Source organism: Diceros bicornis, chromosome 18, assembly GCF_020826845.1.
Source record: "Diceros bicornis minor isolate mBicDic1 chromosome 18, mDicBic1.mat.cur, whole genome shotgun sequence".
Classification (NCBI taxonomy): Eukaryota; Metazoa; Chordata; class Mammalia; order Perissodactyla; family Rhinocerotidae; genus Diceros; species Diceros bicornis.
Window position 1 is genome coordinate 61,130,350 of NC_080757.1, and position 133,282 is coordinate 61,263,631.

Consider the following 133,282-nt stretch of genomic DNA (forward strand, 5'->3'; position numbering starts at 1 on the left):
AGTGGCCGCTGGGTGGCAGCCACGTGACTCTGACAGCCAGGAGGGCTGGGAGGCTCCAGGCCAGGGTGAGTGGACGAGGAGGTGACGGAGAAGGGTGCTGCCCGGCAGATGGGGCGGGGTGCTGTCCGCTGGACTGGGGCTGGGCTGCTCGATGCCAGGCTGGGCTGGCGAGGACCTGGCCTTCCAGGATGAAAGAGGAGCGAACAAAGGAAAAGTTGGCTGAAATCTTTGCCAGCTTTGGCTGGAACAATAATGGTCTGGAAAATACAGCTCTACAAAATTCCGGAGCCCACATCCGGTCCGAGCCGCCTGCCCACAGAGGAGGAGCCCGGAGGGCTTCAGAGAGGGAAGCCAGGCCCAGGTGGGACTAGAACTCAGGCTTCGGGGCAGCGTTTCCTCCACCCCTGTGGCCCTCCCAGAACTCAGCCAGTCTTGGGGAGAGGGATGTGATCCAGTCCCCAGCGCTGGGTGGGCACTCGTGGCGGGCACAAGCCGGACACTGGCATGCCCCTGGGCTGACGGCAGGGAGGAGGCGGACACCAGAGCCCAACCCACAGAGGGGCCACTAGCCAGAGGAGGGGGTTCGGGCAGGGTGCAAGGGTGACCCAGGAGGGTTCACAGGGGTGACATGTGACGGGGCAGAGAGCACAGAGCCTTTTCATGTGGTCTGAGCACATGCTGGGGAGGAAAGAAGGGGCGAGGCCAGACCAAGAGGCCAGTCTGTCCAGCCAGGAGTGTCTTGTCTGTCCAGACTTCCGCTGGGGACAGTGGGGGAGAAACCCTGGCAGATTACGGAGCAGAGTGTGCGACTGCCTTTGGTGAATGATTCTGGGAGTGTGATCGTGGGGTTCGGGTGGGACATAGGAGGGCTGGAGGGAGAGGAGCGCTGCAGAGGAAGCTGCTGTCCCAGACCTTTGGGAGGCTGGAGGCAGGGTGGGGTGGAGGGGCACTGAGAGGGGCCTGGCCAAGTTTCCAGCGTGGGGGTCTCTGCACGCCCCCTTCAGCTTCCAACCCACCCCTCCTGCTCTGCGTGCGACCGGGTCCTTCCTCACCCTTGGGGAGCCAACTCAGTGTGACGTTATTTTTCAGGTGACACCTCCAGACCCCATGAGGGTTACCAGGAAGCACAGGACCCCTGTGGGGCTCCCTCTCTCCCCGGCACCCTGACACTGAGAGTCCCCTGGGAGGGGAATTGGAGGACCAGCCACCAGTGCCTGTATTACCACCCAGGGCCACTGCAGGGGCCACACCTGGCAGCAGGGATGAGGTGGTGATTAGTTTTCTGGGGGCACTTCACACCGTAGGGGGGGGGGTCCCACCTCCCACAACAGGTCCCAGCCCCCAGGCTCAGCCCCAGAACCCTGATGCCTGTGGGCTCTGCAGGCTGCCCCCTCCTGGGGGACACACCAGGCGCCCAGTCAGGGTCAGGCAGGACTCTAGGGCCCTCTGTCTGCTCCTGTGAGGCTCAGAGTTCCCTAAGCAAGTTCCCACCCTTTTGGGCCTACCAGTGGTTCCAGGGAGGCCTGGGCTCTGGCCAAGCAGCTGCCTTGGCTCCTTTCTCAAGGGGAGTTGAAACAAAAGCGGCATGGCACCAGGTACCCGGAAGAGAAGTTTGGTCCCCACAGAGTCACCCACGACAGGTCACCCACACTTTCTACGTGTGCATGTAGCGTGCAGATAACAAGACTGCTTTAGCAGCCTGAGGATGAAGCCAACACATAGAGGTGGGCAGAACAGAGAATCCCGGAGAGATGGAACAAGAGTCCTGGTCAAGCCTCTCCTGAAGCTGGACCCTAAATTAAGTATTCTGATCCATTTATCCTTCCAGCCAGTTTGAGTTTCCAACGACTCAGTCAGAAATACCTTCACTGATGTGGCACATTTCCAAATCGTTGGTGACAGCAGGAGCAATAACATGGCCCCAGGGCAAGGCAGTGAATGTGTAGGGCAGTCTGCTCCAGTTGAATACGAGCTGCTTCCCTTCTGATGAGGACCAAGAAGAGCATACTCCCAGGTCCACACCTGCATATTGCAGCCGCAGGCTGTGCTGCTGACACTACAGAAGAGAGCCCGTCTGCTCTGCGCTCTGGGTTCCCACATGGTTGAGCTTATGGTGGCCCATGATTTGGCTGGCATCTGGTGCAGTCAGCCCATGGATTAGACAGGAGTGTATTGGGCACCACCACCCCTGCATCTTAAGTCTTTAAAAAAAATTTTTTATTGTGGTAAAATACGATAAAATATTATAAATAGTATAATAATATAAATATATAGTAAATAATATATAATAAAATAAAATTTACCATTTCTAAGTGTGCAGTTCAGCGGCACTAAGCACATTCACATTGTTGTGCAACAGTCACCCCCATCCATCTCCAGAGGCCTTTTCATCTTCCCAAACTGACACTCTGTCCCCATGAAACAACTCCCATCCCCTCCCCCAGCCCCTGGCACCCGCCATTTACTTTCTGTCTCCATGAATGTGACTCCTCTAGGGCCCTCATGTGAGTGGAATCATACAATATTTGTCCTTTTGTGACTGGCTTATCCCACGAACCATAATGTCTTTGAGGTTCACCCATGTTGTAGCACACGTCAGAATTTCCTTCCTTTTTAAGGCAGAAGAATATTCTGTTGTACGAACAGACTGAATTTTGTTTATCCATGATCCATCAATGGACTCTTGGGTTGCTTCCACCTTTGGCTGTTGTGACTAGTGCTGCTGTGACTATGGGTGTGCAAATCTCTGTTTGAGTCTCTGCTTTCAATCTTTTTGGGTCTAGACCCAGGAGTGAGATTGCTGGATCATATAATTCTATGTTTAACTTTTTGAGAAGCCAGTGTCTTAAGTCTTTGAAGATGACATCAGTCTCTGCCTCTGTGACCCCCCAGCCCTGGGTGTCTTGGTATCAGGGTGGGCTCAGATCCTTATCTACAGCTCTGGAAAGATCTGAGTGGTCTCCCTCTCCAGTGTGCAGCTACCTGAGACCAGGCTCGGCTCTGGAATAGCAGTGAGAGGTCACCCACTCTTGATCTTTTTGGGGTATACAGGTCAGGCAGAACCCTCACTGGCTGCCCACCCATCACATCCTGAGGTAGCAGCCTCTAAGCTGCCCCATGACCCCAGCCCTGGCAGCCATACCCTCATGAAATCTTCTCCCCTTGAGTGTAGACTGACTTACTGATTTGCCTCTGATGAATAGAATGTGGCAAAAGTGACAGGACGTCCCTCCAAGATTGGTTATAAAGACTGTGGCTTCCGTCCTACTCTCCCCCTCTCCACATACTCTGAGGGAAGCTGGCTGCTCTCTCGCTCACCACCAGGTGGAGTGGCCTCCGAGGAAGGAACCGGTGTCTCCAGCCAGCAGCCGGCACGTACCTGAAGCCTGGGACAGTCACTCTGGTGAGCTTGGAAGGGAGTCCCTTGCAGCAGAGCCTTGAGATGCCTGCAGCCCCAGCCAATACCTTGATCCAGATTCCCAACCCACAGTAACTGTGATGTTTGAAGGTGCAAAGTTTAGGGATAATTTGTTATGCAGCACTAGACAGCTCATGCACTCTGCTAGGACACCATGTCCTAGACTCCCATGGGTCACAGCTCTCTGCGGGACATCCCTGCCTTGCTGCCTGCTATGCAGGCACCCCCACCTTCCCTCTGCCATTCGGGAGCCTGTCCTCCCACAGACATACGAGGGAACCCAGCTCTGGCAGGACCTCCTACCACCACCCTGGACCAAGGAGGACACAGAGTTTCTTGTTGGCGCCCACAGCCTCTCACAGTGCTTTTATTTATTTATTTATTTATTTTGTGGAAGACCAGCCCTGAGTTAACATCCATGCTAATCCTCCTCTTTTTGCTGAGGAAGACCAGCCCTGAGCTAACATCTATTGCCAATCCTCCTCCTTTTTCTCCCCAAAGCCCCAGTAGATAGTTGTATGTCATAGTTGCACATCCTTCTAGTTGCTGTATGTGGGATGCTGCCTCAGCATGGCTGGACAAGTGGTGCTTCGGTGCGCGCCCGGGATCCGAACCCAGGCCGCCAGTAGCAGAGCGCGCGCAATTAACTGCTAAGCCACGGGGCCGGCCCCCCTCACAGTGCATTCTTTTTTTTTTTTTTTTTCTTCTTTGTGAGGAAGATCAGCCCTGAGCTAACATCCATGCTAATCCTCCACTTTTTGCTGAGGAAGACCGGCTCTGCGCTAACATCTATTGCCAATCCTCCTCCTTTTTTTCCCCCAAAGCCCCAGTAGATAGTTGTATGTCATAGTTGCACATCCTTCTAGTTGCTGTATGTGGGACGAGGCCTCAGCATGGCCGGAGAAGCGGTGCGTTGGTGCGCGCCCGGGGTTCTCAACCCGGGCCGCCTGTAGCAGAGCGCGCGCACTTAACCGCTACACCAGGGGGCCGGCCCCACTGCAGGTTCTCTGATCTTGCAAAATAAACCCACCCTGGCCTCCCATCTCTGTGTCTTCTCACCCCTTCCTCAAGTCTTTGCCAAAGCAGCTCCGTCTTGTTTACTGCTGGACATTGTCACTCCAAGCTTCAAGGAGCCACTCCGGCAGCACATTAGAGTCAGCTTCAGGCATCCCTGCCAGGATTTGGAAAGTATCCCCTATCAGTAAACTCCCCCAATCAGCCTAATTCCGCCCTCCCCTCCAGCATCCTCAATACCTGTTTCCTCATGTTCTCTGGGGTCCTGCTGGTACACACCTGCCCAGCTGGCAGCTCCTTGGAGAATAATCCATCTCCACCTGAGGCAGGCACAGGACTTCCCGACTCAGGCACTCGACCCTCGTTGCGAGGGTCACAAAGTGAGACTTGACCCTCGGTACTGGTCAGAAGCTTGGAGAGGAGGCGGGGCAGATCTTGAGAACAACACCTGGCTCAAGAGACAGCTCTGCATGGCCTGGGGACTGGAGGCTGGTCTCCTCCAGCGAGGAATCGTGGCCACTTCTGCTGGCCTAGAGGGTTCAGGGGAATCAGACTTCCAGGGTCTCTGACACTTCTACCAGATATCCCATCTGGGCCAGGGGGTCCACTCTTTGCTACCAGGGCCCTGGCTTTAGCATGGAACATGGACTAAGGCTTGAATGTTGTCTCCTTTGCAACTCCACCATCTTGTGATCAAATCTTGGGCCTGATTTTTGGCATGATCTGCTCTCTGGCTTCAGACAATGAGACTACATGCTGCTCTGGTGACTGTGTGCACGTCCTGGGGCTGCCATAGCAAGGTGCCATGGACTGGGTGGCTTAAGCAGCAGACACTTTCTCACAGTTCTGGAGTCTGGTTCTGAGATCCAGGGGTCAGCACGGTTGGTTCCTCCTAAGGCCTCTCTCCTTGGCTTGCAGATGCCATCTCTTCCCTGTGTCCTCGCATAGTCATCCCTCTGTGCATGTCTGTGTCCCGATCTCCTCTTCTCCTAAGGACACCAGTCAGATTGGATCAGGGCCCACCCATAGGACCTCATTTCACATTAATTACCTCTGTAAAGACTCTCTCCAAATACAGTCACATCTGGAGGTATTGGGGGTTAAGACTTCAACATATAAATTTTGGGAGGACACAATTCAGCTCATAAGAGGGGCTTTCTGGATCTCGCTGCAGGCCCTGAATTGTTACTGACTGTCCTGAGCTTTCTTTGAGGCTTCAGGCCAGCTGATGCCCAATCCTTAAAATTATTGCCACCCCCCGGATCTCTCAAATGCTGGAAACAAGGCTTGGCCAGTGTGTCCCTGCCCACCTGTGTCCCAGGCCAGTCCACTCCAGGTAAGCAGCTGTCACCACCCCATCACCAGCACCCCTCGAGGGATGGGAGTGGTGAATAACCCCCAGCATCCTTGCTCCAGGGTCCCACCAATTCCCACCTCTCCATGAGTTGAGGCTGTCATTCAGAGAAGCCATCAGATTTTTCTGCAGGAAATCACCAGCCGGGGCCAGCCCAGTGCTGTAGTGGTTAAGTTCGCGTGCTCCACTTCAGCAGCCTGGGGTTCACGGGTTCAGATCCCGGGCGTGGACCTACACACCACTTTTCAAGCCATGCTGTGGTGGTGTCCACATACAAAGTAGAGGAGGATTTGCACAGATGTTAGCTCAGGGACAATTTTCCTCACCAGAAAAAAAAAAAAATCACTAGCACGCGATAGAACAGCTCAGTTACCTCCTCTGGTGCCGGCTGAGGGAATGGATGAGACAAGAACTGAAGCAAGGGCCATCACGGAAGGTGGGGCCAGCCTATGGTCCATCTGTGCCCCACCTGGAGGAGACTCAGTCCTGGGGACACAAGGGAGCCATCAAAGGTTATAAGTGGTATGATGTTGTGGGAAGGAGCGAGAAGGAGCCATGTGTGCTTGTGGCTCTGGGTGAAGCCGACTCACAGCACAATTCCAGGCTCAACTTCCCTAGTGGCTTCCGCTGTCCTCACCCAGGCCCCTGGGCCCTGCTGGACCCGTCTCCATCTTTTCCAGCCTCCTTGTCATCCCCCTACCCCCACCCCACTTGGCATGGTTCACCCTGCAGGAGCCCAGGGCCGTGCCTCCTTGGGTCCTGCCTCACCCCGGCTCCACATCCCAGCCATGATGACCCAAACGGGAGCCTGTGGCTTGTCTGTCCCCACCACACCCTGAGCTCCTGGGTTAGGGGCCACCCGCCCTCCTGCCTCCTCTGTGCCCAGGTACCACCTGGACAAGCAACGGGTTGCTATGCCCCTGCCCACCTGTCCCCCCGGCTCCCCAGTAATGCTGCCTGGCCCCCAACCCCCTGCTTCGTTGCTGACCTGAGCCTGGCCCCACCCAGGGCTGGTGGCCCCAGGGCCCCTTCCCACCATCACCATCCCTCTAGGTGGCCTGATTTGATCCAGCTGCATTGCCACCTAATGTGACTTTGCAAAGCCTAATGACCTTCTTGTTGGCTCAGGGCAAGAGGCAGTCGGCAGACAGAGGCCGGGACCCAGGCACCCCTCCCAGAGGATGGGGAGGTCACTTGGGGGAGAACGATGGCCGTGGGGAGAGGGCTGCCCTCCGTCCAGCCCTGCTTCATGCAAGCTGGGGCCAGGGCCCTTCCCCAGGGACAGGCTCCAGGGGGCTGAGGACAACCCTGGACAAGCCTCTTCACCTCCAGAGCCCCGGGCTCCCCATCCCTAAAATGCAGGTGGGGACCCCGGCCCTCCAGAGACTGGTCTCTGGGCCCAGTGTCCCAGCGGGTCAAGCACGCAGGCTCTGGGCCCCCACTGCCCCTGCCTCAGCTGAGGGTCCTTGGGCAAACTCGAGTTATTCACCCTCTCTGTGCCTCAGTTTACCTTCTCTGAAATGGGCCAGACCTCCCCTTGACACCCACTTTTGGGAGGATTCAAAGAGGACATGCGCGTAGGGGCTAGCCCAGGGCCTGGCCCGCAGGGGAGTCGGATGAACACTGGGGAGATGGGCGGTGAGTGGTGACAGGTCCTGGGAGCCCCAGAGGCTGCCTAGACTTGGGGGTGACTGGCTGACAAGGTAATGGGGGGCTGGCCTCTCCCCATCACGTGCTCCCTGACACCTCTGGACACACAGCCTACCCTCTAGGAGTGGGGTCCAGGCACAGTCTCTGCATGCAGTGGGCACTGGAGCCTCAGTTTATCTTGGGGCCCCAGATGGAGGCCGGAGGGGAGTTCTGGGGTGGGGCGGGGGGTGGCCCATGAAGCCCAGAGGGGAGTGGTCGTGGTGTCCAGCAGACAGAAGAGGCCGGCGTGGAGGCCAAAGAGAGGTGGTGGGCGAGGGGAACTTGAGAAGGAGCTCAGGGGCTGCCTTGGGGTGGGGGAAGGCTCGCAGTTGTTGGGGGAGGGCTCGGAGAGGACAGGGGAGGCCAAGTGCTCTGGCCAGCGTCCAGCCTGACCTTGGCGACCTTGGCGACCTTGGCGGCGGAGCCTGGGGAGGCTGCAGGGCCAGAGTGGGCCACCTGGAGATGTTTCTTTTGTAACAGAAAAAAACAAAATCAGGAGAATCAGGAGCGGGTGGAGAGGCAGGTCAGGAAGGGGGAAGCATGAAGATGGGAAGGAGCCGGGGGAAGGCAGACACAGGGCAGAGGCCCAAACTGCCCCAGCCGGACCCCAGGCCCCAGGCCCCAGGCCGACCTCCCGAAATACCTGTTGCGAGTCCAATAGGAAGCTGAGAGGGGGGCAGGGGGCCTCGGAGGTCCTCACCCAGGCTGGGCACGAGCCCGGCACTTCTGCCCCAAACCTTGAGTGTTTGGATGCACCAACCCCCACCCCCCACGCTCGAAGGCAACGGCCCTTCATGGCATCACAGTCATTTGTTGCTGATGGATCCAAGGCCTGAGCCCTTCGTCCCCCACCTGGCACTGTATCTGTCGGGGTGAGACACCTGGCCCCATGCCCGACCCTGGAGCCTCCGAGCGCCCAGGGCCTTGTCAGGATGCACGGCAGCCCCTCACTGTGGGCCCTTGAAGACCTCGCTGTTCAATGCTCCAGACCGTCTCCTCAGAGACCTGGAGAGGGCGGTGGGCACCGCTGGGCTTCCACACACACACAGACACACACACAGAGTCACAGACACACACACACACAGGCACACAGATACACCTACTTATGGATATACACATTCTCCAGCAAATCAAGCAAATCTGCAGACACAGAGCAGCCTCAGTCTCTTGGGAGACCAGGAGTGGAAGGAGGAGAGACTGGCAGTGCTGGCTCCCCTTGGCCCACACTGTAAGGTCCGGAGACAGGGTCAGGCTGGGAGCCTGGAGCTACTTCCTCAGAGGCCTTGGCTATGCATCTGCACAACTGAGGAGTCCCCTGGGAGGCAGGTGCCCTGAACGTGTTGTAAATCGGTCTCTGGCAGACACAGAATTGGCTGAGGCAGGAGAGGAGGGTGCCTTGGCTCAGAGCTGCCACAGTGGGCTGGGTCCCACACACAGTCACAACAGAAAGGGACCTTCTCCCAGCCCACCTCCAGCAGGAGGGGTCTACCCCCACCCCAGACACACCTGCCATGAGCAGTGACTTGGCGCCTTTTCGCTTTACTTTAAGAAAATAGTATGTGCACACATTTACAAACAAGATAGAACCTAGTGTTGGTGAAGATGTGTCGCAATGGAAACGCTTAAATCCTGCTAGTGGTCCCGAAAATTGGCACAATAATTTTATTTATTTATTTTTTTATAATTTTATTTATTTATTTTTTCCCCCAAAGCCCCAGTAGATAGTTGTATGTCATAGCTGCACATCCTTCTAGTTGCTGTATGTGGGACATGGCCTCAGCATGGCTGGAGAAGCGGTGCGTCGGTGCGCACCCGGGATCCGAACCCGGGCCGCCCGTAGCGGAGCCCGCGCACTTAACCGCTAAGCCACAGGGCCGGGCCGGCACAATAATTTTAAATAGGAGGTGGCGATATCCAGAAAAATAGCACTATATCCATTAAAGAAATTGAATTTGTAGTTAACAGCCTCCCCACAAAGACAGCTCCAGGCCCAGACAGCTCCACTAGTGAACTCTACCAATATCTAAGGAAGTAATAATACCAATTCTATACAGACTTCCAGAAAATAGAAGAGGAGGGAACACTTTTCAGCTCATTCTATGAGGCCAACATTATCCTAATACCAAAACCAGACAATCTTCTTACTACAAGAAAACAAAATTATACACTAATATCCTTATTACACACTAAAATCCTTTTTTTTTTAAGATTTTATTTATTTTTTTTTCCCCCCAAAGCCCCAGCAGACAGTTGCATGTCATAGCTGCACATCCTTCTAGTTGCTGCATGTGGGATGCGGCCCCAGCATGGCCAGAGAAGCAGTGCGTCGGTGCGCACCCGGGATCTGAACCCGGGCCCTGAACCCGGGCCCTGAACCCGGGCCGCCAGCAGCGGAGTGCTCACACTCAACCGCCAAGCCACGGGGCCAGCCCTAAAACCCTTAATAAAATGTTAGCAAATCAAATCCAGAAATATATAAAAAGGAGAATACTTCATCACCAAGTGAAATTTATCCCAGGAATGCAAGGCTGGTCCAACATTTGATAATCAGTGTAATTCACCAGAGCAACACACTAAGAAAGAAAAATCCAAAGATGATCTCCTAAAAAAGAAAACACATTTGATCAAATTCAACACCCATTCACAATTAAAAAAAAAACTCTCAGCAAACTAGGAATGGATGGGAACATTCTCAAATCGATAAAGAGCATCTCTGATAAACCTATGAATAATATCACACTTAATGGTGAGAAATTGAATGCTTTTTCCTCCAAAATTGGGAATAAGGAACGATACCCGCTCTGGCTGCTTCTGTTGAACATCGTTCTGTAGGTCACCGCCCACATGACAAGTCACCAAACATAGATGACAGGCCCACAGACCGTCAAGGAAGAAACACTGCTTTTCTATAGACTTCACAATCATCTCCAAAGAAAAACCCAAAGAATCTACAAAAACAAGTAGATCTAATAAGTGAGTTTAGCAAGATCATAGGATACAAAGTGAACATACAAAAAAATCAACTGTATTTCTGTATACTAGAAATGAACAACTGAAAATAGAAATTTTAAAAAATTACAATTGACTATAGCATCAAAAACCAGGAAATACTTAGGGAGAAATCTAACAAAAAGTATATAATATTTGTGTACTGAAAACTACCAAACACTGCTGAGAGAAGTTAAAGAAGACCCAAATAAATGAAGAAATAGACCTTTTCATTGGTTGGACGATTCAATGTTGTTAAGATGTCCGTTCTCCTCAAATTGATCTATATATTCAACTGGATCTCAATCAAAATTTTAGTAGGTTTTCTTGTAATAAACGACAAACTCTTTTCAAATGAAAAGGTAATGAACCCAGAATACCCAAACATCTTTGAAAAAGAATAAAGTTGGAGAACTCACTTTACCTGATTTCAAGACATGCTATAAAGCTATAGCATTTTTGTAAATGACTAAAATAATTCTGTATTTGTATGCACATAACAAAGCTTCTAAATATACAAAGCAAAAATTGACAAAATGTAAGCAGAAATAAACAAATCCACCATCACAGTACCAATTTTTAGTAACTGACAGATCAAGAAGATAAAAATAAAAAACCCACAATATTTGCAGTAAATAGCTTAAAATCTTGATTTAATGTACAGGCATATAGAGTACATTGCATTAAACAACTGCATGCACCCGGAGTATTAAATTTCTTTCACGTGCGAGGTCACAAAGGTAGGCTTAACAAGGCTTCATAGGAGAGCAGTATCGGTGTCAACACGGACATATAGATCAGTGCAGGAGGACAGAGTCCAGAAAGAGACCCACAACATAAACGGTCCAGTGATTTTCCATAAAAGTGCTAAAGTAACTCAATTAAGAAAGGACAGCTGGGGGGCCGGCCCTGTGGGTTATCGGTTAGGTGCGCGAGCTCCACTGCTGGCGGCCTGGGTTCGGATCCCGGGCGCGCACTGACGCACCGCTTCTCTGGCCATGCTGAGGACGCGTCCCACGTACAGCAACTAGAAGGATGTGCAGCTATGACATACAACTATCTACTGGGGCTTTGGGGGAAACTAAATAAATAAATAAAATTATAAAAAAAAAAAGAAAGGACAGTTGGGGCCGGCCCGGTGGCGCAAGTGGTTAAGTGTGCGCGCTCCGCTGCTGCGGCCCAGGGTTCACCGCTTCGGATCTCGGGCGCGCACCGACGCACTGCTTGTCAAGCCATGCTGTGGCGGCATCCCACATAAAGTGGAGGAGGACGGGCACGGATGTTAGCCCAGGGCCAGTCTTCCTCAGCAAAAAGAGGAGGATTGGCAGATGTTAGCACAGGGCTGATCATCCTCACAAAAATAAATAAATAAATAAGTCTTTATAAAAGAAAAAAGAAAGGACAGTCTTTTCAATAAACAGTGTTGGAGCAACCGGGTGCATCTGCCAAGCAAACAGCCAACCAACCAACACACAGAAAACTCCCCCAAACCACGTGCACAATTAGCCCACCGTAAATCTCTCCAATGTGTCTGGTGGTCCTCGGTTTCTCCCTCACATCTGAGAGCGAGGCGCCAGGGCGCAGCTGGCTGCCCACTCTCCTAGGTTGGGGGTTGTACCTTTGTTGATTCCTGCAGCCTGTGAACAGCTGAGTGAAATCTGACAGCTCCACAAAAGAGAACACTAGGTGCCCACACACAATGATGTCTAGAGGACCTCTTATTAACATGGCAATGCTTCTGTCACGAGCTGTGGTGAGAAAACCTGGATATAAAACGATATCAAAAGGCCTGTCCTGACGCCCAGTCAAGAGCCTGAGACATTCTGCCCTGTAATGCCCACAGTGGTTCTGTCCGGGCCACCACCCCTTTTCCCTCTGCCTCCATTCCTGCAGCCCCACATTTTCTGGGCCCTCATGCACGTCCCAAGCCCAGGGCCCCTCCTCCCAGCACCGCCCAGTCTGGCCACCCCTTTCTTTGGTACTTATCATCACTTCCCCCACAGAACACGAGGGTGGGGTGCTGTCTGGTTCTCCCCGGGGTGGGCAGGCAGGCACCAGGCCTTGCGGGCAGTACCAGCTCGATAACACCTGGTCAAATGTCTGAATTAAGCTCTGCTGGTGTTCTCTCCAGAACCCACAGCACAGACAGATGGAACCCACATTCCAGAGGCAGGAGGGGAGAAGCCGGTGGAGGGTGGCCCCTCACTCCGGCCTGCCCTGGAGCACAGGAGCCAGCACACCTCCGGGGGTGCCACCCCAATCAGGACCCTCAGGGACTCAGCAAAGGGCAGGCGCCTTCCTCAGTCCCGGGACCCCCAGACTGCTACGTGGGAAGGCCCAGGCCCCTTCATTCCCAGTTCCCACTCCGTTTATGTCTTATGAATTCAGTTATGTAAATAGAAGTGGCCCAGCCCGGGGAGGGCCCCCCCCATCTGTTCCCTCTCCCTCCTCCTTCTGCTTCCCACTATGTCTACACATTTCAGGGATCCCCCGCCCCTTCCCACTTCATGCACTCTACATTTATTCCTTCACATCTCTTCCTGCTGGGACCCAGCTCCGCCCATCCAGCGCCTACTCTGGACCACTGGGCCTTCGGCCAGCCGGAGCATCATTAGGGGAAAATAAGGTCCAGAGAGGGAAGGGCCTCTCTGAAGATCTCACAGCACGATGACCCCTTTCCCAGGCTGCTCAGATCCACTCCACCTCCAGGAAGAACCTGCAGCTTCTCCCCTGGTCCTCACAGCTGCCCCGAAGTGGTCCTGGTTATGGGACTCGCCACACACCAGCAGGAGCCAAGAAAGGCTGGAGGGTGTGGTTTCCAAGATGGAAACTGTGGAGAGGAGGACACCCACTCCAATCTGTGCCCCACCCCCAGAGAGGAGGGGGGGAGTAGGCGGAGTTGTGCAGGGGGAGGGGAGAGGAGCAGGGGATGGGGGTCTTTGGGCACCAAGCTCAGAAGGCTCCCCTCCCCCAGCACCTGCCCGTAACACTTGCGCAGGCAGCTCCTATACAGGCAGAGCCAGACTTCCTGACCTTTGCCTCTGACCTTTGCCATCTGGCCTTTGCCTGAAGCAAAACAGAAAGGCCTGCTCTGGGGGCAGGGTTTCAGGTGGGCTGGAATGGGGCTCTGGAGGGTACCCCCCCCCCAGGGGCACCCCTCTCCTGGGTCTTCAGACAGTGGCCGGGCACAGAGCTGTGCTAAGCACCCGCTACCTGCAGGCATCTCACAGCCAGTGGGGCCTCTGCCAGGTGTCCAGCAGGTGGGTGGGTGGAGGAGGGGCATCCAGGAGATGGGAGGGGGTCAGGAAAGGGCTCCCAGTAGGTTGAGACATCTGGAGACCAAGGTGGAACACCAGGAGCTCTGTGAGGGAGTGGGGAGGGGAGTACAGAAGAAGAGGAGGTGGGACTGCCACCCTAGAAGCCACAGCCACAGGAGAACTTCCTAGAACGAAGGCATGACCATCAGTGTCCTGGGATGCTGAAAGGCCAGGAAAGATGAGGCTGAAAAGTGTCCATGGGGTTTGGTGACCCTGAGGTCACTGGGCCCTGAGCAGTGACTGCTGGGGCTGAGGGATGGCAGGTGAGGACCTGGAAGGGGCCCCAAAGCCGGGACAGGGATGCTGGCTTTAGACCTAGGGGGAGGAGAGTGGAGAGAAAAGGACATCCTCACGAGAGTGAGTCTGGGGCCAGCAGTCTGGGAAGGAAGAGGGGTGGAAGGAGTAGAGCGCCCTTCTTGGCAACAAAACCAGCGGTGGAGGAACAGTGGCAGGGACGCCGCGGTGGCAGCCAGCTGGGGCAGGAGTCGGGGTCAGTGGGGCTGTCGAGTGAGTGGTGCTGCAGAGGGCTTAACGGAGATGACACAGGGTTAAAGGGGCACCCCCCGGGGGCCGCCCTTCCCCACTCTGTCTGCCCTCGGAGCGCCCCTTGGCCCCCTACCCAGTCCAGCCTGCTCTTCGGCGCGCTGGAAGGAAGTATCACCGGGGTAGTAGGGAGTAAGTGGGGGGGGGGGGTCGGTCCTTCCAGCAAATCAGCGCGGCACCCGGCAAAGAAGCGGAGAAAACCCAGGAACGCGGAGGGAGCTAGAGGAAGGGGTGCCGAGTCACAGGCCGACCTCTGGGCACGCCCTCCACACAACCCCACCTGTCCATCCACACCTCCTATCCCCGCAGGGAGCTGCAGATCCGCTGTGACCGCCGTCTGCTTGGTTGGGGTCCGAGGGGCGGGGATCCACCGGGCAGGGGTCTACATAATGAGCTGGGGGGTTGGGGGTCTGCAGGACAAAGGTCTGCCATGTGGGGTCTGCCAGGAGGGGTCTGCGAGGCAGGGCGAGGGGCGAGGATCCGCAGGGCGGCGGTCCGTGGGGCGGGGTTCCGCGGGGCGGGGGGCGGCGGGGAGGGGTCTGCGGGCACGACCTCCCAGGCCAGGAGTCGGGGCGCAGGCTGTTGCTCCCCGCGGGGAGTCGGGAAGACAGAGGCAGGGGCGGGGGCGGACCCTCAGCCACTACCCCCCGCCCCCGGGGCCGCTCTCTGCCCCCGCCCCTCCGCCTCCGCCGCTACCGTCACCGCCGCCCAGCGTCGCCGCCGTAAAGTTTGCGCGCGGCTGGCACGGGGCACGGGCGGCGAGCCGGCGCAGACCCTGATGCGGCAGCGCCGTGGAGACCAGCGGCCGCCGACCGCCACCCGAGCGCGCAGAGGACGGCGGGGAAGCGCGGAGCCGAAGCCAGAGCGCCGGGTGAGCCCCTGGGTCCGACCCCGAGGGGACGCTCCCGGAGCCACCTGCGAAGAGGCGGCCGGGCGGGCGCGGCCAGGGGCCCGCAGAATGGGGGAGCGCAGAACTGGCCGGCGGGGACCCTTGTCGTGGGCTGGGCGGTCTCGAGGTCCCAGGTGTCTCCGTCTTCACCCCCGTCGGATACCTCCTTCCCAGCCTCCGGGATGCACCCTTCCAGCTCGGACGGTCAACCGGGTCCCGCCCCTTCGGGCGGGCTGGGGGTCTCAGCGCTTCCCCGGTCCTCTTCTCCCTGAGGAGCGCGGCCCCGGGGTGGGGAGGGGGGTCTTGGCCGCCAGGCGCTCTATCCTGCTGCCCACTCTGCTCCGACTCCTTCTTCCACACCCCCCTGGCTGCCGCCTCTCCCCATGGGACACACGCAGCTCCGCAGAGATACCCCCAAAGCCGCAGAGGGCCTCAGCAGCCCTGCTTCCCTCCTCCAGCGGACCCCCCCTGCTCCCCAGGACTCCCCCAGCACTATCCAAGCTGCCTGGGATTACCGGGGAGGGGACGAGGGGTGTCAGCACTCCGCCGGTCCGCTCTTCCGAGGGGTCCACACTTGTCACTTTGACCCGCAGCAAGGGGGGGGTGTCACTGCCCTGCCCTGCTGGCGCCTTTCCAGCGGCCCCCAGTCGCACTTCGCGGGGTTTCTGCCCCCACCTCTAGCCGAATGACCCCTGATGTCCAGGCGGGCGCCCGCATACTCCAAGGACCGGCCCGGGCTGTTTTTCTGTCCTGTTCTGGGTGATGAGGGCTGGTGGGGGAGTTGCACCCTGGCCGGCATCCAGGCCCGCCCCACCCCCAGGGGTTGAGGAGAACACAGGAATCAGGCTTTGTCAACAGCCTGTGACCCCTGATCCTGACCTGGGGCCATGACCTTCCACTACTTGATCCGGTTTCACAAAAACACCTCCCCCCCACCTCATAGCTCTCAGAGGCTAGAAGGCCTCAATCCCGCCCATTAGGATCCTGGGGAGATTCAGGGTGACCATGGCTTTCCAGAAGGGCCATCCACCCAACCCAGGGGCCCCAACCCCACCTCCAGGTCTGGGAGTTCCTAGGCGATGCCCAGTGGTAGTTGGTGGGTCATTGGCCAAGTCATGAGCACCCAGGAGTGGTGCCTTTTGCCGGGCATGGGGCTCAGCATGTGCCAATGAGCCAGCTCAGCGAGGAGCGGGGGCAGGTGGGGTGAATCTATGGGGGAAGGGGAGGGAGGGCTGGGGGTTTGGGGGGACCCGGCCTTGGGAGAGTCCCTACCTGCATCTCCAGTCCTGGGCTGACATCTGTAGGGGCTCAGGCCTGGGCCTGAAAGGGAGCCAGGTCACCTGGTCCATGAAGGGAGGAGGGTTGGGTCCCTGGAGGGTCATTCCCACCCCACCTGCTCCCTTGCCAGAGGGTAATAAGGTGGACTATGAGTCCCCGCACTGGGCCAATGGGAGGCCAGGAGTGGCACCCCCACATCTGGCTTCTCATCATCCTGGGCTTCAGTCCTTTCATTCATTCAACAGATATTTATCCCCAGAGCTGACAGGCTGCCTCTGGGGTCAGTGTCCCCCACAGTAGGGATGGAGCCTGGACATGATAATCCATCCTTCCCTGCAAGTGGCAAAGCTCATTTCCTCCTTGAGGATGAGGAGGCAAGGATCTCCACTTTGCAAGTGGAGAAACTGAGGCTCTGAGAAGTTAAATCATTTGCCCTTGGTCCCAGGACCAGAATTGGGCCCTGCAATGTCGCCCTCTCCTGGGGGGCCCCCAGAACCTCAACCTTGCACAGCTGAAAGTCACTCAATATCCCCCACATTCTGCCCACCCCTATTCAGAGAAGTGTCTAGAATTCTCCTTGCCCACACTCCCTCGCAATGGATGGAGGACTCGCCCACTACTGCACCTTCTCATGTTTCTGTCAGATGCCTAATGGGGGGATCACCGTCAGCCTCTTGTATTGGTTGGGGGTGCTGAGGCCCTGACCCCTAGGGACCTGGGGATAGGGGTGCCTTTAGCTGGGGTACACAGCCTGTGAGCTGTGGGTGCTGAGCTGTGGGGGGGAGTCTTCAAGGATTCCCAGCCCCACCCGGCAGACCAGGGTGGGAGTGGGGGACATGGAGAGTCCCCTGCAGTCCTCTGTCCTGGCTGCCATGGAGAAAGCTCTGGGAGGGGCAGCGAAGGAGGGGCCCCAGGGCAGCCCATCCCTCTCTCCCCTTTAGCTCTGGGCTCTGCTTCCCTCTGGGGTCCCCAGACTAACTGACCCCCTAGCGGGAAGGCCTGCTGCCCTGGCCTGAGCAGCCTTCCGTGTGGCCATACCCATCCTTTCCCCACGCATCGCCTCATTGGGTTCTCCTATCAGCCCTAGCAGGCCAGCAAGGTGAGCTCCCAGTCCTCTGAGGGAGAAGTTGAGGCAGAGCCAGGCTTGCCCTGGCTGCCACTCCTGCCCTGGCTGCCACGCCCAAGCTGGGCTCCCAGGTGCTGTCCTTTTTTGGCAGAGCTCCTCCCTGCGCTGTCCCTGCTGCAGGGCCTCTGGGCGGGGGACAGGTTATCAGGCAGTGTCCTTCCTCCCCATGTCCCCTGCCTGCACCTCCACTGTCCCCTCTGCCCCAGCCAGCCCTTGTCACTCTCCCCCTCCCCTGCTCCCAGAGCTTCTAACTGAGGGTGAGGCTGAGGCTCAGGCCACCCCTGGACCCCTGAGCCTGCCCAGCCACCTCCCCTTCTTCCCCAGCAGCCAGGCACAGTGGGTGAGAGGCCTGCTCCTGGTCACTCCTTAACCCATGCAGCTCAGTGGCCCGGGCAGGCAAGGGACAGGGCAGCAGATGGGGCTGTTTGGTCAGAATGAGGAGATAAGTCCCCTTGGGTGTCCCCAGGGCTGGGGATACCTGCACTGCTCCTCGTCCTCCACCTGCCTGCTACCTTCTCTGTCAAGTAAGCCTCCACACTGGGCTCCTCCACCCGAAGCCCTAGCCCGGGTGATACCTCACCTGGTTCAGGGACTGGGGACCAGCGACTGCTGGTCTTGCCTCACCAGGCCCAGCCTGTGCCGTGGCCCAAGGGCCAGGGTCAGGAGCCTCAGCAGGCTGTGATTCAGGTGCCCACCTCGGGTCTCAGCCCTGCATGGTGGCATCTCAGGGTCCAGTTAGGGGAGAGGAGTGAATCGCAGGGAAGCCCCGGGTTGAGCTGGCCTCCCGAGGGCCCAGCTGGACTCTGATGGGAGGAAGCTGAAATCCAGGGTGTTCTGAAACCCTCCACCTCAGCCACAGCCTGTACCACCCCCGACTTTCTCCCCCTGGCTTCTCCCAGGCACTGCCTTCCAGCCAGCCAGTCGTCCATCTGTCCATCAGTCTGTCCATCACTTTCTCACTCCACACCAGGATGCCCAGAGAAGGGCCCATTCACAGCCCTAGGGGGACGTGAGTCACTCCAAGGGGCCCTGAATCCAGGCCCCAAGGGAAGCCCTTCCCTGCTGCCCCCATGGAATTCAGTTGGTGCGAAGATGGGCTCTGGAAGCAATGAAAGGAGGATTATGGGGCTGCTGCTGTGCCCGAACTCCAGCTCAGATGTGGGCTCCAGCCCAGGACCAGGCACCTCAGCCCCTCTGCAGGCACCATGGCGCCAGGGGTCCCGAGTCTGGGCCCTAGCAGCCAGCAGGGCTGATCTCAAAGGAATGCGCTGCCAGCCTCCTGCACACTGGACCCAGGGAGCCCAGCCTGAGCCCTGGATGGGACCCGTGGGGGCACCTCGACACCCCAGTCCTGGGAAAGGAGGCATGCATATGACAAGGACCACCCTGAGCATGTGCCTGACACTCCTGGCTCCTGGCAAGGCTAGGAGCTGGTCTGGGGCCACCTCGATAACCACAGCACTGGGGGCCAAGTGATGGATGGCCCCAGCATCCCACCCTGGCCCAGCAAGCTGACTGTCTCGGGGTTTAGAATAAGTGGGCAGCTGGGGAGGCTGCTCCCCTCTCCGACAGCTTTGCCACCAAGCAGGACAGTGGCTGCCACCAGCACAGAGAAGAGGGGCTCTGGGGCTGTCAGAGCTGTCAGACAGACAGCCATAGGCCATGGGAAACCCAGCTCCATCCAGGAGAGACGGCACAGCCCCTACAAACCTGGCAGGACCCCAACCCATCACTGGCAAAGAGCCACTACTCCTGCCCCAGCTCCCACTTCATCAACAGGACTCAGAGTCTCAGAGGGGAAGTTTTAGGGGAGCAGGACACCTGCTGGTCATGGCAGAGCCCAGCTGGGTCTCCTCACTCCTAGTGGTACCTCCGCAGACCCAGCTGCTCTGACACTCGGCAGCCCCCAGAAGAGTGTGAGTGCCCAGGAGGACCCCTTTGCCCTAGCTGTGCAGCCCCAGCCAGATGTGGGGGGCAGCAGCCCAGAGGCATGCCCCCCACCTGGCCACGCTGCCCCCACCTCCTCCTACTGCTGCTGCTGGCCTGCCAGGTGAGCACGCTGCCAGTCCACCCGCCTGGCCCCAAGGGGCTCCCACTGCCTGCCTGCCCCTAGTGCTGACACAGCTCTGTCCCTTTGGTCGGTCCATCTATCCCTCCAGCCACAGGCCCCCTCCGCTCAGGTGATGGACTTCCTGTTTGAGAAGTGGAAGCTCTATGGCGACCAGTGTCTCCACAACCTGAGCCTGCTGCCGCCCCCAACCGGTGAGCCCCCCAGCCTCCCGCCCGGGTCCAGTGCTCGGCCGTGCGGCGTTGACTAAGCTCTCATCATGGGAAGGCCCTGTCCCCCCACTCCCCCACCCCCTTTTACAGGTGAGGAAACTGAGTCACCGAGAGGCCAGTGATTTTCCCGAGGCCACACAACCAGGAAATTTCAAAAATGGTAGAATTGAGGGGCCGGCCCAGTGGTGTAGCGGTTAAGTGCACATGCTCCGCTGCGGAGGCCCAGGGTTTGGATCCTGGGTGCACACTGACACACTGCTTGTCAAGCCGGGCTGTGGCAGCGTCCCATATAAAGCAGAGGAAGATGGGTACAGATGTTAGCCCAGGGCCAGTCTTTCTCAGCAAAAAGAGGAGGATTGGCATCAGATGTTAGCTCAGGGCTAATCTTCACACACACACAAAAAGGTAGAATTGAGGGGCCAGCTCCATGGCCTAGTGGTTAAGTTTGGCGCACTCAGCTTCTGCAGCCCAGGTTCAGTTTCTGGGCACTAACCTACACCACTAGTCGGCGGCCATGCTGTGGTGGCAACCCACATACAAAATAGAGGAAGATTGGCACAGATATTAGCTCAGGACAAATCTTCCTCAGCAAAAAAATCAAAAAAGAAAAAGAAATCGACCCAGGGGCCAGCCCAGTGGCACAGTGGTTAAGTGCACGTGCTCCACTTTGGCGGCCCAGGGTTCGCATGTTCGGATCCTGGGGGTGCACCGACGCACCGCTTGTCAGGCCATGCTGTGGCAGTGTCCATATAGAGTAGAGGAAGATGGGCACAGATGTTAGTTCAGGGCCAATTTTCCTCAGTAAAAAAAAAAAAAAAGAGGATTGGCATCAGACGTTAGCTCAGAGCTGATCTTCCTCAAAAAAAAGAAAAAAGAAATTGACCCAGAATTGGCATGCTTTGCCACCCTCCCCTGCTGCTGGGCCTGGGGATGCTGTCTTTGCCCGCATGGAGCTCAAGGCCCAGTGGGCAGACATTGTGGGGAGAGGAGGCACGAGAGGGATGGGCAGACCACACAAGGCCTGGGGAGGGTGATGGAGATGGACCACCACGCGGACGGTCAGGCAGGGACGGGGTACAGCGATCTGGATGAGTTCTGAAGGTCATTTGGGGTACAGCAAGAGATTGGGGCAGGAGGAGCTGCCCGGGAGGCTGGGCCATTGGCCAGGTGAGGGAGGGGACCTGTGCCCCAGAGGGCAGAAGGGAGCAGAGGGTGCGACCACAGAGTAGGTGCTGGACCCCGGAAGGATGCCAACAGAATTGGGATTCAGCTCCCAAAGGAGGAAGTGCTGCAAGAAGGGCGCTCGGAAGAGGGGAGGCCCCAGGTGGGTTTGGGGCACACTGGAGACGCGAGGCATCCCAGGGAGGTAGCTGGGCAGAAGTGGAGCTCAGGACCAGGCTGGACTGGAGGTGGGGGCAGGTCCAGGGGAGGTGGAATGTTTGGGGAGACCTGGGTGGGGAGGCTGCATGCTGAGGAGCAGAAGATGATGCTCAGGGGCTTCCAAGAGGAGGCGAGAGGGGGCTGTGCGGGCCAGGCCCTGCTGAGGGAGCCCCCCATCCTGCCCCTGCCTCTGCAGAGCTGGTCTGTAACAGAACCTTTGACAAGTATTCCTGCTGGCCAGACACCCCTCCCAACACCACGGCCAACATCTCCTGCCCCTGGTACCTGCCCTGGCACCACAAAGGTAAGCACAGAGGGGAGTGGGGGGTGGCTGAGGAGCCCAGCCTGGGGGTGGGGCGCTGACCAGAGCCTGCCCCCCCAGTGCAGCACCGCCTCGTCTTCAAGAGGTGTGGGCCCGACGGGCAGTGGGTGCGTGGGCCCCGGGGGCAACCGTGGCGAAATGCCTCCCAGTGCCAGATGGACGACGAGGAGATTGAGGTCCAGGTCAGCCCAAGGGGGGCACAGAAGGGGCCGGGTGGGGACAGGTGAGGCGGCCCCACCCAGCCCTGATGGGGCACTGTGGTTTGCAGAGAGAGGTGGCCAAGATGTACAGCAGTTTCCAGGTGATGTACACGGTGGGGTACTCCCTCTCCCTCGGGGCCCTGCTCCTGGCCCTGGCCATCCTGCTGGGCCTCAGGTAGGCCCACTCACCCAGCGCACAGGGGTCCCGCGGTGGGCAGGGCGGCGGGCAAGTGCTGACTTGCTGTCCCTGCAGCAAGCTGCACTGCACCCGAAATTACATCCACGTGAACCTGTTTGTCTCCTTCGTGCTCAAGGCCAGCTCTGTGCTGGTCATTGACACTCTGCTCGAGACCCGTTACAACCAGAAGATTGGTGATGACCTCAGCGTAAGCATCTGGCTGAGTGACGAGGTGAGCGCTCAGACCTAGCCTCCTGGCCTCCCGGCCCCGGGGTGGTAGGTGGCTGTGTGACCTGAGCTCACGCTGCCCCTGTGGCCAGGCAGTGGCTGGCTGCCGGGTAGCTGCAGTGTTTATGCAGTATGGCATCGTGGCCAACTACTGCTGGCTGCTGGTGGAGGGTGTGTACCTGCACAGCCTGCTGGGCCTGGCCACCTTCCCCGAGAGGAGCTTCTTCGCCCTTTACCTTGGCATCGGCTGGGGTGAGTGTGCTGGTGTGGCGGGGGGCAGGCTGGCTGGGGCCATGGGACCACAGCTGCTCGGCCCCCACCTGCAGGTGCCCCCATGCTGTTCGTCATCCCCTGGGCAGTGGTCAAGTGTCTATTCGAGAACATCCAGTGAGTATGAGCTGATCAGAAGACGGGCCCAGGGTGGCCAGGGGCTCACATCTCCCGGCGGCAGGTGTTGGGCTGGGCCTATGGGGAGTGGCTGTGTGGCTCAGTGCATGGAGGCAGTACAGGGGTCTCTGGCCAGAGGCAGTGAGGGGGATGAGCAAACCTGGTTCCCCAGGGATGGGGGTCATTCGTGACCCATTTCCCTTCCTTTCCCAAGGCACTAATTAGATCTCTACGGAATCCAGGGGGCGGGGGGCTGGGGGGCTTCCAGGACATGAGCCAGCCCCACCCTGCAGGTGTTGGACTAGCAATGACAACATGGGCTTCTGGTGGATCCTGCGCTTCCCTGTCTTCCTAGCCATCCTGGTGAGGAAATGAGGCACTTACTGGCTCCGCAGGGAGGGGTTCAGAGGCTGGTGGGGTTGGCCCCGCAGCCCCCTCTTTCCTTGTTAGCCTGTGGCAGCGCAAAGAGGCAGCATTCTGCCTGGGCGCACAAGGAGGGAGGCCATGGCACTCAAGCAGGACACTGGCCGGCGCCCTGGGCCTCAGGCCAAGTGCCCATCCTTGGCTGGGCGCCGACCAGCCCCAGGGCCACATGAGCCGGGCCTCGTCTGGCTGCCAGGCCCAGCTACAAGAGGGAAAGTGGGGACGTGGGGGCTGCCCTGAGCTGTGCCTTCCACATGCAGATCAACTTCTTCATCTTTCTCCGCATCGTTCACATCCTCGTGGCCAAGCTGCGAGCCCACCAGATGCGTTACACTGACTACAAACTCCGGTGGGTGTGGCTGGTGGGGGCCAGGCGGCTCCCAGACCTGGAGACCCTTCAGGAGCCAGAGGAGGGGTGGGGTGGGGACCCCAGGGCCCTAGGGAGCATGGTGAGGCCCCAGTGACTCAGGCTCCACCCCCACAGGCTGGCCAAGTCCACGCTGACCCTCATCCCCCTGCTGGGGGTACACGAGGTAGTGTTCGCCTTCGTGACTGACGAGCACGCCCAGGGCACCCTGCGCTCCGCCAAGCTCTTCTTTGACCTCTTCCTCAGCTCCTTCCAGGTGCCCGCCCCATCCCCCCATAACAGCCCGGCCCCCTGGCCCCAGTGCTGCCTTGACCACCCCCTCCTCTCTCCAGGGCCTGTTGGTGGCTGTTCTTTACTGTTTCCTCAACAAGGAGGTAGGTGGGGGGTATCTGGGACCAGCCCTGGGGTGGGGGCCAGAGTGGAGCATAGGCACCCAGCGCCAGCCCCACGCAGGGGTGCAGCCCTTCAAGTCCACCTGCACTTACTGAGTGCAGTTGCCATGGTGCTGGGTGTCGGGCCTCTTGAGATGGGTCAGCCTCAGCCAGTCCTCAGGGAGTGGACAGTGATGGGGGGGTCGCTCCCCAGATGGCGACAGACCCCAGCGTTCTATAGTGACAGAGCCCATCTTGCTCTATGCCCAGGGTGTCATACAGCCCTCCAAGGCTGGGAGGTTGGGGATCCTGGGGGGTGGGACGGGGGGGCCCTGGGATTGGCCCAACCTGCCCGTCCACCCCAGGTGCAGTCGGAGCTGCTGCGGCGCTGGCATCGCTGGCGCACAGGCAAGGCACTGCAGGAGGAGTGCCACATCAGCAGCCACACGAGCTCAGCCCGGCCCGCCGGTGGCACCCCCAGCGAGAAGCTGCTGCTCTCCAGGGGTGGCAGCAGCAACAGGGCCAGCCAGGACCCCTCTGCAGAGACCCGCTTGGCCAGCGGCCTCCCTGGGTTGGCTGAGCGCCCCTTCTGAAGCCCCTGGAGCCCCAGCTGGGGCTGGACTCAGGCACCAAGAGAGGGCATCACTGGACAATCCAGAACCAGATGCCCGATGGAAGTTGCCGGGTTGGGAGCTGGACAGCAGTCCCATCATCCACGTGTCCCCCAGGGTGGTGGTCTGATGGGTGGGGCCTTCCCTCCCCACACCTGCATTGTGCCTGGGGTGGGGGGCAGGGTGTGGTATGGGGATAGCTGTTCTGTGAATGCATGCCTTCGTGTCCCCATGTGTGTTGGTGTGTCCAGTCTTCGAAGAAATGTGTGTCCTCCAACAATAAAGAGCTCAAGTAGTGGCTGCTGTGCACTGGAGAGCTGGGCTGGAGGAGAGGGGCAGGCTGGGCCCAGGGCCTCCATGTCGGAAAGGAGCAGCGTGGCTTGGGCCTTGTGCTGGTGTGCTGCCTCTGGGAGCCCCCTTTTTACAGATGAATTGGAGCTGGAACCCCTAAGGGGTCCCCAAGTGTGAGTGGTGGCTGGCAGTGCCCTCCCCGTCCCCACTGGAGCATGTTCTGGCCACCCTCCCATCCCAGTTCAAGTGGGGCTAGCTCCCATCCTGGGCCAGAGTGGACGGTCCCCCATTAGCATTGGCCCCCAACCCCCAGAGGCTCACCATTCACCAGCAGAGGGACGTCCAAGAGGGTGATGGCCGAGGAAGGCCACCAGCATCACACTCCTTCTACCAACCCCACACAAATACCCCTGGCTCCCTGCTGGAGCCACGGCCAGGACTGGACTCAGGCCCAGCGTGGGCATTGCTGGACAATCCAGAATTGGTTGTCCTCTACAGGCCTCTACTTCTTCCCAGCCCTGGCCACCCCAGCAATTTGCAGGCCACACAGCAGATTGAAGTGGGGAGAAATGGGCTCCCAAAATTGAAATGGTCCAAGTGAAGGCGGCAGCACAGTTTCCCACAGTTCTGCGGAAGCACAGCCCCACCGTGGTCACTCAGCAGAGGCCCAGCCCACTCCAGTCCTCGCTGCACCAGGTGTATGTGGAAAGGCAGCTGTGTGCAATGAGGACGTCATCCCTGCTATGGTGGGTGGGCGCCCTCCTTGGCAGGCAGCGAGGGTTGATGCTCACCAAGGAAGAGCTGAGCGTAGGACATCAGAAGAACCAGGCAGGGGCTGGCCCCATGGTGTAGCGGTTAAGTGCGCGTGCTCAGCTGCTGGCGGCCCGGGTTCGGATCCCGGGCACGCACCAATGCACCGCTTATCAGGCCATGCTGTGGCGGTGTCCCACATAAAGTGGAGGAAGATAGGCACAGATGTTAGCTCAGGGCCACTCCTCCTCAGCAAAAAGAGGAGGATTGGCGTGGATGTTAGCTCAGGGCTGATCTTCCTCACATACACACAGAAACATAAATAAATAAACAAATAAATAAATAAAATAAAAAAGAGGAACCAGGCGGTCTGCCAGGGTGGGGATCCCAATTGTCTGGGGTGCACCCTGAGGTCCAAGTTGCCATCTGGGGACAGTGTGTCTGATGTAGAGAGTGGAGGCAGGTGCAGGAGCAGGCCGTGTAAGGACTGTGGTCACCCCTCTAGAGCACTCTCTGCTGCTTGTCCTGTAATGCCTGGTGTGGTGTGTGTTGGGGAGAGGGGCGCTGTCAAAGGAGGAAAGGGCCACAGGAGCAGAAAGCACAAGCCAGACCGGCCAGCCAGGTGTCCCTGCTCCCAGGAGCTGGTGGGAGGTGAACGCTGAGCCCTGTAGCTGCTCAGGCAGAGCTGGGCTAATTGGAGCAAATAAGATGACAGGAGGCCTCTCAGGAAAGGTAAATAGAATTACCCGCCAGGCACTGGGGCCCTCCTCAGGGGGCCTTCATCCCGTGCCACCCATGTCCACTGCAGGCCTGGATGGAGCAGGGAGGGAAGCAAGAAGGCGTCGGCAGTGGGGAGCGGGAAGCTAGTTAGGGGAAATTGGGCTCTCTTGTGGCCTAGGCGGGTTGCTGTGATTGGTAGGGGCTGCAGGGCGAGGAGGCAGTGCAGCCAGCTGCACCTCTGCAGGACCTGTAGGCAGTGCTGCCCTGTAGCTGGAGGCCAGCAGCCCCTGACCTTGAGGCTTCAGGCCACCTCTTGTCCCAGGCCCCACAGGCCCCAGGCCCTGACTCTCCTCTGAGCCCCTGCCACAGGGGCACCCCACCAGCCCTCAATGCCTGGAGCCTCTGTGGGCACGAGCAATGCAGGACACAAGTTCTCCTTCACGCCAGCTGAGCTTGGGGTTGCTGACCGCCTTAGGGGGTGTGCTGCTTACCTAGGGGCCTCCCGACAGCCCTCCCCAAACTGACTCCCTCTGCCCTTGTACTCCTTCACCCCTGTCCTTGTCCCCAAGGGAACTAGAGCAGGCTGGTGGAGTCAGGGGCGGAGGTGGAGGCCTGGCAGGGGCTGGACTCGACTCACCTAGCCAATAAACACTGGTTCTGACCAGGCAGCTCTGCAGGTGGGGTAGAAGGGAAATGGGTGGAGGGAGGAGGTGTGGAGGGGGGAATGAGTGGGAAACCCACTTTCTAACTCAGGGTCCAGCACCCACACAGCATCACTTTCCATCCAGAAAGATAAACACTCCAGGCCCTCTGCCCCTTCCCCATCTCTATTTCCCTTCCCACCTCCACCCTACTCCTTCCCCAAGAAGAATGCATGGGTACCGCCCAACATATGTATATGTGCGTGGGTGTGTGTATCACACATGCATGCTACTAAAATGAGCGTGGAGACCAAGAAAAAGGAAAACATGGACTACAATAAACAAGGATCAAACCTAGGAGAGTCAAAGGACATTCTTAGGATTGCAGCTGTGTGCCAGGCAGTGTGGGCCACTGAGAGGAGGGGGCCTCAAGCAGGGCAGAAGGCTCCAAGAGAGACACTCTCAAGGGGATCAAAGTGACTGAGCACACTGAGAGGAGATTCAGATGACCTGGACTTAATTAGCTTTAGTACATAGACACCTAAGCAAATGAAAAAAGAAGGCAACAGGGCCAGCCCGGTGGCCCAGCAGTTAAGTGCACACGCCCCACTTTGATGGCCCGGGGTTCGCAGGTTCAAATCCCAGGTCCGCACCAACACACCGCCTGTCAAGCCATGCTGTGCTGGCGTCCCATATAAAGTGGAGGAAGATGGGCACAGATGTTAGCCCAGGGCCAGTCTTCCTCAGCAAAAAGAGGAGGATTGGCATAAGATGTTAGCTCAGGGCTGGTCTTCCTCACAAAAAAAAAAAAAAAGGCAATTAATAACTCCAAGGAAAACAAAAAGTTGAGGAGAAAAGAAAAAACAATCACAGGGACCGGCCCTGTGGCTTAGCGGTTAGGTGCGCGCGCTCGGCTACTGGTGGCCCAGGTTCGGATCCCGGGTGCACACTGATGCACCACTTGTCTGGCCATGCTGAGGCGGCATCCCACATACAGCAACTAGAGGGATGTGCAACTATGACATACAACTATCTACTGGGGCTTTGGGGAGAAAAAGGGGGAAAAAAGAAAAGGAGGAGGATTGGCATGGATGTTAGCTCAGGGCTGATCCTCCTCACAAAAAAAAAAAAAATCACAATTTACCACATGGCACAGCTCTGAATACAAACATAGACATCATAATGTAAATACTCAACACTGATGTACCCAAAGTTGTGAGATGAAAAAAACCATCCAGGGAGGATGGTGGATGCGAAGAGGGCATGCATGTAGTGGGCGGGGGGGTGAGGAGAACAAAATGGGAAGATCAAGAAGTAATAGTTCATGTATGCTATTTAGAAATAGAAATACAAACCAAAGAATCAGCTTAAGAGTTGAAAGTGGTTACCTCTAGGTGAGGAGGGGTGGAAGGAGAAGGCTGACGGCTGGACATCCACTCTCCAAGCTGCCTCAGCCTCTTCCTGGACACATTGGCAGCCCTCAGCCCCAGGTCCTCCCCGTGCCTCCTCTTTCTCTGACCTCGTCCTCCACTGCTCTCAGTCTCCTTTCCTGCTTCTTCCTCCTCTCCCTGACTGCAGTGCCCAGGGATCAAGTCTGACCCTCCTCTCTTATTTATCAATCTTTAAAAATTATCAATATTCAGAGGCCAGCCCCGTGGCATAGTGGTTAAGTTCAGCATGCTCTGCTTCAGCAGCCTGGGTTTATGGGTTCAGATCCCGGGTGCAGACCTACACCACTCATCAAGCCATGCTGTGGTGGTGACCCACATACAAAATAGAGCAAGACTGGCACAGATGTTAGCTCAGGGGGACTCTTCCTCACCAAAAAAAGAGGAAGACTGGCAACAGATGTTAGCTCAGTGCGATTCTTCCTCAACAACAAAAAAAATCATCAATATTCAGATGACTTCAAATCTGTATCTCCAGCTCCTGTGGCCCACCCGAATCCACGCTTTAGACTCAGCTTCCCACCTGGCACCTCAAATTCTATACGTCCACCTCAAGCTCCTTACCCGCTCTTCACCCAGCTTCTTCCTCCCATGCTTCACTGAGGTAGCCCTCCTAACAGGTCTCCCTGCTTCTACCCTGAACCATGCAGCCCATTCTCAACGCAGCAGCCAGAGCAATCTTTTTACATCCAGTCTCCTCCTACGAATCCCATGAACCCTCCCTCTCTCACCTCAGTTTATAGAAATGCAGGGGACAAAGAAGCCTGTTAACACTACAAGGATGTAACCAGCCAAGTTCAGAATATGGGAAACTCCATCAAGTGCCCAGGTGGTCTTCAATACATAAACGGAAGGAAGCGGGGGCGGGGGGGTGATTAAGAAAGACTTAGGGACATGTCAAGCAGATGCACTCTGCCCTCCATCCTGAGTCCATAACCCACCTAGATGTTATTTCAGATGTTAGGGGAATATGGACTGGGTATCAGATGACTTTAGGGAATTACTGGTCACACTCAATAAACATGAACATGCTCAGAATACATGCTCAATAAAAATTTTACTATGTTAAAATTTTGATCAAAAGCTTAAAAAATCAGAATAAGGCCAGTCTCTTACAGGAGATCACCACTTCCTCATTTGTAAAACCAGGGTAATAAAACTTGCCCCATGGAGTTGTCAACGTTGAATGAAAGCAAATGGTGACATGCATGCACCTAGGGCAGCATGTGGTGAAGTGGGCACACCTCTTTTCCTCTGGGATGCCGGCCATATCTCCCCAGCTGCCTTCACTGTACAAAGCAGAGGGCGGGGTCTCCAGCCACTCACAGCTGGCTGGCCAGCCCCACCGCTCTGGTGAGGGTCCCTAGCATCTCAGAAGAGGATGTGGCAGCGCCCCTCCATGAGTCCAGCAGAGCCACCAGGGGGACCACCACCCACCCTCCACCCACACCCAGCCCTCCCCATCAGCTAGCATCCCTGAGCCCCACGTCTGTCCCCTCCCTCCTGGACACTGAGACCCCCTCTGTGACCACACCGGTCCTCACATTAGGTGGAACACCTAGACAAGATGTCTGGACACATTAGGGAAAGGGGAGCACTGGAGTGCAGGTCTGCTGCGAACTTGGGTCTCCAGGCCCAGCCAGTGTGCCTCCACGGATTCAGCCCCATCTCCCCACCCCCCCTTACTTCCTCCTCCTGCCTCCAGAGCCCCATCAGTCCTCCCTCCCAGCATGTGACCTGTTAACCACATTCTCACCTCCAAGGTGTTCTTGGCAGAAAGACCCCATGCCAAGGGCCTCTACCTCACAGAAAAGTTAAATTGGCAGCAACAGCAGAAATGAAAAGGCCTTGAGTCATCTCTCATGGGCGCACCTACGTGGGTGGGGAGGGGGCAGTGTTTGGGCCCAAGAGCACAACCACTACTGGGTGAGACCAGGGAGGATGGCTGTGTGCAGGAGAGGCCCAGATTCTGAAGCCACTGTGGCCTGAATGGAATTGAGGTCAGGAGCCCCACTCCCACCTTCCAGCCCCACAGGAGGGGAGAATAACCCAGAGGGGGCTTGGAACCAAAATCAAGTTGACTTTTAACTAATGCAGCATGATATTCCTTAGACATTCCCCAGTGTGCTGCCTGGGGGCTTCAGCACTTCTTCGGGAAGAGGCCTTTGGACCACCACAGCACACACCCTCACTTTATAGATGGGGAAACAGGCAGGGCAGCAGTGTGATGTGGCCCAGGGCTCACAGCAAGGCCATGACTCCAGCCACCTGAAGCAGATGTCCAAACTCCCTCTGAGGTCTTGTGGGTTGTGCTCACTCTGCTGAGTCACGTGTCCTGTCCAGGCCATCCACGAAGTAACTAAGGGCAGCAGGCACTAGCAATCAGCAGCCACCCAGGAGGTAGGTACCAATTTCGACTTGAGGAAACTAAGGCTCGGAGACTCAGCAACTTGCTCAAAGCAACTTGCTCTAAGTCACGAGTGCAGCAATGGGCCGCCCCGGGGTCAAGCCTACCCTTCCACTTCCCCAGCAGGGGACCTTACTTTGCAGAACCCCCACAGCAGGACAGGATCTCATTTCCACCGGGTCCGCCTTGTCCTCAGTGATCCAAAACACACTGGGTGGAGGGCATGTGTGTGCCGGCGTGCTCACTCAACCTCTGGCTGCAGCCCCCTGTGCCCCAGCTGGCATCACCCACCCCTGGCCCACACCCCCTGCCCAGCCCCAGACCCAAGTGACCCAGTCCAACAGACACTCAAACCCTCAGCAGGATACCCCACAGGTCCCCAGGGAGCAAACGAGGCTGCGTGGTCACAGGTTCTTGGCTCAGGGCCTGGCACCAGCCAGCGCCCACTGGCAGCAAGCCTCGGCGGCTGCTTATTACTTAAACTGTCCTTCCTGCGCCTCTGTCTCAGGGGAGCCTCCCCCACCCCAGGAGAAGATGCCTCCCAGAACCACCTATGGGTTCCCCCTGTATGGGGCCACTGGAGCCTCAAAATACTCTTTCAGGAAAGGGTGTTCCCGAGACAAATTCCTGTTTGGCTTGTCTGGCTCTGGCCCGCCAGTGCTTTCCAGGTTTAAAGGTCAACTGCACTCGGGTCTCTCAGGGCCCAGCAGCCACTCCTTCACCTCAACAGTGGAGGAGCTACTCCCCCGATGGTCCAGAGGGTGGGTCCAGGGCTGCAGAGGGATGCTGCTGCCTCCAGGGCCCCCACATCTGAGGGAATGGCCTCCCCAGGGAGGCCAAAAGAGCTGCACCAGCCTCTCTCCTCCAGGAGGCCCCCACCTCCACCTCCCACCAACCCCCAGGAAGCCTGACACCCTAGTGGATGGAGCCCAGAAATCAGATAGAATTTCTGGGCTCAGGGGCCTTGCCCATGACCTGGGCTTTCCAGCCCTGTGTGGGCTGCCAGGACAACGGCCTGAGAGACCGCCGAGAGGCTGATCCAGTGCCACCCCACCTTTATTCACTGGTCCTCAGACTCCATCGCAGATGCTTGGCTTTTGAAGGGCACAGGAAGAAAAAGGGGCCTTGGTGACCCTCCTAGCATACCGCACGGAGCCAGGACCCACCAGGCAGCCTCACCAGCTCAGTGTTAGCCCCATGCTCCTGCCCAAGGGGGCTGCTGTGGCCACAGGACTGCAGACACCAGGGGGCCAGGCCTGGCTGCCCAGGACCCCTTCGAGGGGGCACCCAGCAGTGTCCCAGGTCCTGAGAGCTGGTGGCATCCTGAAGCTGATGCAGGGAAGGAAGGGGCCAGGTTGGACAGTGAGGTGGGAGGTTAGATGCTCCCCAATGTGTCCAAGCTAGAGAAGGAGCAGGGGTCAGTGGGGGACCCACGCTGGGTACAGGTGGCGCCACCCCTGTCCTGCCTCCTGGCCACCTTGGGATAAACTCGGCCCAGTCTCACTGGCCCAGGAGACAAGAGAGGCTCCCTGTTCTCCCTCCTGACCCTGGAAGTGGTCAGGAATAGGAGGGTGGGGGCAGTGGAAGGTGATGGCAAGGAAGGAGAGTCAGGGTCAAGGCCCTGGGGGGCAGGCAGGGCTGTGTGGCTCCAAAGATGCAGCTAGGCCTGGGGGTGGGCAAGGGCTGGCAGGGCCCAGATCCTCCCAATGACAGGGGGCAGCCTGAGATTCCCCCAAGAGGAAAGGAGGGGGCTCGAGGAGAAGGGGCAGGCCTCGGCCATCAATCACACCGTCCTGGTTCTGGGGTTTGTGGCCCACTGGGAGCACCGCCCCCTCCCCCTCCCAGGAGCTGGGCCCACAGGAGACGAGGAGACCAACATCAAGCTACACTCCGATCTCCCAGAGGCCCGGGGAAGGGCACAGCGCGCTTTAGGACTTCTTGATGTCCTGTGTGTTCCGGCGCTTCAGGTCGCTCAGGTCGATGGGCTTGAAGGCTGTCGGGGTCAGAGCAGTCAGCAGTGGGGAAGCCCTGGAACCAGCCCACTCCCCAGGCTATCTCAGAAGCAGGCAGCAGGCTGCAGGTGGGCCTTCCTGCTGCCCCAGCCCAGCCCCTGGCCAGGCCCCTCCCTCCCAGCTCAGCTGCCCAACTCACTCTTCAGGCTGGGGTTGGGGACCTTCTCCACGTACTCCTCCACCAGGCCCCGCTCACTGCCTGACATCTGGCTCCGCAGGTCTCGCTCCACGCCCTGCCAGGCTGTGGGAGACGGGGAGCGCGTCAGAGCGCAAGCCTGGCTGGGCAGTAAGCATTGGCCAGAGTCCCAGCCAGTCAGTGTCCAAGCCAGGACAGTGTCCGCCCTTACCCCTTCCCTCCCCTGAGAGCATTCTCGCAGCCCCTCCCCAACCCTGCCAATCTCTCCTGCTGGACCTGAAGTTGTCAGCAACACAACTCCACTCCTTTGGGGAGCCCTGCCCAGGCCACTCTCCTCTCGGCCTCCCTGCCCCGGCTACTCTAGCAGGCCTCTCCCTTATCTGTGCTATGACCAGGACTGCGGTCACAGAGGCACATGTGACCCCATTGGGGTAGAGAGGTCATTCCTCTGGGGGGCCCCTACCTCCTGGCACATGTCGTGGACACGTATGCACACGTGCTCACACACCCCAGCCACACTACTTCTGGGATACCCCTGGGCTGCCCCCAGGGTACACTGTCTGTCTTCCACAGTGGCCCGCCCTCCCCAAGCAAACTTGACTGGCTCTATGTGCTGCCTCTGGGGTGCTGCCTGCTAGGAACACCACAGTGCTGACTGTCTCCATTATCAGGACCAGGTGTCCTCATCAGACAGGTCCCCCTGTCACCCCACCTGCCTGGCCCCTGAAGGCTCAGGGAAGTGAGTCTGGAGCCTGCACACTGGAGGGGCACGAGAGGGGCTCTGGGGAGTTCCTTGGAGCCCTGGTCCTGGCTGGGGGTGCCCGTGTACCTTCATAAATGAAGCGCACATTCTCTTCGTGGGCAGGGGTGAAGATCTCGCTGCTGCTGGGGGGAGAGCGGGGGCTACTGTTCCTCTTGCCGTTGTAGACAACTCTGGAGACGGGGGAACTGGGGGGAGCCCAGCATGTGAGGAGGAGCTGGGGGGTAGAGTGGGCTCCCCCCGGCCCCTGCTAGAGGCCACTCTGCTGCCTAAGACCCACCTGGTCATTGCTGGGGTGTCTGGTGCTTGCACTCCACTGCTGGATCCCCTCGGCCTCTGAAAGGGAAGCCCCAGAACAAGGGAATGGTCGGAGTGTCGCCCTCTCCAGAGGGGCTTCCAAGAGGGGACAGGCACAGGGCACATCTATCTCCCCCTTTAAGCTGAGACAAACTGCTGTGGCCTCACTGCCTAGCAGGGGATCTCCCCAAGGGGGTTCCAGCCACAATTCGGGCTAAGGACATGGGCAGGGTCAGTCAGATGGGGGCTGGGAGGTCAGTGACACGCACGACTCACAACTTGGAGCAGCCTGAACTCTGGGCAGCCCCCAGCATCTGGACCACCGTTGCCCAGGGAGCCCCTTCCCCATAGTCACGTAGCTGGAGATGGCACCAGCAGCGCTGTTGATATTCCCGTGTCACGGGACACCTCTCACGGCAGAGTTCGGGTCTGCGAGAAAGGGCTGCAGTCCCAGTGAACCCTGACTCTGCCCTTACTGCCTGGTGTGTTGTTTCTGCTGAGCCTCAGTTTCCCATCTGTAAAATCGGGATACACTTTCCAACAGTGAGGAGTCCAGCAGAGCCCGAGGCCCAGTGGATGCACAGAACCTGCCCAGCTTCCTGGTCCCCAAGGCTGGGATGTGAGCAAGTGCGTGCCCTGGACACAGAATCCAACAGAGCAGGAGGACTGAGGGAAAGTTGTGAGCCTAGAGGAAGCTGCCAGGGCTGACCCAGTGACCAAGACCCTGGGGTGCCATCTGTTTACAGCCTCTCTCTCAGCCCAGGGGATTTTACAGCCCTGGGTGGGGGTCTATTTTTAGGCTCACTCTCAAACTGGCCAGCTGAACAGTGTCCCCTCTCTGACTGAAGACACACACCATAGGGAGAGGAAACTGGCTGCACAGTGCTGGTCCCAGGCCTGGCCTTGCCCCAGAGCAGGGCAACCCCAGGTGCTGGGGGCAAGGGGAGCCCTGGGAGGAGGCTTCGAGCACAAGATCCTCCCCCACCCACCCCTGGAGCCCAGGGGCCCCAGACTGCACAGAGCATGTAGCTGCAGCCCCTCCCAGAAGGCCAGGGGGATGGGACATTGTGGGTACTTCCTCTCTGGCTCACTCGCTGTGACATAAACGATCTGATATTTAAACACCTGCACAGGGCCGGCCCCGTGGCTTAGCAGTTAAGTGCGTGTGCTCTGCTGCTGGTGGCCCGGGTTCGAATCCCGGGCGCACACTGATGCACCGCTTCTCCGGCCATGCTGAGGCCGCGTCCCACATACACCAACTAGATGGATGTGCAGCTATGACATACAACTATCTACTGGGGCTTCGGGGGAAAAATAAATAAATAAAATTATTAAAAAAATAAACACCTGCACAGGTAACCATAAGCCCACAGGCCAAGGGAAGAACAACAACAAAGCATGACACCAGCTTCCTGGAGGGCACGTGGGACCCTGTGCCCCTCCCGGGGCAGGAGCCCAGCCCTCACAAAGTGGCTTCTCCTTTCTTGGACTCAGGGACCTCACTGCCCATGGTGCTCTTGCCCGGGCGCCGTGAACACCAGAGCACAGAAAGGAAGACCTCTCTGGCCTGAGGGTGCTCTGGGGACACTCGTTCCAAGGGGCTGCTAGCAGTGGGACAAGGCTGGGAAGCTCTCATTACACAACAGGAGGGAGTGCCAGGAGGCCCACCGAGCCCCTGCCCACCCTCAGCCGGGCCTTTACCTCCTTTTACCCAGGGGCCCTCCGCCCTCCTGCAGTCTGTCCTCTTCAACCCAGCCAACCACTTCTTCAGGGCACCTGCCTTCCCAGCACACCCACGGCCTCTCCTCCCAGAGCAGCCTCTGCCTGGCCTCGTCTGGTCACAGCCTCCAGGAGCCACTCAGCCTTTACGGGTGCTGTACTTTCGGCCTGGGGTCCCCTCTCACCTTCTCAGGCCTAACGCAAGTGCTTGCCCCTGCCTGGCTCCCGTCACCCCACCTGCATGCATGCACACACACACAGACACACACGCCACTGTGGGGTTCTCTGGGTGCCTCACCTGCTCCCCTTCATCTCTACAGTCCCGAGGCCTGGCCTCTGCTGGCCCCAGAGCAGCTGGCCTGCAGGGGGCCGTGCCCACGACCCGAACCCCGGACCCCCCAGAACACTCAGTTTCCATGCTGGGGACCCACCCCACGCTGCCCCCACCGGCTGGGCATCCTGAACAGACCAGGAGCTGGTGGAGGTGCCCCCGTTCCCGGGGCCAGGACTGTGCCCTTGCCACCAAGTGCCTGCCGCACGGACATCGCACTTCAGTGAGGAGGTTTCTGGTGTCCTGGACAGCACCTCTGCCAGGTGCCAGACACTCAGCAGGTCCTCACATCCTCAGGACACCATGGACAAAGAAAATGACATCTTAAAAACGAGCCACCATCTGCCTCCTCTCGATGGGGGAGGTCACACCTCACCAGGCCCAAATTCAGTGGCCTGTAGCCCACCAGCAGGTCTTTCCAGATGTGGGAAAACTCCACATCCTGCTTCTTCTCCCTCCATGGGCCTTTTACACCAGGACCTTGTACTGGCCCCACCCCCACCCCTGCTGAGACCCTGCCACAGGGCAGGATTCAGGATCACCAAGGCTTCTCCTGATGCACCAGGAGCTTCCCAAGAGGCCAGGGGCCTGCTGCTCCCCTGGAGACAGAAGGGACAGTGAGCTGCTGCTCACTCACCCTCACCATCTCCCAGACTCCTCCAAGGAGCTGAACCCTCAATTCTGACCCCAAAGGAAATTTCCATTAAAAAATCTAATAAATATGACAGCCATTCCAGTCCTAGGTGCATACCTGAGAGAAAAGGCCACATGGCCACCCAGAGGTGCACATGAGTAGCCAGAGAAGCCTCACTTGTAAGCACCCAAAGGGAAGAGCCACTGAAGGGGACAGTATACATCGGGCCTATTCCTGCCATGGAAGACCACACAGCCGAGAGCATGAAGCACGGCAACAGCAGGCGAATCGTACCACTGATGCTGAGCAAAAGGACCCAAAAGGACTGAGGACAGAGCCTGGGGACACGTACCTACAGGGAGCAGCCCAGAGAAGAAGGCCGAACCACAGAGATGTGGACGGGAGAGGATGAGGGAGAAGGAGGTCGGGGAGGAGACATCCAAGGGGAGCTGGAGTCAAGACCTGGACTGAGAGATGACCACGGGACCAGCATGACAAAATCGCCACTGGCCTCAGCAGGAACAGTCTCAGTGGAGCGAGGGAAAGAAGCGGGCCAGTCTGCCAAGACCGCTCATCCACGATGTCCAGGATGCTTGGCTGCGAAGAGGGGCATGAGGCCAGGGCTGACAGCTGTGTGTTTGGCTAAGCAGACGGAAACCTGAGCATGTTTACAGCCAGGGGAAAGCACTGAGCTGAGCCACTAAAGAGGTGGGCATGGAGGGGCCAGGTGACAAGTGGACTGGGGAGAATGGCACAGGCCCGTTAAAGTGCCAGGGACACCTAAGAAGACCCGCCAAGCCACCGACAGCCCCGCTGAGGCTGGAGCCTCGAGTCTGGCAGGATGGAGACCTACTGCTCAGTAGCGCAGGTAAAGGTTGGGTGGGGGGCAGCGGCCCAGGGAGAGGGCGAGTCACACACCCTGTGTCAGAGAGGCCACCCTGTGGGCAGGTGAGGGAGTGTGTGACAAGCACCTCACACCCCACTTCCCAAACCATCTCCCTCCCCTTATTTTCCTGTCCTCTTTTGCTCACAATGATTATCGGGCACAATTATTTCTTCAACTCTTGAACTCAAGACCTCATCATATATACTGTCAAGATACTTTTTTCATATTTTAATAGCTTTGAAATTGGGTTGCATTTAGCAATCACTAGCACATCAAAGTTTGACAAATGTTTTTCCATTCTTCTTTTTGTGTGTGAGGAAGATCAGCCCTGAGCTAACATCCATGCCAATCCTCCTCTTTTTGCTGGGGAAGACTGGCCCTGGGCTAACGTTCGTGCTCATCGTCCTCCACTTTATGTGGGACGCCGCCACAGCATGGCCTGACAAGCGGTGCATTGGTGTGCGCCCAGGATCCAAACCCAGGCCGCCAACAGCGGAGCGCACGCACTTAACCGCTACTCCATGGGGCCAGCCCTCAGTGTTTCTCCATTCTTAGTGGACCATGGCACGAGGTGCAGCTCACAATCACTGGTACCTCAGATCTGACGACATAATGACAGTCTCCCCTCTCCCCACAGGTCTCACCGTCAGCAAGCCCAGGGACCTCCCTCCCAGACCCTCCATCAACATGCTCTTTAGTTCTTCTTCCCATTCCCAGTCACCCTTCACCAATGTCCACCCTCCAACCCCCATGTCACGACAGCCTCCTGCACCGTCCCCCAATCCTCGGTACATGCTGACACCAGCATGATCTTCCCGACACCTCTCCCCAGATCACTTCCCAGCCGACACCATCCCGGCCTCTATTGCCATCCAGCCCTCAGTCTGGCCGCATTCTATTTCATCAGGTGTCACGGCCTGCTGGGCCCCCAGCCCATCTCCAAACACAGTCTTTGCCACAGAGCCACCTCTGTCTGCTGCTGCCATCACCACAAAGAACCATATACCATGCCCCGGTGCACTCTAAAGGCCTCGAATGATGTCCGTGGCTGCTTAGCCCACAGCATCCAGCAGGCTGTATGCTGGGCACATAGCAGGGTCCATCTCTGCTCTGCCACCTTCAGGCAAGTCCCTTCCCTCTCTGGCCCTCAGTGTCCTCATCTGAGCCAAAGTAACCCCCATGAATGCTTGCTAGGCCCTCCTGCTTGACAGGGAGCCAAGCATAACCACGTGAAGCCACTTAAACGAGATCTCCGTGACTCCTTATCCAATGTGATGCTGGACATAGCGATCAGAGAAGGAACGTATCATCTACCCGGGCACTTCTGCGAGTGAAGGGACAGTGTTGATTATGAAGCATGAATTTCGGTAGTTCTGGGCAAACTGAACGTAGAGCCAGCCCACTCAGAGGTAGGTGCAGACTCAGAAAAGTACAGGTACTGTGAAAAGACAGCAGCACCAACAGCCACAGCAAATACTTGCCAAAGGCTAACTACAGGGCAGCCACAGCACTGGGTGCTTTACAATCTCAGCTCACATTCCACACTTAGCCAGAAGGCATCCTGACAGCCCCCATTTCAGAGGCTCGGTGGGTAAAGCAGCCTGCTACCCAGCAGAGTAGGGTCTGGACCCCAAGGGGCTCCCAACCTCTGGGCCTCCAGGGCCACAGCAGTGAGGGCTGAGCCTAGACGGCTCAGCTGTCCTGAGCACCCCAGAGCCTGCCTCTCCCCTTGCCTGCATCCCCTGGCAAGTTCCTGAACCCCGATATCAACGTGGTTCTGCTCAGAGCCAGGGAGGGAGTCTTCCTGGATGGGCCTATGTAGTACTTGCTCTTACCGGAACCAGGCACTTCAGAGACCTCCTGCAGGGAGGCAAGCTTGAAGGGACCTGAGGCCCAGTCTCTGGCCTCCAGTCACAAACTCTTTCCCCACACACAGGCACATGCCTAAGGTCAGGAGGGGAGATGCTACTCTGTTGTCAGGAAAAGTAACGATGGAAATATTCCGGAGTTAGAATCAATGATGCAATTGGTGGTCATTCTGCATTCCTTTGGAATTTTTAATATTCTAGGTTTCTTAGATTCCACTTCCCTGTCACATTCTGTGTCTTTGGGGCTCTCAACAGCCCGGTTTCGGCCAAAGAGACTTCTAGAAAGTGATCTACTACCCAAACAGGTGCCAGCAGGATACTGCTGTACTAGATGCCAAACAGGGGCCTGGCGGTCACTTGAAGACACCCAGGCAAAGCCTCTAAGCAATGCACCATTCCCACCCTCTTCCCTGGGTTACATCAGCAGCCCCCTTCCCAAGCAGCAGACCTGAATATGTGCACCCCCTCCTGCCTCACTTGGAAATCTTACCTTCCTTCAACACACCCCAAATCAAGCCCTCCTCCTTCAGGACTCCGCTCCTGCCCCCTTTCCCCCCACCTTCACTCCTCTCTAAAAGTCGACACTCTCTGCCCAGAAGGCCGCTCACTGCTTCCCACCAACGTCTTGCTCAGGCTGTCCCCTCTGCCCCAAACTAGCCTACTCATCCTTGGGGGTCCAGCTAGAAGACCATCTTCTCTGGGAAGTCGCCCATGGGGCAGGTCGGGGGACACGACTTTTGCATATTACTCTAAGTTCTAATAACCTGGGTTGCACCGTAGTGAGAAGCATCCTACACATGGCTCCACGCCCTCCAGCCCCGCGCTCCTGCGGCGGCCCCCACGGGGGGTCGGGCGCTGCTGCCCGCGGAACTCCCCGGGGCGGAGCAGGCCTCGCTCACTCCCTTCCCGCTCCCGCCCCCGCTCCGCCCGGCAGGGGAGGCCAGGAATGCGGGTGCGGCGGGAGGACGGAGGGCGGAGCCCGGCGGAGGGGCCTGGGTCAGCAAGTATCCTCAGCGCGGTCCCTTCAGAGAGTGGGGACAGCGAGACATTTATCGCCAGGCGACGGCTTCAAGGCCGAAGAGGACAGGCCCCGCCGTCCTGCCAAGCTCACCTCTCGAGACGCAGACCCGCGCTGGGCTCCCCGCCAAGTCCCCCGCCCCTCCACACCGCGACCTCGCCCGGGCCCTCCCCTCGCCGGCCGCCGCGCCAGGGCGGGTCAGGGCCCCGCCCGCTCCGCCCCCGCTGCCGCCTCACCTCGCCGCTCGGCCACCGCCACCTCCTCCGCCAGCTGGGGCCCGGCCGGAAGTGACGCAACCGTGCGCGCGCGCAGGCGCGGGGCGGAGCCACGTGACCGCCGGGGCTCGCAGTGGGGCGGGGCGAGGCCGGAGCGGCCCGGGGCTCTGTGCTGGCGGGGGCCGGGAGCTGTGGAGTTCTGGCTCCCAGCTCCTGCGCTGCCACCAGGACCTCCAGGTCAGCGTGATCAACGGGATTCGCCGACCACCGGAAGCGGCCGGAGCCGGAGGACGAGCCAGTTCTCAGTAATCAGGCCACCACCACGAGCTTGGAAATCAGGTTTATTGAAAAAGTAAAAAGTGTCACAATAAAAAATTCACCTGGAGGGCTGGCCCAGTGGCACAAGCGGTTAAGTGTGCGCGCGCTCCGCTATGGCGGCCCAGGGTTCGCCGGTTCGGATCCTGGGTACGCACCAACTCACTGCTTGGCAAGCCATTCTGTGGTGGCGTCCCATATAAAGTGGACGGAGATGGGCATGGATGTTAGCCCAGGGCGAGTCTTCCTCAGCAAAAAAAAAAAAGAGGAGGATTGACAGATGTTAGCACAGGGCTGATCTCCTCACAAAAAAAAAAAAAAAATTCACCTGGAGAAAAAGCCAGGCCAGAGGTGTGAGGGCAGGGGTTATGTCCAGGTACCAGGTCCTTGCCGGCTCCCAGCCCCGCCAGTGGGGCATGTCCTGGCACCTGGGGGAGGTGGGCGCCCGACTTCTCCAGGGAGGGCGAGAGCCCTGGGAGGGCAGGGCTGGGCTCAGTCCATCTTAGTATCTTTGAAGAGCTCCACCAGGTCCTTGAAGTCAGGGTCAATGAGGTGCGAGGGCAGGTCGCCATCATTGTTGGCTGCGTCTCTGTCAGCCCCCAGGGAGATGAGGTACCTGGGGTGCAAAAGGCAGCCCTGGTTACAGCAGGGAGGTCGCTTGGAGGACACACACACACACACGCCAAGGGTAGCAGGGTAGCAGGCAGGGTAACAGGTCCACCTGTGTTTTATTTTCAGGAGGAAGAAACCTGACTCTTCGGAAACTATGGCTGACTTTTCCAGTTTGCTCTAGGGAGGGCAGCAGGGCAGAAAGGAGATTCCAGGAGCCCTTAGGGTTCTCAGTTATACCACCAGGGCCACTTTTGGGGGGATCACATCCTGGAGGTCACTTGAGGCCAGAGGAGTTGAAATCAAGCCCCTGGCCTCGCTCTCTCACCTGGCTATGTCAGGGTACCCATCACTGCAGGCAATGTGCAGGGGCGTCCAGCCCGTCTCATCCCGCTGGTGAATATCGGCCCCATATTTGACCAACAACTTCACACACTCCAGGTTTCCAGAGAGCACCGCTTCATGCAGGGCGGCCATGCCTGCGAAGGGCAAAGCAGGGCAGGCAGGGTCAAGGCTGAGGCCTTTCCCTGCTGCCTCGCAGACCCTCAGCCGGCCCCCCCAGGCACTCACCTGAGGGGTGGATGGTGTCCAGGGTGACTTTCTGAGCCCGGAGGAAGCGCCCCACCTGCTCTAGGTCGCCCTGGCGGATGTGGTCTAGGAACAGGACATCATTAGGGAAGTGTACACTTCGATCAGCCAGCAGCTGCCGGCGCCGCTGCTGTGGGCTGTAGCGGGTGTAGCGGACAGTTCTGCTGGGCATCCTGGGGGCTGTGGCGTGGGCCACTCCTGTGGGACCCTACTGCTCAGAGCAGGAATGTACCCGGCCTGGACCAGACTAGCCTGCCAGCTCTTCTAGCTGATAACGAACCCCACTGCAGCTACCGTGGCGCCCCTCTGCTCCCTCTGTGGCAAGGGCACTTCCCATTTATATAGGCCTGCGGAGCTATATAAAGCTGCGCAGTCATGCTCGCACCATGAGGGGCTGAAACTGAGCTGCTCCCCGCCCGGCGCTCAGCATCATGTTTAGTGGCTCATCTTTCAGCCCACCTGTCGCTGTGTCAGGCCAGAGGAGTCAGATCCTTCCTGGCTACCGTTCCCTGCCCCACAGCTGGACCTAGAAGGTGCCTTACAGAGGGCAGCAGAAGGTACTAGAAGGACAGGGCCCATAAGGAAGGCCAGCAGGTACCAAGGTCATCAAGAGGGCCCAGGCACCTTCCCCCCACAGTCCCAGGAACTCGGGGAGACGGGTGTGATGTGTGGTGAGGATGGCTGCCTCCACCACCTGGAAGCAAGGGGCTGCCCACATGTGAGGCAGCACAGGGTCTGACCATGCTGTGGAGAAGGCCCAGCCCTACCCATCGCCATCCCTGTCACTTGTCACCTTCCATCATGGCTTGCATCACTCTCAGAGCAATTTTCCCAAAATGTGGGCCTTGATGGCACTGCCCTCCTGTCGAGAAACCTGCCAGGATAGAGTCTAAATGCCTCAGCTCCTGCTCAGCCCATCCCACCCACCCAGCCCATCGGGAACCCTGCACCCCCGCCCCACGATGCTCTGTTCCCATCCGCCCCGCACCCCCCACACTTCTCCGCGTTCCAGGCTCCTGCCGCTTCCTGTCAAGGACACATATGCTCACACTTAAGGTGGCATCTAGTCTGTTTCCCAAGGACGGGACATCACGTCCTGGGTGGTGTGCACCCTCTGCACCTGGCCCAGTGCAGACTCACCTATAGGAATGCAACTAGGGAATTTTAATAAGACCTTCCAGCAGGCTGGGCCAGTGCCAGCTGCCTTCATCGCAGCAGCCAAGATCCAAGGTGGGGCTCATGCTCCAGCGGGAGAAGAGGCATTGGATAAGATGTGCACATGGACACATACACAGGAGCTGAGCTGGGCCAGGAGCACGCCTGTGGGGTCAAGAATATACCCGAAGCTCCTGAAGCTGGCTGTATTGATTGCTAGGGCTGCCGTAGCAAAGTGCCAGACTGGGGACCTTAAACAAAAGAAATTTATGCTCTCCTGGTTCTGGAAGCCAGAAGTCCAAGATCAAGGTGTCGGCAGGGTCAGTTCCTTCTGAAGGAGAATCTTCCAGTCCCATCTCCTTGCTTCTGGTAGCAGTCCTTAGTGTTCTCTGACTTGTAAACGCATCGCTCTGATCTCTGCCTTCAAGTACATATGGTGTTCTCCCTGTATACATGTCTGTGTCCAAATTTCCCCTTTTTATAAGGACACCAGCCATTGGATTAGGGCCCACCCTACTCTAGTGTGACCCCATCTTGACTAATTACATCTGCAACAATTCCATTTCCAGATAAAGCCATATTCTGAGGTCCTGGGGTTAGTACTTCAATATATGAATATTGGGGGGATGCAGTTCAACCTGTAACACTGGTGAGATCCCCCTGGGTGGTCACTGAAGACCTGAAAGAATACAGAACCAAGACTGGCCAGCATTCTTTGCAGGGGCAGGGCAGGCAGTTTGGTCACCAGCAGCCCTTGCATCACCAGGCTGGTCTTGATCCAATAAAATCAAATCAACAAATGTATTCAACACTCTCTAGGTGCAAAGCCTTGGGCCAAATGCTTCAGAGAAATGGGGCACTGCCTAACACGGACTCCCTGCCCTGATGGGGTTTTCTCAGCCTGCCTCAGCACCCACCGCCCACCAGCCAGGCCAGCCCCACAGGCCTCATGCCACCACTTCCACTCCAGAGTTCCACGGGAACCTCCTCCCAGGTCTGGCCCTGCAGGGGCCCCGAGGAGGGGTGGTTCCCAGTGTTCCTGCATTTTGGGGCTCAGAAGACAGTGCTGGACAGTCATAACTCCTGGACACTTGGGAGGAGTCGGGTACAATTTCTTCCGACTTGTTTACACGAAGCCTGGAGACTAAAAGTTCTACACTGTAGACGGGAGACAGAACTTTCTGTTGATGTGAAAATGGCCTTTTCTGATGTTGTGGAAAGTTCTGTCTGCTCTCCCCACTCAGAAGATCAGATGAAAGAACCCTAAATGTAGCTGCCACCAACAGCATGGCCTTTCCTGGGAGTGACCAGGCCTCGGGCTAGAGACAGTTCAGGGCAAGCTTGTTGGTGACCCCACAAGGGACCCTCTGGTCCATCCTGCTAAAGGTGAGCTGAGAGCTCAGGGAATTTGGCTTTGGGAGTTCTGTTTGGATCAGAGAAGGGACTGGTGCCCAGAGCCTTCCCAGTCACAACAGACCTGTGAAAGGTATTCTAGCCGGGACACAGGAACCATGTCCTCCAAACCATGGACACCACCTTGGAAACCTTTCATCAGAAGCCAGCGGTAAGCAGTCTAACCTGCCACCGTGGGCAAAGCCTACATTTCAAGCCACCACGTCAGAACCAAGCCTGTATTTATACAGCTTTGTCCCTGATCCGTGTCTGCCTGTGTGAACTTGTGAAGTGACCTGGTCTGCAGGGTTTTAAGTTTCTGCCTTCTAGAGGACCAAAGCAAACTAAAACATTTAATGCAAAAAGCTTACTTTGAAAAGTACAAGGAATGCAACTAGCAATGCCCCGCGTCCAGCAGGAAACACAAGCCTCTTAGGAGAGTCGGTGCAGCTCCCGGGGCAGGCTCTGATGCCAGAGGACTTTGAGGGTCTGGTGTACAGGCCCGGCAGTTGCTTTTTTAGGTTCCAGGCCGGTAGCTTCCTACCACCTGGAGAGAGAAAGGAGAAAGAAGAGAGGGCGGGAAGGAGGAAGGGAGAGAGATTGGGAACTTCCAGGCTGTTAAGCCTTAACTGCTTACCCGAGAGTCTGCGAAGTTGCCTCGTTAATCCACCAGCCCTGCCAGGTTTTGGACTCCAACCCACAACCTCCCAGCAAACCCAGGCCAGGAATGCGCTAATCAGCTGCCTCGGCAAAGGGGAAAGGTATCGGTGACTCACCTCCCTCCCCAGAGCGCATGACGGCAATGCTCTGGGCAGCCGCCCCTGGTCCCAGCTTTCTACGCGGCGGGCCAGGCTCCGCAGAGGTGGTCCCTAGGGTCACCCGCACTGGGTGCTGGGGCAGGGAGCACAGGATTGGGCACAGCCCACCCCTTGTAGCCGTGACTCCTGACAGCGCTGCTGTCAGCCCCCAATGAGTTCCCTCCTCTGGAGACCACGTGTACCCCCGGGGTACCCTCACATTTTGGAGGACAGAGCTAACGTCTCCCCAGTGACCTCCTCCCACAGAACCTCCAAGTGCCCAAGCTCACTTTTCCGTGGATACACGTTTCAGTGTGTCAGCAGGACCAAGGCACAACACGCACAGACCCTGGAACGGACTAACGAGAAACCAGCCCTAGCACAGGCCACCCTAGAACCGGGGAAGGAAGCCCAGCTGTGGGCAGCCCTGAGCCTGGACTGCTGAACTGGAGGAGCAGTGCCCTGACAACAGGGTGTGTGGACAAGCTAGTGCCTCGGTGGTGCTGCCCAGCGTGCTAACACAAGGTCCTCACTGCACACCGGCTGTGTACTGTGCGCCTGGGTCAGAGGCAGAAGCAGCCCCGGGAAAAGGGCCTGGATGGCAGGTGACAACATCGGGGAAGGCAAGAGCCAGTACATGGGCCTCTGGCTAGGAGCACAGCTGTGGTCATGGGGGAGATGACACCCCCATCTCCCCATGGGCCAAGACCACTGAGAGAACCACGTTCATAGCAACTCCCATGCTCATGTCTGCCGCCATGGCCCTGGCACCTCGAAGCTCCAACCAGCATGTGAGCATCAGAACTGGGGGGCTGGGGTGCCGGCCCCGTGGCTTATCGGTTAAGCGCTCGCACTCTGATGCTGGCGGCCCGGGTTTGGATCCCGGGTGCATACCGATGCACTGCTTCTCCGGCCATGCTGAGGCCACGTCCCACATGCAGCAACTAGAAGGATGTGCAGCTATGACATACAACTATCTACTGGGGCTTTGGGGGAAAAATAAATAAATAAAATTATAAAAAAAAAAAACAAAAAAAGAACCGGGGGCCTGGGAATCAGGTAACGCATGGACGCTTCCTGCTCCAGGGAGCAAGTCGGAGACGCAGGGTGGGATGGATGCACGGAGGGGTGGGCAGACCTCCTCGGAAACCTAGCAATGTCTGCTCTGTCCTTGACCTCCTAAGGACTGTATCTCCACCTCCATTCCCTCCTGTTCCACCTGCTGCTGCAGACTTGCACAGCGACAGACGCAAAGTCCCTGGCGGTGCTGTCGTGGCGAGGGACGGACACCCATCTGAGCCCTGCCAGCTCCTCTGTGGAGCTCCTCTCCTGCTCTCTGTGGGACCCACACGCACCAGAGCTCCCTGGAGCCCCAAAGGCCCAAGGGATGTCACTAATCCAGGCTCAGAAGTGCCATCAGCCCAATACTGCAGCCAGGCCGGCAGCTTTGTGTGTGTGGAAAAGATGGATCTAATTGTATTCTTCTCTATGCAAACTACAAGCAAGCTGTGATTCTGGAGTCAAATTACATTTTAATAACTAGGAGACTTGCTACTTTAACACCAGATTCTTTTTTATGTGAAGCGTTGGTGATAAGATACCCATTCTTGAAGCCCGAACACCTCCAATTTCACGTCAGACCCTGCAGTGGCTCGAGGCAGTGGCAGGGAGAGACGGCTCTTGCACACCAGACCTGCCCACCTCTGGCTGGGGCTGGATCCATGCGCGGCCACACCCCGTGTCCTGATGTGGCACATGAGCAGAATCCATGTCGTGACTAGATGCCCAAGGAGGGTAACGCCAGTGACAGCCGTCACAGGGAAACCAGCCCCACGGCGCACCCCCAAGCCCCTCCGCTTGGTGACATACAGGTGACCCCACCCAGGCCGTGCACACTCCACAACAGCTCAGCAAACTGTGAGCACAAGACTCGTGCATGCTTCTGTTTGCACCATGCTCTAAGAGGTGTCTCAGTTAAGAGTGGCCCCACCAAGCCCACCTTCTCTCTTCAGAGTTGGAATTCAAGCCCCAGGTCCCGAGGCCTAGAGAGACTGTAAAGCAGAGACAACCACAGGTAGTAAAATTTCAACTTTATTTGGCCAATGTGTTCAATTCCAATATTGTGGTAGAAATGCCTGAAGAACTATCAACATTTGATTTGGCTCAAGCATCCTGGGCCGTCTCCCAGCCTGGAAATGGAGGGTCCTGGCTCTGCCTGGCACAGGCCTCAGGCCACCCTGGAAGTCACAGAGCAATGACAAGCCTGGCTTGGGGAGGGAGGGGAGACAGGGCCCAGCCAGCACCCACCCCCGCCCCCACAACAGAGACCCGAGGTCTCCGTTTAACTAAGAGGCAAGAGCCACACTCAGTCATGGCACTGGTGTGAAGTGAAAGTGACTCATCCAGCCTGGCAGCCTCGCTTGGTCCCTCCCCAGGTGGGGACACGAGTCTCCAGGGAGGCCCGACCAAGGTGGAACAGGCACCCTGACGTCCAAAAATGTCTCAAAATCCCACAGATGGAATTTTTTTAAAGTGATACAGGAAGGTGACATTGCCAGCCTGAGATTCCAAAACATTTCAGCGAGCACTCTGGACAAAACCGTGTACAAAAAAGTACATCACAATTAAAAAAAAAAATGGCCCACCAAGGTGGGCTGGCCTGGAGATAAATCCCTTTCCAAAAGTTGAAAAGCAAAAGGAAGAGACGGGTTTAAATTTACATGTGTTAGAATGAAGCGTTGCCTCAGAAAAATTCCCTGCATTTCCGATCGATGCTCCCTCCTTCTGAGAGTCTACGGGCTTCCAGAGGCTGTGCTGCTGGGATGCAGACCACTGAGACTGCTTGGGGGTGCCCAGGTCTGGTTTCCTGCATTACAGTTCATCTTTCACAGCTTTTTGATCATCATCTTCCTCCAGGTCAGGCTCTTCCGCTTCTTCTAGATCTTCTAGATCCTGGGATGTAGGAAGAAAAGGGAAGGAAGTGAAAGCTCAAGCCCCCCACACACCTCGCCCAGCAGGGACCAGCTGGCCATGCGGCAACGAGCTGCCAGCTGCCATCTTTCTGAGCAGGTGCAGGGGCTTCTGTCTACGAAGCAGGATGGGCCTGCACTGTGGGGAGCCTGGGATCCCAGATGACACCTTCCAGTGGGTGAGCACAGGGGAAATCCTAGGATGAAGACCAAGCACAGGAGCCGCTGGTGTGCAACGTCCACCCTACCCAGCCCCTGAGACTTGTGGGGCCAGTGACCACAGCTGCCTGGGCACTCCTCAATCTGATCCCATTCCACTCGGCAGCCCATGTGGGTGCCTCAGCAGATCCACTCCCCATCCCACTTCCCCAGTGCTTCCAGGCAGGCACTGCCAGCCTGAATGACCATCCTCTCCAGTCCCTGCCTCAAATGTCCTGCTAGTCACCAGCCCCCACCCCTGCCATGCCCTCTTGGCCTGGGCACACTTCTGACACCCTCTCTGCCCTCCATGGCTGACCCGGACAGGCCCAACCTCCTGCCGCATGCCCAGCATAGAGCCTCAGCCACCAGGCTGAGGAAAAACATTTGTGTCCGAGTCAGGGAACCGTGTGGGATGAGCCTGAGAAGACTTCACAGGCAAACACCAGCATTTAAAGACCCTCCCAAACCACTGTACGCAGAAGTGCTGACTGAGAAGACTGTGCACACACGCGTCTCCAGCGGCACCTGAGCAAGCACATCCCGTGGACAGCAAGGTGGGGCCCCAGAAGCTGGCAGGGTCTGGTGACCACCACTTACGTCGTCATCCCCTGCCCCGTCTTGGCCACCACTCTCCAAGAACTTCTTAAAACCATCTAGTGTCCGCTCCCCATTGTAGTCGATGACCTGTGAGGAGGGAGTGTGAGAAGCAGGAAGCTGGTCCTGCCGTGACGGACACCAAGGCAGTGCCTGACCCTCCCTGCAGAAAGGCAGGGTCCTGAAGTGGGCCTCAACTCTCCTCCACACACCCCTTCCTGTCCCCAGCCCCCTTCGATGACAGAGGCCAGAGCTGGGAGGTCCCAGTGTCCCAACCCCTTAATCAACAGCCCCAAGCCTCGTCTGGAAGTCGCACCGTCCTGTCCGCGCTGGCAGGGAAGAACTTGAGCGTGGGGAAGCTGTGCACTTTGACCGCCTCCACCTCATTGGCTGTCGAGTCCATTTTGGCGATGACGATATTTTCATGGTCCTTGTACGCCTCTCCCAGCTTATCCCAAATGGGAGCCAACTGTTTGCAGTGACCACACCATGGGGCGTCTGAGAGAAAGCAGTTCTGAGTCTCCCTGGGCCAGGAAGCCACATTTCCGCCCGCCCCAGCCCAGGCTCTCTGTGGAACAGACAAACCCAGGAAGCTAAAGAGGCTTCACTTACAGAATTCCACAAAGACATTCTTTTTCTCATCAAAAGCAACCTCTTCAAAGTTTTTCCCAACCAGCACTTTGACAGGCTGTTTGTCCCAGTCCTCAGGCAGCTCCTGGCTCATCAGGTGGGGCTAGAGGGCAGCAGAGTAGGGTCAGGGACGGCGGGCCTGCCACAGACCCCACTACTGCCCCACAGAGCCCCCAGCCCCCCCCCCCCGTGGGGGAACATGACTGCCCTCAGCTGACCGGAACTGCTCATGGAGCCTCAGGAGAGGACCAAGCCCATGAAGTCAGGGCTGCTCCGTGCTCCCCGGGCAGTGGGACTAGGACAACCATTTTTACACTGTCTATGGGCCTTGTCCTCAGGATTCTATGCTCACGTTTTCAGACACTTTGAGGATGCAGCCATGGGAAGCCTCGGACACTAAGTGCCAAGAGGCCAGTGCAGGCCCCACCCCAGGACACGGCTCCCCCACCTTGATCTTGCCCTCTAGGAAGTGGTGGCAGAACTCCGTGATCTTCTCTGCCGTCAGCTCGTCTGACTCTGGCTTGTACTTGGTCATCTCCTCCTCCAGGGTGATGAGGCGCACGGCAGGGCACTCCTCCTTCTTCAGGCCAAAGAACTCGAGGATGCGCTGGTTGTCGGTGTGATCGCTGTCGATGAAGATAAACAGGATCTTGGGGGAGAAAAGGGAGGTTGAAAGCAGCACTGGGAAGACGGAGGATCTAAGGCCTCGTTTCTGCTCTCTCTCACTGCTTCACCGGGAAGCAGACTTGTGCCACTGAAGCTTCTCTCCTCCAACTCAAACTCAGGTACCGCCAGACCGACCGCTGACTGGGAGCAGAGGAGGATGACCCGGCTGACCCCTCCCCAACAGCCTGGACCCCAAGAACAGGCTATCCTGAAAACAGGAGGAAGCCTCAGGACTGCCCTACAACCCTGGGCAGAGCCACTCTGTGAGCCAGCAGCAAAAAGCAGCTCACCTTGCCCTTGAAGCTCTCAGCGGCTTTCTTAAAGTTGCTCAGTTTGCTGTCATAGTCAGACACACTCTTCGGAAGGAACAGCAGGATGTGCGTCTTGATTTCACCTCCGAAAATCTTGGGGGCCGTCTGTATTATAAACATAGGTTACTGGGTCTGAGCTATGAACTAAGCTAATGACACAGGATATTCTCAGTGGAGCAACAATGGGGTTTCTCTAAGTTTAGGGGGGTCATCTCCAGGGCCAGGACCTCACGACCCTCCCACACCACCCCCACGCTCGACGGGAAGGACCAGCAGGAGAGCCACACCTGCTCGGTGAACTCGATAACCAGTGGCAGCTGGTTGTGCTTGACGAAGTCCAGCAGCTTCTCTTTGGTGACCTCCCCCTCAAAGTTGTTCCGGCCTTCGTCAAACTGTGGACAGAGAGAGAGCCATGAGCACTGAGGTATGCCAAGGTGCTCCAAGAAGCCTCTTGTGGCTTCCAGGCAGCCCGGGCTTGGCCCAGCACAGCAGTCTGGCAGCCTCATCTTGCTATCTGAGGTTTTGAGAGCAATGCAGAGCAGGACCCATGTGCTTCTATCCACAAAGCAAAGCCAAGTAAGGGCTGCAAGGACCAGCATCCTTCTGGGTACTGAGCAACAGTGACATCACCAAGGAGAGCAGGCAGGCTCCCACGGTCAGAACCACAGCCGCTGGCCCAGACCAGCCTCGTTGGCCTCCACACCAGCATGTTCCTAACAGGCCTCAAGAGCCCCATCTCCCAGGCACCAAGGAACCCTTGGGTTTTACACACATTACCCTCATCTCCAACTCCTAAAACAGCAGCTCTCAAAGTGTGGGCCATACCCCTGCAGGTCCCAAGATCCTCTCAAGGGCAGCTGCAGGGTCAGAAGGAGTTTCAAACACACACTCAGGTGGCGCACGCCTTCCCACGCCTTCTCTCCTGAGCGTGCAGTGTGGTTTTATGGAGGCTGCACAATGGTGACATCCCCACAGACTGAAGGCAAACCAGAACCCAGCTGTCTTCCGTTTAGGAAGACATCAGAGACCAGCAGAAATCTAAAACACCACTTACTACTACAATGTTGTTGTCTGGGAAAAATTAATTTTCATAAAAATGTTATTTTTGATAACATGTAACGGGTTTATTATTGTTACTTTAAAATGAACGAGTTTTTTTTTCAATTTCTCAGTTCTAATTTTGAGCACAGTAAAAATTGATAGGTATAAGCCACATAAACAAAAGCTTTTTGGGATCCCTAGTAACATGAAAGGGTTCCAGAAGTCCCAGGGCCATGAAGATGGAGGCCAAGGTGTGGCCTCGGCTCCGGACAGGGAGGGCAGAAACAATTCCTGACCCAGAAAGGCTGATCGCGTGCCTGAGCCTTCTCAGGCGAGCAGTTCAGGAGAGCTTCCATCGTCCCACTAAACTCTTCAATGTGACTTGGAGAGGAATGATGCACCCTTCCTTCCTGCTCATTTCCCTTTACACTTCCCCAGAGTAACTTCCAAAGGAGAGGAGCAGGTGGCCACTTCCCACTCCCAGCCCGTTATGTTAGAGGCTGACCCTCGGCTCCACCACGAAACTCACTGCTGGGACAGAGCAGGCTGCAGGCCAGGCGCTGAGAGCCCAGGCATGACTCCCAGCGCCCAAGCTCTAGCTTCCCCAAACCCGAGAATGTGAAGATGACAACAAGGTGGAAAAGCCAAGGCCAAGAGGCCCTTCAAGTGCATTGTTTAGAAAATGAGAAGCTGGGCCGGCCCCGTGGCTTGGCGGTTAAGTGCGTGTGTTCCGCTACTGGCGGCCGAGGTTCGGATCCCGGGCACGCACTGACGCACCACTTGCCTGGCCATGCTGAGGCCGCGTCCCACATACAACAACTAGAAGGATGTGCAACTATGACATACAACTACCTACTGGGGCTTTGGGGGAAAAAAAGACCACAGCTGGTCTTCATCAGCAAAAAGAGGAGGATTAGCATGGATGTTAGCTCAGGGCTGATCTTCCTCACAAAAAAAAAAAAAAAAAAGTGAGAAGCTGGCCCAGGCCAACTGGCCTCAGGGGTAACGCTGAGCTGCAAAGGGAGGCAAGCAGGCCACCAGTGCCCACTCCTCAGAACTGCATCTCCAGCTCCCTGAACAGTGGGCACTGCCCACCCAATTTCATGGTGAAAAGCCTGAAGAGCAGAGCCACCACACCTGTTCTGGGATGCCATCTTTTTGGTAATGTTGCCACATGACCCTGCATTCACTGCCTACTTTGGTAAAAGACAGCCAGCTCTCCTTTAGCTGGGGAGAGCTGCAGGAGTCCCTGGGTAGAGACCGCCCCGTTTCTGGCCACGGAGGCCAGCCCTGCCAGGCCACAGTGACAATGTCACAGAAAGCCCTGGTGCTGCAGGCAGGGGAGGAGAAGCCCACCCCATGTCCACTCCTCATCCCCCAGCTTCAAAAAACAAAAAACAAAGTAAAGACCAGAACAAACAAGGGCGCAGGACGATCAGCTCTCATACCAATGCTCCAACCGCCAGTGACCAGGGACCCAACCCGGGACTCACAACTCCAGTTCCGCTGGTACCGCTGCCACCCCTTGCCACCCCTGCCCAGTCCCCGGGGGCAGCACCTGGCTCAGTAAGGCTGCCCATTGTGGCCCCTGGGCAGATAGGAAGCTCCCTCATTGTGAGGAACTGGGCTGAACAGCCTGAAAGGGACCGAGTAAAGGCCGAAAGGGTGAGTGCAAGAGCCGAGGAAAGGGGGACGGCAGGTGGAAACCAGAGAGTCTGGACCCGAGCTGCTTCCTCCTGTCTGTGGAACCCTGTCCATCTGAGCGCAGCTGTGACCTCTACTGACCCGCCCCACACAAAGTCCATAGGCTCTGCCGGGCTCTGCCCAAGGCGACCATGTCATTCAAGCACAGACGCCAGAGCCACCAAGTGGAAGACAAGGCACCATCCACCTGCTGGCAGCAGACCCAGGGGGTCAGCTGTGCCCAGCCTGCGTGGACAGCAGAGAATCGAGGCCGAGAAAAGCATACAGAGATTAGCTAAACAGATGAGCTACCACACCTGAGAGTCCTTGCAGAACAAGAAACAATCATTCTAACCTTCAGGGACACTTGATCACCAAAACTACCGATCCAGTGTGAAATCTGTCACTCCAGATTTTAAGGGTGATGGAAAAAAATCCTATGGACTGAATTGATGACAGAAAATTTACAAGTTTCAACAGGGCTCAGAGAAACTCTCCCCTGCTCTCTCAACCTAAACTTTAGGACATGACTCACGACTTTCTCTTTAATACCCCAAGACTTTCTGTTAACTCAACTTCATCCAACACTTCATGGTTTTGTCCTAACCAGATGTCTAAATACAACTTCCTGGGCACCTCTGCAATGACAATTGACTGATTCAGCAATTCTATTCCCTCTAGGAAACATTGCGAGGGCTTCCACTGAGTAAAGAGAGGGTGCATGATGTCTTGAGTTCTTTCGAGGAAGGGGCTATAGAAATAGCTGAACAAGCATACAGAAAGAATCACCCCAGCCCCCTGGGCGTTCCCAGTCCTCTGCAGTGCTGCGGGGAGAGGCCCTGATCCCCGCCCGACAGTCCCAGGCAAGGCGCTAGATGCCCCGCAACCACTACAGAAAGCTAACCCAGTTCCTCATTTCAAAGTCCCCTCGCCCCGGCCCATCAAGCTGTTCCACGAGTGGAGAGCACACACAACAGCCTCAGGCCATTTCTGACCACCTGGTTACTACTTCACTGTAACTCTAAACCTACCTTCTTCCCATGGGGACAAAACAGGAGTCAACTGCCCTGTCACCACCCCTGAAGACATGCCTCCTGCCCCTGCCTGCCCTCTGGTTCCTTCTCTCACAGCTCTCTCCTCCTCCACTCTGAAGCGTGCTACTGAATGGCATGAATCACCATCAGCCAGTCCAGGGACAGCTGTGTTCCAAGAGCATGGTGCTCGGCTGGCCCCAGTCCCACTGTCTGGTGGCTAAGATAAGAGACAAAGACCCCGGGACCAGCCGGGTAGCTCAAGCGGTTAAATGCATATGTTCCGCTTCAGCGGCTCAGGGTTCACAGGTTCAGATCCCAGGTGTGCACCGACGCACCGCTTGCCAAGCCGTGCTGTGGCGGCGTCCCATATAAAGTAGAGGAAGATGGGCACGGATGTTAGCCCAGGGCCAGGCTTCCTCAGCAAACAGAGGAGGATTGGCAACGGATGTTACCTCAGGGCTGGTCTTCCTCAAAAAAAAAAAAAAAAAAAAAAAAAAGAGAGAGGGAGAGAGAGAGAGAGAGACTCCCATCACCCCTTCGGTAATGCCATGTAGACATGCATCCTGGCTGCATCCTGGCAAGACACCCGCACCAGCGCTCTCTACGAAGAGAAAGTGCAGCAGGATGAGGGGCTGTGGGCAGGGCTTTGCCATCAGGGTGGGAACATGCACCCCAAGAGCTAAAACTCCAGAGTCTCCATTTGGGGTGAAGAAAAAGTTTCGGAAATAGGAGCAATGGTTGCACAACAATGTAAATGTAATTAATGCCACTGAATCACGTACTTAAAAATGATTAAAACAGCAAGTTTTGTTACATATGTGTTGCCACAGTTTTTTCAAAAAAAGCTAACACTCCAAAGCACCTCTGATTTCATAAAACACAGCACTGGGGCTGCCACAGAAGCCAGAACAAAGGAACCACAACTGAAGGGCTGAAGGTCACTGTCTCACTGGTGCCTATGGTCTGATGTTGCAAAAGTCACCTTCGATAGTCAGTCCTGCGGTCCAGTGGTTCGGCATCACCTGGGCAAGGTTCTCCAGGTGCTTGCAGCGATAAGGAAAGCAACTCTACCCACCCAGAGCAGCACCTCCACTACCCTGGGCAGAGCTGCCTGCAGGCCACTCACCTTCTTAAAGAGGACAACCCCGTCCCTGTCCAGCTGGTATCTGGAGAACACATCACTGTTGGACGTGATCCCAAAGGGTATGTCATCAATGGCCTCGGCTGCCAGCAAGAACTGCTTGGCAAAGTCTGACTCCACGTCCTAGAGAAGAGAACCAGAGGTGGCCGCATGCCCCAACACCAAAGACCCTTGCCCAGGTCAGCAGCAGGGCAGACCACAGTGCCCAGGCCATGGGGCCCCCTCCTCCAAACACAGGGTAAGAAGACCTGAGATGATTCGGAAGACTCTACCTTGAAGAAACCAATGACGGTCACCTCGCTGGACTCCACCAAGGCCTCTGCAGCAACCCTATCAGGCAGCATGGTGGCAGCAGGGCCTGTACGCTTCTTCAGCCAGTTCACAATGTCCTCAGCTTCTCTGCCAGCTGCACCCAAAAACATGCAGGGTCCACTTGAAACCAGGGTGGCCTACCTCCCCGCCCATCCTCATCTCAGCTCTCTGCCAAAACCAGAGTAAGATATCCTTACACAAACAAGGCATCTTGTCTATGCACCTGTCCAAATTCCAGGCCTACAAAGGCTTTTCTGTGTATGTGAGAGACTGCAGTTGTGTTTAAAGGAGGGAAAAAGGCAGTGGTTACCTCTGCATAACAAGATTACAAGTCGTTTTTTCCTAATCCCTTTGCATTGTCTAAATTTTCCTTGACATTTACATTCATTAAACACACACACACTCCCCCCCCCCCGGCCCCCGCCCCGTGGTCTTACACTATGTTTCATCTTAATTAGAGATATGGTAACATTGGAGGAAAAAAAAAAGGCTGATGAGTAAGTCGGCCTCAATGCCAGCCCTCCCCGGGTGAAAACAGGCTGAGCTCTGCCCTGCCTTATGCACCCAGGTTGGTCAGCTTCCTCGGCTGTGGCCTGCCCTACACACCTCTGGGACTAGTAAGATGAAAGAGATCACACACTTGGACACCACCCAAAGCAGATGAAACTAAGAGGAGGAAGCCTGATCCTCCTGGGACTGAGGCTAATGACTCTCCTTCCCCCTCATGGGGTCTGACTACCTGGTCCAACTTGGGAAGAGCTGCTGAATCTCACATTTAGAACCACTCTGCCGAGTGGCAGCAAAAGCCGGGTCATGAGTTATAGGGGAAATTAGAAATAACCGTCTCATCTACAAAACCTGAGTGTTAGCGACGGGATCATGGTAACTCTAGACAAGGCACTTCTGGTTCCAAAAGTGAAAACAAATAAAAACAGGAACAACAGAACACGGAGAGGATCAGAGTTGCTGACCTCAGAATTAACAAGATGGGCTGCTCCAGAAAATTCTGACAGATGAGCCACGGAACTGGTTTTACAGACAAAAGATTCTCCTTTTGTCACTGGTACTGACCCGGCGGGCTACAAAGGGGTCCAGCCAAGAAAGCAGTCTCAGAGGTGTGCTGAGCAGGGGCTGAGGGCTTGTGCCACAGACAGAGCTGGGCTTGAATTCAAGCTCTGCCATGACAGGCAGGTGACACTGGCCTGTTACTCGGCTGCTCTCAGCCTCAGCTCTCCCCCTGGAAAAGGCCCTCAGCACTTGCCTTGGTGGCTGGCATACTCGATGGTCAGCAATCGCCACACTTGTTGCTCCATGTGGTCAGAATAGCCCCAGCTTCCCTTTCCTCGCTCGTCAATCTTAGGACAAGCCTCAGCCTGCTATCCACCCTCACAACATGTCCCTTTCCAGTTGAGAGGTTCTGGGATGAAAGAAATTTCCTCACACAACCCAAAGAGGCTGAACTAGACTGAGAACCCAGTCCAAGAACAGGTTCCCCTCCATGCCTCTGAAAATGGGCCTCCCCACCTCTCAGTCTATCTTCCAAGGCCTGTGGACAAAGCCCTCTCTACAGGCAATTCAAGAGCAGTGCTGCAGTCACACCTGTGTATTCTTTAGGGAAAGCTGTGTCTCCGTTCTTGAAGAACTTGATTGTAGGGTAGCCACGGACACCATACTGCTGGGCCAGATCAGACTCTTCAGTGGCATCTACCTTTGCCAATCTGATCTCGGAACCTTCTGCCTTCAGTTGCCCGGCTGCTTTGGCGTACTCAGGGGCCAGAGCCTTGCAGTGGCCACACCAAGGAGCATCTGAAAAAGAAAGCAGGATGCTGAAAGCAGCACTCGATTCAATCTCACTGCTTCCTTTCCCTTCTCTGTCAGTACTTCCCTTCATAAAAACCTTATCTGCTCACCAAGATGACCCTCTGAATGCACAAGGCTGGGCTAAGAGGTTAGTGCTCTTGGGCAATATCAGGACAGAGGCCATGAATGACAAACCAACACCACTCTCTGCTTTGTCACCGTCAGCACAGGAAGACAAACTTTTTAATCACTAGTAACTTCCTATTACCTTCAGGTTATTAGGGTGGACAAGTCCCTGGAATTTCCTTCAGGAACACAGAGAAGAAGCTAAGGCTGCAGCAGCTGTGTACTCAGTAAGACCAATCAGGAATAAGTGATAGACACCTGTACACACCTGCCTGAGACTCGCCTGAGACTCACATTTATTTAATTTTATTTATTTTTTTTCCCCCAAAGCCCCAGTAGATAGTTGTATGTCATAGTTGCACATCCTTCTAGTTGCTGTATGTGGGACGCAGCCTCAGCATGGCCGGAGAAGCGGTGCGTCGGTGCGCACCCGGGATCCGAACCCAGGCTGTCAGCAGCGGCGCACGTGCACTTAACCGCTAAGCCACTGGGCCGGCCCAATTTATTTATTTATTTTTTAATATTTATTTATTTATTGTAAGGAAGATCAGCTCTGAGCTAACATCTGCCAATCCTCCTCTTTTTGCTGCGGAAGACTGGCCCTGAGCTAACATCCGTGTCCATCTTCCTCCACTTTATGTGGGACGCCGCCACAGCATGGCCTGACAAGCAGCGCGCCGGTGCGCGCCTGGGATCTGAACCTGGGCTGCCAGCAGCAGAGCACGCGCACTTAACCGCTACGCCACGGGGCTGGCCCGAGACTCACATTTAAAACTGACTCCACACCGTGGGAACAGGACTCTTTCTCAACTAAGACTAACAGCTGTGTTGGGCCTAAGATTTCCACCTGAGATAGCCAGGGCTTAAACACAAACACAAACAAAGGTTTTGCATTCTGGCTGACAACACTGCTGAACAGAAGATAGCTGTCAGGGGTTGAAGGTGTGTTGGGCAGGAGCAGGTGCTTTGGAGATGGGTCCAGGCAAGCCGTTGGAGGCTGGACTCTGGCGTGTTCATTTGTATTTGTGGTTCCTCTCCATGCCTCTAATAATTTATTTCTCCCCCAAAGCCCCAGTAGATAGTTGTATGTCATAGCTGCACATTCTTCTAGTTGCTTTATGTGGGACGCGGGCTCAGCATGGCCGGAGAAACGGTGCGTCGTTCCGCGCCCGGGATCCGAACCCGGGCCGCCAGCAGCGGAGTGGGCGCACTTAACCGCTAAGCCCCCGGGCCGGCCCCCCTCCATGCCTCTAAAGGAGTCGACCCTGTGTTTCTTAGGCTGACACAGAGATCCTGCCGTGTGGACGTAAGGCACAAAGGCATGTCCTGGCTGTCCGCCCGCGGTCACCCTTAGGGTCCAGCTCCAGCAGGAGGGATGCCCCCAGGACACTGGCAGCGCGGGGACGCTGACAGTAGGCCTGTGGGCAGTTCCAGCCCGAGGATGAGTCTCCCGAGGGGCTGCGAGTCAGCGCGTCTAGGGTTGGCTGGAATGCCGACAGCCCTGAAGACCTCAACCCGCCGCCAGGCCGGGAGTAGGAGGCTACAGAGGGGCGCCTGACCCTCCGTCCCCCTAGCCCCACCCTGTGCCCCTTCCGTCTGCCCCGTCCCGCCTGCGCCCCCTCCATCTCCCCTCCCGACCCTCCGTCTCCCCTGCGCTCCGGCCCTCTTTCCGCCCCTCCGTCACCTCTGTGCCCAACCCGCGGCGGCAGCGAGGCCCGGCCCAACCCGGGCAGCACTCACAAAACTCCACCAGGAGGTACTTGTGGGCCGCCAGCGCCTCCTCGAAGTTGCCCTTGTGGAGCACCAGGACGTGGTCCTCCTCCTCGGGGGCCCCGGCGCCCGCGCGGGCCAGGGCAGCCAGGGCCAAACAGAGTAGAGCGCGGCGCAGCATGTCAGCAGCGGGTGCAGCACTTCAGTTGGCGCCGCCGGACAGCAAGGCCACGAGAACGCGCGCCGCCCGCCCCGCCCTTATAAACACGGCCGCCGCGCGCGCGCCCGCCAGCGCCCGCCCGGGATTGGTCAGCGGGCTCCGAGGCTCGCCTCCGCCGCGCTCGGATTGGATACCCACACTGGCTCCGGCCCCAGATTCGGAATCTCTACGGAGGCCTCCCTCGCCGTCGCCCAGGATTGGCCGAGTAGCTCGCGCTCACAGTCTTCCTCAGCCTCTCATTGGCTCCCGACGGAGAACTTTCTCTCTCTCGACTTGTGACTGGTGGTTTTCCCCCACACCTTCCGCGGGTCTGGAATGGCTGCCACCTTCAGAGGCCCGGGCTCTGCGGCTCCTGATTGGCCAAGAGACGCGTCCTCTCCGCGCGATCCTCCGTCGAACGTGGCAGTGGGGCGGAGTCCCCACCCGAGGGGCGGAGCTGCGCCTGCGCCACCGAAACCTCTCGTGTTGCATTCTGACTGGACCGCGTATCCGTAACTGGCACCGCCCCCCCCCCGACTCCGCGGTCCGGAAGCTGGGCTGACGCAACTTCCGGCGCGCGTGTTGCTCGTGCGGCGGTTGCTCGGGAGGCTGGGCTGGGGCGCGGGTTGCGGGCCGCGGTGGGGGCTGGCCGGGCCCGGGCGCAGAGGCAGCGCGCGGAGGGACGACCGAGGCCGGACGCGAAGGGACCGGGAAGGCCCGGAAGGAGGGCCACCGGAGTTGGGCCCGGGAACCGAGAGCCCCAGCGAAGGCGGAAGGAGAGGGGGTTGGGCCGGCACACCTGAAGGTCCAGAAGCGAGGTGGACGCTGCGCTGGTGCTGAGCGGGCCGCGGAGGAGCCCTCGGGGTCCGCCGGGTGAAAGGCTCTAGGGCGACATGTACCCTGCGGTGTCTCGCTCTGTCCCACTGTGCCACACCCGGCGGAGCTGTCCCTCTTGGTGCGTGTCCGGCGCTCGGCCTCCGGCCCCACGCCGCTCCTTCCCACTTGCGCTGTCCGCAGACCGCGCCTCCAACACATTTGTCGCTAGCTGCCACTGAGGCTACTGGGCACTTGAAATCTGGCCCGACTGAGACGGGCTGTGGGTGCAACGCACACCAGACTTCAAGACTGAGTTCAGGAAAAAGAGTGTACGATGTTCTCTTAATGGTTTTTGTTATATTGACTTGTTGGAATGATATTTTGTATATATTGGTTTAATTAAAGATATTTAAATTAATTTCGCTTGTTTCTTTTTGAGCTTTTTTTTTTTTTAACGTGGCTTCTAGAAAATTTAAAATAATATACGTAGCTCGAATTTTATTCTTGTTCGGCGCTGCTGCAGATGGATGAGCTCTCCCTTTCCCTGACTGCTTGGACCCTTCCACCACCTCTGGCTGCCCTGGCCACCCCGACACTTCCAACACTTTTCTTCTCCAGGAGCCTCTCATCTTCATTTGTTCACTTCCTTGTTACAAAACACCAGCACCACTGATTTTAAGACTCATCATCAATTTAATAACTTGGCAGGAAAAGGGGAAAGACTCCCACGTTAAATGTACACGTTGGCTCTAACAACATCCTGATTTCAGAAACGGTCAAACAGAAGAAAGATGCTTTCGTGCTTTTGAGAGTTTGCATTTGTTGATACATTGCTCTTGAGGGCGTGTTTTCTCACCTCTCCTATGGGGGACTCCCTCAACCCAAATACGAATTCTGCAAGATCAAGACCAGGTTCTCTGGGCCGCCCCCGTGGCTTAGCGGTTAAGTGCGTGCGCTCCGATGCTGGCAGCCCGGCTCGCACCGACGCACCGCTTCTCCGGCCATGCTGAGGCTGCGTCCCACATACAGCAACTAGAAGGATGTGCAACTATGACATACAACTATCTACTGGGGCTTTGGGGGAAAAATAAATAAATAAAAATTAAAAAAAAGAAAAGACCAGGTTCTCTGTGCCCCTCCCCCAGTGCCAGTAGAGCAAGGGTCAGGCAGAGGTGGTTGTACCTGCTGGGATACTTGCACAGGGGTGACTTTACAGGAGCTGGAACTTTTGGCATAGAAAGGCTATGAACATGTACCTTGACAGGCGCCAGTCTCCACCCCAGCTCAGCGTGGCCCTGGCCTGGGAGCTTGCCCACTGAACAACAGCTCTTCCTAATCTGCTAATTGTGGCCAGGGTCCCCTCTGCTCTCTGGGGACCGGTGGGGATTGCCTCATGCCTGCTGCCCTATCTACAAACGTTTTTGTGATTGCCATGACCCTGTTTTACCACAATTTGGGGCCTGAGACATGAGACATTTGTATCCCGTCTAGATTTCAGAGGCGCTCAAGAGGTTAGAGTTTAGATGCCTAAATATTGGGGCTTGGGCTGGCCCCGTGGCTTAGCGGGTAAGTGCGAGTGCTCCGTTGCTGGCAGCCCGGGGTTCGGAACCCCGGGCGCGCACTGATGCACCGCTTCTCCGGCCATGCTGAGGCCACGTCCCACATACAGCAACTAGAAGGCTGTGCAACTATGACATACAACTATCTACTGGGGCTTTGGGGAAAAAAATAAATAAATAAATTTAAAAAATAAAAATAAATACTGGGGCTTGAGTCTTTCTGGTTGATGGGGAGAGAGTGCAGGGATTTGAGATAACCACAATGTTGATTGGTTTGTGACAGTTTGTAGGCAGCTTAGCCCCACGCATACAGTAAAGGATTTACAAAAGATGAGAACATTGGGCCCAAGAGGAGGCCAGACATAGACAAAGACCCAAGCTGTGGCTGTGGTTGAGCCTCATTCTGGCTGAGTGTGGGCCTGCATAGCTGAAGCCAAGGGCAGTTGGAACACACCTTGATGCAGGTGATGACAGGGCTGCTGTTCTGCAGCCCAGGTGGCCACAGCCAAGTCAATGTTCTGTGAAATCCAGGGCCTAACCAGGACTCTGGCCTGGACAGGACAAAGTATTTTGACACCTTGGCAGCATTGATGTGCATTCTCCTCTCTGCCTGCCTTGAATTGGCCTCATGCACCGACCCGTGCAGGAGCAGCCAAGCAGGGTTCTCAGAAAGCTGGAGGGAAGCCTGGTTTGGATATGGACTGAGATCCCTGGGCTCTATGGGGTTGGTCAGCAGCTGGGTGAGGTGCAGGGGTGCAGTCAGCCACTCAGAACACAAGCTGGGTTCACTGAACACCTGCAGGCCTCAGCTCTGAGGGGAGGGCCAGCATCTGGCTCCTTTTTCCAGAGGCCCACTTGCATGCCTTCCAAGAGCACCTCTGGGGAAAGGCGATGGGGCCATGTTCACCCATGTGCCCCAGGCCATGAGCTGGAGTGCGCCCTTGGAGGTCAGGGCTTGCCTGTCCTTGTGGCTGTTCTCTGGCATCTCTCTGTGTCCTTTTTTTTTGTGAGGAAGATTGGCCCTGACTAACATCCACTGCCAATCTTCCTCTCTTTGCTTGAGGAATAGTGGCCCTGAGCTAATATCTGTGGCAGTCTCCCTCTATTTTGTATATGGGACGCCTCCACAGCATAGCTTGATGAGTGGTGTAGGTCTGTGCCCGGGGTCTGAACCTGTGAACCCCAGGCTGCCAAAGCAGAGCACACCGAACTTAACCACTACACCACTGGGCTGGTCCGCTCTGGCATCTCTCTGGACCAGCACAGCTGCTTCAGGATGTCCTCCAGGGGTCTCTCAACACTCGGAGAAGGTGCCATTAAATACAGGTTCAACTACTGAGTGATCAAATGTTTTGATAAATACTACTCTCAAAAATAGAGTTCTCAGACTAAAACAACTCCCTCTTAACCTGTGATGGGGTTAGAGGTATAGAAGGAGCTAACAGCAGGCTTGAGGACACTCAGAAAGTGCTCACTCAGCCACTGAGGGTCAGCTCCTGACTGCAGGTTCCCACTGCCGAGCAGCAGCAGGGGACAGAGGGCTGTGCCATGGGCCATGCAGCCCTCACATGGGAGAGCTGGGGCATAGGTAAGAGGGGGACCTGGAGGCAGGCACAGAGGTGAGCCTGGCGCCGGTGCACCGCAGGGCCTTGACTGTAGAGAGGGGCTGTGTTGGGCATGAGAAAACTCTTGTCAGTCACAGTAACTGGTGATTAGTGGGTCACATCAAAGGCCCTGAGCTGGAATCTACTGGCACTCTCCTCAGTGGAAGAAGGGTCCATCTGGGGGAGGCTGAGGAGGTGGAAGCTTGAGGAGTACTGGAGGCCATGGACAGAGGGCAGCGAGTGGCTCACTGGGGTGGGGAGGTCAGGCCTGGGAACAGCAGGCTGTACAGACGGGTTTGGGGTGGGACCAGGAGGATCAGGTTAGACTTGGGCCCCAAGAGACACGTCATGCTGGTCTGAAGGTGCCACCTCACGTTCTCCTTCACCAGGGGAGGAGTCAGAACAAAGTCCTGGCTGCTGGCAGTGTGCCTAGACAATGCAGCGCTCAGGGTCTGAGTTCACAGGTCTAACTAAAGCTGGGCAAAGTCAAGAGCAAAAATAGGAGGGCTTTTGGCCAGAAGGAGCCTAAGAAGGACCTTGCCCAATAAACCGAAGTGCTGACAGCACAGGCTGACCCTGGGTTTGAACCTTTTAGGAAGTGAATTGGGAGAGCTGAAGTGGCTGTGGCCAGACCCAGGTCTGCTATGGGTCAGCTGAGATGGTAGCTGCTGCCTGGGGACCTTACTTCTCTGGAGATAGGGAGGTGTTTCGGGGATAGCCACATCTGAGTTTAGTGTGAAAGACCTTGGGCCTCAGAGCCCAGAGCTATGCAATCTCATCGCCTCCCCCTTTCTGAGCCTGTCCCCCTTGGCTTGGGGCAGCCTGGTTCTGGGAGAGGCTGGTTAGGGTCTTTGCCCCCTGTAGAATCAAAAGCTGGGGGCTGCAACTGCTTCCTGCGGCTGCTCTTGGATCTACATCTGGTCCAGGTGCTACAGGAAATGCATTTGGTCATGTCATCTAGCATAGTGCCCAGCCTCCAGGATCCCACAGGGTCCCTGGTAAGGAGGGCCAAGGAGGTGACAAGCCCTGTGGGAGCTGTCTTGGCACAAGCATGTGGTCACTGACGTGGGAGGCGACAGGGCATCTCCCCGTCCACCCCAGCTAGCGATAAGCTCCTGGCACAGTGGCTCACCCTGCTGTTAAGCACTGGGAAGAGTGGCAGGCCCTGGAGGTACCGCCAGGGGAGGGCTCTAGGACATCAGTCTCCAGCCCCACTGCCTAAGTGTGACACATAACCACTTTTCTAACCGGCTCAGACCAGAGAGAGCAGGTTTTGCAACTGGCGTCACTCCAGAGAAGTGGGAGTTTCTAAAACTGACCCTCTGGAGCTTGGGTTACCCATCTGCCCTTTCCCAGCCCAGGGCTGGGGAGGGGCCGTCACAGTCACTGGGTGCCCTTGGGTGTGGTGCTCAGAGAAACGGTAGCACCATCCTTGCCCCCCCCAGGTCCTCTAGAGACCCTGTGGGTCAGCGGGACTAGCTGAAAAGTGCGCGGGGCCTCTGGCAGCCTTTCAGGGCTCCCCTGGCCACTCTTGTGCACCTCCACCCAGCGAAGGTCCTCAGTATCCTCTCGTCCACACCACCTCGCCTATTCCACCTTTGGACCCCTGACCCCGCCCAGTCCTAGGAGGCACTGGGGTTTAGCTAGGCTTCCACGCCGCCGGCTCCGTCAACCATGCAGCCGCCGCACCGACTTCCCCTCCACCCTTCCGCCCCAGCAGCGGGCTCGCCCACGCACCCCGCGGTTGGGGGCAGCGGGGTCCGTCTTCCCAAGGACGCCTCCCCCACCCCGTGGACCAACAGCTTGGAGTCGATGTCTCTGGGATTCCTGGGGACCTAGTTGTCCCATTTGTTCCTAGGTACTGCTTCTTGCGGAGCTCAGGAGGCCCCAGCGAGGTTCTCCTTCTTTGGGGTTAGGGCGTTTCCTCCGCGAAGCCGGATGGAGCCTGCGCGCGGGGCGCAGGGGCCCGCGCGAATGCCAGCGGGCACGCCCCACCCTCCCCCTGCAGTGCCCTGCGCGCCTGCGGCACTTCGGGCAGGCTCCAGGTCTGCACCGCTCAGGCGGCAGCGCTGGCCAGGCGGGCAGGCCGAGTGAGGCTGGTGTGACCGAGAAACGGCTTTAAATCCATGCTCCTTCAACAGCCGCAGGGGCAGTGGCCACGCACCTGGCTGTTGGCCGTCCTGGGGGCGCCCCTTCTTCCTTGCTGCCCGCCCAGCCCCCCACCCGGAGACAAGCAGCCAACACCCTGGCTCCTTCGGAGTAGTTTATTTCCCGGTCAGAAAAGGAGAAGCAGGGACAGGCTCCTGTGCATTGTAGGCCGGGGCCGGACCGGGGAGGGGAGGGGTAGAGAGGCACAGGGGACAGCTCCGACTGTGCACACTTGGTCCCACAGTTGTCCTGGCTGGGTCCAGGAAGGCCTGCCAGGGATGGTGGCACCTAGCCTGGGGGCAGAGGCAGCAGGCCAGCGGGCCCAGAGGACAGCACATATTGAGGCAATAAATACTGACAGGCCAGGCACAGGATTTCAGGCCAGCGGGCCCAGGTGGAACAAGTAAGGCTCAGCTGCTGGCTTTGTCCACCAAGAGCTCTCTGTTGGGGCTATGAGCTCTGGGCACTGCCCACTGGGAAAGGGAAGGCAGAAGTGTGAGGACATCTGGCCTCCCTGATGGGACTGGAGGCAACTTGAGTTTTGGCAATTGGCCTTCCCCAAGCGCCTGGGGCAGCCCCCATGCCCCTGGCAGGGGGAGGGGGAGGGGCGGGCTGGCCAGGCCCTGGCAGGCAGGGGAGCAGCAGCAGCACATCCCACACGCCTCCCCGGGCCACGGGGACTGCGGACAGGGCAGAAACTGGGGGAGACCACATGCTCATGCAAACAGGGGAGTTAGAGGTTAGTGATGGCCCCCACAGCACACGTTCCACATGTTAAGGCATCATGGTTAGACGGTTACTGACGGCAATGGATGAACTGACTGGGAGAGATGGAAGCTGGGGGATGACTGGCCCCACAAGGCCCTGCGTTGTGCACCCACCCCCACCCCAGATGGGGTGGGTCAGAACAAGACTCAGGGCAACTGCCAAGGACCAGGGGAACCTGAGCACCCCACGAGAGCCCGCTGGATGTCCCACTCCCTTGGAAAAGTCAGGGCCTCAGGTCAGGTTAGCACAGGTTGGGGAACCTGGAGAAATACAGAAAAGGAGGCAGAGGCCTGGGCTGGAGCCTCCCTTCCCCACAGCACAGGCGGAAGCAGCAACAACACGAGACCACGAGACCACCCAGGAGGCTGGGGCCTGCTGGCTGGGGAGGGTTGGGAGGGAAAGGCTGGAGGAGCTCTGCCTGGGCCCGACCAGGAGGCAGACAAGGTGGGAATGATGGCAGCGTGGCCAAGGGCCCTGTCAGCACTTTGGTATGGGGTCAGGAAGGGGGTGTGGGGTGGTAGGGGTGGGGTGCGTACGTCCGTCCGTCTGTCCATCCTGCCTGCCTCCCGGACCCAGGACTCAGTCCTTCCACTCTTTTTTAATGGTGAGGTTCCACTCCCAGGACAGGTGATCAGTCTTGTCATCATCTGTGAAACGCGACTTGATGTTGTAGCTGCCTCGAGCCAGCATGCCCTTGGGCGCCTCCTCCATGGGAGTCAGGAACTCGTACTCCTCTGCCCGGGGCCCGTAGCTCCCCACCATGTAGTCAGTCTTGTCAACTGTAATGCAGAGAATGCACTGGTCATCAGTGTGGCTCACCTCTGCCCGGGCAGCTGCCAGGGAGCAGAGCTGGGCCGAGGGCACACACTGCCTTTCCTGTCTCCCTCCTGGTCCCTAAGCCCTTTGCCCTGAGCCAGCCAAGAGGCAGCCATCTCTCTCTTAGAGGCTGGGGTCTGGTGCCCACCCTCACTCACTCTTGACGCCTTTCCTGTATGTGTGCTGGATGTACTTCATGCCGGACACAATTTCTCGGTTCACCTGCAGGGAGGGACCCCAGGCAAGGCTCAGCCGGGCTCTCCAGCCCTGGCCCCTCCCGGCCCCTGCCACAGCCTCTGCCTTACCCGGAAAGAGATTTTTATCCGGTATTCCACACCTTCCTTCAGCACAAATGACTGCTTCTTGAAGCTCTCCAGATCACCTGTATTTGGGAGGAACACCACACTAGGGGGCTCAGCCAGCAGAAGCCACTCACTTCGGCATCTCCCATCTGTGACTGCCCGCTGCCATCTGGGCCCTGGCGGGATGCCCCTTCTACTCCCCGTCTCCCCTGCCCCTGCACACATAGCCCTTGGCACCCCCAACCTAGGACCCAGATCACTCCAAAACCAGCAACTTCAAAGACCGCTTGGCTGCACTTCTTGTTCTCCCCACGAGAGGGTGGCAGAGCTCCAGGAAACTATATTTAGAGAAAGCAGGGGTGGGGGTGCCAGGCAGCCCCAGCCAGAGACCTCAAAGGTGCCACTCACCTGTCAGGTCAAGCTCCAGGGGGCCCGGGGCGGTGCTACACACCAGGGTCAGGCGGGTCACGACTACATTGGGGACGTTGGGGTCTGTGGAGTGACAGCAGGTTAGTGCTCCACCCCCTGGGCCTCCCACACACCCATAACTTGCCACCAGGGGGCAGCAGCAGCAGAAACCCAGAAGAGTGACAAGGTATCCCTCTGTGTGACCCCAACCCACTCACCAGCAGACACAGCCACACGGCCCAGCAGGGCCTCCTTGTACTTGCGCAGACTCTCATCGTCCTTGTCCAGCTCCTGAATCTCCTGGATGCTCTTCTGGGCCGGGGGCTTGTAGTTGACCGAGTGCTCGTCTTCCTCGTTCTCAGCTGCAATCTGTGCCAGCTGCTCTGCTGTGGGCTCCTGCTCGGCCATGCTCACCTCTCGCTGGGTCTGGGACACCTGTGGGCCAGGCGGGCTGTGGCAGCCTGGAGGGACCCACAATGTCTCCCCCCTCCCGCCCCTCAGCGGGCCCTGCAGCCAGCTCAGGCGGGCTGTGTCGAAGGCTGCTCCACAGGTGGCCAGGCCCCGTATCTCGGCCCAAAGAGAGGTGCACCTTCTAGAGCAGGAGGGCAGCCTGCAGCCAGAACCCAGACATAGGCTCCTGAACCCAGCGGGGCTATACTTGCCTCCTCGCCCTGCCCATCTCAGGGGACCCACTGGGGCAGTCTGAGAGGACCCCAGCCTAGGTACAGTACCCAGGACTAAATGGAACCCGCAGCCTGCTCCTCTGGGAGACCAGGCACACCTCTGCCGCCCCCAAGGAGGAGGCAGGACCCCAGCCCTGCCGGCAGACCCCCAACTGTCACCTCTGAAGTCCTGCTGCTCTTTCTGAGCTGCTCAGGCCCTCGCCCCACGGGACTCCTCCCACTGGGTCAGGGAGACCCGGCTCCCTAGGACCAGGCATGCTCCTTCTGCCCTGTCCTAGCCAGGAAGCAAGGCCTCTGTGCAGGACACAGGTCAGTTCTGCCTCATCCTGCAAACACAGGGCTCTCCTACAGCTCAGATGATGAGGCCAGCCTGACTCCCACATGTAGGTCCCAAAAGGGCACAGGGGATCCTAAGAGTCTGCCAACGTTCTCTCCAATCGTGAGAGTCTGTGACCTACAATTTGGGAACTGCTGCAGCAGCTCCAGTATTTTCAAGACCCTTTTTCTGGATCCTGGCCCAGGCGAGTCTGGAGCAGCACTCTCAGAGCGGGGAGCACTGCATGAGGCAGCCGCTGGGCTTCCTTCAGCTAAAAATCCCATTGCAAGCCCAGAGACTTCCTGAGGAGTGTCTGGAACCCACTCAGATAGGTCCGGGTGGTGTAGGAGATGGGTCAAGGCCCAGCCCACCCCAGGCCTCAGATTGCCCAGGAAAGATTACCAAAGCCTTTCCCCACAGGCCCAGGCTGGCAGCTGGGACTCGCCCGAGGACCAGATCTCACAAAGGGCCGCAGGGATCCCCGAGCCGCCGGCCGCCCCAGGCGGGGTGGGGCCTGCCCGCTTTCCCAGGCCTCCCTGCCGCTTCCTCTGGAATTCCTCTACAAGGCTCACGCCCTAATGTCACTAAGTGCGGCCGCAGGCGACAGGATCCTCTAGGGCGATCGCCGCGGCCGCACTTCCGCAGGGCCCCGCAATCTGGGCCGGGCGCGGCGCGGGGTGGGGCGCGGTGCCCCGGAGAAGGGGACGTCAGCCTAGCTCCGGTCGGCGCACGCCGGCGGGGAGGGGCCGCGGGGTACGGGCGGCGGCCACAAAGGAGGCCTAAGCCCCCGGTCCGCGCCCCTGGCCCGCGCCGCACGTGGGCCCGCCCTGCGGCCCGGCCTCCGCCGGCTGTCACCGCCGCCCCAGCCCCGCGCAGACCCCACGGCAGGCGGAGCGAACAAAGGCGCGGCCCCCGCGCCTCCCTGCCGCTGCCGCTGCCGCCGCCCCGCCTGCCGCCGCCGTCCCGCCGTGGCGCTCACCGGAGGTTCGACTGCGCAGCTCTCGCGCTCCCTCCCGCACGGAACGACGAACGTCGCCGCCCCGCCCGCGCGCTCCCGGCCGGCCACTTCCGGGGTCACGCGACTTCCGCTCGCGCCACACGCCAGGGCGCATGCGCGGGCGCGCGGGTCTGCCGGGAGCGTGCCGGTGCCATCTTGCCGGGCTGGTGTGGTGGGTGCGTCCCGTGTGGGCGGCGGGCGGGCTCGGGACGCCTAGGAAGTCCGGTCCCAGTTGGTAGTTTTGCGCCTTTTGCTGCAAGCATTTTCCGGTCCCGGCCGTCCCCACGGGTCAGCCCGCAAAGTAGAGGGACGGGCGGTGTCACGGTCTTGCTCACGCCCCACGTACGTCGTGGCATTTCCGCGAGGTGCTGTAAGGCACGTCTGTAAAGCTCTGGAACATCTCCGCGTGCACGGCAGGGTCCACCCGAGGCCAGCCGACGGCCGCCCTCCCACCTGAGCCGGCCTCTCGCGTCCTCTCGCCATCGTGACCCTCTCGGAAGTTAACGCTGGACCTTCTTCGATCAGCTCACGTTAACCACTCAAAGAACGCTCCGTGGGTGGTGTTAAAAAACAATTCCAACCGAGAAAATTTGAAGATCTAATTGGCTTTATTCAAGGATTTATGGATCAGGCAGCATCCCATTTAATAAACAGGCCTTCCGAAGGGTTGTACAAAAGAAGATTTTTATAGGAAGAAACTAGGTGGGACAAGAAAGTAATTAGCAAAAGGAAAGAAAAGATGCTTTCAGGCAAGATCACCTTTCTTTGGGGGAAGGGCGGCAGGGGTCTTAGCAGGCAGATGACCTCACTATTGTTGATCAGGAATTTCCCGACTGGTAAGGTTACATTCCTGGGAGGGGGTGAAACTGCAATTAAGTCTTGGTTTCCGGTCCTGGGGGCAAGTGACTCCACCTTGGGCCTGTAGTTTTTTTATTTTTTACCGGTGTCCAGGTCACCCCTGGCCTGAGCCTGGGCTCTGGGGCCTCTCTTGGTATCTTTGTAACCTGTCCAAGGCTATGCTGGTGGCCCTCTGCCCCACTGTCCCCTCCTGAAGAACACGGCTGGATGGCCAGAAGCATACACAGGCTCAGAGCTGCCCCAGGCCTGCAGCCCTCAGGCTTTTTTTTTCCAGACTAAATCAACATTCTTGGGGGCTCAGCACATTTGGTTTCCTTGCCATGAGCATCACTTCAGGGAAAAAACATGTCACTGCGGAATTCCTTGACTCTTGTGACTTTGGAAGCTCTTGGCACAGATGACATGATTTTCTCAGTCTGCTATTCATCACAGACCCAAGAATTCTCCGTTTGTGTGCTCCAATTGTTGGCAGACTTCAGACATTTGCCCACATGCTAAATCAAGGAACATTTTGTAGCACCAGGAGGGGCCTCATAAAATGGGGCTGGTCTGGCCCGGGGCTGGTCTGCCTGAAGGCCGGAGTGCCCAAACCCCAGCCCAGCACTCCTCTTTCTTCTTGTGGGGTCCAAGCCCCTAACGGCTCCACACCTCCAGCCTGTAGCATTTGTAGAATTGTAATAAGGTGGTAATGAGTTCATGCCACCTATAATGACTGTTAAGCTCCACAAAGGCAGGGAACCCAGGCCAAGACAGAAGTTGTCACAAACACACATATACACACAACTGCATTGTACGTAGGAGGGCATTTTCAGAAATTGAACTTAATGCAAAATACTGACTTTGGTATCTTCTGGAAATTTCTCAATTTTTGAGGAATATTTGCTTATTTTCTGTAACTAGGAGTTGCACTGTCAGCTTTATGTGTACAAAGTTTAGTTGGCGGAAAGCAGAGCATTCTAATTGGGTATTCACTATGTTGCTTCTGAGGCTTCTTGTCATTGTAAACTTGGAATACCACAGCGGACTGTCCCCCTGCACTGCTGTCTGAGTCGCTGGTTGAGGAAAAGTTGGCTTTCGGATAACCCAAGTGCTTTTAAAAAAACCAAACTCTATTATAGAAAATTTCAAACATACATGTTATTAGTAATCTATTACTGTGTAAAAATGTACCCTGAAATTCAGCAGCTTAAAACAACAACCGTTTATTATTTTGCATGGTTTCTGAGGATCAGGGAGCAGCTTAGCGGGTTGGTTCTGGCTCCAGGTCTCTCATGAGGTTGTGGTCCCTGAAGATGTGCTGGAACTCCAAGCTAATGCAGGCACTGTGGGCAGGAGGCTCAGTTCCTTGTGGGCTGTTGGCTGGAGGATTTAGTTCTCTGCCACCTACGGCTCTGGCCACTCCGTAGGGCTGCTCACAACAGGGCAGCTGGCTTTCCCCATGTGAGGCCTCAGAGACAGACAAACAGACAGACAGACAGAGACAGAAAGAACAAGAGCCAGGGAAACAGCAAGCACTGAAGATGAAGCCAAGGTGTCTTACAATCTAACCTTAGCAGTGCCCTAGCTCCGCCCTACTAGATTGGTCACACAAACCTCTCCTGGCACCGGGTGAGAGGGGACACAGGGGCCTGAGGACCAGGAGGCAGCGGCACCGTTGGGGTTGTCTTGAAGGCGGCCCACCACATGCACCAAAATACTGTAGAAAGAATGGTATTATGAACCCAAGTGGACAGACCATCCAGCCTCAACGGGTATCAGCTCGTGACTGATCTTGTTTCATCTGTGCCTCACCTCCCCCCACGCAGCAAGTTTGAAGCAACCCCCAGAAGTCATTTCCACCATAAATATTTCAGTATGTATTTATTTCTAAGGAAAAGGATCCTTTTTTAGGGTGAACAATAGCCATAGCACCATTATCCCGCTGGGTCCTTGTCTCTACTGCTATATAACAAACCACTCCAAATGCGGTGGCTTGGAGCAGCGAGTCACGATTCTCTCTCCTATTCTGGGGGCTGCGTGAACTCAGCTGGGGCTCTCATGCAGTGTCGGTCAGATTGAGTCGTGCTGCAGCCAAATGAAGGTGGCCGGCCAAGAGGGCCCTGTCATACAGCACTCCCCTGGGGCTGTCAACTTGAGGACCTCCAGCACAACGCCCATGGGATCTTGGCAGCTGGACTCCAAGAGCAAGTTCTGAGAGGCTTGTTCACCGGGCTTCATGTGAGCCCACTCAGAAGTGCCAGAACCAAACTTGTGTGGCTCTCTGCTGGCCAAGCCCATGAGTTGGGCCAGCCCAAGTTCAAAGTCAGAGAGTTAGACTCCACCTTTCAGTGGGAAGAGAAGGAAAGACTGTGTGGCCATCTTTATTCTAGCCACAAGGACCCACGTTCCTCTCCTGTAAAACACAACACTTCCCAGGATCCCCCAAAGTCTCATCCCGTTGTGGCTTCAGCTCAGGACCCAGGTGAGGGCGAGGTTGGGGGTCTGGCTTCTCTTAACCTGAAAATTGAGGCTAAAGACCCAGAAGACCTGCCCAACAGTGCCCGACAGACCATCCTGTCTCACCCCCTGACCTACAGAATCCGTGAACGTAACAAAATGGTGCTTGTTTTACACCAAGTTTGGGAGGTAATTCTTATAGAGCAGAAAGTACCTGGGATACTAACCAAGAAAAGTAACACAAGTCCTAAATATCAGTAAAGATCCAACCAGTATTTTCCTGATTTTATTGTGAGTTCTTTTACTTTTTGTTTGAATCAGAATCAAATTGTTTCACACATTGCAGTTAGTTGGTATGTGTCTTAATCAATAGGATTGTCCTCTCTTTGCTCCATGTAGTGTCCTGTTGAAGGACCGGGGTCACTTGTCCTGTAGAGTCTCCCACGGCAGGAACTCGATTGGCAATGCCGCACCCCAGCACCCCAGCTTTGACACTGAGACGGGGTACCTGAGGGCTACTGTAAATACTCCATAAGAACATGGTTACCCTCTGACCTTGTTCCCAACACAGACACAGAAGAAAAGAAGTGAATAAATAACCTCAATCTCTGTTAGATGTATTTGTTGAGCTCAAATGCTTGCTTCACAGCCCAGGCATCATTGTATCTTGTTAATTTGCTGTTTTCTTTCTTTCTTTTTTTAAAAAATATTTATTTGTTTATTTATTTAGTGTGTGTGTGTGAGGCAGATCAGCCATGAGCTAACATCTGTTGCCAATCCTCCTCTTTTTGCTGAGGAAGACTGGCCCTGAGCTAACATCTGTGCCCATGGTCCTCCACTTTATATGGGATGCCACCACAGCATGGCCTGACAAGCCGTGTGTCGGTGTGCGCCCGGGATCCAAACCCGGGCCGCCAGCAGCAGAGTGCACACACTTAACCGCTATGCCACGGGGTCGGCCCCTAATTTGCTGTTTTCTTATTTAACCAGAGGGGTGACTCAGTGGTCACAAGGATTTATGAGCTTGTCTTACCGAGGAAAAAGAATGCCTGTAAGGAAGTTACGACCAGCAGATAACTAGCCCCCAGCTGCCACTGATGCCAAGAAGTCTAGTTGCGCAAGGTCTTATCTGAAGTGAAAGAAACACAGATTTCCCCTTTGTTTCCCTGAAACTCCTTCTCCCAAGCCCCTTAGCCCTATAAAGGCCCCCTGCTTCCTTCTTTTGTTAAGGCAGATCTGACAGAACCTATTCTCTGGTCTTCTCATTTTGGCCAATTTTATTTATTTATTTATTTTTTCCCCCCCAAAGCCCCAGTAGACAGTTGTATGTCATAGCTGCACATCCTTCTAGTTGCTGTATGTGGGACGCGGCCTCAGCGTGGCCAGAGAAGCGGTGCGTCAGTGCATGCCCGGGATCTGAACCCGGGCTGCCAGCAGCGGAGCGCGCGCACTTAACTGCCAAGCCACGGGGCCAGCCCAGGCCAATTTATTTTATTGGTTTATTTGAAACCTTTATCTACCTCCAAGCATGGGTATCTCAGTGATTGGTTTACTGCACATTAGGCATGGACGTGAGATTAAGAGGTACAGTATCAACACGTCCCTGTCCTCTATCCTTTCTTTGGGGTGGAGTCGGATCCCTTTGAATGTGACATGCTTCCTTTAGTTTTTGCACCATCACAAGAGAGGAATTACACTATTTTGAATCTTTTATCAAATTAGCAAAGAGCCTAAGAGATGTGAGAGTGCAGGATGCAGTGCTGCCATACGCCACCCAGGGACGGGCTGGGCAGGGCTTGGGAGAATACAGTAGAAAGACACCTTGAACCTGCTCAGACTGTTTGGCTGAGCAAGGTCACTTTTAGGAATTTATCCTGAGGAAATAACCATGGATGTGCACAAAGGTTTGGTTACGAGGATATTTATTGTGGCTTTTTTTTTTTTTTTGGTGAGGAAGATTAGCCCTGAGCTAACATCCGTTATCAATCCTCCTCTTTTTGATGAGGAAGATTGGCCCTGGGCTAACATTTGTGCCCATCTTCCTCTACTTTATATGTGGGATGTGTGCCACAGCATGGCTTGATAAGTAGTGCATAGGTCCGCGCCCAGGATCCAAACCTGCGAACCCCGGGCCGCTGAAGCAGAGCACATGAACTTAACCACTATGCCACCAGGCCGGCCCCCCATTGTGGCATTTTTACAATATCATATTCATAACAGGGATCTGAAAAGCGTGGTGCAGTTGCAGAGCAGATCACTGAGCAGCCCATGCTCACCTGTGTCACAGGAGTGCCTGTGCAGTAATAAATAAATATTAATACATATTAATTAAAAAACCCTATGATGAATTAAAACTTTTCACGATTCAAATAAAAATATGCAATGAAATAGAAACGTTTTCTTACAGTTTTATTGATCTACCCACTGAAAGTTTACAAGTCAATTATTTTTTAGTAAATTTATGGAGTTGCATAATCATCACTCTAAACTTTCCCTTGAGATATTTGCAGTTGATACCTGTTCCCACCACCCACTTCTCCCCCAGACCCTGGCACCCACTGTCCTGCTTTCTGTATCTATAAATTTACCTTTCCTGGATATTTCATATAAGTGGAATCATTCAGTATCAATCATAGTGTCTTTTGATTTCACCTAGAGTAATTTTTTTATTGATGTTTTATTTTTTTTATTTTTTAAGATTTTATTTATTTTTCCCCCCAAAGCCCCAGTAGATTGTTGTATGTCATAGCTGCACATCCTTCTAGTTGCTGCTGTATGTGCGACGCGGCCTCAGCATGGCCGGAGAAGCGGTGCGTCGGTGCGCGCCCGGGATCCGAACCCGGGCCGCCAGCAGCAGAGCGTGCGCACTTAACCGCTAAGCCACCGGGCCGGCCCTTATTGATGTTTTAATAGTTTATAACATTGTGAAATTTTGGGTTGTACACTGTTGTTTGTCCATCACCATATATATGTTTCCCTTCACCCCTTGTGCCCACCCCCTATACCCATTGCCCCAGGTAACCACAATACAGTTTTCTCTGTCCATGTGTTGGTTTATATTCCACATATGAGTGAGATCATACAGTGTTTGTCTTTCTCTTTATGGCTTATTTCACTTAACATAACACCCTGCAGGCCTATCCATGTTGTTGCAAATGGGACGATTTTGTCTGTTTTTTTTTTTTTTTTTTATGGCTGAGTAGTATTCCATTGTGTATATATACCACATCTTCTTGATCCAATCATCAGTCAAGGGACACTTAGGTTGTTTCCACATCTTGGCTATAGTGAATAATGCTGAAATGAACATGGGGTGCATAATCTTCTTTGGATTGTTGATTTCAGGTTCATTGAATAGATTCCCAGTAGTGAGGTAGCTGGATCATAGGGTATTTCTATTTTTAATTCTTTGAGGAATATCCATACCGTTTTCCACAGAGGCAGCACCAGTTTGCATTCCCACCAGCTGTGTATGAGGGTTCCTATTTCTCCACATCCTCTCCAACATTTGTTGTTTTTTGTCTTGGTGATTATAGCCATTCTAACGGGCATGAGGTGATATCTTAGTGTAGTTTTGATTTGCATTTCCCTGATGATTAGTGATGTTGAGCATCTTTTCATGCGCCTATTGGCCATCTGTATATCTTCTTTGGAGAAGTGTCTAAACCAATGTTACTGCAATAATAAACCAATGTTACCGCAATAAACAAAAAATTAAAAAAAAAATAAAGTAAAAAAAAAAAAAGAAGTGTCTGTTCATTTCCTCTGCCCATTTTTTGAGCGGGTTGTTTGTTTTTTTATTGTTCAGTTGTGTGAGTTCTTTATATGTTATGGAGATTAATCCCTTGTCAGATATATGTTTTGCAAATATTTTCTCCCAGCTGCTGGGTTGTCTGTTCATCTTGATTCTGGTTTCGTTTGCCTTATAGAAGCTCTTTAATCTGATAAAGCCCCACTTGCTTATTTTTTCTTTAGTTTCCCTAGTCTGGGTAGGCATGTCATCCGAAAAGATTCTTTTATGACCAATGTCAAATAGTGTGTTACCTATATTTTCTTCTATGAGTTTTATAGTTTCAAGTCTCACCTTCAGGTCTTTGATCCATTTTGAGTTAATTTTTGTGAATGGCGATAGCAGATGGTCCACTTTTATTCTTCTGCATGTGGCTGTCCAGTTTTCCCAAAACCATTTATTGAAGAGACTTTCCTTTCTCCATTGTATGTTCTTAGCTCCTTTGTCGAAAATTAGCTGTCCGTATATGTGTGGTTTTATTTCCGGGCTTTCAATTCTGTTCCATTGATCTGTGTGTCTGTTTTTGTACCAGTACCATGCTGTTTTGATTACTATTGCTTTGTAGTATGTTTTGAAGTCAGGGATTGTGATGCCTCCTGCTTTCTTCTTTTTTCTTAGGATTGCTTTAGCTATTCGGGGTCTTTTGTTACCCCATATGAATTTTAGTATTCTTTTTTCTATTTCCGTGAAGAATGTCATTGGGATTCTGATTGGGATTGCATTGAATCTGTAGATTGCTTTAGGTAATATAGACATTTTAACTATGTTTATTCTTCCAATCCATGTGCATGGGATGTCTTTCCATTTCTTTATGTCATCATCGATTTCTTTCAATAATGTCTTGTAGTTTTCATTGTATAGGTCTTTCACCTCCTTGGTAAGATTTATTCCTAGATATTTTATTCTTTTTGATGCAATTGTAAATGCATCATGTAAATGGTATTATCTTTTTGAGCTCTCTTTCTGTTAGTTTGTTATTAGTGTACAGAAATGCAACTGATTTTTGTAGATTGATTTTGTACCCTGCCACTTTGCTGTAATTGTTGATTATTTCTAATAGTTTTCCAACAGATTCTTTAGGGTTTTCTATATATAAAATCATGCCATCTGCAAATAGTGAGAGTTTCACTTCTTTGTTGCCTATTTGTATTCCTTTTATTCCTTTTTCTTGCCTAATTGCTCTGGCCAAAACCTCCAGTACTATGTTGGATAGGAGTGGTGAGAGTGGGCAGCCCTGCCTCGTTCCTGTTCTCAGAGGAATGGCTTTCAGTCTTTCCCCGTTGAGTATGATGTTGGCTGTGGGTTTGTCATAAATAGCCTTTATTATGTTGAGGTACTTTCCTTCTATACCCATTTTGTTGAGAGTTTTTATCATAAATGGATGTTGGATCTTGTCAAATGCCTTCTCTGTGTCTATTGAGATTACCATGTGGTTTTTATTCTTTGTTTTGTTAATGTGGTGTATCACAGTGATTGATTTGCAGATGTTGAACCATCCCTGTGTCCCTGGTATAAATCCCACTTGATCATGGTGTATGATCTTTTCAATGTATTGCTGTATTCGGTTTGCCAATATTTTGTTGAGGATTTTTGCATCTATGTTCATCAGCGATATTGGCCTGTAATTTTCCTTCTTTGTATTGTCTTTGTCTGGCTTTGGTATCAGGGTGATGTTGGCCTCGTAGAATGATTTAGGAAGTGTTCCAGCCTCCTCTATTTTTTGGAATAGTTTGAGAAGGATGGGTATTAAATCTTCTTTGAATGTTTGGTAAAATTCACTGGAGAAGCCATCTGGTCCTGGACTTTTATTTTTTGGGAGGTTTTTGATTACTATTTCAATCTCTTTACTTGTGATTGGTCTATTCAGATTCTCCATTTCTTCTTGGTTCAGTTTTGGGAGGTTGTATGAGTCTAAGAATTTATCCATTTCCTCTAGATTGTCCAATTTGTTGGCATATAATTTCTCATAGTATTCTCTTATAATCCTTTGTATTTCCGTGGTATCTGTTGTAATTTCTCCTCTTTCATTTCTAATTTTATTTACTTGAGGCTTTTCTCTTTTTTTCTTAGTAAGTCTGGCTAAGGGTTTGTCAATTTTGTTTATCTTCTCAAAGAACCAACTCTTTGTTTCATTAATCCTTTCTACTGTTTTTTTGGTCTCAATTTCATTTATTTCTGCTCTGATTTTTATTATTTCTCTCCTTCTGCTGACTTTGGGCTTTGTTTGTTCTTCTTTTTCTAGTTCTGTTAGGTGTAATTTAAGGTTGCTTATTTAGGCTTTTTCTTGTTTGTTAAGGTGCGCTTGTATCGCTACGAGTTTCCCTCTCAGGACAGCTTTTGCTGCATCCCATATGATTTGGTATGGCATATTTTCATTTTCGTTTGTTTCCAGATAGTTTTTGATTTCTCCTTTAATTTCATCAATGATCCATTGGTTGTTCAGTAGCATGTTGTTTAATTTCCACATTTTTGTCTCTTTCCCAGTTTTTTTTTCGTGGTTAATTTCCAGTTTCATAGCATTATGGTCTGAAAAGATGCTTGTTATGATTTCAATCTTCTTAAATTTATTGAGGCTTGCTTTGTTTCCCAACATATGGTCTATCCTTGAGAATGTTCCATGTGTGCTTGAGAACAATGTGTAGTCAGCAGTTTTTGGATGGAGTGCTCTGTATATGTCTACTAGGTCCATCTTGTCCAGTTTTTCATTTAAGTCCACTGTTTCTTTATGGACTTTTTGTCTGGATGATCTATCCATTGATGTAAGTGGGGTACAGTAATGTTTTTGTGGACCATCTATGGTGTAGAGTGTGTCCTGTTTATTGAACTCACATTTTGTCTGTATTCATTCACCAGCTGATGGACTTTTGGTTTCTTTTTTGTCTTTTATGATCTTTTGCACTTGTCTTCATGTGAACATCTGTTCATTTCTCTTGGGGAGATTCCCAAGAGTGGAATTCCCCACATGTTTTCCAAGATGGATGTACCATTTTACAATCCTGCCAGCAATATACGAAGGTTCCTGTTGGGCATACTGTTACCAACGCTTGGCATTTTCTGTCTTTTTTATTAAAGCTATCCTAGTGGGTGTGACATGGTGTCTCATTGTGGATTTGATTTGCATTTCCCTGATGAAGAGTCTTCTTTGGTAAACATCTATTCCAGTCTTTTCTCCATTTTTAAGTTGGGTTATCTTTGTTGGGGAAGAGGGAGAATCCCCCTTCGCCCTTTCCCTTAAGGTTCTTCTGGCTGGCCAAATAATTAAAAGACAGGTTAGCAGGAGAAAACAATACCAACTTTGATAACATGTATACATGGGAGAAACCAGGGAAACTAAGTTTCTCAACACAATAGCAGAGATTCTCGTCTTAAATACCATCTTCAGCCAAAGACAAAGGAGGATGTTGGGGGTGGGGGGAGTCAGTTACGGGAGATTACCAGAAAAGCACAGTAAACAAGAGTAAGGTTGTTATGCAGATTTAAGGCCTCAACTTTCACATTGATAAGTTTTTAGAGATGAGGTCATCCCCCCTCTTCCCAGTACAGAGAGGGAGACACCTTTACAAACGGAGATTTCCCTTATAAATGTAAATGTTTTTCTGGCAACTCCTAGCAGGGCCACCTAGAAAATGTGGCCAGGAAGAGACAGAATTTTTCATAAGAGGGGCCCATTGGTGCCTTTCCTTTATTTATTTATTTATTTATTTTCCCCAAAGCCCCAGTAGATAGTTGCATGTCACAGCTGCACATCCTTCTAGTTGCTGCATGTGGGACGCGGCCCCAGCATGGCGGGAGAAGTGGTGCGTCGGTGCGCGCCCAGGATCCGAACCCGGGCCGCCAGCAGCTGAGCGCGCGCACTTAACCACTAAGCCACGGGGCCAGCCAGGTGCCTTTCCTATTGTAACATCTATTTTACATTATATGTATATATATATATTTTTTAAATGTGTTTGTTTTTTTTTTTATAATTTTATTTATTTGTTTTTCCCCCAAAGCCCCAGCAGATAGTTGTATGTCATAGCTGCACATCCTTCTAGTTGCTGTACGTGGGATACGGCCTCAGCATGGCCAGAGAAGTGGTGCGTCGGTGCATGCCCGGGATCCGAACCCCGGGCCGCCAGCAGCGGAGCGCGCACACTTAACCGCTAAGCCACGGGGCCAGCCAGGTGCCTTTCCTATTGTAACATCTATTTTACATTATATTACAGCCATCAGATAGTAACTCCTTCCTGGAACAGTTCTTCTATATTAAATTCTTTAGGCAGTTTGGGGAAGGTCAAATGTCCGTCAGAGAAAATAATCAAGGTAAAGATATATTTCAGAGTGGCCAATTTTGATCTCTCACATCTTATTCAGTTGTAAGGGTACTTGTATGTCCTGGATACAAATCCTTTATCAGATAGTTTGTAAATATTCTCTGTGGCTTGACTTTCATTTTCTTAATGGTGTCTTTTGAAGGGCAAAACCTTTTATTTTAGTGAAGTCTAACATTAGTTTTTTTTCCCATGGCTCATGCTTTTGGTGTTGTGTCTAAGAACTCTTTGCCTAAGCCAAAATTGTAAAGATTTTCTTCTATTAGTTTTATAATTTCAGCTTCCATTTAGGTCTACACTCCATTTTGAGATAATTTTTGTATATGGAATGAGTTAAGAGTCAAAGATCATTTTTTTGTGTGTAGGGATATCTAGTTGTCCCAGCACTTGTTGAAAAGACTAATAATTTTCCCCATTGAACTGTCTTGGCACTTTTGTTGAAAATTTATTCACCATAAATTTAAGAGTTTATTTCTGGACCCTCAATTCTGTTCCATTGTTCTTATATGCTTATCCTTAACACCACAATCTCTTGATTATTGTAGCTTTGTAGTAAGTTTTGAAATCAGGTAATATAAGTTCTCCAACTTTATTATTCTTTTCAAAATTGTTTTGCCTATTCTAGGTCTTTTGAATTTCCATAAAAATCTTAAGATCAGTTCTCAATTTCTACAAAAGCACCTATTAACAGGAATTACATTGAATCTATAGAACAGTTTGGGGAGAATTGCCATCTTAACAGTATTGAACCTTCCAAACCAAAGCATGAGACTTCTGTGCATCTAACTTAATTTCTAGTTTCTCCTAGCAATATTTTACAGTTTTCAGTGTACAGGTCTGGCACTTCTATTGTTAAATTTGTTCCTAAGTACTTTTTTTTTTTATACTGATGTGAATAGAATTTTCTTAACTTCATTTTTAAATTGTTTGTTGCTAATATATAAGATACAGTTGATTTTTGTATATTGATCTTATATCAGGCAACCTTGCTAAATTCGTCTACTAGTTCTAACAGCTTGTGTGATTCCCTAAGATTTTCTACCTGTAGAGGATGGCCCCGTGGCATAGTGGTTAAGTTTGCATGCTCTGCGTCAGTGGCCCAGGGTTCGCGGGTTCGGATCCCAGGCACATCACACCACTCATCAGGCCATGCTGTGGGGGTGTCCCACATACAAAATAGAGGAAGATTGGCACAGATGTTAGCTCAGGGCCAATCTTCCTCACCAAAAAAAAAAAAAAGAAAGAAAGAAAAAAGAAAAAAGGAAAAAAAAAAGGGATCTTCTACCTGTAGGATCATGTCATCTGTATCCCTGGTTTCACTCTTTCCAAGATAGGATTGTGTTAATCTTTTTTGAAAAACATCTTTGCCAATTTAATGTCCTAAAATGATGGCATCACATCATTTTAACTTGCTTTTCTTGTGTGACTAAAAGGGTGATCATATTTTTCTTATTTCTTTTGTGAAGTGCCTGTTCATGCCCTTGTGTGTTTCCCAGTGTTCCGTCTGTCTTGACTTTTTGGTATTGTTTGATTTACATACTTTTTTTTGTGTGTGTGAGGAAGATCAGCTCTGAGCTGGAGCTGATTAGCTCCATGCTAATCCTCCTCTTTTTCCTAAGGAAGACTGGCTCTGAGCTAACATCTATTGCCAATCCTCCTCCTTTTTTTTCCCCAAAGCCCCAGTAGATAGTTGTATGTCACAGCTGCACATCCTTCTAATTGCTGTATGTGGGACGTGGCCTCAGCATGGCCAGAGAAGCGGTGCGTCGGTGCACGCCCGGGATCCGAACCCGGGCTGCCAGTATCGGAGGGCGCGCACTTAACTGCTAAGCAATGGGGCCCACCCATGATTTACATACATTTTTAAAAGCCCTCCCTACTCTATTTTTCATTTGAACTGCTGCTTTTTTCATTTCACCTGCAAAGATAGGGACTCTTATTTTTAACATAATTCTATTAACATACCTACCAAAATTAACAATGCTTTCTTGCTATTATCTCAATACCAACTGAGATAATCTCAATCTTGGTATTATCTCACGTTCAATTTTCCCCCATCTCAAAACTATTGTTCCAGTTGGTTTATCCTCATCAGGATCCAGATGGAGTTCACACCATGCACTTGGACAACATGCTGCTGATAGGTTTTTTCCTCACACCAGCCAACTCTCTTTCTCTGAAACCAACTGAGTGTCCCACAATTCAATTAAATTCTGACGCTATCTGGAGTTAGCCCAGACCCTGCAGGTTGAGGACTCAGTCCCACAAGAATGCCCCTACTTCAGACACCAGCCACAAGTGGGGTATGCAGGCTACTCACATTTTTTCCAACAGACTACAAATTTGAGGGTTCCCGTGATAGCCCCCTCAGGTTTGATAATTTACTAAAACAACTCTCAGAACTCAGGTATTGATGCAAAATAACCAATAACCCTTCTATAGATAAGAGAAATAAGGTGAGTTTACTTGAGCCAGAGTGAGGATTATAACCCGGTTTACAGTCCAGTCTTATATCTTTTTAGGACAAAGAATATACATTAAACACACCCAGGATACATTTTCATCAAAGTTTCAAAGAGGTATTCAATTGCAAATTAGCAGGTCAGTGTGACTGTGACGTCAGGAAAGGGACTAACCCGGGCATTACCAACAGGGCAGGCATTACCAACAGGGCAGGCATTACCAACAGGGCGTAGGAGGGGAAGTATGCATTCTTATCTTAAGAGAGTGTTTTTTTGTGTGTGTGCAGAAGATCAGCCCTGAGCTAACATCTGCCAATCCTCATCTTTTTGCTGAGGAAGACTGGCCCTGGGCTAACATCCATGCCCAGCTTCCTCCACTTTATATGTGATGCCACCACAGCATGGCTTGACAAGCGGTGCGTCGGTGCACGCCCGGGATCCGAACCAGCGAACCCCGGGCCGCGGCAGCTGAGCGCAAGCGCTTAACGCTTGCGCCACCTGGCTGGCCCCTTCTCACATTAAAATCTTAATGATAGAGGTCACCCTGTGGCTTAGCAGTTAAGTGCGCGCGCTCCGCTACTGGCGGCCCAGATTCAGAACCTGGGCACGCACCGATGCGCTGCTTCTCCAGCCATGCTGAGGCGGCGTCCCACATACAGCAACTAGAAAGATGTGCAACTATGACATACAACTATCTACTGGGGCTTTGGGGGCAAAAAAGGTGGAGGATTGGCAATAGATGTTAGCTCAGAGCCGGTCTTCCTCAGCAAAGAGGAGAATTAGCATGGATGTTAGCTCAGGGCTGATCTACCCCCCAAAAAAAAAAAAAAAATCTTAATGATGTATTATTTATTGCTATTTTCCCCCAAATGGTCAGTTGATCCCAGGGTGACTTATTAATAGCAGCTAATTAATGTAAATCATATAAGCATTCATGAAAATTAAACAACCATATATAATTCCATAACAACTAATATATGTAAATCACAAACAAACAAACAAACAAACCCAAAACCAAACCAACCACCAGGATATTAGAAGCCACCATGGAATACAAACTGTGACAAGTGAACCACAGCACAAATTACACAAATGACCTTCAAGGGGGCGCAAGAGAAGAGGCCTCACCTAAGCGACTTGGGATACCAGTGCTTTCACTGGATGCTCTGGGCTCGACACAGAAACGAGGGGACGCCATCCAGAAGCCAGTCAGGGAAGGTTTCTCACAGGGGTACAGTACAGGTTAGCAGTTCTGACACCAGGCTAGCTGGACACTTAAAGGAATGACATCTTATGAGCAAGTATCGCGTAGATGAGAGCCAAGTTTCTCACTGACTGAGAAAGAAGTCACAAATAAGGAAAGAGGAGGAGGGAATGAATCCTGTGTTGTTGGGTTGGAATCAAAGATATCAGCATGAACTCATGGTTTTTTTTGTTTTGTTTTTGTTTTTTAATTTTATTTATTTATGTTTCCCCCAAAGCCCCAGTAGATAGTTGTATGTCATAGCTGCACATCCTTCTAGTTGCTGCGTGTGGGACGCGGCCTCAGCACGGCCGGAGGAGCGGTGCGTCGGTGCGCACCCAGGATCCGAACCCGGGCCGCCAGCAGCGGAGCGCACGCGCTTAACCGCTAAGCCACGGGGCCGGCCGGAACTCATGGTTTTTCTAATGTATATATACAGCTAGAGAGAGCAGGAGTGAATACGGGTGTGCACATGCATGAGTTAGTATATGCATGTCCCAGCTCTGTCCCCGAGGCCCAGAAGCAACGACAGCCCAGTAGCAACAAGCACAGCCAGCACCCAGCTCCCGTTTCCATGAAAGGAACCAGGGACTAGAAGGTGAGCCTGGAGCCTCCTGTGGTGCCAGAAAGTCAGGAAGGGCTTAAAAAAGGACACGGCATGTCAAAAGGGCACAGGAGGAACCCTAACAAGCTCCCCACAGCCAAAGCTAGAACATTCTGAGCAACAAAATAAGTTACCAGATTATGACTCAGAATGAAATAAATATCCATGCATCCATACTGTAGTATCCATACTGAAATAAATAACTGAATAAATGGTGGAGAAGGGACTGCTCTTTCTTAGGAAAGAATTCCAATTAATGTCAAAGGAATGAGGAAAATGTAAAAAGTCACCATTAAACACCACAGTAATAATTATTGCTTAGGCAATATAGCATAGGATGCTAAAATTAGCAGGCAAAACTCTGAAAAACAGGTATTCACTAAGTCTCAGTTTCTCCCCCAAGATATTTATGGGTTTCAGAAGGGAGAACAGTAACTCTAAGAAGAGAAACCCAGCAGCTCCCACCTGGACTGAGTGAGGTCACATCGCCAGCAATAGGACAGGCAGATTGCCTATCTCATAGGATTCACTGAGACGGGGACACCCCATCTGTGGTATTCTTGCCCAAAATATATAACCCTGGGCTAATCATAAAGAAGTGAGACAGGGGCTGGCCCCGTGGCGTAGCGGTTAAGTGCGCGCACTCTGCTGCTGGTGGCCTGGGGTTTGGATCCCAGGCGCGCACCAATGCACTGCTTGTCAGGCTATGCTGTGGCGGCATCCCATACAGAAAAAGTGGAGGAAGATGGGCACAGATGTTAGCCCAGGACCAGTCTTCCTCAGCAAAAAGAGGATTAGCACGGATGTTAGCTCAGGGCTGATCTTCCTCACAAAAAAAAAAAAAAAAAAGAACGTGAAGGAGAAAACATGCAAAACCACCAAGTATTATTTCATCCTTCACTCATCCAACCAATATTTTAGGGGATGGAGTGCCGGCCGTTGAAGGGAAGCCCAGCATCACTCTGCAGGCGACTGGACGTCTGGTCTGCCTTGCATCACGATGTCATCTCTGCACACTCAACAGCACCCTCTTTTTCCCTTTCAAAAGCATCCCAGCAGGGACAAGAAATTCCACGGTCCTCTAGCTCTTGAAGTAAAATGAGGTTTTCCTTGTTCCACAAATAAGGAAGCTAAGGCTTAGAGCCACCGGTGGAGAGGCTTCTCCCAGCTGTCACGCTCACCTCCCTCAAGGAGTCCCGGTGGCATCCAGCTCCACACACCCCACTGGACTCGCCTGCCAAATCTCAAGGTTTTATTAAGTCATCCCCCCCCAACTTGGCCTCCAGCTCCTGTGACATCACTCCTCTCTGCTTCTCCTGTCACCTCCAACCCTCCCTGGGCCACATCACCGGCTGCCGCTTCACTAGTGTCCACATGCCAACAGCTGCCAAATTGGAGATGTCCGGCTCAAAGCAACATTGTGCGCCCAAATCTAGACACCTGCCTCCTAGGTCCAGTACTGAGCATGGCATCTTCCCCTTCGCCTGCTTTCTTTCTGGGGCTTTCTCTCCACTAATGACGCCCTCCTACTCAGCCCTGCTAGGCCTCTACTCATGCTGCCCAACAAGCCCCCACAGCCTGGTCATTGCTCCCTCCAAACACCACTGTGTTGTCACCCCATGGCTCCCCATCCTAGTGGCCGTCAGTTCCAGGATTTATGGCCTCTGGCCTGGGCCCACCTTGCCCCTCCATCAAATGCTCTCTTCAGCTTCTGAGCAGCAGGGAGCAAGATGACCCACTGCCTCTCCTGTCAACAATGTCCAGAAGGCAGTCTCCCCGTCTGGCATGTGCCTGCTCAACCCAAGGCCATCTCCTCAGGGACACTGCCCGACTCTGCCTGAATGATCTGACCTCTGTCACATCTACCCCTCTTGGCCACAGCAGCCAAAGCTGAGCATTTGAGGATCTCTCCCCCTGCTGGACTGGGCTCCTCTGAGGGCTGAGGTGAGTCATCTTATTCATCTTTCCATTCAGTGCCTGGCATGGCACAGGCTGCTCAAGCGGCAGCCACTGGCTCTGTAACGATAGCATTGTAGCTGACAGTTAAAGGGCCACCCTTAGTCACGCCCCTCCTGCGTGACTCACTCTAGCCCTGTCTCAAACATGGAAGCGGCCTTGGTAGCTGCCTCCCAGGAGAGGTGAGCCTGAGCTTCTGTCTTGGCCTTGCTTACTGCCATCAGCCCCCTCTGGTCCCATCTGTAAGGTTCGGGGTGGCTCCAGAGCTCCACTCTCCCTGCTGCCATCCAGCTCTCCCCATAGTCCCTGTTCTTGAAAGGCTGTCACCATCTTCTAACCAACCTACCATCGGGAGATAAAGTCTGCCCCTCCCGCCCCACCCCAGAATGTGCTTCTGAGCCACAGAACCAGGACCCTCAGCTCTGCTAGGTTTTAGGCAGAATTGAGTAGCCCACAGGCATGCCCTCCAGAGCAGGGAGGTGGAAGACCCAAAAAAGACTTCAGATGGATCTCCATACCCTGCCTCCCACAGGAAGCTTGGCCCCTCCTGAACCACACTGCAGGGCAGGCTGGGCGTTGAGGCAAGTGATGGTCACCAGCCTGCTCTATTCTGTCTCAGAGGGGGTCCAGACGGGCACATGTGTCTGCAAGCCCCTTCAGTTTTCTGCAGGTCAAAAGAGACTCTGCCAGCTTCCACTAGCTGTTCCACCAAATACACAATTAAGAGAACACACTTACACCTTGTTCCCCCCTTGATGAGAAAGACCGAGAGAAACACCAGGGGAATAGGCTGCAAAGTCAGAAGTGCTGAGTCTGGGTTTCTGAGAACCACAGCACCAGAAGGAAAGAACAGTGCAACCTCATCATCTGAAATCTGGCAGCGACATGAGGTGCCTGCCATCCCTCACCTCATGGCACAGGCAATCAATAGGCAGCTGCAGGCAGAGGGACTACTGCCCCCTGTCCTCCCACCTACCGAGTCAGAGAGGAAGGAGTTAGGATCAGTGGGAGAGAAATGGTACAGTAGCAGCCACCACCCCCTGAAGCACTAACTCCAAACCCACACCAGGATGCCAGATGCCCCCTCCTCAGGTCCCATGTCCCTCCCTCCCACCTGGGCCCACACTGAAGTTCTGGCTAGGCAAGGACTCCAACAGTGAGATGAATCAAACAGTTCCAGTTCTACACGCATTTCTATTTTATTATGGCAAAGGTGAAAACACCACCTTCTCCACAACAGCAATCAGTAAAATTTATCCCAAAAATAACTTGGTACAAAACAGGTCTGTTTCAGAATTAAAAAAAAACAAAACAAAACCAAAAAACAAAAAAAACCTTTACAAGAGTTTTAAATCCTATTTTAAAACATAAAAGAAACAAATCCATCATTGGCCACACAGCCCCAGTCTGCCACCCTCCTCCCGTCAGGGAGCGCACACGAGATGTCTGGGTCCTGTCCCATGCACGGATTTGCTGGTCTGTTTAACTGGTGTCCATCTGAAACACAGGTAAAAAGAGGTTCTCACTCAAAACAGGGTCCCACACACCAGTCGGGCTTTGGTTGGCCCCAGCCTGGCCCTCGTCTGGGACTTACTCTTGCGTTATAAGCATCCAGCTGGGCGTCCAACTCCTCTGCAGAAAGCTGCTGCTTTGAACTCCTGCCAGTGCCTCTGCCCCTGCCCCGGCTGCCTCCACGGGTGCCTCTCCGGGAGCCACCACCACCGAAACCTCCAGAACCACGGTTTCTAGTCATTCCACCTCTGTTTACACTAGCAAGGAAAAGGAGACTCATTTCCATAAATGGAGAGGCCTGAAAGATGAGCAGCCACACAGGACAGGCCAACCCCATCCCAGAGGCCCCACAACTCACCTCTGTGCAGGTCTCCGCTGTGTGTCAATCTGTGATGTGACAAGCTGAATGTTCATGGGGCGGCCTGTGGCAAAGAATACAAGAGGGCACATTCCAGTTAGAGGATTCTGAGACTTGCCCAGGTGGCACCATACCCTGATCTCCATGCAAGCACTGGAAAGGCGCTTTGTGTGCCTCAAAGGCTCCTGACAAGAGATATGGCCTGGAGATACTGCCGGGAGAATAAGACGGCACCAACGACAACCCCAGCAACACCTCGCTCTTTCTTAGTCCAGTTGAGGTGGGTGTCTGTTCAGGTGTCCAAGGTGCTCACGGGCAGAAAGATGTGGGTGATCTGATGGAAGAACTGGTACCTTTGTCTTTATGACTATAGCCCCGAACTCAGAGATGTACTATAGCAGTTCTGAGAAGACTTCACGGAAGTGAATCTTCCGGAAGGAGCTGAAGGAGGGGAGGGATGTAGCTTGCTGGATGGGGGTTCACAAGAGGTTGGCTCAGATGTGTGGGGCAGCACGAGAGGTGTCAGAATAGAAGAGAGAGACAAAGGGGTGAATACAAAGTGCCTTCAGCCAGAGAAGTAAGCCGTATTCCTGCATGGACAGGTGCCAGCCCCAAACTCCACAAACTAGATACAGCCCTCAGTCTTCCTGGGCTGACCCCAAACGCACCATCCAAAGGGACACCGTTGTACTGTTTCATAGCTTTCAGGGCATCTGCCTTCCGTTCAAAGTGCACATCAGCTGTTCCTAAACTGCGGCCAGAGCGATCATAGTGCACGGCCGCCTTCTTCAGAGTTCCAAATTCAGCAAAGAGTTCCTGGGAATTGGAAAGAGCAGCTGTTAGCAAAGCTGTTTTTCTTCTGGTGGCCCAGGGACAATCCCTGGAAGTGTGAGCTGCTTTGGGGATATTTCCCTGGGAGGCAGACTTACGTATGGGGGGCAGGGCAGTGGTAGCGGGAACTGGGGGAAGGGATGGGGCAGGTGGGACAGCAACTTCCAGGAGCAGCTGGGCCTGAGGGCTCCTGCCAACTTGGGGACCTGACACCTATACTGTGATGCAGGTAAAGGATCACAAAGCCCACCAGTGAAAGGCACGAGACTAAGTCACTATCTTCTTCGACAAAGGAAAATTTACAACACACTCAAGGACTGTGCCAAGAAACAGCAAAGGCCAACATCACAGAGCAAGGGATGCTATCTAACATGTGGACCAGCTCAAAGGGCCCGCTGATTCGGGAGCCCTGACCCAGCCCCTCCCCCAGGGCAGATTCTGGCTCACCTTTCCCTCTCCTCCTACTCAAGCCTGCCGCAAAGTCTGAAGTCAAGCGCTGCCATGGAAACTGCCCTGACCTCAGGCAGGCTGGGAGTTGGAGAGGGAACCCAGAGTGTGGGGCTACTCCGGCCGCAGGCACACAGCGGGAAGTGGAGTTCACCAAAAGCGGTTTCCAGTGGATGCCAGAAACCACCTTAAAAAAAGTGTTGAGACACTGTGAGTGCTCACCAGCCTTGCTCTGTCCTCCCACGGTAAAGTCAAACGCCTGGGCTCTGGGAAATTTAACCCAGGAAGGCCCAGTACCCTGACCCAGCCATCTCCAAGACTGACCCCCAAAATATTGTTACTAAACCAGAAAAGAAGTTTAAACGCGTTCGGAATTCAATCAAAAAAAAAAAAAAAAAAAAAAAAGGCTTCAACCAAAGATGGGTTTGAGAATCATGCCACTAACAAGACCCAGGGGGATGGTGATAAGTGAGACAACATGACACAAGTTCCTTATGAGACACAGGGCTCAAGGCAAACAGAGCTGGAAAGATGACCGGCACCATCCTGCTTCTGTGCTTTTCCAGTTCTACAAAAGAAAATCTTTCTCCTCCCAACAAATCATTAAAACAGGTACTAATTAAAGCAAGCAAGCAGCCTAGCTTTATCAGTAACACAGGAACGACTCATATCTAACCAGTCTTTTCCTGTTAGAAACTGGGAACCCCGGCAGAGGATTTCCACTCACAGAACACATCTTAGTAAGGAGCAGCAACTCCTTAGACCAAGCTGGGGGCCTGTCTCCCAACACAAACTGACCTACTTGTGGGACTTTCAACTCTGGCATGACCTCTGCTTTGCACTCCTGCCGCCCCTTACAGGGGACAGCCGCTAGCTCTTGGGTGCCTGGGAGGGCTCACTGTCTTAAGATGGGGGGGGACTTCAGGGCCACATCCCAAACAACACGACCGATTCCGTGCAGGGTGAACTGCTCACCGAGAAGCTCCAAACCCTTACCTGAATATCAGCGTCGGATACTCCAAAATCCAGATTTGACACCAGCAGTTTCCCACCCGTCTCCACGCCGGCACCACCCCCAAATCCGCTGTCGAAAAGGTCGTGTTGCCATTTGTCAGGAAGTTGTTTCGGCTGAAGGAAAAGAAAAACACCAGAACAGAAACAGACCCATTGAGTCTCACTCCAGGGCTCTCTCGCGCGCTCACGGCCACGGCAAGACCCTCTCCGATCGGAGCCCGGAGAAGAGAGCCCAGAGGACACTGCAGTCCTCCGCTTCCCGCCTGCGCGCGCTGGGCCGCAGCCGACCCCGCCGAGGCCCCATGCCCCGCAACTTCTCGGTTCCCTCCTACGAACGTTCCGCCGCCAGTGCGGCCGCGCCCTACACCCCCTCCGCCCCCGGCGCCACGAGGCCCGGCGCCCAGCCGAGACAAAAGGCCGGCAGGGTCTCCGCCTCCTAGGCCCGGCCGGCCGCGCGACCTCCCCGTCCAGCCCGGCGCCCGAGCCACCGGCCCGGCCCGGCCCGCTGTCCTCTCCGCCACGCGCCGCCCCGCCGCGGCCGGCCGGCCTCCGCACTCACCCTGCTGTAGGGCGCCGGCCGGTTCCTGCCGCCGCCGCCCGCAGCGCCGCGGGCGATGGCCGGCCGGTTCCGGATGGGCCCGCCGCCGCCTCGGTTCACTCGCGCGGCGGCCTGCGCACCGCCGCCACGGCCGCCCTGGGAGCCGGCCCGGCCGCGGCCCCGGCCCCCGCCGCGGCCGCCTCGCTGGCTTCGGTTCAGCTTAATGATGTCGTCCAGAGACATGTCCATTTTGTCGGCCATGGCGGGCGCGGAATCGGCCTCAGCTAGAGCCCGCGCGTCAGCACGCTGGAGCGTCACTTCCGGCGCCGCGCGGAGGCTTCCGGTGCCGCGTACTCGGAGCGGCCGCCGATTGGCTGCAGGCGGGCGGGGGCAGCGGGGCGGAGCGGCGCGTGCGCGATAGGACGCGAGGCTCGGCTAGCGCAGCTGCGAGGTGCTGGGAGCTGGCCCCGGTCGTTTTTGTACCTTCCCGCGCCGGCGGCGCTGCCAACGGAAGGCGGGCGGGGCGGCGCGCGATTCGCCGCGGAGGTGCGAGGGCGCGGCCGTTGGGGCGGGTCCGGGCACCGCCCTTCTCCCTTCCCGGGCGGCGGGGGGCGCGGGGCGGTGCGGCCGGGGTCGGGAGCCTCCCCGCCTCGGGCGAGTCCGGTGTGGGGCGCAGGACGCGCGCACTGGGTGGCCTTCCCGGGGAACTGGCGGGCGGTCGGTGTTCGTCTGTCACCACGGGTAGTCCGCGCGGCCCCCTGTTGTTACTACCGAAGCCAGAGTGCCCCTCGCGGGCGTCCGGGCGGAGCGTGCGGCCGACGCAGGTGCCCTAGATGAGTGGCCAGCCTCAGTCGCGGGGCTCCCGCTCTCCCAGGGGCAACCACAGCCCGGCCGCCCTCTCGGCGGCTGCCGGACTCTCAGGGCTCGGACGGCGAGTCCCGCGGGCGCAGACCCTCGGGCTCCGGGCAGCGCCTGTCCTTTGGTGCTGAAACGCTGAGCTCTGCAGACTAAATGTTGTCGGGTGCTCTTTTCGCTCGCCCGCAGGCTCCGCCGCCATGAAGGTGAAGATCAAGTGCTGGAACGGAGTGGCCACTTGGCTCTGGGTGGCCAACGACGAGAACTGTGGCATCTGCCGGATGGCCTTCAATGGCTGCTGCCCGGACTGTGAGTGTCCCCTGTGCCCGCTGCCTCTGAGCTCTGCCTGCTCGTCCGGCCTCGGCGTCTCCCCAGAAATATCTGCACGAAGTTCTTGGGTTTGGGTTTCCCTTTCCTCCAGAAAAGTTGACAGAAACAAGCCAGGCGGTTTGGGCCGTTATTTGTATAAAGACCCCATCAAAAGTTTTGTAAGAAAAAAATGGTGCAGGGCCGGCCCCCTGGCTTAGCGGTTAAGTGCCTGCGCTCCACTACTGGCGGCCCAGGTTCAGATCGCGGGCGTGCACCAACGCACCGCTTCTCTGGCCATGCTGAGGTCACGTCCCACATGCAGCAACTAGAAGGATGTGCAGCTATGACATACAACTATCTACTGGGGCTTTGGGGAGGAAAAAAAAAAAGAGGAGGATTGGCAATAGATGTTAGCTCAGAGCGGGTCTTCCTCAGCAAAAAAGAGGAGGATTAGCATGGATGTTAGCTCAGGGCTGATATCCCTCAAAAAAAAAAAACCCCCCCTCCCCCCAAATATGGTGCAGCTTTTTTTCATGATCAGACTTGGCTATGAAACACATGGGACAAAAAGATGTGTGAAAACTTTTTATTTGAAAATTCTTAACCAAACAAAAAAATGGAATGTTATAAGGACACCCCCCCCCCCAATCCGGCACATAGACTGACAATGGATAAGTAAGATGTTTTGGTATTTGTTTTATGTTTTAGCTGAATGGTTTTCAACTAAGGGCCAGCCCCGTGGCTCAACTAAATGATAATTGACATCTCACCCCACTCACTTCAGCTGCATCTCTAAATGTAACGCTGTTTTTACCCAGCACTGTTGTCACATCAGACAACATGACAGTTCCTTAGTGTCACTCCCCATTCTTAGTCCTTGTTCATATTTCTCCAGTTGTCCCCAAATGTCTTTTCATTCTTGGGTGGTGTGAGCCAGGACTGCACATCTGGTTGCTCTGTCCCTTAGCTATTTAATCTAGAACATCCTTTCTCTGCCTTTGTCGCTTTTTTTAAGATATCTGACTCTTAGAAAGTTGGTGTGTTGCCTTGCAGAATGCCTACTGTCAGCTTTTATCAGTTTCTTCTTTGTGAGGCCTTTGGATTGTTCCTTTGTTCCCAGTATGTTCTGTGAAGTAGAAAATATTTAATTATATATTTGTCAGAAGCAGATTTTTACACCTGTGAATTTAGTTTTCGGTCAGACCCAAGTGAACATGAAGCAGAACGGGGGTGACGGCTTTGCCTAGGGGGTGGTGCCCCAAGGAAAGTGGGCTTGGGGAGTGCTGCCGAGCTCCGTGCTGCCCCGGGGGTGACCAGGCCTGGTTTTGGGGGCGAGGTGAATGCCCAGAATAATCATAGGGCTTTGCTTCTTACAGTGAAATTCAAATCGTTGACTTTTAGTGCAAATACTATTTTATTCTAGGCTTAATGTTTACATCTGCCTTGGCTGAAAGGAAATCGCATCACCCAGGAGTTAATCCATCCTGATTTAATCAAACAGGCAGAATGTAATCTTAGGAAATAATTGATTGGCTCTACTTGGCCAGGTTTTGCTTAGTAGCAAATGAGAATAGCAAGGCACAAGATCTGTCTCATCTAATCTGTTTTAAATCTCCCTTCCTGAGGGTACAACAAAGGCTGTGGGAGCCTAAAGGGACAAGTGTTTGCAGTTTCCTAAGCAACAGATTGTTATTTTGTGAAAAGACAAGTTCTGGGAAGCATGTGACCTCAGCCCATTGTGGGCCAGTGCACTTGTGTGTTAAAGATGGCACCTGTGGGCCAGCACACGTACCATTCCAGCTGTGCCCAGGGCTGGGCGTCTCCACGTTTGCGGGCATGCTCAGGTTTTGTTGAAGTGGGTCCGTTGGCTGCAGAGAGTAGGAGGTTTGGAGTCTGATCTTCGGACCTGCTGGTTGTTAAGTTAGAGTGGGCCGATTGTAATATGCGAAGCGTTTGACAAGCCTAATAAGGTGCTTTCTATCCAGGTTAAGTGACATTGGGTTTCTGTTACTAAACTTGAACTCCTGTGAAAAATCCAGAGTGACTAAGACTGTAATAAATCTGCTCCATGTCCAGAGGGCTTTGGGAATAAAAGTCTTGTTAAGAGGTGTTTTAAATAAAGGACTTCTATTAAGACACTAGCAAGCTCTTGGTGAGTCACTGTCATTGTGAGTCACTGTCATCTCGCTCTTGTGCTCATCAGATGCCTCAGGCAGACGCTAGAATGAAGCAGCTCCTTTGTCCAAACGAGCCCTGCCACAAATGGACAGGGTGGCTTCGTTACCCCTCACAGTGGGCTCTTAGGGCACCCCCGCCCACCGGTGGGCTAGCTGGCTCTAGCTCATCGTTTCCCATCCTCTGTTTGTAAGGGACTCTAATTTGATAGGGGTGATTCCAAGTAGAGTTCTGCTGAGGTTGGAAAGGCCCTGGGGGTGCGGGTGATGGGAACTAATCTACACCGGGTGTCACAGCATGTGGGCTCCTGGCAAAAGGTCCTACTCACCCCACCCCCATGGCCTGGGAAGCAGAATGAGTTATATAGTTTTGTATTTGCCAAGTATGTGATTTTCTGGGTTGTTTTGTCATAAAAGTTTCAGAAAGGGAGTGACATCTTTGTTACAGAAAGACTGAGAAACACTGCCCCAAATAAAGGAATAAAAATGTGTAGCAGTGCCGTCCCTTCTGACTCAGTAAGATGGATGTGCACCATGGAGCAGGGGCTGTTCAGGGCTGGGAAGGAGTGGCATGTTTTCAGCAGACATTGAAGGATATCGTGCCTCACCTGGCACCCACACCAGCTGCCTGGTCAAAATGCTGCCCTCGGGAAGTGGCAGCTGCCTGTTAGTCATGTGGCCCTGGTCTGTCTGTAAGACAGGGTGCTGTGGAGGCTGCAGAGCACTGTGAGGTTGGACGAGAGCACAGGCCAGGTTCCCAGCCCCTTGTTCAGCGAGGAGCAGAAGCTAAGTGGGATTTGAGAGCATCGTTTTGTGGATCAGCCGTAGTGTTGTTTCTTTAACGTATTTAAGGATCACGGGTCCCCGTGTTCGGTGTCGAGCATAAGGACCAGGACCACAGGCAGCCATGCCCCGCCTGTGGTCAAAGGAGTCCGAAGGCAGTTTCCGTCTTCTAGGACCTCCTAGACCTGCACTTAAGACACATGTTGAACGGAGCTGCTGCCTGGGCAAGACATCGCCTGCTTGCCCGGCCCCAGCTTGTCCGTCTGGTCCCTGTTGGTGCACCAGTGACATCTGGGTACAGCCAGCGCTTGATAGGCCCCCAAAGCAGTGCTGTGGGGGTGGCACCTGGAGAGGGTGGAGGTCGCAGGCTGCACTCCTCCATGCCCATGGGCACCCTGGCACAGGCCTCGGGGGTGGTCATGGTGCTCTGCTGGCACCACCTGTTTGATGCGGGTTTTCCAGATTCTTGAAAATCAGAGGGACACTGTTTCTCTTGATTCCAGGGAGTATCCTCTCTGCACCAGGTCCTCTCCACGAAGGTGACATTTCCAGGCACATGGGGTGGAATGCCAGCAGCATGTACCTTGCGCCTTGGACGTGGGACTCTTGTAGGCTAGAACCTGCTGACAGGCCGGCCGTAAACACCAGTGTCCCCAGCACACTCCCTTGTTCTGCTCTGGGTCCCTGCCACCCAAGGAGGGAACCTTCTAGATCCCAAGGCTCCAGCCCTCCTCCTCTTCATCAGGATGAATAGTTCACTACTCAGATTTGTGTCCCCTGGGTGGGCACCTGGACACGTTAACATCCTAACCCTCTTGGCATGACAGGTCAAGTGGCAGAGCTGCAGTGTGTTTGGGAACAGGCCCAGGCCCTGGGAGGCCATCGGGTGGGGGCTGCAGCCCAGGGAGGGGATAGTGAGCCAAAGCAGCCCCCGGTGGTCATTGCAGGTCTTTCTGTTGGGGTGGCTGTGTGGCCCAATCAGTAATAACACTCCTGATTTCTGTCTTCTTTGAAACATGAGACAGGAGGGGCTCCGGCCACCCTGGGCACACATCCCCCCCCGGGTTGCAGTGGGCTGGCACCGATGCCTAACATCCTGGGGGTCCCGTGCTCTGTGTGACCTGCCTGGTCCTCTCCTGTCCCCTCCCACAGGCAAGGTGCCAGGCGATGACTGCCCCCTGGTGTGGGGCCAGTGCTCGCACTGCTTCCACATGCACTGTATCCTCAAGTGGCTCAACGCACAGCAGGTGCAGCAGCACTGCCCCATGTGCCGCCAGGAGTGGAAGTTCAAGGAGTGAGGCCAGCGCTGCACCGGACGCCCCCTCCCCTCGCCCCAGATGGTATCCTGTGCCCCCCACCCCTTCCATTGGGACTAGGTGGCCATGGTCTCCACCAGGACGGTCCTCTCTGGGCTGCGACAGGGTGACATGAGGACCAGAGCTACATTTGTCTTTTTCCATCATAACATTGACACTTTCATCCACTAAGTGAAACTCATTAAACTCCGGAGTTGCTGGAGGCCTCTGGTGCCTGTTTTCTTGGTGCTGACGTGGTCGGCATGTATGGATATGAAAACTCTCATGAATAAACATCTTGGTGCAGTGTGAGAGGCCCTGAGTCATGACTCCAGAGGACAACGAGTGCAGGATCAGCCGGAAGAGCCCGGGCCAGGGGTGACTGGCTCAGGCAGCTTGAAGGGCCTGGCGTTGCCGAGGCCCTGGGGTATGTTCTTGCCAGCAGGGGAAGCAAAGGAACTGTCAGCAGGCCTCTCACCTGATGGAAGCCAGGCTGGGGCCCTGGGGACCACCTCTCAGGCTGGTCTGTGGGACCCTGGCTGGGCACAGCTGGCAGCCACTGCACACAGTCCCTCCTGCCAGAAGGCCATCCCTGAGCAGGTGCTGGTCGTGCTGAGGAGATGGGCTGTGCTGAGGCTGCCATGGCCATCTTCTCAATCCCTTCTCCTTTGCTCCAGCTGAAAGCCAGCTCTGTGGGGGAGCTGTGACTCGCCAGTGTAAGGACCAGTGTCCTTGACATCAGGATGTGTGTTCCCAGGTGTCTGAGGGTCTCCCTCCCTAGGGAAGGACAGCCCTTGGGAGGCTCCTTTGGGCACCTCTGTTCCTCCACAGCTCCTGTGGGGTGGCGGCCCTTAGGCGGCCATGGTCCCAGCCCTGGGTGTCTCAGGCAGCTTCTGGATGGAGACAGCTGCAGGCTGTGTGTCCCCATAAGCTGAAGAGAGTCACTTGGCACTGGCTCCTTCTAGTCCATTCTCGATGACTCCTCCCCTCAGGGTCACTGCCTGGTGCCCCCGTAACCCCTTCCGACTGCCTGGTGGGAGGCTGGTTGCTGAGCACTTTTACACTACTCTCCTGTTCTCAGTCCCCAGGGGAGAATCCCAGGCAGTCCACTTGGAGGGGCAGGCCTCCTGGTCACCTGTGTGGCACCCTACTTCCTGTCTGGACATTGTGTCCAGAGGAAAGGAGGCCCTGGGGACCCTCTCCCTCACCAAACCTGGACATCACATGCCCCTTGCCCAGAAACCCAGCTGCCAGGGCTCCATGCTGGTATTTCTAGGGAGGACACATCCAAAGGAAGACAGGCTGTGACTAGGATGTTTGGGGAGTGTGAGTGGGAGGAGGGGCGCCTGAGTGAGCCTAATGGCTGATGTCATCTGCCAGGGGAGGGCTGGCAGCCCTGGGCCCTGGGCTAGCCTCCTGGGTGCTCCCATCAGCCCTGCAAACAAAGTTATGTGTGGCCCCTGGGTTCTGGCAGCTACTCTGTTCTTGGAGCCTCGTGTGTCTCTAATGCGTCCAGACCTGGGGAGTCACAAGGAGTTCAGAGCCCAGCAGGGAAGACGACCCTCTCCAGGAGGCGGGCCATGGCCACTGCAGAGGACCCCACTGGGCGGCCTGGCAGGCCTGTGGCTTCCTGGGGTTTCCTGATCTCAGCCTGGCCTGCCCCCAGCCTGCCTCCCTTCCCTGGAGTTCTGCCTTCTCTGGGGAATTCTCTCCTGTGACAGGATGTGCCCATGGGGACTGTGTGCCTGGGGCGCTAGACCCTGAACCAGCTTTCCAGGCCTTTCGCCCTCTCCCTTTGGGATAGATGCTCTGGCCCCAGGTCACACAGCCCCAGCCCAGCAGGCTGCTCCCACTTCCCTGCCACTCAGATGACTCAGCACTTTTTCCTGGGTTCCAGGCCTAGTCCTCTCAGGGCCCGCTTGGGCCCCTCAAGCTGGACACGCAGCTGCCCGCCAGGCCCTGCACATAACCAGAGTCCAGCTGTCTGCCTTCTCCCAGGAAGCTCAGGGCCCCTGCAAGGTCCTCTCAGGACCCCATGACCTCCCCCAACCCCTCCTCCAGGAGGCAGAGGGTCGCACCACCAGCCCTTGCAAATGCTCTCCCCTGGCCTGCCTCCCTCATCTCCCTATGAGCGTCGCCTCGCTGTCCCCAGTAAGCCATCCTGCCCACCCTGCCACCAGCTCCATTTTCCCACTCGGCTGTGGCTTGAGTCAGGGTCTGTGTCGATTCATCTTTTAGACCCTGGCACACAGTAGGTGTTCAATAAATGAGCTTCTGGACAGTGACTGTCGCCTGCCCTCTGTGGCCAGCCCCAGTGTTTGGGGGGTGACTGGAGAGAAGGCCTGAGGCTCCTAAGGCCACCTATGCCAGGGCAGAGCTGGGTGGGAGGGGCCTCTGATTCTGCTCAGCTGTCCCTTGGTCTGGTTTCCAGAGGTCAAGCCTGGCCTTGGTGACCGCTCCTCCTAGAGGACCCCACCAGTAGCAGCCATGTGGGTAGAACCTTCCCCCCACCGTGGGTGTGAAATAGACTATGTCCCCCAGGCCTGCCCAGACTTGGATGCCTCCTCAACAAGCCCTTGGCCCTGAGATCAGTTCCCTTTTAGATCGGGCAGTGTGGTTAATGGCTCTCTCTCCAGCCTCACAAGCGCTGGGGACCTCTGGGGGATGACTCTTAGGGCTGGCATGCCCTCGCACTGGTTGGGGGTTCAGTGCAGCCCCCTTGCCCCTGCTCCCCCTGAGGCCGACCATGGGCGGTGGGAGTGGCCGGGGAGGGTCTGGACGCCCCTCCCAGCAGGAGCAGGCAGGGCCAGAGCCCGGGACACCGGCGGGGGATGGGGAGGATGAGGGCGTCGGACGCCCGCCTAGCGGGGGACCCATCTGCGCCTCTCTCTTGCCCGCCCGCCGAGGGGCGCCGACCCAGCGCGGCTTCTTCCTCCGGCATGGGAGGCCCGTCGGGTCCCTTGCGCCCGCCCCGCCCCGTCCCCGCGCAGATATAAGGGGGCCGGCTGCTGCCGCTCCGAGCCCCGCCGCTGAGCCCCGCCACCGCCCGCGTCCCCATGGCACGGCCCGCAACGCTGCTGGCCGCCGCCCTGGCGCTGTGCCTGCTGCTGGCGCCGACCGGCCTCGCGTGGTACAAGACGGCGGCCGGGCCCAGCCTCTACTCGGTGGGCCGCGCCGCGGGGCTGCTGTCCGGCCTCCGCAGGTTCCTGGACGCGCGGCGCGCCGAGTCCCCCGTGGGCGCGGGACCCCCGGTCCGGGCCGCCGCCTTCCCGGAGCTGCGCCCCAGACTGCGGAGCCGCGTGAGCGTGAGCGCGAGCGCAAGGGGCGCAGGGCGCCGGCGGGTGAGGGCAGGGGGCGCGGGCGGCTGTGGGGCGGGGGTAGCCCCCTCAGCCGCTTCCCGCCCCCAGATCCTGTGCGTCAAGGACGTCACCCCGAACCTGCAGAGCTGCGAGAGGCTCCCCGACGGCCACGCCACTCTCCGGTGCCAGGCGGACGTCTTCCTGTCGCTCCGCGCCGCTGACTGTCGCAGCACCTGAGCCCCACCCGGACAGCCGGAACTGGCTGGTTCACGCGGGTATCCCCGCGGCCCACGGCGGGTACCCCAAGGCCTCCTGGGCACGAGATGGCGCCCAGCACTGCCCACCCTCTCCGCAGTAAATGGCTAAAAGAATAAGTGCAGCCGGCCTCTGAATGCGGTGGGCAACTGGGGTGGGGCTTGCCGGAGGGGGATGGGACCCATAAGTCCCCAAACCTGCAGTCTGCCACCAGAGCACACTCCCTCGGCCCCCACCAGGTCCTGGGCACAGACAGCTCCCCGGTCCTTCAGGCCACCAGGCTCTCCTCAAACATCCTGCACAGGAGCACCCCAAACCCCACAGCTCCCAAACGCTGCTGTGAACTTTCCTTGGCCCCGCCCCCCCCACCTTACCTGGTCCTGGAAGCCTTCTAGAGCCTCCCACCCCGCTCAGCCAGAGGCTGCTCTCCATGTCTGACATCTCCAGCCCCTGCCCCATCACCCCACGGCTCCCTGTCTTTGTCCACACAGCTCCTGGATCCTCTTGGGAGGTGCCGCCTTGTCCCCCACTAGCCATCAAGTCTACTCAGCCAGCTCGAAGGTCCCGCCTTATAGAAACCTCCCCTGATTACCCCACCCCAGGTGGCCCTCCTGCCTCAGAGACTTCCACTATGGCCCTGCCTCGCATCCTGGGTTTTTTTGAGGCCAAAGCTCTTCCTTACTAGAGGGGCAGCTCCTGGGGTCACTCCTTTCTTAGAGCCAAAATACCTCGAAGTACTGAGCACAAGGCAATGACTCCATGTGCCGAATGAATGAATGAGCAGGCCAGGGCGGGCAGGGGCTGCTGCAGCAGGGTGGCAGAGCTGCCCAGCGGTCCTCCCACCCACACCAGAGGTGGGCCCAGCATCCCCACATCTGATGTCAGGCAGCCAGCCCGCCTCCTCTGAGGCCTGGGAGTCTGCGTTCACCCCTCCTCTGACCCACGGGGAAGCAGGTGTCCCCCACAGCCATGGGTGCTGCCCCACCTCAAGAAGGGAGGGGCCGGCAGGACCCTGGCTCCCGAGTGCCACTGCCTTGTCCAGGGGCCCAGTCCTGAATGGCATCCCCCACCCCACATTCAGGCTAATTCCCTCATTTACTTATTGGAATCTCGAAGTAGACTCCTGCCCCACCCCCACTGAGGCTGACTGAGTTCCTTTCAGAACATGAACTAGGGCCTCTGGCAGGGCTGGGTCCCAGGAGGCAGGAAGGCGAAGTCAGGGTGTGAGCCCTACTCATGGAGGCCTGGAGCCTGCCTTGGGGTGTCCCCCATCCTGTGGAATGCCTGGCCAGATGGCCTCAGGGGGCCCGAGAGAGCAGGAGGATGTGGGTGGGACCCACAATCCCTTGCACCTGGGTGGATGCGTCTCTGGGGGTGCCGGCCTCCCACGCCCCCAGGCCCTGCATCTCCTTCAACTGTGGCCCCACTGGGGCTCCCTGGCTGCTGCTATGGGCAGTCCCCGGTCCCCACCCTCGGGGTGCCACCCAGCAGGGAGCTCTGGGCGGGCTTAGGGCTGACTCCAGCGTCAAGAGGAGTCTGCCAGCCTTTCCTGTGTCTTCCCCTCTCCGAGTCTACGGGGGACTGGCTGCTCCCTGCACTCAGGGGACCCTCAGCCCAGGGGTCTGCGTGGGCAAGTCTGGCCCCACCAGGCTCCTGAAATCGGGGGCCTATTGGGGCAGGTATCCAAGGAGGACGAGAAGGAAGCAGGGTGGTGGCTGCCCAGCCGGGGGTGTGTGAACCTTCACGGCCACCTCCTTTCAGTTTTCTGCACGGGGTTCTGAGTTTGACCTCAAGAATAACTAAGTCAGACGAAAGCACAGGCCCACCTCCTAGAGGGTGGGGATGCTGGCCCTCAGCTCCCGTGGGGCCAGGCCTACCTGCTCAGTAGCTGAAGGGCAGAGCCATTCTGGAGGGAAGGGGGAGGGGGCTGAAAAAACACCATTGCAAGCCTCACTTCTGAACACCACAACCAGCCAAACCACGGCCTCACGCATGCACCAGGGGTGACTGGTCAGGACCCTGTAGCCACCGAGCTGCTCCAAGTGTGGGCCCCGACTTGGGTGCAGGAGACCCTGAGATTCCATGGAACCAGTTGGGGAGCCTGCTGCAGTTCCTCCCTGGATGGGGTGGCCCTGTGCAGAGCTACCGGGAGTTGGCCTCTCATCTTCCTGTGGCAGACTCCAGGGCCAGGGGAACCTGCTCGCCTCAGTCCCTCCCTCTTCTGTCATTGCCTGCTGTGGGGGAGGTAGCCCAAGGCATCTGGGGGCCTGGGTCTGGGAAGGTCCTTGCTGCCAGGCTGCCTGCCACTGCCTCCCTGCTGGGGGGGGGGGGGGCGGAGGGAGCAGGGCCAGGAGGTAGGTTCCCTGGTCCTGCCCAGAGAAGCTGAGAGCCGACACGTAGCGCCTCCCATCAGATTTATTTGGTTGCACACTAGCTGGTCAGGTACAAGATGGAGAACAGTCTGGGGACAGCAGCATGGCTGGCCCGGGAAGCACACGGGGAACCAGGGTTGCTCCCTGGGGCAGAGTGCCGGAGGTGGCATGGTCAGCACCCTGAGGAGGAAAGGGGGTGGCCCGCTGGGTCACTGCTCCCCTGAAGCCAGCTCCCACAAGGCTGGGCAGGAGGACGTGCCACCTGGAGCTGGGGGGTAGAAGGCTCCCAGGGCGGGATAGGGAAGCAGCAGTGGAGCCGGGAGGTTGGAAGCTGGGCCCTCCCTGGTACGCAGGGTGGCACCGCTCTGGTTGAAGATGCCCTCTGCTCAGCCTGCCTGCTGGGCTACTCTACTGTGCTGGACGCCCTCTCTGTGCAGCTTATCAGGAAGGCCACAAGGGCCTGCTGCAAAACGGGTGCCTTGCAGGCGGGTGGGAGGCAGCATCCTCACCAGCCCTTCTGAGGCCAGGATGGTTGGAGAGGGCACCGCAGCTTGGTTAAAAACCACGTGAGCCAAACTCTGGAGGCACGGGAAGCACAGCAGGGAGAGGGCTCCGGGTGATCTCCCTCTTCTGGTCAGAAGTCACAGTCGTCTTCCCTCTGGGGCCACACCTCCTGCCGTCTTCTGGCCTCTAGGAAGGCCAGTTCCTTGGCCTCCTTCTTCTGGTTCCGGGCCTCGTACTCTAGCCTGGGGGCCAAGTAGGGGTGAGTGGTGTGCCCAGGCCTGGGCCCCAGCGTCTGTGCACCCCCGGGCCCAGTGGAGCCCTGACCTGTTCTTGATGATGCGCTGGACAATGAGGTCCGTGGTGAGGTCATTCCCACTGTCAATCTGGCGGAAGATGCCCCTTTTCTTGGGCTCCTGGAGGCCAGAGAGGAGGGAAATGAGGGCCCTCCTCTGGACCCCGAGGAGACTGCCCAAGTGCCCTGACCTGGAGAGTCCCCACCCAAGGGAGACCAGCACCCTGGTGCAGTGGGCAGTTACTCTCGCTCCTTAGCAACCTGCTTCCTCATACTTCGACGCCATAGGAGCGGCACTTACTGCCACGCCCATTCCCAAGACAGGCATCATGGGGCTGGGGGGCATTAGGTAGCTGGGCGAGAGTCCAGCACAACCCACCTGGTACGGGTCGGAGCCATCCTTGTCAGGCACGATTTCTGTCTTCCCGTGACACACCAGATCCACCTGAGGAGGAAGCAGCGTCAGGCAGCCCTCCTGGCAGCACCCTACTTGGCCCCTGCCCTCAGAAGGCCCTCCCCAGGGAGGCAGCGAGAGCCCAGGTCCTCCCTGGGATCCAGCCCCCTAGGAGCCTCACCTTGAAGTGATCCAGGAGCTCTGCTGTGACCGCATACGGGGCCCCAATCACCACTTCTGACACGTACTGTGAAGACAGGGAGTGCAGCTGGTTAGCCAGGACCCTGCCAAGCCAGAGGGTGGTGGGAGAGGCAGCCGAGGCTGCTGGCGAGGAAACAGGGACTGGGAGAGGCAGCATGGCGGGGCTGGCTGGCCAGGAGCCCAAGGCTCCTGTACCCACTGGGGCCCTGAGGATTCCTGGGTGGGGCACGAGGAGGAACAGCTCCAGGGCGGCCTGACTGTCCCCTCCTCCCACCTCAGCCAGGAAGGGAGAGCCCAGCTCACCCGGCAGGCCAGCACGCTCAGGGTCCGCTCGTGCAGGTTCATGATGGGATAGTTCTTCCCCTTGTAGTGGTTGACCTCCTAGGGCCACAGTGAGGTTGGGTCAGCAGGCCGCCTCAGGCGGGCTGGGGCTGTGCTCCCTCCCAACGGTCCCTCGTGGGGCACCCACCAGCATGGGGATGCCCTGGACGGGACGGCCCTGACCCCTGGAAGAGACCCCAGCTCGTCTCCTCTGCCTCCATCAGCACCCGGGGCCTCACCCCCAATGAGCTGCCTGTGCCCAACACCAGGAGCCCCTGGAGGGCCCCCACGCCCTATCAGCTGCCCGGGGCTGAGACCTGGTCAAAGTGCAAGCCCGCGATAACGTAGGGTCTCTCTGCCAGGCCGTGCACCTTCTCCAGGAAGTCCACGTGCCCGATGTCTGTGCCCAGGTTAAGAAGCAAGTAATGGATGAGAGCAGCTGACCGCAGAACTGGGAGCTCCGGCACATTCCCTCCTGCCTGCCTATCCATGACACTCCCTGCCGATGGCTGTACCCCTGAACCCCACCCTAGTCTGGGGGCCTCGAGGAGTTAGTGAGGCTCCTCCAGGTCCTGCAGCCCACTGGTGCAGATATGGATATGCAGAGGAAAGGCCCGGGGCAGGGACAAACCAACCCAACCCACCCCAGTCCTGGAGGATACGGAACAGGTCAAAGGCGCCGGTAACATAGATGACCGTCTCCCCTGGCTGGGGCTCCTTCCCAGAAGCAAACTGGATGATCTTCTGGGATGTCTGCAGAAACTGGGACACCCCTGTCCAGGGGTTCCGCCCCCCTGGGCACTGTAAGCCAAGGGGGCTCTGGTCAGCAACAGATCTCACAGGCATGCCCCTCACCTGCTCACACCCCAAGGCCCCTCTTCTGAGCCTGTCCTGCCTGCACGCACCTGTGCATCTGCTCTAGGAGACATAGGTGAGGGGTGGAGAAAGCAGGTGCAGGGCCTACAGACCAGGACTTCAAACTCCCAGCCCTGTCTCCCAGCTTGCTCTAGTGCTGTTTCCAGGCAGGTGTCTCTGGTAGGGACACCGAGGGCAGGCTGGCAATGCCCAGTCCACACCACAGCCAGGGTGGGTGGGGCCCCTGTGGCCAGCAGGACTGTGGCACCGCCCCGTGGCCACAGTGGGCAATGCAGCCAATTCCACCTTGGCCCAGCAACCAGCCCGCCAGGAGGCGGCTAGCCAACACAGCCCTAGCGGGGACTGGGAACCTTGAGGCCACTGTCTGGTCACCTGGGAGGAACCTTCTAAAAAAGTATCTCCCCGGCGGGTGAGGTGAGGGGTCTAAAAAGCGAGAGAGGGCCAGCCTGCCTGGTTAGAGGCCACCTCAGGCAGTCCTTGCTCTTCCTCCAGGCAGTGGCCACTGTGACCGGCTAGTCGGCCAAGCTTGGTGGGCAGTACCCAGTCAGCGCCCAAAAGGCAGGGAGTGGGGTGGAGGATGAGGCTCTGGGACAGCCCAGGGGTCGGGTGGTGGCCTGGCCAGCAGAGGCAACACTCACCTTGCCAAAGCTGTCTGCGTACTCCCGGTACTCAGAGGACATCTCCTGCACGGAAGGGCAGGGGTTGAGGGGCCTCAGCCTCCAGACATGGCCACCCCCAGGACCCTGAAGTTCCCTGTCCTGGAGTCCACCGAGGGACAAGGCTGGGGCGGGGTGCATGGCCCCTCTGTCCCAGCAGTGTCCTCAGCCTAGGGACCTTGGGGATTCCACCCCCACCCCTAAAGACTCACCTGGCTGCTGTGATGGGCCTTGGTCACCAGCAGCATGCGGCCAACAAGGTCTGTGGTGGACACGCCCTGGGTGCGTTTGCACTCTCTGGGGACAGAGGTGGGGTCAGGGCTCTCATCCTGGCACATACTTGTAAGGCTACACCTCCAGCTCACCCCACCTGAGGGCAACCCTACTTGTGGCCAAGTCCACCGTGGCCCAGCCCCCTGACTGTGCTGCACACAGACCAGGCGTCTCCTCGCTACTCTCGGCCACGACAGAAAACCAGGAGCTGGAGGGTGGGGAAGGCCACTGAGCTCTTATCAACTAAAGGAAATAAGGGAAAAGAAGAAACCCCTTGCTAAACTCCAAGTTCGCAGTGTAGGGGTAGGCAGGCCAGACTCGGGGTGGCAGTGGCTCTGGTACCCTTTCTGCCCACTGTCTGATGCTCAGGTCCTGCCCCACTGCACATCCTCTGCCAAAGGAACTCCAGGCTGCACTGTCCCACTTAGGAGCCACTCGCCATATTGGCTTTTTTCTGTTGCTTAACAGCCAGCCGAGGCCTGTGCCCACTGTCCTGGATGGTGCAGATCTACAACACACCTCCTCCAGTTCCAGTCCTGGCCATGAGAATCACAGGCCACGGCCCAGACAGTCCCCTTGCAGGCAGAAAGAGCTGGAGAGGCGCTTCCAGGGCCTCTCCTCCAAAGGGCGGGCATGCAGTGGGGCTTACCTGTACCTCCCGGCCTGCTTCACTTCCTCATAAGTGTCCCGGCCGTCTACGGTCAGTGTGATGTCATCTAAGGGGTGACATGCACACAAAAACAAGGATTCTTGGCTCAAAGCCACGAAGGCCTTTCAGGGCCCATGATCCCCACCCCCTGTCCCAGGCCTGCCCTAGTGTGTGGGGGCTTGTTTCTATGGAAGGACCCAGAGCTTTCTCAGATCCTCAAAGGGCTGAGCGCTCCCCCAAGTGTGAAGAGGCCCCAGCACATCCAGATGCCCCTCTGGCGGTCTGCTCCTGAGCCCACCCTGGGTGCCCAGGCCTCTGGGACCCCCGCCCCTGCCACTCACTGCCGTGGACACAGAAGTCGCAGCTGTACTTGTCCAGTGTCTCCAGTGTGGTGACATAGGGAGCTGCGGGCACCACCTCGTCCACCCACTTGATGGCCTGCACCATCCTGTACCTCTCCTCCTGAGTGAACACGGGGGGCCCCTTGTGCTTGGAGATCTCCTCTAGGGCCAGAGAAGAGGGCAAGGATACGACAGGTGACCCCTGAAGGGCTGGGCCACAGTCTTGCCAGCCCCTTCTCGGGAGCCCCTCCCAGCACCGAGCAAGGTCTATAACCACGCATGGACTCATGGCGGGTGGCTGTCTCTCTCACTGGGCCCTCAGCCCACAAGGGCAGGATAGCACCCGACTGGCCCCCACTGTGTCCTCTGTGGGCCACCATGGGCACTTGGGACGCGTTTGCTGGATAACTGCACGGTCCCCTCACCCAATCAAAGTTCCAGGTAAAGGCGGGAGTTCCCTTTGACGACTGGGTGCTCAGTCCTCGAAGGCCTTGGGAATCAGGTGGGAGGTGGGGAGTGAGCGATACAGCCAGAGACTTGATCCGTTGGCTGCACTGCTCATGGACTCACTGGGCCCCCTTGCTTTAGCCTGGGACATGAGATGCAAGATGGGAAAGCCCTGGGCGGGCTCGGCCCGGGCCAGGGTTGGGGTGAGCTTGCTGAGCTGTGCTCTTCTAGAGGATGGCCCTGGGCCCAGCCTGACCCCTCATAAGGCCCTGCAGGGTCTTAGTCAATGGGGGCAGCCCCTAGATGGGCCATGAGGCTGGAAGATGGGCATAGCAGCCCCACTTACCATCGGTGTGCACACCCACAATGAGGTAGTCGCCCATGGCCCGTGCCTGGCGCAGCTGGTTCGAGTGGCCGTAATGCACCATGTCGTAGCTGTGGAGAAGGCAAGGCTGTCAGTCCCTGTGGTGAGGGCGGGGACTGGGCGGTCGGTGAGGGGCCAGGGGGCTCAGCCTTGCTCCTCCACGGCTTCTTTAGGAAGCCTTCTGAGAAGCTGCCCCTGGGAACTGCTCTCCAGAGTCCAGCTGGGCCTGGCGAGGCAGTGCTCAGCTCTCCAAACCCCTGGTCCCTGGTCCTAGGGCCAGATTTAGCAAGTGTGGTAGGTGCCCGGCTGTGCCCAGCCTGGCTGTGGTGAGCACCAGAACAGCCCCTGCTCCTCACACCAGGGACAGTGCTCTGCCCTCAGCCCTTCCCCTCACAGGAAACCACCACAGACAGTCCTTTCAAGCTGTAGAATAAACTGACATTAATTCAGCTGTGGGTTGGACTCCATACTACCCTGAGACAGTCCTGGGACCAACACAAAACAAAGTCCAACCAACAAACACGGGTGATCGCTGGCTTTGGAAATCCTTGCTCCTCCATGGCCTCCGGAAATCAGCGAGGCTCCACTCTCTGGGGCCTACACCTACCTTCCTGTTGCCTGGATTTATAGCTTTTATCCTCAAGTCCAGGCCTGGTCAAGAGTGAACTCTCAACTGAAGGCCACAGATGGCACCCACTGCAATGCTCAGGTTTCCATGTGCTCCCTATGTGCGCTGGGGAGAACCTGCACACTTCTCTGGGGGCCCCAAGCTGGGGCCTCACGCTTACTCTGCTTCATTCCAGCCTCACATTACCTTCTGAGCAGGCAAAGCTGTCCCTGCTTCTTCAGGTGACTTGGGCCACCAGGTGTACAGCCATTCTACTCAATGCCACGTACTACCCCCACCACAGCGCACCAGGCCCCAGGAGAGAAGCCTGTGGGGGTCATGGGGCTCTGGCCCTGGGGCAAGGGAAAAGGGAAGTCCAAATCCAGCAGCCTGGCCAGCCCCTTGCTCACTAGACCAGCTGGGCAGCAGGAGGGGTCAGAGGCTGGGCGGTAGGGGGTGGGGGCTGTGGAATGCACAGCACGGAATGCAGGGTGGTGCTGGGTCCAGAGTGTGTCCCAGTCATTGTGGCCTTGTGGCCGTGGCCTGCTGGGGCAGGGGCCCCGCCTGGCCAGGGCCAAGGTCAGAGTCCACCAACGTGAAGCCATGCTCCCTCTCCCCAAGGTGACTCAGGCACAGGGGCAGAAGTACGGCAGCCCCGCTTGCTCTCAAAAGTCTGGGGCTAGGGGTAGGGCCCTGGCCAGATATGGATTTTCCTTTTTCTGCCTCCCTCAAGTAAAGGACTGAAAAAGCATCAAAGATAGCAAGTCATCAGTAGGGATTAGTCCTTCTCTTATCTGTTGACAGTCCCAAACTTATTTTAAAACCACTCTGGCTGTCTGATTTGCCAGAAAAGAGGATGGATGGGCCCTGTAACCCTCCCAGGGTAGACCCAGGAGACTGAGGACTCCACTGGGGGTCTTGAGCAGAGTCAGGCAATTCCCGCGCTGATACTTGTCCAAACACTCTCTGGTCTTGTGCTGGTTAAGCTGGGACACACAAAACCCCTGGAAGATATTTTGGGTGCATGGCTCCTTCAGATAGACAGAGCTCTTAAGGGCACTGAAACGGTTAAACTCATCAACATTAGATTCACGAGACTTTGGCCACCACGATCAGCGGGTTGGGCAGCCGGGCTGGCTGGGTCTGCGGCTTAGTAGTAAAGGCGGAAACGGGGCGCCTTGGGAAGAGGCGCTTCCATCACAGTTCTCGGAGTCTCCAGCGCTCGGATCACGGCCCTGCCCGCGCTGTGCGGCCTCACGCCGGGCTGCCTGCGGCGGGACCAGACTGGGGGCGGGACGGGGTGGCCCGGGTGCCAGGCGTCCTCCGGGGCCTGAGTCCTCCGCCGGCGCCCGCCCCCGGATCGACGGCCGGCCCCGTCGAAGGCCGGTTACAGACGCGTCTTCGGCGGCAGCGCAGCGGTCGCCGCGGCCCCCACCCGGCCGCCCGCCCCACCAACGCCCGACGCCGCGCTCACCAGCCGTCGCACCACACCCGCACGGCGCGCCTGCCCCCCGGTCCGGGCCGCCCGGGTCCGCCCGCCGCCCCGTGCCCGTTCCGGATCATGGCCCTACAGGCAAGGCGCGGCCCTGTGCGCTCTGCGACTCAGAGCGGCCGCCGCCCGCCCCGCCCCGCGCACGCGCTGTCACGCGGCCCTCACCCGCCTCGTGCGGCCAATGGCGAGCGCCGTCGCGCCCCCGCCCGCGGAGCCCCGCCTCCTCATCCTGCCGCGCCTGGCCAATGGCAAACGCCACCCCAGCCGCACTCCACCAGAGAACTGAGCCCCGTCCCACCGCGCGCGGCCACCGGCGTGCGCCAAGAGGATCAGCCCCGCCTCTCCGCTCCCGACCAATGGCGTGCGCCATCAGTAGCCAGGCCCGCCCCTCCACCTCCCCTCTCGCGGCCAATGGCGTGCCCTTCTCAGCCCCCGGAGACCCCGCCCCTCTGCGCGCGGCCAATGCGTGTGCGCACGGCCCTTCAGCGCTCACCTGGCGGAGGGGCGGGGCAGGACCACGACCACGTGGGGCACACCCCGCCGCCTCAACGAGCGTGGCTGGGTGATGCTGCCACGGACCTTGGGGAGGGCAGTGCTACTCACTGACAATGGGGAAGACAGTGCAGAGATGTTTAATAATAAAAAGGTGTAAGAGCCAAGGCTCAAAACCATCCCTTTGCTGCATACCCAGTACAGAAAAAGGTTTCTATAAAGTTAACATTTTTAGTAAGAAGCAGTAGAAAGAGGGTGGAAGCCCCTGAGACTAGCCCGGTGAGTGAGGTAAGGCAGCAGTGTGCTTCCTCCTGGCCGGCCAGTTCTGTTCTCACAGAAGTGTGTGGCTGCCACCTCCATGAAGAGGCTGAGGAGCCAGGCATCCTCCACGTCTGGCCCACACGGGGACAACCACAGCAGTGCAAGGGGGCTCCCCACAAGGACAAATGGCTAATGTGTCAGGGGGAAAGTGTCACCCCAGAGAACTGTCCCCAGAACCTGTGGGGCGGTCCTGGCCGTCATGGTGCCACACGCCCTGAATAAGAGTTCCCACCATCTGCAAAGTGCCAATTGCTGTTCTCAGTCCCGCACCACGCTGACCACGTTATAGTACTTTCTTCCTTTTCGTGCGTTTGGTGCAGCCCCTGCCAAACCAGCCACCTAGGGCAGGGGCTGAGCTAAGTGGTGTGCCCCGGTCCCCAAGTGGAGGCTCTTCCTGGCTTCTGCACAGTGACTTCCGACTGTGGCTGCCTTCTTCGCCTGCACGCAAGGGAGTCGCCAGGGAGAAGATGGGGTCCTGCCACCTACCGGAAAGGGAAAGCTGAGTCAGGCATACCTGGGGGCCTCTCAGTCTCACCCGCCCCAGGACGGGAAAGCTGACTGAGGTTACCCTGCTTCCCTCCCCCACATCTGGGTTGGGCTTTGCTTAGAGGGAGCTCCACTGTTGTTCCCGAGCTTTAGAACAGCTTCCGGTGGAGATAGCTCCCTGAGTAACTCAAGGGTCAGCACCCAGACTAGCTCAGCCTCTGCAGAACTCAGTGTCCTCGTCGGCGACCAAGCGGCCATGTGCACACGGGGCGGGGCAGCAGTAGCCCCAGAAGGGATGAATCATTAGCAGCCCTGGGCCCCACCTTTCACTTGTTCGGCCAGGGGCAGATGGACCAGACCCTCTCCCCCTTCCCAGACTGCAACACTCGACGGGAGGGAAGGCCAGCTGACTAGGGAGGCACCACCTACAAACTACATCGTGAAGAGATCATGTGTCTGACTGAGATGTAGAACCACTATAAACTTAAGATACAAATAAGCACTGATAAAGAAAATGAGCTAAGTTAATGTAAAAAAGAAAAAAAAAAGAAAAAGAAAGGTACAGTACACAATAGGCCCACATTTACAGAACACCACACACATAACATACAAGAATTGCCAGGCCCAGAAGGTGAAGGGATCCTTAATTCTTGAACCCTTTGATTAAAAGAAGTTATTGATTTCCCCTATAAGACCCTGAAAATTCACAGAGAAAGAAAGTGTAAACTTTTTACTCAATACATACACCATGTCTAAATTATCACAAATTCTGTATTAAGGCACAGTTTGTTTAAGCTTCCCCAAAGTATGCCAGCTCCCCAAACCAAGTGCCCCGAGATTCTGTTTGACCCGAGTTGCCAAGAGCATGTCCCTTCGAGGCACCTTCCCATCCAGGCTGTCTGAGGTAAAGGGGGAACGTCCAGGCACACTCTGGCAGGTTCCCTCTCCCCACAGGGAGTCACATCAGCCAGGGAGCCTCAGCCAATGCCTCGGGTGGTCCCTGCAGAGGCCACCATGCTGCAGTCACACCTCAGACACCGTTTACAACACCTCAGAGCTTTCTCTGTGCTCAGATCACAAGAGAAGACAGACACAGCCCATCCACATAGGGGCAGGGAAGGGAGGATGTGCCCATGCCCCCTCACCTGCTGTAGGGGGGGATCTCCAGGCCCAGCTCGTCCATGAGGAGCCGCATGACGTCATCACACTTCCCGTGGAGCTTCAGGGCAGCCCAGTCATCCTTTGGGGTCCACTGGGGACAGGGGAAGGCAAATGAGGACAGTACCTCACTCATTGCCAGTGGTCTGCTAGGCTTGGCCCCTGCTCACAGATCTCTGTGGGGCGTGACGGTGGGATGTGAACATCCCAGGGACTCTCTGGCTCTCCTGTTCCAAGGCCCAGGTCTAAGGAAGGGGCTCTGGGAGCCCTAGTTACCTGCAAGTTCACAATGTAGAGCTTGGGCCGCCGGCTGGGGGGCTTGGTCATGCACCAGAGGCGTGGATACTTCTTTAGAACCTGTGGCAATGGATGGACAGACAGACAGACCACACGCACACCAGGGAACGAGGCTATAGGAAGCTGGGTTCTAATGCTGAGCTGGCCAGCTGCCGGCAGGCTCACTCCCGTCCCATCCTCAGTGCTGTTCACGTACCTTTAAGCTGGAGCCTAAACACAGGATTGTGTCTGCTTTGCTAGCAGCCTGGGTGGCTGCCTCCCAGTTCAGAGGCTGCCCCAGCGTCCCCCTCTCCCCAAAGTGCACAATGGTGTCCCGGAGCTGGGCCCCGCACTTGTGGCAGGCCCGGCCTGTTTGGTGTCGGTGCAGGGCGGTGCGCTCCGTCACATCAAACACCCGCACGTACTCCCTATTAGGAGTGCAGGCCGTGCAGACCTGAAGAGGAGAGGGCATTGTGAGCAGGAGCCGCCAGCCTGTCCAGGCCCCCAAGTCCCAGAAGGACCGCTCACTTCAATGTACATGTTCCCGTGGAGCTCTGAGATGGCCGTGCGAGGCAGCCCGCTCCGCAGGTGGAGCCCGTCGCAGTTCTGAGACACCACATGCTGCACCTGGAGGGAAACAAGGGCACAGTCAGTCAGCAGGATGGCTGCTGGGGAGCAGTGCTCAGCAGTGAAACCATCCTGAGCCCGGCCTGGCCCCAAGTCCCAAAAACCAGGGGCAACTCTGACCCTGCATGAAGCCTTGAAGGCAAAACCAGAGCAACAGGCTGGTCCCAGCAGGACTCAGGAGGACCCCAGGTAGGGAGAGCGCCCCAGCAACTCTGACGTTCTTGGAGCAGCCAGGAGGGCAAGCGTTGGCATCATCCCCTCTCAGCTGGGAAGGGGCTCGGGGCCAGACTGATGCTCTCTTGAGTCGTTATGTTTCAGGTCCCTGAAGGCCCAAGAGGATCGACCCCTTTCCCACTCAGTTGAAGGTGCTCACAAGCCTCCCCTGTACCTCGGTGACTTCTGAGGTCTGTGGGGATAATATGAGAGAAGCATGAGGGGAAGGGGCTACCAGTAGCTCTGGGCCTGAGGTTGGCCCTCTATGTGATGATTTGGAGAGGCTTCCTCTCCACTCTCGGAGAGGAAGCACGGGAGGATTGGAGGGAGGCCCAAACCAGGAGTCTACACCACTGGGTGGGCACTCATCATGGGGGAGGGAAGGTGGCAGTGGCTGATAGGTAGGATACAGTTGCCACTTGGGCACCACGGTGGTGCTCTGGGTCCCACGCCGTGGACCCAGTGTGTACACTAGCTAGCCACACCAGGTTCTTACCAGCTTCTGCTCGTATAATCGGGTGATGCTCATGTGGGTGAGCGTCGGCTCGGCCTCACTCAGGTCGGCAGCACTGCCAGGTGGAAGGGAAGTGAAGGTGAGGGAGCTGCAAGGTCAGGCCCATGCTGCCGCTGCTCAATTAGGTGGGAAGGCTGCACCAGGCTGCTTACCGAATGCTTCTCCCTTTCTGAAGCAGCGTCCACACTCCATTAGGGCCCCGGTAATCTGGAATAGAGGCTGCCTGCAGGTTGAGAAAGAAGACAAACCCACTGAAAAGGCATCACTCTACGGACTGGCAGAATTCCCAAGCATGGGAAGCAAATGTTTCTCCCAACATGTTCCAGGCTGGCCCACGGACTAGCTTCTATTCATTCCACAGGCTCAGCATCTCCTAGTCTAACCTGTCTGAACCCAGAAGGAGTGCACCCCATGTGGCTCCATCTCTCTGCCTGGATCCCCACTCCCACCTAGTCCAGCTCATCCACGCAGGCTCCAAGGAGCTCTAACCCCTCCAGGAGCCTCTCTAGCACTGAGTACAACCTGGGATCTGTGGCCACGCCTGTCCTCCACATTGAGGGGGAAAACTGGTCAGGCTCATCTGTGTGTTCCCTGGGCCTAGCCAGTGCTCAAGAAAGGTTTAGCAAATGGTGAACCCCTAGGGGAGAGCACTTCTCTGTCCAAATTCTTACATGCTGATGCCATAAGTAGTTCCTGCCCTACCTTCGCAAAGATAGGCCAACCTCTCCAGATGAGATAAACACTACTGAATTTCTCAAGTTTCCAATCCAGTGAAACAAAGCCACACCAAGAAAAGATGACAGAAAGCACCCTAGGATCAAGGTGTCTCGTGCTCCTGGGCTGTGAGTCATCTTCCTTCTGGGGAGCCATCTCCTCCCTGCTGCTTAAGCTCAGAAAAATGCTCACTCCGATTAGTGGTTCTGACTCACACTGATAAGGGAACCTCAAACAGTAACGCTCAGGGCAAATTAAAGAGCAGCACATGGCTTTTAGTAGCCACTTACACCTCTTTAAGAGTTGCTATTACTGCTTTTGAATAATCGTATGACAGGAGTTCACATGTGACTGTTGAGGGAGGAGACCCCATTGCCAGGGCTTCTAGGTGTTTATAAATTAGAGCAGTCGACGCATCTTACACACACTTGCTACTGGGCCTCTGCGCTCATCCCCGTGTGGAGGGTCTTACTCTCACCTTCGCCTATAAAATCTCACCCTCCCTTCAAGGCCTGGACTCAACGCCACCTCCCACAAAAAAACAACAGGATGGGTCTTTCTCCCAGCTCTCTAAGACCAGAGGGTGTGTCTGGATTTCTAGTCTATCAACCTAGCACAGCCAGCTTCAGGTTACAGTTATTTGCTTATATGCCTTACTATTGTCATCTACGGGCTTCTCAAGGAAAGAACACAAAGGAAATCCTTGGTGTTCACGTCTACTGGGCCTACTCATGGGTGACACTCAGCACGCACCCATCAATTAGACAAACAACGTGCCATCCACACTTTCAAAGCCAGTCACATTCCACCACCCATGACAGCTTCTCAATGAAACTTCTCAAAACTCAATGCATTTCTCCTCTTCACTGGTGTACTCTAATTCTAACTGCCTTACTTTCTCCTCACTTTCCTTCAACATTCAGAAAACACAACGTTTTCTGGGGAATCAGGAGACAGCTTTGATCTTAGCTCTGCTCACATCACCTCGGGACAATGAATCAACCTCCTTCCCTTTAAAAGAGGAGGTGTGCCAGCACTGACCTGTCACGTCCCGTCTTCATCCCTCTTCCTATCTTGTCTCTAACTGGGTATAACAGAGTTCAAGAATTTAAAAATGTTTATCTACTTAGTGAGGTTTCTCACTGAGTCATTTCAAGTTTCTCTAAGAAAGGAAAGAACCTCAGAGCTACTTTTAAGCTGAGCTCTTCGCGAATCAGTGCTTTTCCTCCGCTTACACTACTGTGCTCGGTCCTGGAGTCAGTTACCCAGAAGGGGGCGCCCCACGCCCGACCCCCGTCCCGGCGGTCGGTTCAGGTTTCCACGCCTCGCCTGCCTACCGTGCTGATCCCTGCGCCCGTGTAGACGACCAAGTACTTGGCGTTGCGGACGGCGCCGGCCAGCTCCCGGACCTTCCTCTGCAGCAACTCCGGGTCGTCGCACACCTGCCGAGACGCTGCGGTCGTAAGCCCGCCCCGCCCGCCCCACCAGGCTAGGGGCCCGGGGCGGAGGGGGCGCGCCGCGGAACTCGCCTCCTCCTGCCGCCGCTTCAGGCCCTCGCGCCGCCTGCTCCGGCCCTGCAGCTCGGTCACCAAGTCCTCGCTCTCGGCCAGGAGCCGACCCTCCTCGGCGCTGCGCTCGGCCGCCGCCTTCCTCAGGATACGCGACACCTGCGGGCGCGGGGCAGGCGGTGAGGGCGGCGCGGGCCAGGGCGAGGGCGCCGGACGGGCGGCGGCCTACCTGGCGGAGGCGCTCCCGCTGCTGCTCCTCTCGCAGCCTCCGGACCCGCTCCGCCGCCTTGCGCTCCGAGCGGCTCAGACCCCCAGCTGCCATCGCTCTAGGGAGACCCGCACTTCCGCTTCCGCCTCCCGGCAGGCCACGCGCCAGCGCATGCGCGCGAGGCCCCGCCTCCCCCCGCCCGCGCGTCGCGTCAAGGAAGCACCTGCCAGTCTCTTTAAAAGGTGTTTATTAATCATATACAAAATAAAGAAAACCTTATATATCACAAACATACACTATGTACAGCAATAAATACCCGGGGCCCGGCCCAGTGCCGCCCCTCCTGGACAATAATTTAGCAATAAATACTGCACAGGGCAGGGTGGACGCGGGCGGCCCAGCGAGGCCCCTCCCCACTCGGATCCTCAACAACCCCGCCCCAGCAGATCCCAGCGTACCCCCACCTCCCCTGGCTTCAGCCCTAGGCAGGGCAGGCAGGATCTGATCAACTCGGCTCGGCTCGGCCCCACCCTCTCAGCGCCAGGAGAGCAGCAGAGCTGGACACACTGGGCAGCCCTTGTCCTGTTGCCCTAAGATACCTGGAGAAGGTTTTCTGTACCCACTCCCGTTTGGTTCAAGGCTTCAAGGACTAGCAGATTGAGTGGATGGGGAGAAGGGCACAGCTGGGAAACGAGGTTGCTGGAGGGGTCACCCTTCACAGCTCATCAGGGATGCACTCTCCTACGCTCCAGCTCAAACTGGCAGGACAGCCACGTACCAAGGCTGCTGCTCCAGGGTGGGGGGGGGAATGTGTGCAACTGGCCTAAGAAGTACAGCACACGCCCAGGACACATAGGCCAGAAGGAGGACGGGCCACTGGTCTCGAGGGCACCCTTGCCTCTGTGCGTCCTCTGCTCTTCCCACCTGCTCCAAAACCAGACAGCCAAGTGGAAGGTGAAAAAATGCCCATAAGAATTATTTAGTGGCTTCTGGGGAAAAAAATCGTTAATGTGTTGGTTCCTTTCACCAAACCACAGCCTAAAATAGTAACTTACAAGATCCCAGAGCGGAAACGGTGCTTCAGGCTGTGGCTTGGGCTTCCCAGCTATGGGATGGGAGCTTTGGCCAATAGGCCACCCCAGAGAGTGGGACGCAGCAGGTAGAGGATAGGCCTTGACCACCTGTCCCAAAGCAGGCTGTGGCCGATCAGTCCTGTGGGCTGCGGCACCGACCACTGAGGCTGCTGCTGACGGTCAGGGTTGTGCACACAGACCACAAGTGTGGACCAAGAGCAGAAAAGCCTCCAGGGGAGACCTGGCACCCACCAGAAACCAGGACACCACACAGCTGCCACGGAGCAGCCGTGTTTTCTCACCTGCACAACAGCAGTGCCACCCAGAGCAGCAGTCAGGGGCCGTGGGGAGGTCTCCCTGGGGCCAACACTGGGCAGGAGCTGACCTGTTATCACTGGGTTCTCCTCTGAAATCTGAGCGTCCAGGTCGGGAAAGGAAGGAGTTGGGCAAGGGCAAGGTGGGAGGGAAGGTGCACATTATGGTTTACTTAGCGGACAAGTTTGGGAGACCTGGCCTCAGCCAAAGTCCTCAATTCGCTGTGTCAGAAAAGTTGAAGAAAGAGCGAACACAACACTCTCACAGTAGGAAAACAGAATTAACAAGAATCAGAAAGACACCAACCAGTCACATGTGGACATAGGATCTACTGTCAAGAAACCAAGGTGAAGCAGAAAAGGGGCAGAGTGGCCCCACAGGGCTGGCTTGACTGGAACATGATGCTCCCCCAGAACCAAGGAACACTTGCTCGAAATCCAAAAATCTTGAAAGAAAGCAAGGCTTCACTAACTCCAGAAGCTTTTTCTGTAAACCAAAGCCTTTTCTGCAATTTCTGTTCGGCATATGCCTACCCTCAAACCCTCCTCCCACCTTCCTCGCCCACCTCCTTCCCTCTGCTCTCCAAGTCTACAGTATGGCATGGGTTCAGAGACAGACAACCACCTCCCAGCCAAAGTGGGAACCGTAAATGGACATGTTAGGCAGGGCAGGACCTCTCTTTAGGGATTCTTGTGACGCGATTTCAATTTGTCGCTGCTACAACCAACATCAACGACTCTCGTCTGGACCCTAGGTAAACAAAAGCCAGACTGCAGGGAGGGGGAAGAAGCCACCAAGCGGTTCAGAGTCAACGGTCAAAATTTCCATTGCAGGCTGACCCAGGTACAACGGGGAATGCCTCTGAGCATCTAGGGGCGATGACAGAAGTTGACAGCACGTACCTACTCCTATCCCACAGGCACACTAGGTTAAATCATGCCAGGCCATACTGTTTTTCTTTTCACCAGCCCACACTTCTGTGCTTTTCAGGGGTTCAGGGCCCTCAGAGAAGCCAATGAGAGACCCCAAGGAGAGGCTGAGGCCCATGTGACCAGAGACAGGGTAGTAGCCTCTTGGGGGCGGGCATTGCAGGCAGCCCTTGTCACGAGCCTACAAGGACCTTCCAAGCCAAATCTGGAAGACCGGCTGCCTCCACTGAGAGGCTGGGATGGGATGGCAGGCTCAGCCCCAAAGAAAAGCACCTCCACAGCCGAGCAGTGGATCCCTGGAAGACACAGACCCCAAAGGGAGGCAGAAGAGGGTCCAAAGCCGCAAGCTGCTACCATGTTCAGCAGGAGATGAGGAACAGGACCTGGCCCTGGAGACTGTAGCCTTGTCTGGCACTAGTGGAGACCCCCCCAAGCCCTCAGGCAGGGAGAAAGGGCTGCCCCAGGTGGACTCTGAAACTACCTGGTTCTGCCTGCGAAGCACTGCCCCGCAGCACGGAAACAGTTCTGGGATAAGTGGGCCCCTGGGGTCCCCCTGCTGAGGCCCACGTGAAGCATCCAGGAACGAAGCCCGGGTCTGCAGCCAGAGCTCAAGCATGTTGATTGGAGGACAGAAGGAAAACGGCCAGGAACAGCTTGGCTGTGGCCCTGTGGGCACCCACAGTGACTCCTTGGTCCCTGCAAAGCCCCCATCCAGGGTCAGAGGCAGTTGGTATGGAAGCAGCATGGCGGGGCTGCAGCATGGCCCACAGTTTCACCTACCCTGCCACTGGATCAGCCCAAGCCCTAGAAACACGTGCAAAGCCAAGGGTTAGCAGGGGTGGGAGCAGCAGAGCCCCACATCTGACCCCCTGGGGGCCCAGGCGGAAAGGGCCAGGCTGGCGGGCACAGACCCTCAAGCTGCACTGGAGCAGGCACCGCCTGACACTCTGGCCCAGGCCCAGCAAGCCAGAAGAAGCAAAAACACAACCAAATCCAAAAAACAAACATGGGAAAGCAGATACAAGAAGTGACACCCACAGGTCAAAGGTCACCAGGAGCACCAGCACGTGACGCTGCACAAGACCTCACCAGGCACGGACCACACCACGGCAGCGGCAAGAGACAACGGAAGCAGGAAGGGCAAAGGAGTAAGTCACTTTCGGTACAGTTGCAAACGAGATAGCAAAGAGGACGTCAGGCCGTGCCTTCTGGTCGCTTGCTGCTTGGCTTTTTTTTTGTCTTTTTTCAAACTAAGTTTTATAAATAACATCTGATAACTCTGTGTATATAAAAACTAAATTCCAACAGCCACAAAGACTTGTTCGTAAGTTTACAACAAAGGGATTTTTTTTCTTTTTTTCTCTTTTTTTAAACTAGCAAAGTTTCTATTATACTTTCTTCCATTTCCCATTTATATGGTCAAATGTTCCTATTTGTTTTTTTTAAAAAGACAGTTTTATAAATACTCTGCAGCTCTTTTTTTTTCTTTAGCTTTTAAACATATAATTTAATAACTTTGTAAAAGGAACTTCTCTCTTTTAAATAAAAGGCTATGTAACCACACAAATAGGTCATGTAAACAGTGACACGGGACCCACTGCAGGACACTGGACACACCCTCACACACGCTCACAACCAGTGATTTGGTCTTGTTCAGTGCAATGCATCAGGCGCAAGCGCCACGGCCCCTGGCCTACAGGCATACATTACCCCACTTCCCAGCACCCAGGCTGGTGGCCCGCCCGTCCAGGGCCCTCAAGGACACCTACTCTCCAGAGCAGCGCCCGTCTATGTCTGCTGGCTGAGCTGAGAGTGAACGACACAGCTCCCTGCCAGCCGGGCAGCCATCAGGGTCTGTGGGCCACTCGGGAGTGGAGAGCAGCCCCTCCGGCCGTGGAGCCCTCCCTGCTCAGGGACACACAAGCCCCAGAGCGCTCACTCTGTCCATTCCTACAGGACCAGCTCTGGACTCCAAGCCTGCATGGCCTTGGTACAAAGGGGGCTGGGGCGACCCCACATCACCGCCGAACTGACCAATCCCAATGTACAAAACACACGATGACAATGACGAGATCAAAGGGGCTCAGCCCGGCGCCCCTGGGGTGCGGGTTGTGCTTTGCAGGGAAGGGAGGAGGTAGGAGAGGAAGACGAAAGAAAAGGAGGAAGAAGGGAGGAGGAAGGAGGGGATAGGGCTGCCGAATTCGCCATGTGCCTAATGGCCCCCCACAGACCCGCCTAGGCAAGTGCGCGTCCCTACGACCGGGCGTCCGTCTTGGACTTTACTATTGTGATGACGCTGGTGGCGGCCACCTTGCCAGGGACGAGGGGCCCCAAGCCAGCAGCAAGGGGGCCCCGAGCCGGTGCCACGGGGCTGCGGGCCACGGTCCTGGCGAAGTTCTGCAGGGCCTCATACTTGGAGCGCAGGGCGTCAAGCTCCAGCTTCATGCTGGCGTTCTCTGAGGCCAGCTTCTCCACCTCCTGCTGCAGCTCCGCCTTCTGCTTCTCCAGCTCCTCCTTCTGGGTCACCCGCTTCACGCGGCAGCTGGCGGCATAGCCACGGTTCTTGAGTGTGCGTCGGCGCTGCTTCAGCTGGATTATCTCTTCCTTAGACAGGCCCCGCAGGTGCTGATTTAGCTCCCGCACCGACATGGTCACCAGCTCCTCATCAGTCAGGCTGGTGCCATTCTCACCTGGCTCCCGCTTCACCTGAGGACAGCACAGCGCACGAAGTCATGGGCTGAGCAGGGCTGCCACGCCAGCCCCAAGACACCACCCACCCTGTCTGCTCACCTTCAAGGCCTTGTTTCCTTTACTGGGGGTCGTCATAACCTGGGGGCACAGCAAGCAGGCACTCTGCAAGATAGGGAGCAAAGGTCAGAATCCTGGAGACCATCCCCTTTCCCTCCTGTCCACACAGAGCCCGTGAGCTCCCTCACACCCTCCACTGGCCCGCCTGGGTAGGTGCCCATTCCCCTGATACCTGGTCCCCAGGACCAGTCTTTGGCCTTGCCTCTCCCAAGCTGGCCTGCTCCCTGTCTACTCTGCTTCTAGACAACCAGGTGGGAGGCCAGTAGGGTTTGATGGGGAAGGGGAACTGAAGTGCTGTTAGGTAGGCAGAGACAAGAGGGGCCACGGAGAGATCAGAGGATGCGGGAGGGGCCAGCCTGGAAGGAAGCTGGGAGCTTTAAAAATAACCCCAGTGCACGCCCCAGAGTGCGGCTGTTCCTGGCGAGTCACGCTGACTCAGCAGATTGCTCTGCTCCCTCACCGGCCTGGCACTCTCCAAGGCTGCCAGCCAACACAGCCCCAGGGGACCAGCAGCCCAGGCAGGGAACTGCTGGGGCCAGAAAAGCCAGCCTGGCCAACAGCAGGTGAGGGCCAGGCCAGCGACCCTGCGCGTGTGCACTCCAGGGTCCTACCTCCTACAGCCACCTCCCCTAAGCCGGCCTGGCCCGGGACAAAGGGGGCCGTCTCCACTGGGGACTCAGGCATAGGAGAGGACGTGGGAGAATCCTGACTCTCCCAGAGACTTCTCACTTTGAAGAGTGGCAAGTGGGTTATCCAGCTAGCTCAGACTCTGTTTTCAGCACAGGCGGGAGTTCCCCCACCTTCCAAGTGGCAGGCACTCCAGCCAGGAGGAGCCTGGCCCAAGGCCCCTCTGGCCCTCTCTGTCTACCTCTGCTGCTGATGGAGGAACCATCCTGTGGCTTTGGGTTGCAGTGCCTCTGCCCCACCCCATGCAGGGCATTTCACAAGAGAGCCCACAATTAGCCATCTGGAGGCCAAGTAGGCCCCTTGCCCAGGGTCAGTGCCCACAGAGGAGGGAACAAAAACAAAAGGGCTAGGGGCTAGACCAAAGACCTGCCCCAAGCCCCCCTTCCCGCACCTGCCCTCACGGTCTTCCTGAAGACCGTGTCAGGAAGACAGGGCTTCCTGAAGCCCTGCCAAGGACATTTTTGCGCACCTAGTCCTGGCACACCTGGCTCAGTCAACCTCCACCAGAACCTTAGGCAAAGACAGCCTCCCCATACGCCGCCCCCTACCTTCCACGTTAGAGGCAGGGAGGTAAATGGCTGGAGGGCTAAGACAGACTGCAGTCCCGTTTGCTCCAGGGTAGAGAGCCCACCTCACCCAGCCTTGCACCAGGAGACGAGGCTGCAGGCAAGAAGGAGGCCAGAGGCACCTCCCCACAGACAGGCCACCCGGGGCTCTCAGGCAGGCCCTGAGGCTCCAGCCGCATGATTCTTCCAGAGCAGAAGATGGGGCAGACCAGAGCTGGAGATCAGAAGGTCCTCACGGACCCACACCCACCCTGGGAGTCAGGCCCTCGCAGCGGAGCTGCAGGGGCTCCCCCAGCCTTGACCCCAAGTCGGGGTGCAGGGACACTGCCCTGTGTCCTACCACTGTCAGCCCAAAGGAAAAGCCCTGACACCAGCTTTTCCCACCTGCCATCCTTCTTCCACCCCTGAATGCTGAGCACAATGGTGACTTCCTGAAGAGATCACAAGAAAAGTGCCAAGTGTGGCGGCTGGGAGCGGAAAAGTGCCTCCTCGACAGATTTCACCCTCCATAGAAGGCCTGAACTCAGCACAAGCACAGCCAATCGCCTCCTAATCAAAGGTGGGTGGTGGGGGAGGGGCAGGTCTCAGCAAAGCCAGCTTCCTGGCCTCTGCTGCCCACCTGGGGACACACACTGATGGGACAGAGATAGCCTCTGGGGATGGGCTAGGAGTGATGGCTCAGGGCATCTTTAGAAGCCAGATGGAGGGGATCCGAGGCCGGATCAAGGAGAAACTGCCCCCACACCCACCAGCCCTCCTCCCTGCTCTGCTTCCCCAGAGGCTGAGCCCACCTCATGGAGAAGGAACGGAGGGTCCCAAGGGCCCCAATCCACCAAGGTACCCTGGGCCTCCCACTCAGGCTCAGAGCCAGCCAGGAAGGGGAAAGAGGTTTGGGCAGCTCCATCCCCTTCCCCTGGACCCAACTCCAGGGCATGGGCACTAGGCAGGAGGCAAGCCAGCGACCCCTGCTCCTTCTCCTGGCCTGCAAACCCCGTGGCACTAGGCAGGAGGCAAGCCAGCCACCCCTGCTCCTTCTCCTGGCCTGCAAACCCCGTGGCCAAACCTCCTAGGCAGATGTGGCCTTGGGCACTCTGGTACTCAACCTAACCCGGCCTCACTCCCACCTCCTCCAGAAGCCCTCAGCCACTGAAAGCCACTCTGAAAAAGTCTACAACTTCATTTCCACTAAAGCATAAGTAAATAAGAAGATTTAGGGCTAAGTGTGAATGTGTATGGGGGGGGCATCCCTGGGGACACACCCCAAGGCCAACCTAAGCTAACCATGACCCCTGGGCAAGACGGGTCAGTTCTGGTCTAGACAAAACACTCTCATCCCTGGAGGCCAGGAACCACCCATACACCCAGGAAAGGTGGCTCTGGCCACATTACCCTTGGGTTGTCACTCCCCAAGAGTCCTCAACACCCATCAGGGCCATGTTTTTCATTAACCTCCTCAACGCTGAGCCCCAACTTCAGGTGGGACAACTTTGGGGTGACTGAGAACTGCATTCTTCCACTCTATGCCATCCACACCAGCCCACCTACCGTGCTCTGAAGGCTAGGCACCCTTGAAGCTACCACTGCCTGCAGCCTCAACCCAGAGCCTAAGGCCTGGCTGCGAAGGAGGGCTGGGCCTGCTCACCACTTTGCTCCCCAGGCGTCTAAGTCCTGCTGCTTCCTCTCATTTGCAATTTCCTGGTGGAGCTGCCCCTGCTTGCCCCCTGCCCTGTCCACCGTCACTCAGGGCTCAAGTACAGGCACTTCTCTTTCTCCCACTGCCTCTCTCTCTGGCCAGGGTGTATCCCTATTCTCCCTGCCCAAGGGCTGCCCAGCTTGGCCAACCAGACTCGTCACAGGGAAAGCCTGCTTCCCAGCCCAGCAAGCACGGCCCCCCTAAGCTCCTCCCCTCCTGTAACTCAGAGAACTATTTCCCAGTTTGGAGAACTGTCCCAGATGCGGGTGCAGGACCAGCTGCCAGAGAGTAGCATGCCTGGGAGAGGCCAGACAGGCCAGACACTTCACCTTCCAGACCAGGAGATAAGCTGCAAGGTGGCCCCTCCACTTCCTCCTCACGGCCCTACCCTCAACTCGCTCATCAGCCCAAACTTAAACAGGCGCCCCAGCCCCTGGGCCGGGCTTATTCCCCACATCCCCACGGTTTCCCTCCTACTCCTCGTTTCCCGACCTTTCAGGCCCTGAAGCCCCTAGCTCAAATCCCCCCAGGCATCAACATGAGCATCGAGTGACCTCATGCTGATGACTCAGCAAGTCTCCCTCTGGGTTCTGGCACGCGGGTGAGGGGGCGAAACCGACGGAGCAGGGTCTTCTCAGCCCTGCCACGTGCCACCTCTCTCCCCCGGCCCGCCAAGGACCCCTCGCCCGGGAGGCGATGACACGGACACCTGATGAATCAGCAGCTCCAGCCGGGGCCGCCGTGCTCTTCCGCGGAGCCCCGAGCGTCCCGCTCGACCCCACCCTTTCCTCCCGCCACCCCGGCCGCCCCTCCCTCCAGGGCGCGGTAGGTTCTACCGAGCCAGTCCCGCACACGCCCCGCCCCGAGCTCCGCCGGCTCCTGCGGCCCACCCCCAGCACCCAAGGAGCAGGAGCCAAGAGCTGCTTCCCCGGTGGGGAAGTCGAGGCACGGGCCGCCAGGAGGGTGCGGGCAGACCCGAAGCCAGGAGCGCCCAGCCCGCGCCGCCCCGGTCCACCAGGAGGAGCCGCGGCCCCGCCGTGCCCCCGGGCCCGGAGCCCCCGCCCGCCCCGCACGCCCCCCGCCCGACCCCGCCGGCCCGGCCTGGGCCCGCCGCCGTCTCACCCACCACACTGCAGGCCCGGGCGGGCCGAGGCCGGGGCGGGGCGGGGGGCTCTCCGAGGCCGCGCGGGGGCTCCGGGCCCAGGGGGCGGGGGGGGGGGGCGTGCTCGCCGCCTGCGTGGGCCGGGCCGAGCGCGCTGGGAAGGCCGGGCCGGACCAGGCTTGGGATCCGCCGCCGCCGCCGCCGCCGCCGCCGCCGCCGCTCCACAGACGTCACATGATGTTTGGTCACGTGGGCTCCATTCATGAAGCGGCGACGCGACCGTCCGGGGCTTAAAGGGGAAGGTGCGGCGGCAGCGGCGGCAGCGGCGGCTGAAGCGGCCGCAGCGGCGGCGGCGGAGCGCTCCTGTACTGCGCCTGCGCGCCCAGCGCCGTCGCCCCGACAACGCGCGCGCCCCGCCCTGCCCGAGCGGGGTCTCGCGGGACTGGCGCGGACGCGCGCTCCCCCGCCGGCCACGCCCACCCTTAACCTGCTACACTGCCCCCCACCCCCCCACCCCGCTTCCACAGCGGGAGCCGCGGGTCCTGCCCAGGCGCCTTCCTTACCCTGGTGTGCACACACTTTCACTGGCCACGTCCAGGGGGCGGGTGCGGACCCGCGGTCCCCGGGCATTACCTGGTGTTTCTGATGCCGCACGGCAGGCTCTACATGTATTATTACCTCGCGTAATTGGAGAGCTCTCCTCAGCCATGCCAGGAACAGTGGCCTGGTTCACAGACAAGCAACAGGCGCGGAGAGGTGACAGGCTTGTCCAAGATTCAAACTTAGGTCCGTTCAGGCCACCTCCAGGATCCTCCCAGTAGTGTGATTAGTGTGGTCCGTTTTCACCCGACACCCGGAGAACTCACATAAGTGAGAAGGACTGTGTCTGGACCGTGTCTGGCTCAGAGCAGGTGCGCCTGTAAACATCTGTTAAATTAATAGTTGATGTAGGAACTGTACCTTGCCTTTCCTTTTTCATCAACATCTGTCTGGAACTCAGTTCACGTATCCATGTCTGCTCCTGCCCTTTCTGTAAGGAGTTCTCACTGCTGTTCAAAATTCCCAGAGAAAGACCATGAAGGGGTAGAAGGGAAATCGGAGGGCTCCAACTTCCACTTCCAATTCTGGACTGCTGCTCAGGTGTAAAGCCAGGAAGGGTGACCCACCCTGCCAGGCAGATCAATGGAACCCAGGTGAGCTGACAGAGGAGGCACCCGCTGTGGGGTCCTTGTGAGAATGCAGTGCCACTGAATGAATGAGGAAGGCCAACCAAGGAAGCCTCTGAAGCCAGGGAGCATAAAGCCATCACAAGCATCACCTGCCAGACTCCAGGAACTTCTCTGAACACACAGCTCCTTGTCACTCTCTACTTTGTAGGGTTGCTTGTGGTTCTCGTATCATCCCATGCTCTTTAGGGCAGGGCACATCCCCCTACACTGGGTATAGCCCGAGTGTCACATACTTAGGGCCTTCATGTACCTGTGACATGACTTCTAAAGCCCTCAACTCTTTTTTTTTTTTTTTTATGAGGAAGATCAGCCCTGAGCTAACATCCATGCCAATCCTCCTCTTTTTGCTGAGGAAGACCGGCCCTGAGCTAACATCTATTGCCAATCCTCCTCCTTTTTTTTTTTTCCCTTTTTCTCCCCAAAGCCCCAGTAGATAGTTGTATGTCATAGGTGCACATCCTTCTAGTTGCTGTATGTGGGATGCGGCCTCAGCATGGCCAGACAAGTGGTGCATTGGTGCACGCCCGGGATCTGAACCCGGGCCACCAATAGCAGAGCATGCGCACTTAACCTCTAAGCCACCGGGCCGGCCCCTCAACTCTTTTTTTTTGGGTGAGGAAGATTGGCCCTGAGCTAACATCTGTTGCCAATCTTCCTCTTTTTTTTTGCTTGAGGAATATTAGCCCTGAGCTGATATCTGTGCCCATCTTCCTCTATTTTGTATGTGGGTCACCGCCTCAGCATGGCTGACAAGCCCGCCCGGGTCCACAGCTGGGATCTGAACCTGTGAACCTGGGCCACCAAAGCAGAGTGCACCGAACTTAACCATTACACCACGGGCTGGCCCAGCCCTCAACTCGTAATGTACACAAGAGCAAAGATTTGCCACTGAGGCCAAGGATGCAGTCCTATTGGCTCTGTCTCCTCTAGCTTCTTCACCACCAGGTGCCGGCTCCGTTCTCCTGGTCTTGCTCAGTAGCTGTGTGGACTTCGAGCTATCGCTGGGCTGCGGGAGTACAGCAGGCCCCATCTGTTGACATGGGGCCACCTAGGTCAAGCTGGAACCATGGTGCCATCAGGAAACACTGATAACCAAGTGATTTGGCCCTGGGGCTGGGGGCTACCACAGGTGGACACTCACTGGCTAATCCTCACTCACTTTCCTGTACCCCTGACTCCTCAATCCTCACAGGATGGAGTCTGGCTGCCATTTACACATGAGAGGTAACTGAGAGGCCAATTTATGAATCATCTGCTGCTCTGCTCCTTCTCCCTGAGGGACCTCCTACTCTCGGGAGCAAGGAATTTCCCTCCCCGCTCCTTCTCTCTCCTGGGAACAGACACAGCCAGGAGCTGCTGACCCATTTGTTCTGGAGCTTGAGCTCAGCTTGCACAGGGGCCATGGGATAGGTGTCAGCCTGGCACAGGAAAGGACTGGCAGAGGTGGGCAGGGTAAGAGCCTCAGCCAGGCAGGCAAGAGCCTAAGGCAAGTTTCCAATTAGGAAACTGAGGCAGGAGCTGGATCAAGCAGAGGGAGCTGGCTCTTCCACCAGGTTTACCCAGCCCATTGGGCCAAGCACAGTAAGATTCACTCCAGCCTCTACCCCACTTAGGGGGTCCAGGCCATGGGAGGTGTCAGAGCTGGTAGTGATGGGCCAGGAAGGCACTGCCAAGCTGACCCTAGCCCAGTGAGGCTCCTGCAGTGGCTTTTCTGGAGCCACATTTTTCTGCGGCTTTCTGAGAAGGCACATTGTAATGCTTCTCAGCTGGCATTGGGGGGCCCCGGCCCCCAGAGCCCATCTCCCTCTTGGCCTGCTCTGGATCCATGTAAAACACCTTCCTGCTCTGCTCAGGTCTGTGCTCACACTTTCAGTGGCTTCTGTGGTGTCTCTCCCTGCAGAACGCTCTGGGCCTCGTAGGCCGCCTCAACCCTTTCGGCAGCCTTTGGCCTGCCTGAGTCACAGCCCTCCCTCAGGCCCCATCTGACTCTGTTGCTGCCCCAGCTCTGGCCTGTGGCTTAATCGGAACCACAGCGAGAATGCTCATGGGTCCTGCCTGCTGAAATCCGGCGTCTTCTTCACGGGCCGGCACCAAGCCCCGCTGCAAAGCCTGTCTGGACTCCTGTTCTTCTTCCAAGGCTGTGACATGCCTCTCCCCCACTTTAGAGTCACCTGGTCGCCTCTCTCTGACCCTCAGACCTGGTGCGTGTGGCAGGAGCAGCACACCCCCCCATCTTCTTTTTTTTTGGGGGGAGTGACCAGGACTCTCCAGGCTACCCTGACAGGGACGAGGAACGCAGTCTTGCCCTTCATTTATCTCTTGTGCATTTTCTTCCGTTTTTCCTGTCTCCTTTTTCCCCTTAGATTTGGAGGCTGTACCTTTGTCCCCAAAGTGCCCCTTCCACCCACCCCACGTGCCCCAGGCCTTGGTTCTAAGTGGGCCCAGAGGAAGGAGAACTGGAGATGAGACCCTGCAATGTGGTTCCTCGAAAACTTCTGCCCAGCTCTCCTGATCCCCTCCTCTGCTCCTTGGGGGGAACCACTGCTTCGCCTGGGGCTCCCCCCACACAGCCCACAGACACCCAGCCCAGCTCCCCTAACATACTTGAGCGTGTGTGTGTGTGTGTGTGTGTGTGTGTGTGTGTCCCAACCTCTGGAAACAAGGAGCCTCATCTTACTGTCTGCATGCTTGGTAACTGTTTGTTGATTGAACCAATGTGAGCACTCCTGGCCCCAGAAAGGGTTCTGACCCTCAGTAGCTCCTCTGATCTTATGGGCCTCCAGTGATGGTTAATTCTATATGTCAACTTGACTGGGCCATAGGGTGCCCAGATGTTTGGTCAAATATTCTGGCTACTTCTGTGAGAGTGTTTTTGCACAAGATTATTTTAATCAATAAAGCAGACTGCTCCCCATAATGTGGGTGGGCCTCATCCAGTCAGTTGAAGGCCCCAATAGAACAAAGACAGCCCCTCCCAGAGTAAGAGAGAATTGTCTAGCAGACTGCCTTCCGGCATCACCTATAACTGCCTCTCCCTGCCTGATGGCCTCTGAACTGGAACATCAGCTCTCTGTAGGTCCAGCCTGTACATGGACTTGCTAACCTCAACTGCATGAGCCAATTCTTTATTCTTTATAATAAATCTCTTTTTCTCTATATTTATCTTATTTTATATATATAAACCATTTCTTATTGGCTCTGTTTCTCTGGAGAACTCTAATACACCCCCAAGGGGGCTCCTTCCTCATGTGACCCTGGCCCCGCCTGGGTGAGATGAGGAGACATTTCCCCCACCAAGCCAGGAGGCTTGGAGGATGCAGAGGCTGGTGCCCCTCCCACAGCAGGGCACGCCAAGCCCAGCTTATGGTACCAGCTTCCATCCTGCCTCTAGTGACTGAGGCCAAAGGGCTGCACCCTTCCCCGGAAGCTCCTTCCCCCTCTGCTCACTGGGATGCTCAGCCCCCCCCCCACCCCCGGCAGCCTGGCTGTTACACTGGACAACAGTTCTCTGGCCAGGGGATGGCCTCCCTCCACATGTGGTGACAACATTAGAAGTCAGGGCACTGGGGCTGGAAACCAGTTTATTTAACGTAAAAGGTCAGGGAGAAAAGTGACAGCATCTGTGGGTTGGGTTAGGAATGGGAGACAGTGGACTGAGTGTGCCAGTCACCTCAGAAGTTCAACCATCTGAGGAGCCCTTGTCTTGAATGTCAAATGGTGGGGGGGAGGGGCTGGCCCCGTGGCCAAGTGTTGTTACAGTTCCATGCTCTCTACTTTGGTGGCCTGAGTTCGCGGGTTCAGATCCCAGGTGCAGACCTACTCCATTCATCAGCCATGCTGTGGAGGCATCCCACATGCAAAATAGAGGAAGACTGGCACAGGTGTTGGCTCAGGGCCAATCTTCCTCACCCCCCCCCCCCCAAAAAAAGGTCAAATGGGGACAAGGCCTGGTTGGCAGCTAGCCCCGAAGAACCGTGTTCCCTCCCGCTAGACACTAGGGACCCTCTGGTCCTTCCCACACTGAGGAAGGAGGTGTCTCCCATGAGTGGGTTGGGCTCCCTCCTTTGCTGGGCCTTCACGGAGGGAACCTTGACCTTTGTAGTCATGAAGGGGCCAAGCCCCGAGTGAAGACCCCCAGGTCTTCTGAGCTTTGGAGGAAGGCGGTCCTGACTTGGTTTGGGGGCAGAGGACGGGGCAGTTTGGGGTCAGAGAATCCATCCCTCTCCGGGGCCAGGAAGCACTTGAGGACCATGGAGATTCCCACTGGGAAGTGATGTGGCCCCCTCTGACCCCAGCTGACCTGAGTTGACGAGAGCCGTGGGCGGTGGGCCACTGTGGGACACCCTGTGTGGTCTGGGGATAGAGATGCCCAGTGTAGGAGCTCTGAGCCCAGGAGAGAGGAGAAGGTGGAGAGCAGCCTGGTGAGAGGGCCCCTGTGTGGAGAAGCAGGAGCTGGTGTACCAAATTAATGTGCAGATATAACCTGCTGAACGTGGAGGCACATGCCACCCACGTGGGATAGGCATGTAGCTCCTTTGGCATCTGAGCTCCCACTTTGGGGAAGTGAAAATTGAGGCTGTTTTGATTGAAGGTGCAGTTTCAGTACACTCACACAAAGGAAAGAAAGTCACAAGATTTGTTCCTTATAGATCCCAGAAACAGAGCGTTGCGGGGGTGCCCAATGAGCCAGGGGAAGGGCAGTCTTCAGTCCCAGATCACAAGCGAGCAGGAGAGAGAGGAGGATAGGAAGCATCTGTTACTTACAAGGTGGTTGAGGTGGAAATCATTAACTTATCGTGGGCTCAGGTCTAAGTGGTCATTTTAAAGGGTGCCCCAGGAAAAGCAAAGAGGGCACTTGTGGCGGGCATCCTAAGCTCGGGGCCTTCTCTAAATGTCCAGACTCTAGGTGAGCAAGGTTGTCACACTGTCAAATGCCTTGGCAGCAACTCAGAATGGCTGTTTTTCTCATCACAGTCGGATACTTCAGTCCTTCTTGCCCGCCGGGGCCAGGCTTCGGGGGAGCAGCTTGGAGTGGCCAGAAGGGGCCTCCGGTGGGGAG

At 56.2% G+C, this 133,282-nt stretch overlaps 12 protein-coding genes across 25 annotated transcripts in view; 3 read left to right on the forward strand and 9 right to left on the reverse strand.

The window, feature by feature from the left end:
- Positions 1-14,266: 14,266 nt before the first annotated feature.
- MCRIP1 (MAPK regulated corepressor interacting protein 1) lies at positions 14,267-40,563 on the reverse strand. 2 transcript variants are annotated; one of them, XM_058561880.1, is made up of 6 exons: positions 40,518-40,563; positions 33,809-33,864; positions 33,598-33,716; positions 32,772-32,873; positions 32,064-32,613; positions 14,267-14,280 (listed from the first exon to the last, which is right to left on the reverse strand). In XM_058561880.1, exons 2-5 carry the CDS (start codon positions 33,814-33,816, stop codon positions 32,549-32,551), a joined length of 294 nt encoding a protein of 97 aa, XP_058417863.1. In that variant the 5' UTR covers positions 33,817-33,864; positions 40,518-40,563; the 3' UTR covers positions 14,267-14,280; positions 32,064-32,548. The 2 variants fall into 2 exon arrangements, with proteins under 2 accessions (XP_058417863.1, XP_058417864.1); XM_058561881.1 differs by lacking the exon at positions 40,518-40,563 and adding an exon at positions 40,375-40,465.
- On the forward strand, positions 15,038-24,681 carry GCGR (glucagon receptor). The gene is made up of 14 exons (XM_058561878.1): positions 15,038-15,194; positions 19,495-19,666; positions 19,776-19,878; positions 21,473-21,580; positions 21,659-21,780; positions 21,867-21,973; positions 22,052-22,208; positions 22,297-22,456; positions 22,531-22,591; positions 22,885-22,954; positions 23,275-23,363; positions 23,499-23,637; positions 23,714-23,755; positions 24,118-24,681. The coding sequence occupies exons 2-14, from the start codon at positions 19,607-19,609 to the stop codon at positions 24,343-24,345; spliced, it is 1,446 nt and encodes a 481-aa protein (XP_058417861.1). The 5' UTR covers positions 15,038-15,194; positions 19,495-19,606; the 3' UTR covers positions 24,346-24,681.
- Positions 40,564-40,735: 172 nt separating the features above from the next.
- On the reverse strand, positions 40,736-42,339 carry PPP1R27 (protein phosphatase 1 regulatory subunit 27). The gene is made up of 3 exons (XM_058561882.1): positions 41,991-42,339; positions 41,749-41,899; positions 40,736-41,427 (listed from the first exon to the last, which is right to left on the reverse strand). The coding sequence occupies exons 1-3, from the start codon at positions 42,178-42,180 to the stop codon at positions 41,304-41,306; spliced, it is 465 nt and encodes a 154-aa protein (XP_058417865.1). The 5' UTR covers positions 42,181-42,339; the 3' UTR covers positions 40,736-41,303.
- Positions 42,340-47,425: 5,086 nt separating this feature from the next.
- On the reverse strand, positions 47,426-59,779 carry P4HB (prolyl 4-hydroxylase subunit beta). The gene is made up of 11 exons (XM_058561883.1): positions 59,601-59,779; positions 57,534-57,740; positions 55,895-56,028; positions 55,608-55,745; positions 51,011-51,115; positions 50,703-50,828; positions 50,195-50,395; positions 49,729-49,849; positions 49,433-49,614; positions 49,120-49,206; positions 47,426-48,304 (listed from the first exon to the last, which is right to left on the reverse strand). The coding sequence occupies exons 1-11, from the start codon at positions 59,749-59,751 to the stop codon at positions 48,224-48,226; spliced, it is 1,533 nt and encodes a 510-aa protein (XP_058417866.1). The 5' UTR covers positions 59,752-59,779; the 3' UTR covers positions 47,426-48,223.
- Positions 59,780-65,998: 6,219 nt separating this feature from the next.
- Positions 65,999-70,267, reverse strand: ARHGDIA (Rho GDP dissociation inhibitor alpha). 3 transcript variants are annotated; one of them, XM_058561886.1, is made up of 7 exons: positions 70,169-70,267; positions 68,409-68,625; positions 68,191-68,274; positions 67,786-67,862; positions 67,639-67,702; positions 67,201-67,443; positions 65,999-66,924 (listed from the first exon to the last, which is right to left on the reverse strand). In XM_058561886.1, the coding sequence occupies exons 2-6, from the start codon at positions 68,596-68,598 to the stop codon at positions 67,244-67,246; spliced, it is 615 nt and encodes a 204-aa protein (XP_058417869.1). In that variant the 5' UTR covers positions 68,599-68,625; positions 70,169-70,267; the 3' UTR covers positions 65,999-66,924; positions 67,201-67,243. The 3 variants fall into 3 exon arrangements, with proteins under 3 accessions (XP_058417869.1, XP_058417867.1, XP_058417868.1); XM_058561884.1 differs by having other exon boundaries at positions 65,999-67,443; XM_058561885.1 differs by lacking the exon at positions 70,169-70,267 and adding an exon at positions 69,592-69,828 and having other exon boundaries at positions 65,999-67,443.
- Positions 70,268-89,025: 18,758 nt separating this feature from the next.
- On the reverse strand, positions 89,026-93,602 carry ALYREF (Aly/REF export factor). Its single transcript, XM_058562073.1, has 8 exons — positions 93,401-93,602; positions 93,029-93,252; positions 92,567-92,980; positions 91,990-92,121; positions 90,384-90,531; positions 89,716-89,779; positions 89,440-89,614; positions 89,026-89,342 (listed from the first exon to the last, which is right to left on the reverse strand). Exons 1-8 carry the CDS (start codon positions 93,600-93,602, stop codon positions 89,328-89,330), a joined length of 1,374 nt encoding a protein of 457 aa, XP_058418056.1. The 3' UTR covers positions 89,026-89,327.
- Positions 92,987-98,273, forward strand: ANAPC11 (anaphase promoting complex subunit 11). Its single transcript, XM_058561895.1, has 3 exons — positions 92,987-93,091; positions 93,590-93,709; positions 97,819-98,273. Exons 2-3 carry the CDS (start codon positions 93,601-93,603, stop codon positions 97,962-97,964), a joined length of 255 nt encoding a protein of 84 aa, XP_058417878.1. The 5' UTR covers positions 92,987-93,091; positions 93,590-93,600; the 3' UTR covers positions 97,965-98,273.
- Positions 98,274-98,719: 446 nt separating this feature from the next.
- Positions 98,720-101,811, forward strand: NPB (neuropeptide B). The gene is made up of 2 exons (XM_058561894.1): positions 98,720-101,260; positions 101,369-101,811. The coding sequence occupies exons 1-2, from the start codon at positions 101,018-101,020 to the stop codon at positions 101,495-101,497; spliced, it is 372 nt and encodes a 123-aa protein (XP_058417877.1). The 5' UTR covers positions 98,720-101,017; the 3' UTR covers positions 101,498-101,811.
- Positions 101,812-103,914: 2,103 nt separating this feature from the next.
- On the reverse strand, positions 103,915-111,390 carry PCYT2 (phosphate cytidylyltransferase 2, ethanolamine). Of its 6 annotated transcripts, XM_058561887.1 has the most exons (13): positions 111,287-111,390; positions 109,188-109,276; positions 108,395-108,556; positions 108,054-108,120; positions 107,344-107,428; positions 107,114-107,158; positions 106,262-106,400; positions 105,917-105,999; positions 105,582-105,659; positions 105,259-105,324; positions 105,063-105,128; positions 104,716-104,804; positions 103,915-104,633 (listed from the first exon to the last, which is right to left on the reverse strand). In XM_058561887.1, exons 1-13 carry the CDS (start codon positions 111,373-111,375, stop codon positions 104,522-104,524), a joined length of 1,170 nt encoding a protein of 389 aa, XP_058417870.1. In that variant the 5' UTR covers positions 111,376-111,390; the 3' UTR covers positions 103,915-104,521. The 6 variants fall into 6 exon arrangements, with proteins under 6 accessions (XP_058417870.1, XP_058417873.1, XP_058417872.1 ...); XM_058561890.1 differs by lacking the exon at positions 108,395-108,556; XM_058561889.1 differs by lacking the exon at positions 105,917-105,999 and having other exon boundaries at positions 105,553-105,659; positions 106,244-106,400.
- A 530-nt stretch (positions 111,391-111,920) lies between these two features.
- SIRT7 (sirtuin 7) lies at positions 111,921-117,960 on the reverse strand. Its single transcript, XM_058561899.1, has 10 exons — positions 117,843-117,960; positions 117,635-117,772; positions 117,443-117,547; positions 115,544-115,614; positions 115,374-115,446; positions 114,566-114,664; positions 114,255-114,491; positions 114,038-114,118; positions 113,749-113,855; positions 111,921-112,599 (listed from the first exon to the last, which is right to left on the reverse strand). The coding sequence occupies exons 1-10, from the start codon at positions 117,933-117,935 to the stop codon at positions 112,401-112,403; spliced, it is 1,203 nt and encodes a 400-aa protein (XP_058417882.1). The 5' UTR covers positions 117,936-117,960; the 3' UTR covers positions 111,921-112,400.
- Positions 117,961-118,051: 91 nt separating this feature from the next.
- On the reverse strand, positions 118,052-127,311 carry MAFG (MAF bZIP transcription factor G). 4 transcript variants are annotated; one of them, XM_058561904.1, is made up of 3 exons: positions 127,019-127,311; positions 122,929-122,991; positions 118,052-122,844 (listed from the first exon to the last, which is right to left on the reverse strand). In XM_058561904.1, the coding sequence occupies exons 1-3, from the start codon at positions 127,256-127,258 to the stop codon at positions 122,392-122,394; spliced, it is 756 nt and encodes a 251-aa protein (XP_058417887.1). In that variant the 5' UTR covers positions 127,259-127,311; the 3' UTR covers positions 118,052-122,391. The 4 variants fall into 4 exon arrangements, with proteins under 4 accessions (XP_058417887.1, XP_058417890.1, XP_058417889.1 ...); XM_058561907.1 differs by lacking the exon at positions 127,019-127,311 and adding an exon at positions 125,842-126,302; XM_058561906.1 differs by lacking the exon at positions 127,019-127,311 and adding an exon at positions 125,649-126,302.
- Positions 127,312-132,845: 5,534 nt separating this feature from the next.
- Positions 132,846-133,282, reverse strand: part of PYCR1 (pyrroline-5-carboxylate reductase 1) — a 3,766-nt gene continuing 3,329 nt past the window's right edge. For all 3 annotated transcript variants that reach the window (XM_058561902.1, XM_058561901.1, XM_058561900.1), the window contains one exon: positions 132,846-133,282. This exon is cut by the window's right edge and continues 81 nt beyond it. In XM_058561902.1, the coding sequence (XP_058417885.1) occupies positions 133,207-133,282 (76 nt within the window). In that variant the 3' untranslated portion in view covers positions 132,846-133,206.

Excerpts from the sequence above, each read along its gene's own strand:
- SIRT7 (XM_058561899.1), bottom strand. The coding sequence starts at position 117,935 with ATGGCAGCTGGGGGTCTGAGCCGCTCGGAGCGCAAGGCGGCGGAGCGG. Across the intron at positions 114,119-114,254 it reads GTTTAGGCTCCAGCTTAAAG|GTTCTAAAGAAGTATCCACG; the intron begins GTACGTGAACAG and ends CCATTGCCACAG. Across the intron at positions 112,600-113,748 it reads GAGATCCCCCCCTACAGCAG|GTGGCAGGACCCCATCTTCT; the intron begins GTGAGGGGGCAT and ends CCTTTCCGGTAG.
- MCRIP1 (XM_058561880.1), bottom strand. Across the intron at positions 32,874-33,597 it reads TGTGCGCTTCATTTATGAAG|CCTGGCAGGGCGTGGAGCGA; the intron begins GTACACGGGCAC and ends CGTCTCCCACAG. Across the intron at positions 32,614-32,771 it reads CCCCAACCCCAGCCTGAAGA|CCTTCAAGCCCATCGACCTG; the intron begins GTGAGTTGGGCA and ends TGACCCCGACAG.
- MAFG (XM_058561904.1), bottom strand. The coding sequence starts at position 127,258 with ATGAATGGAGCCCACGTGACCAAACATCATGTGACGTCTGTGGAGCGG. Across the intron at positions 122,992-127,018 it reads CCGCCCGGGCCTGCAGTGTG|AGTGCCTGCTTGCTGTGCCC; the intron begins GTGGGTGAGACG and ends CCTATCTTGCAG. Across the intron at positions 122,845-122,928 it reads AAGGAAACAAGGCCTTGAAG|GTGAAGCGGGAGCCAGGTGA; the intron begins GTGAGCAGACAG and ends TGCTGTCCTCAG.
- GCGR (XM_058561878.1), top strand. The coding sequence starts at position 19,607 with ATGCCCCCCACCTGGCCACGCTGCCCCCACCTCCTCCTACTGCTGCTG. Across the intron at positions 21,581-21,658 it reads CCTGCCCTGGCACCACAAAG|TGCAGCACCGCCTCGTCTTC; the intron begins GTAAGCACAGAG and ends CTGCCCCCCCAG. Across the intron at positions 21,781-21,866 it reads ACGAGGAGATTGAGGTCCAG|AGAGAGGTGGCCAAGATGTA; the intron begins GTCAGCCCAAGG and ends TGTGGTTTGCAG.
- ARHGDIA (XM_058561886.1), bottom strand. The coding sequence starts at position 68,598 with ATGGCCGAGCAGGAGCCCACAGCAGAGCAGCTGGCACAGATTGCAGCT. Across the intron at positions 68,275-68,408 it reads CCGTGTGGCTGTGTCTGCTG|ACCCCAACGTCCCCAATGTA; the intron begins GTGAGTGGGTTG and ends GTCACTCCACAG. Across the intron at positions 67,703-67,785 it reads GGATAAAAATCTCTTTCCGG|GTGAACCGAGAAATTGTGTC; the intron begins GTAAGGCAGAGG and ends CCCTCCCTGCAG.
- ALYREF (XM_058562073.1), bottom strand. The coding sequence starts at position 93,602 with ATGGCGGCGGAGCCTGCGGGCGAGCGAAAAGAGCACCCGACAACATTT. Across the intron at positions 92,122-92,566 it reads GGCCGGCGCCCTACAGCAGG|CCGAAACAACTTCCTGACAA; the intron begins GTGAGTGCGGAG and ends CTTTTCCTTCAG. Across the intron at positions 89,780-90,383 it reads CAACGGTGTCCCTTTGGATG|GCCGCCCCATGAACATTCAG; the intron begins GTGCGTTTGGGG and ends TCTTTGCCACAG.
- NPB (XM_058561894.1), top strand. The coding sequence starts at position 101,018 with ATGGCACGGCCCGCAACGCTGCTGGCCGCCGCCCTGGCGCTGTGCCTG. Across the intron at positions 101,261-101,368 it reads GCCCCAGACTGCGGAGCCGC|ATCCTGTGCGTCAAGGACGT; the intron begins GTGAGCGTGAGC and ends TCCCGCCCCCAG.
- P4HB (XM_058561883.1), bottom strand. The coding sequence starts at position 59,751 with ATGCTGCGCCGCGCTCTACTCTGTTTGGCCCTGGCTGCCCTGGCCCGC. Across the intron at positions 50,396-50,702 it reads CTGAGAGCTTCAAGGGCAAG|ATCCTGTTTATCTTCATCGA; the intron begins GTGAGCTGCTTT and ends TTCTCCCCCAAG. Across the intron at positions 49,207-49,432 it reads CTGCCAGCGCGGACAGGACG|GTCATCGACTACAATGGGGA; the intron begins GTGCGACTTCCA and ends CCCTCCTCACAG.
- PCYT2 (XM_058561887.1), bottom strand. The coding sequence starts at position 111,375 with ATGATCCGGAACGGGCACGGGGCGGCGGGCGGACCCGGGCGGCCCGGA. Across the intron at positions 106,000-106,261 it reads CGGCGCCTTTGACCTGTTCC|ACATCGGGCACGTGGACTTC; the intron begins GTATCCTCCAGG and ends ACCTGGGCACAG. Across the intron at positions 104,805-105,062 it reads ATGGCTCCGACCCGTACCAG|GAGCCCAAGAAAAGGGGCAT; the intron begins GTGGGTTGTGCT and ends TCTGGCCTCCAG.
- ANAPC11 (XM_058561895.1), top strand. The coding sequence starts at position 93,601 with ATGAAGGTGAAGATCAAGTGCTGGAACGGAGTGGCCACTTGGCTCTGG. Across the intron at positions 93,710-97,818 it reads CAATGGCTGCTGCCCGGACT|GCAAGGTGCCAGGCGATGAC; the intron begins GTGAGTGTCCCC and ends CCCCTCCCACAG.
- PPP1R27 (XM_058561882.1), bottom strand. The coding sequence starts at position 42,180 with ATGCCCAGCAGAACTGTCCGCTACACCCGCTACAGCCCACAGCAGCGG. Across the intron at positions 41,900-41,990 it reads GGACACCATCCACCCCTCAG|GCATGGCCGCCCTGCATGAA; the intron begins GTGAGTGCCTGG and ends TGCCCTTCGCAG. Across the intron at positions 41,428-41,748 it reads GGGTACCCTGACATAGCCAG|GTACCTCATCTCCCTGGGGG; the intron begins GTGAGAGAGCGA and ends TTTGCACCCCAG.